The sequence below is a fragment of the Paramisgurnus dabryanus genome, chromosome 10 (assembly GCF_030506205.2).
Source record: "Paramisgurnus dabryanus chromosome 10, PD_genome_1.1, whole genome shotgun sequence".
Lineage (NCBI taxonomy): Eukaryota > Metazoa > Chordata > Actinopteri > Cypriniformes > Cobitidae > Paramisgurnus > Paramisgurnus dabryanus.
The window spans coordinates 13,823,476-13,947,365 of NC_133346.1; the positions used below are offsets into that span (position 1 = coordinate 13,823,476).

The 123,890-nt window shown below is 37.8% G+C and overlaps 2 protein-coding genes across 6 annotated transcripts; both read left to right on the forward strand.

Annotated features, from left to right (window-relative positions):
- The first annotated feature begins 763 nt into the window (after positions 1-763).
- tiam1a (TIAM Rac1 associated GEF 1a) lies at positions 764-63,255 on the forward strand. 3 transcript variants are annotated; one of them, XM_065290730.1, is made up of 27 exons: positions 764-918; positions 22,103-22,195; positions 23,757-24,693; positions 25,651-26,128; positions 27,372-27,544; positions 28,267-28,491; positions 29,498-29,683; positions 32,093-32,239; positions 32,570-32,644; positions 33,684-33,854; positions 35,992-36,096; positions 37,748-37,829; positions 39,691-39,777; positions 41,878-42,090; positions 42,965-43,089; positions 52,728-52,955; positions 53,366-53,434; positions 53,596-53,721; positions 55,929-56,037; positions 56,813-56,992; positions 57,870-57,988; positions 58,087-58,195; positions 58,543-58,601; positions 58,988-59,084; positions 59,803-59,890; positions 60,483-60,655; positions 61,740-63,255. In XM_065290730.1, the coding sequence occupies exons 3-27, from the start codon at positions 23,767-23,769 to the stop codon at positions 62,267-62,269; spliced, it is 4,881 nt and encodes a 1,626-aa protein (XP_065146802.1). In that variant the 5' UTR covers positions 764-918; positions 22,103-22,195; positions 23,757-23,766; the 3' UTR covers positions 62,270-63,255. The 3 variants fall into 3 exon arrangements, with proteins under 3 accessions (XP_065146802.1, XP_073672136.1, XP_065146803.1); XM_073816035.1 differs by having other exon boundaries at positions 33,687-33,854; XM_065290731.2 differs by lacking the exons at positions 764-918; positions 22,103-22,195; positions 23,757-24,693; ... (10 more) ...; positions 41,878-42,090; positions 42,965-43,089 and adding an exon at positions 49,412-49,768.
- A 4,512-nt stretch (positions 63,256-67,767) lies between these two features.
- Positions 67,768-121,041, forward strand: grik1a (glutamate receptor, ionotropic, kainate 1a). 3 transcript variants are annotated; one of them, XM_073816036.1, is made up of 17 exons: positions 67,768-68,174; positions 80,980-81,147; positions 81,958-82,215; positions 89,062-89,243; positions 89,503-89,556; positions 90,499-90,672; positions 92,106-92,249; positions 98,155-98,262; positions 103,651-103,758; positions 104,344-104,547; positions 104,896-105,119; positions 108,204-108,322; positions 113,333-113,550; positions 114,477-114,702; positions 115,915-116,165; positions 117,847-118,001; positions 119,917-120,057. In XM_073816036.1, exons 1-16 carry the CDS (start codon positions 68,006-68,008, stop codon positions 117,979-117,981), a joined length of 2,742 nt encoding a protein of 913 aa, XP_073672137.1. In that variant the 5' UTR covers positions 67,768-68,005; the 3' UTR covers positions 117,982-118,001; positions 119,917-120,057. The 3 variants fall into 3 exon arrangements, with proteins under 3 accessions (XP_073672137.1, XP_065146797.1, XP_065146801.1); XM_065290725.1 differs by lacking the exon at positions 117,847-118,001 and having other exon boundaries at positions 119,903-121,041; XM_065290729.1 differs by lacking the exon at positions 117,847-118,001 and having other exon boundaries at positions 119,917-121,041.
- Positions 121,042-123,890: the final 2,849 nt, after the last annotated feature.

A 123,890-nucleotide genomic window follows, 5' to 3' on the forward strand; every position in this document is an offset into this window, starting at 1 on the left:
AATTTTGGTCAATATTCCCCAGACAGACATAATACCTCTATGTCTGCCTCTTTTCCGTGTCCGGGATGAGTTCTGTATCGTCACATATCAGTTTAGCTGTCCCAACCTATAGCTGAAGCACTTGTGGAATGCACCCACGCATAGATCCTCCTATACTTTCTATTCATTGTGCCGCATAGCACTAGTTACTCATTCACCACCATTTACAGTGGGGTCTCTGCAACAATAATAATGACTCTTTGTGCAGCCGTAACTCCCAGCGGCTTGCTTTGGGTTAAATCCTCGATTTCCACAACATGGATCAGTACAGAGTTTCCCACGCCCCCCCCTTCTCCCACTGATATACTAGCCAGAAGCGGCTATAACCAGGAAAATTTCACAACCGAATCTCTATTGCACCCAAGAACGTTTCTGTTTATAGACAAATCCCACAATACACTCAAAAAAACAAATAGAGGTGCTGTTCTCAGCAATGCCATAGAAGAACTATTTTAGGAATCCACATTTTTGAGTACACAAGTGTGTGTGTGTGTTATCTTACGGGCTCACAGCAGTCAATATAAAAGGAAACAGGGGGTGTCTAAAAGCTTTGGGGCAAAGACCCGGGATACTGTTGATCCAGAGGAGGTGAAATGAGAGAGGAGATAGGAGAGGGGGAGGTGAGAAGAGGAGGGGGAGGAGAAGCAAATGGAGGAAAGGGGAGGGTTAAACAAATGGGTGAGAAAGAGAGAGAGAGAGAGCGAGCGAGAGCACACACACCCCTTTCAGTGGATAGACTCATCCTCACATGGTTGGAGTGTGTTGTGGACTTCAGAGAAACACAGATACAGGAATAAATTCAGTTCTCGAAGGAAACATTACTTATACATTCATATTGCTGAAACTTGGATACTTGGATACCTGCTTTCTACACCTGAGGTATGAAACTCTGCCAACTGTATTCAGTGCTGTGTTTTACTCTCTTTCTAGACTTTTGAATTCAATGTTTTTGGTTGGATGTCTCATTGTCCCCTAGTGGAGGACTGACAGTGATAAATGCCACCCTGCTAGGTTAATAAGGTTTACTCGCCCGTGGAGGCTTTGAAAGTCTGTCTGGTGCGCTTTTGTTGGACAATCAATATCCAATGTGTCTGGGAGTGTGTGTAAGGTTTGTTTTGGGAGATCTCTGTAACAAATGGTCTTGCGGTCATAAAGCCCCTCATCCAGACGGAAGTGTTTGGAAGCAATATAAGAGTTGAGACTCCTCATCTGTCAGTGTTTTCTCTCTCTCACATGCTGCCTTTGTGTGTGCGTGTGAATTTTCTCACTGACTGGGCGACATTATTACTTTGCCAGTAAAGAGTAAATGTATGTGACTGAGCCGTTGCCTTACCTGTATTTTATCATTTTATCATTCTTTGCAAGTAGTAAAGTAGTGTGACAACATGCTTCAGTTCTGAATGTATTGGGTGTAAAGTTGGCAACAAAAATGACTTTGTGTGTGAGTAAATGTGCTTTGTTATCTTGTTCTGTGTCAAATGAATACTATCGCTATTTAAAAGTTTTACTGTACACCATCATCAGGCAAGCTTCAAGATAACGTGGGTATGTGGGAATGTGTGTGTTTCTGTGTGTATGTGTGGTCCAGTTGTGTGGTATGTCATTCATTGTGAGTCGATGACTGGAAAGACAGCTGAGCACATAAGATGATTCTTAGGAAAAATTAACAAGAACCAATATAAGAGTAGTTGACCAGTTTTATAGTATAGTCAAAACATAGATAAGAGCAAAGATATATTAAAGGATTAGTCCATTTTCTTAAAAACAATCCAGATAATTTACTCACCACCATGTCATCCAAAATGTTGATGTCTTTCTTTGTTCAGTCAAGAAGAAATTATGTTTTTTGAGGTAAACATTCCAGGATTTTTCTCATTTAATGGACTTTAATAGAACCCAACACTTAATAGTTCTAATGCAGTTTAAAATTGCAGGTTCAACAGACTCTAAATTATCTCAAACGAGGCATAAGGGTCTTATCTAGCGAAACGATTGTCATTTTTTGGCAAGAAAAATAAAAAATGTGTACTTTTAAACCACAACTTCTCATCTTCCTTTGGTCCTGTGACTTGCCAGCGCGACCTCACGTCATACGTCAAGAGGTCACGGATGATGTATGCGAAACTACACCCCAGTGTTTACAAGTGTGGAGAAAGAGGACCGTTCTGACGTTGTTGTTTGTTGAATGATACTAATAAATGTCTTTGTGTCAGTTTATTGTTTAAAATGGTCTGCAAATGTGCGTTTCATATATGTAACACATGACCTTTTCATGGCATTACGCAATTACGTGAGGTCGCACTGCCGCGTCACACAGCCGGAGGAAGACGAGAAGTTGTGGTGTTAAAGTGCATATTTTTTATTTTTCTTGCCAAAAATGACAATTGTTTCGCTAGATAAGACCCTTATGTCTCATTTGAGATTGTTTAGAGTCCTTTGAAACTGCAATTTTAAACTGCATTAAACTGTTAAGTTTTGGGGTCCATTAAAGTTCAATAAAATGAGAAAAATCCTGGAATGTTTATCTCAAAAAACATAATTTCTTCTCAACTGAACAAAGAAAGACATCAACATTTTGGATGACATGGTGGTGAGTAAATTATCTGGATTTTTTAAGAAAATTGACTAATCCTTTAAGTAGTGATTTTAGCTGTGGTGCTTCAGTTTGCATGCTAACAATGTGGTGTTCTACGGTTTGCACAGCAAAACTCGCCTGATAAAGTTGTCTTTAAATTCATCACCTATTTATTTTGTCATTGCGTGCCATCTCATGTTGTTTTTCACTACAGTTTTATGAACTATATCATTCAGCTTCGTCCAGCTGCTTCTGAATGCCTTGCATTACATTTAAATGTTTTTATCCAAAGCAACTTACAGTGCATTTTCACTATACATGTTAACAGTATATGTGCTTTCCTGGAAATCAAACCACAACTGTTGTGCTGATAGTGCATTGCTCAGCAATATGCTAACATCCTATGAGGTCTTCCAAAAGCCCCCATGTGCTTTGCACATCCCTACCACACAAAGCAGAGGAAAGGTAGCCTACACCAAAATAGAGACTTTTTTGGCACTAATGTCTGTGTGAGGTTTTAAAGAGGTCTGTCTGGGCTCACAGGGTCACTGTTGCAGGTCTCAGCTGTGCATATTCAGAGACAAACAGCGAAAAAGAGACAACACAGGGGGTGCCAGATTCCTCAGTCACCCTTACCGAGAGTTTCTCTGGTGCTCTGTTGTCTTTATGAATGGGTTACCTTACCTTGCTCTACAAAGGAACCCAGACGGACCAAACAAAGACCCCTTTATACTTACCTCTAAGAGCAAACACAGGAAACAATGAAATGCACTCGTCCTAGTCCTACTACACCACTGTGTCTCTAACTTACCCTGCATTGCACAGAAACAGAGCTTATAGCCTTAACACGGGACTACATGTCCTTCAAATGCTCAAATCTGGACTTTATCATCTGCGTCTGTATGGCTACTTTCATATACAGCTTAATAAACATCATAGTCAATAGATTTTTAGCCCAGTAGCTTTGTGCCAATATGTAGCAGACAAGATGGTTTGCCAGACACTGGTTGTGTTTATAATTGTGTAAACAAGAGACAAGTGAACGTTACAACTAATACATTAACATGACATTACGGTGGAATTACAGATTTTGGTTTTTCATATCAAATGGGACATAAGTGTGTGTCAGTTTCTAAATTTATGTAGAAGTTTGCATGTGTTCCTATAGCTCAATTGGTTGAGCATTGTGTTAGCAATGCAAATGGGTTTGATGACACAGGCTAATAAAACATGTATACTTTGAATGCACTGTCACTTTGGATAAAGACATTTGCCAGAAGTGTAAATGTACTGTATGTGAGGAAAGCTTATTAAAGCCTACCCTTGCTTTGCTCTGTAAATGTGTTATTATGAGGAACTGAATAACAGAATGGCGTCTCTGACCTGAGGGCATTTCTTATTCCTTCTGCCCCACTGGAATAGAGGGCATCAGGGTGAGACGTGGGGGGTAAAAATGTTTCTTAAATGGGTCACAGCATGCGTAAAGTATACACTATTAAAGCTAATGAAATGTGTGGGGAGATAAAAAAGAGAGAGGGAGAGAGAGGAAAAGATCTTGTTTTTGTTTAAACATTGCAAGTTTCATCCATTGTTCTGATTAGACACAAGCATATCATATTGTCAATAAACGTTATGGATTAACCGTGCCATTGTGACACCCGTTAGAAACAGCGTGTGCTGTGTGTTATAATCCTCATGTTAGATGTTCCCCATTCTCTGCAGCTAATGTGTTTTTCTTAATGCACCGTGTCCTGTATTCATTCAGCGTGGCCGCCTTTTTCAATATTGAAACATGACGGCGGGTCTGTTTAAACGTAGACCCCCAGGAGGACAGAGATGAGATGTGACATGATAGTGGATAAACAGAAACAAAAGCTATGTTTACACGACAACATTTCAACCAAAAACGGCTAACTTTTTGCATTTCGGATGTTTGTTTACACAACAACATTGTCGTAGGGTCCTTTTTGAAGTGCATATGAACACAACACAAAATGTTATAGTTTCTATGTAACCTAGAAAGTGTAAGAATAGACATCATTCGTATGCTTATAATTTGTTCTGTCCACAGGCATATAATTGACAACAATAACAACAATGGCCGCCTATCCGATTGTTAAAGGATAATTCCGGTATTTAACACTTTGAGTCTCATTTCTGGTTTGTTTTGGATGAACTACAGTGATGGACACAGAAATTTTGACAATGGGTCGTGTCTTGACTTTTTGACTGGTTTAGAAGCATCTCTTGACTGCTTCAGAATGGAAGTCAATGACCATGCACAAACATGTCATTAAAACAACACTTAACGTTCATTTTCAAAACTGTGCTTCTCACCGAGTGGTTTGTGGTGTTCGTTGATGATTAAAAACAAGTAGTGTAGCGAAATACAGTTTCTGTCGTGTTTTATTTGGGATTTTGTAAAATTCCATTGACTTCTCTTGGAAGACTCATTGCTCGCTGATATATCACAATGCCGCCAGGAAACAGAAAAGGGTCTGTTTACATGTGGTTGTAGTTGTTTCTCTCAGAAGAAATTTTTCCCATATTTGATGGCTCAGTGATCAGCTTTAAGTTTGAAGTTGAGCTCGATTGTGACTGTCTATACGCTAGACACCAAGCGTACTTGTATGGCAAAGTGGTTGTCGCCATCAAGTGGTCGGGAGTGTGCTAACTCAAATATAGAGCGGAAGTATATACGCGGTTGTGAGGTATTTGAAAAAATAGATCCACTATAGCAAATAACACGGATTGAAATCATACATTGCGCCAATATATTTGTTTTTAATCATCAACGAACACCACGAACCACTCGGTGAGTAGTACAGTTTTGAAAATGAACGTTAAGTGTTGTTTTAATGACATGTTTGTGCATGGCCCTTGACTTCCATTCTGAAGCAGTCAAGAGACACTTCTAAACGAGTCAAAAAGTCAAGACACGACCCATTTTCAAAATTTCTGTATCCATCACTGTAGTTTACCCAAAACAAACCAGAAATGAGACTCAAAGTGTTAAATACCGGAATTATCCTTTAAGTCTGACGTCATGCACCACTTCCGGGTCCAACCAATCTCAAATGCAATAGATAAATAACAAATGTTTATCTCCATATCAAAATCTGAGATGACCTGACATAGACTATATATTGCTGTCGGTGATTCAGTGAGCCTGGAGACTGCAATGTACACTGAGTTTATAACATTTTCGCTTAAATGTGTGATATGAATAAATAGTGCTCATAAACAGCTGTTACCTCTATTAAAATGAGTGGAGGCTTGGACCCGGAAACCAGTGTTGGGGAAAGTTACTGTACTTTAAAAAGTAATGCATTACAATAGTAAGATACTCCCCAAAAAAGTAACTAATTGCGTTACTTAGTTACTTTTCATGGAAAGTAATGCTTACGTTACTTTTAGTTACTTTTGCGTTACTTTTTCTTGGCTGAAGCTTGATCTCTTTCAGGCCTTGTGTTTTTTACGACTGAAAATTTCTGCATTCAGAAATTGCATATTTCATCATAATAATGTTTAAAAAAAAAAATCAGAAGATTTATAGGACATTATTGTATAAGTTTCATAAGTTTCTAAGAAGAACATGCCTACGGTAAGGGCGTGTGTGTGTGTATATATCATGAGTGTTTGTGACGTCCACATCATGTTTCATAGACTGTGGGTATCTCCTTTGAAAACCCTGTAAAACTGGAAAAATTGCATTTCTTTCTAACTCGCACACATGCAGCAGTTGTTTCAAAAGTCGAGCTCCATAAGGAAGTGCTTGCAGCAAAGACAAACAAAGGAAAATGCGTGTGGCCGTGGATAGGGGAACATGCGTGTGCGCGTGTGTGTATTTAAACATTAGTAAGGTGATCTGTGTTGGGGAGTGTGCAAGAAAAGTTGTGAATGGACTGCTAGCATCTTGATCAAGCTTGCCTGGGTCACGCAACTATTATCAAAGCCATTTTATCATTTAAACGTACCTGTCACAACATAAGCCTTGATCTGACACACATCTGATATCACTTTAATCTGTAAAGATCTTCCGACCACAAGCCTGTGGAGACTGGTCACACAGCTGCAGGCAATCCCACAAATTATTCTCTCATTTACTTAACAACTTTACAGAGACGACTGACAAGAATATTGTTCGAGAGAGAGAGGTATAAGATTTTTGCCATGTGAACTATTCTACTCATCTGAATTTGTAAGTGTGTCCATCTTAAATTCAGGGAAAACTTGGCTCTTCACTCAGTCCAAGCCATGATGAGCCTAACCTCCTTTCAGCCTGAGTACAATAGAGACCACGGTCCATCGAGAGAAAGAAGATTGGCTCTTTCAATATTCTCTACTGACCTGGAAGAGATGGGATCTTTGGCTCAAAGGAGCGACTGCTCTTGCATGCTGGTCTATTTTACTTTCTAAATTAGCTTTCTTTTAAGGAGACTGTTGAGCGTCTTCATGTCTTGTGGCGTGCGGGTGGAGGTTTTGTTCGGCCTCTTCTGCTTATTGAGCACAGGGAAGAAGTTATGTGGATAAAAGCAGTCTCTTGCTTTAAGCAAAACCATTCTTCTGTGATCCTAGCAAGCTTCCTTGTGGCTTTTACATATGGCAGGGTCAGAGGATTACAATAATGTAAAGTCACACACTCCTGCCTGGGGGCACCATGGTCCCGTTCAAGAAAGATCAGATGTTTCTCTTAAAGCGAGATGTATGGTGTCCTATTGTGAGCTTCACAGTGAAAGTCCTTCAGGGTCTGATATTATATTATCTTAGAGGTCATCTTGAATCATGTCTTTGGTACGAATATATTTAACTAAACTTGCACCCTGTTTTAAAGTCTAGTGCCACAAAAGTAATGGCAATAGTAGCTGCGTTTTCATTTGCCTTCAAATTGCGCAAATTAAATTTGCAAGCGAATTGAAAAGGTGCACAATGGAAACACGGCAATTTCACATAAACTCCTATGTACCGTAGTGCAAAGACAGTTTAACGCTCTGGTGACTACCCAGTCTCACGAAATTATGTAACTACAGTCACATAATTTTTTGATTCTTTTTCGTGATACTGTCACGAATTTCCGTGTTTTTTCGTGATCGTATCACGAAATTCTGTTTACGTGTCATTGTCACGTATTGGTTACTCAATTGATTTGTCCTATTTTCAATCCATTGTCGCTTTGATTTAGGGTTAGATTTTGTGTTTGCGTTAGGATGTCACTTTAAGTATTGGTTTATACTTTTTTTCTGATTAAATTTTTAAAATATTTTTTTTATTTTTAAACCATTGTCGACTGGCATTAGGGAAGCGACTGAAGCGACAATGGTAAGAAAATAGGACAAAACAGTTGGGTAACCAATACGTGACAATGACACATAAACAGAAATTTGTGTTAACGGTGTGTAAACGTGGAAATTTGTGACCGTATCACAAAAAAGAACAAAAAAATTACCTGAATATAGGTACGTAATTTTGTATTTCGTGTGACTGGGCTGCTGGTGACGTGTTTTTTTAGGCAATTCAAATTTTTTTCCGCATTTACACGTCACCTGACGTGCGTAAAAGTCACATGATCATTCTTTAATTATGGCACGGATTTGGTTGGAGGACAAGACAGAAGATGTGTTTCTAACTTCATGTGGCGTCACAAGAAGCGACAAGCGCATGACATCAAAATACCGTAAGAGCGATTCTCTGCATGCTTTCGTGTCACGGTATTTTCATGTCATCCGCATGTTAGTCTGCACCGCATTAAGTCGAACACACCCATCATGGTTTTTGGAATGACTTATCGGCAGACAACAAAATTACATTTTATTCGCATAACATTAGTTAAAGGAACAGTATGTAAGAAATTTATATCAATTAATCATAAAATGGCCCTGAAATGTCACTAGACATTAAGAAATCATTTTCATTTCAAATACTTATATCACTCACAACAGCGGTCCGGCCAGGATATTGTCATTTAAAAAGTGGAGTTGCAGCCCTCAACTGATGTTTATGTTGTTGTTTGGTATATTGGCCACCAGCTGTGTGATTGCAGTACCAGTTTTAGCCACACGTTTTGTGATTGCAATACCAGTTTTGGCCACAATCCTACATACTGTTCCTTTAATGAATAGTTCGCAATAGTTTTATGTCAACATTTAGAAAATAATGCTGAAATTTTGCGCAAATCTTAAACAGAAATGCAGCTATTGATTGCTTACATTTAGTGATCTTTCAGATAGTCATTATTACATTTCTTTATTAAATGTGACACTTTACTGTAGAAAGTTATTTATCCACATGAAGCCTTCTTGACTTTTTTACTTATCTATCATTGTTGTGTAGATGCTGCTAAGCTATTTATCTCACAAAAATGAGATTACAATTCTACTTTACAATCCGTTGACTGCCTCAAGACCATTAAAAGTTGGGTGGCAAGCTTAAAGGATGTATTGCATAGCTACAGTAGTGCACCTTTAAAACATTAAAGTCTTTAAGACCTCTATTATGATTGGCTAACAACAGCATACAGTCATTCATCAGGACAGGCCAAGTTACATGAATACTGAATAACTATTGATATGTAAATGTGGGCAGTCATACGTTAATGTAGGCACTGATGTGACTTTAATGCCGTGATGGTTTCTGAATGACCTATTTTTGCTACTTCCACAGATAATGTAGGTTGCTTGGAGGAGGCCTTGTGTCATAAACATTAGATTGTATCATTTACATTCATGCATTTTGCAGACGATTTTAAGTGACTTACAGTGCATTAGTATCTGTGTTCCCTGTGGATCGAACCCATGCCCTTATGCCCTACTAACGCAGTGTACTACCAATTGAGCTACTGGATGTAGGGCAGCTACTGATATGTCTCAATTATAATGCTACTATAACTAATTGTATAATATTTGGCAAAATGAGCAGTCTACTCATTTACAGTCTGGTATAGCATCATCAGTACTGATGGACTGTGATGAGACACCTTCTGTGGGACGCCTACTGTGGGGGAGAAAGGTGAGAACTGTGATGTATGTGGGTGCGAGTTGTGTATTGGTTGGTAAGTGTGTAATGAAAGTAAGTTTCACTCTAGATTGAGTCTGAATAGTCTGTGGCTCTGATGTGGTAATAGGGTATTGATTTGTAATGGTTTGGACGATGGCAGGCGTATGTCTTATAAGCAGCTCAATTGTGCTTCAGTAAATGGTACTTGTGGAGTCGTACTGGCACACACACACACACACAAGAATGGTGAAGAGATAAGATTCATTGCCTTTCGACCATATAGAAATCATCTGCTGAGATAAATCGATTGCTGCTTCACACACAAACACAAAAAGACTTACAACACACCCACAGGGTTGGTTCGTGAAGGGCATGGACACTTCTTTAAAGTTACTTCCTATTTCCCCGAAAAGCAAACTAAAGAGTTGCACAATTTAGCAATATTTTTAGAATGTGTTATAATATGCCATTTTTTAAATAACATGCAATCTTTGGATTAGTTGCCAATATTAAAATTACTGTTGTCACAACTTCATCAAGCAAATTTTTGCTTTGTTTCACTTTCCTACTACAAAAAAATAAATGAATGACTAAATGCACCATGTCTCTCTCAAAACGTTTCTTCTGAAGACTTTTTGTCTGCTTCGGCTTTTACAGTTTGTCTGCGTCTGACTGCTGTTTGCGTGCGACATTCCGATGCTCACGGCCCAAAACAAAAGCTCACGTCTTTCACCTCCCTTACTATTTCTGTCCCTTTTTCTTTTCTAGAAGGAGCACTTTGTTTGCAAGGTTCTGTTTGTTGACGCAGGTGCGAAGCCCCGATCGAATAAAAGTGTGGAAGAATGAGAGAATGATGGAGCACCGGCACTCAAAATGACCCCTCCTTCATAAATGAGGTCTCTAAGGCCTTAATAGGTGGTTTGGAGACATATGAGCATGCCGGTTTCCTCTGGCCCTTTCTTTCTCCCCCTCCACAGACCTGTCAGGACTTGTAGGTTGTTCTCATCAGCTGTAAAAGTTTCCGTTGGTTGGCCTCAGGTGTGCTGAGGAATGGACTGAGGGTTGTGGAGCACCGGTATGGCTTTCCTCACACCCCCAAACACCTCCCCTCTCTTCCTGTCCATTGGGGCTTCCTGCCAGATGAGAAGTGCTGTGAGCACTGAGCCAAAATGTTGATCCTACCTCTCATTCACTGTCAGCCATAGAAATCCCAGCGCTGTTAGTGTGTGTGTGTGTGTTCGTTCTGGATGTGTCAACAGCCAGCATTTGCAACCATTCTCTCACATAATACTCGATAAAGATAGGCCATGTGTGCATTGAGCGTTTGCTCGGCTTAAGCGTGCCACAGGGCTGTGAACCAGACGTAAAGAGACTTGAGTGCATATATTGTGGTGTGAAAGTGGTTTTATAGCTCTTTTATACTGAAATATGACCTTGGAGCTTTGCTTTATGGCGCTTTTCCATTGCATAGTACCCCATGGTTTGGGTCAGGTCAGCTTACTTTTGGGGGCTTTTATACTGGGTGCAGTACGTAGTACCTGATACTTTTTTTAGTACCACCTCGGTTGGGGTTTCAAGCGACCTGAACTGATACCAAAACGTGACGCGAAAACACTGTAGATCACTGATTGGTCTGAGAGAGTCGTCACCACCAGCGTCTTCGCTATAATGTAAAAGATTAGCTTTACCTTCATGCTAGCTTGCGCTGTCTCGAGCAAACATGTTGTCATCTGTGCTCTGCTATTACAGCGATGAAAAACATCCACAGGTTGAGAATCAGAAACACAAAAAGTTTTTTTCCATACTTGCAGTTTGTGGCGGCTCATTCGCGACACGCACGTCCGCATCTATGCTTAAATGCAACTTAAATGAGGCTCAGCGTAGTGCGTCGACTAACGCCACGGGTGTTTGTAAAGAAACTGTCAAGTGAGACGGAGGTAGTGATAAACGCGATGTGCCAACATTTATTTGTGGTGGTCAATAAAAATGTTGTGGCGGACTGAGAAATAAATAAATGTTTGGGAATGTACAACGACACTCTCACTTGTTTGATCTCACAGCAGTAGGCAGCGCAAATATGACGACACGCCTATAATCCCTCCCACTCAGAAGTTTTACTAAACTCGATGAAAAAGCTAACCAAGCCAAAGTCAGTTGAGCTGACCCGAGCTGAACCAAACCAAACCATGGTGTACTATGCAATGGAAAGCGCCATTAGTGGTTAATGTAGGTACTCCTAATAATTTGGTGTGTTTTTTGTGTGCTGCTTTTTGTTTTCTCTATGAAGACGTGTAGTTGTATGTAATCTAAACAAAGAAACACATGAGATCAAATTATAAATGATGGGGAACTTTTCAGGACTGGGTCACAAATGTTTAAATGTGCCCAAATATGATCTTCCCTGATGCATTTTGGTGCAATGTCTGAGTACACGTATGAGTCAAATAAACTATACTTTGCAAGGCTATGCGTTCGACCGTGCGTGTAGATTGGCAAACCGTCATGTACTCTGAGCTTTATAGTAATAGCACCGTTTAAACAGTTATCTATTTGTCAATAGGTTTGCAAGCACACCAATCTCCCTTCCAGACAACTCAGCCACATTCGTCCTTTTGTTTCACACCCTCCCCATTTTCTCTCTTATTTCCCCCAAACTGGCACTCTTTGTTCAAGCATGTCATTGGAAGTGTGTAAATCTCAAGCCCCTCTGATCAGTGAGAGGACCCATCTGCACCGCTCCTCTACCTCCTCTTCTCCTCCTGCATGTCATCACTCCATTTTCCCCAGACAGAGGACACAAATTAGCCCCATTTATACTCCATTTCCCCCATCTTCACTGCTTCTAACCAGATAATGACTGCTGCATCGAGATGAATTGGGATGATAAGGATGATTTGTGATTGTGTGTGTGCGCGTGTGTGTGTGTTAGGCATTAGCAGGGCCATTATACATAAAATGCTTCTCTCACACGAACACACCTGATGAAATTAAGCAAAAGCCACAGGAGTTCTTGTGGTACATTTAATTTTACCATGTGTAAATGGTTAGAGTCAGTGGCACAACACAAAACAGTGCCCTTAAAGGGATAGTTCACCCAAAAATGATTACTTGTGCTGAAGTTGTTACAAACCTGTATAAATTACTTTGTTTTGCGGAACACAAAGGAAGATATTTGTAATCAAGCAGGATACAAGGATACAAAAACGCTTAAAATTGCCTAAAATGTCTTCGTTTGTGTTCAGCAAAACAAATAAATGTACATAGGTTTGTAACAACTTGAGGGTGATTAAATTAAATGTACAGAATGTTTGGGTGAACTATCCCTTTAAAACCCTATTCAACAATGGAAAATCACTGTAGTGCGAAAAGTAGCTTTATAAAACAGCGACACTAATATTACAAAGGCACCACTGCTTACTAACCAGTTACATTTTTTCATATTTATAATTGGAATGAGTAAAAAAATATTTGAGCCAAATTTGCACTTACATTTAGACTAGATGCGTTTATCTAAAGTGACTTTCACAGTACATTTGAGCTATAAGTATGATCAGTATGTGTGTTCCCTCTAGAAAACTTTGAATTAGTTGACCGCGGTGTAACTCTGCTTTGTGTCGTGCCGCATAACCACCTTGAATGTGCATTATTTTTGATTAATTAAACGGCCTGTCATCAATTATTGCAAATACCTCTTCGAAAAAACAAATGTTTTGGTTTCCTAGGTAATCTGCAATCTTGTTTATTTTGCTTGTTATATACAACTTTAAAAGGACTTTGTTGTTATTTATTCTTAGCGGAGTTTACCGGAAGTTACGTGTTTTCCACGGACGCCGCTTGTTTATGTTGTTACTGCTGAAACGGTCTATAGAATAGAATGGTTATCATGTAAGTCAACATATTACCTTTTTACAAAGGTAAAATCAACAAAAGTACAGACCAAGCTTTATGCTTTACATGCAAAAGTGCTAAGAGTCTACATGTGATCCCTGCGGTCAGGCACAGTTAGCTTTACTGGCACAATTACAGAACCACAGACTCCCTGCTTCACCCCTGAGAGGTTTAAATGTGTTAAATAAGAGGAGAAGATGAGATGCTAAGTTGGAGAGGTTTTGAAGACTATAAAATGTGGATCTTGTATTCCAGAGAGACGTTTTACTCTCAAGGCAGGTCTTCATTTGATCCCTCTTCATCTAAAGGATCTAATGTGGGAAAGATTTTGAAGTTCCCTTTAAAGGTTATGAGAAAGTTTGAGCACAGATCTGTTGTTTTATTTGACATTGATAAAGTTTGCATGGATATATTACAGTGATGTGATTGGATTATACGGTAACACTTTACAGTAAGGTTAACATTAGTTAATGCACAATGCCAATGGCATTGACTAATATTAAAAAAGGATTAATAAATGCTGAAATACTATATATTTGTTCATGTTAGCTAATGCATTTACTAATAAAAATATAACCCTGCTGTGTCCCGATTATGGGTTAATTGCATCTAAAACCATAAACCAAGCCCTCAAAGACATCCAGCTAATTCTTTTAAACACATAAAAACTACTTAAAAACATGCATGCGACCGCTTATAGTGTAACTTAAGTTTTTGCTTTGCAGCCAATCTATTTTACATGCGTTTCCATTTGTCAAACAGATATATTAGCCATAGGATGTCACCCTGGTGTATCAGTCTTTTTTATTTGTTCATACAGAGACAAAAGGAGCTGAGATAACTCAGCATTCCCTGTTATGGTGAATAACTAGGCAAAAAAACTGGTTTGGCAAGAGCAAGCAATCACAATCCTTCTCCACTTTAACTGGTGGTAAATAGACATTGATAAGAGTTCACAATAAGGTTATATACGTATATACATAAACTAAAAAGAAACTATTTGTTTATAGCATTTATTAAATTTGATTAATGGTCATATATATGTACACAGTTGTTTAGTGATCAAACATACATCTTTAGTATTATGTGTGGAGAATGAAAGTAACCAAGATTAATACCTGTTGTAAAAAGTGTTGTTCATTGTTAGTTGCAACGGTATCGCATGGCAATTTGTACGTTTTTATGAGGTGGCTAATTCGTACGATCACATTCGTACATATATGTATGATTCACTTTTGCCCCATGACATTAGGATGAAGAGGTGGAGTTTCGTTATTTTTTTTAATGATAATCGTATGTTTTGTACGATTCACTTTGTATGTTTTTGCCAACTCTTAAAATACATATAAACACTCATAAGATCAGACTGATTTTATTACAACCTTATTGTGTAGTGTGCATTATATGCAATGGTTTTGTTATTGTAATTCCATATACTCATTGCTGGATAAAAAGTGAATCACATTTGTAGTCTGAATATACAGAAGCTATATTTAGCCATTTGCTAAGTAAACAGAATAAGGCTCTAAATAATAATTCAACAGTGTCTCTGTGCCCCTTTATTAAACAAGACTGGTTGTCTTGGCTAGGAGGGGGTCAGCACCGGTTGTCTGGGTATAAAGCGGTAAACTCTCATTACTGGTTTATTGAGCTCTGCCGAGCACAGACACGGTCAGGGGCCCGGGGACATGAGGGAGGAGTCCTGTCACTTCATTTGGATTAATGGACGGGTAATATCTCTTGCCTGTAGTGCCGGTCATACGGAAATGCGTGTTCATGCTGTCACACACAAAGGATATATGATAACACCTCCTGCTTTTGGAATTGTAAAAAAATAGCTATTTTTATTGGTGTACTTTCATACTGCAGGTTTTGCATTGATATGAATCTCTGAATTAGGATATTTAGGTTGCCCACCTTACTTCCTCAGAATAGATTTTAATCTTTCTATTCTGAATTGTATAACGCTTTCATGCGCTACACCTCATGCACATGCAAAAACAGCGCTGATAAACTTCTTATGAACTCTCTTTAAGCTCTTCTTCTTTAATCTTCCTATCTGATTCTGTTTCGTTCTATCTCTCCTCCTGCTTTTTCAAGAGTCCCAAGGGAGTTTTGTTATGGCTTTTAAATCCCTCTCATCTCAAGTTAAGTTGGTCATTCCCCTGTCGGGAATCCGTGAAAGAATGCGAGAAATGGGAAGAGTCGCCCCTGGGCCGGGGTTGGTTTCAAAGGGTTTAGGGTCAGTGGTGGGTATTGTGTAGAAGGATAGTCAGTGAATCACATGCGCCAATTATCCGTATATGTGGAAGCACTTAAATTAGTTTCCCGGACACAAAGGTCGACACTATTACACTGGAAGTGGATTTATGGAGCTCCCATAACACCACAAGATGTGTATTTATACCATCAGCATTGCTTTGAAAAAGCTGGCTGTGGATTTCCTCTAAAGTTAATTCTAGCACTTTTTAAAAATAGTTTTTTGCATGTTAACTTTTAAGCACAATTAAATTTAAGGAGTACTGAATAGAAAAGCAAAGCAGAGGAGAGCGATGAAGTTGTTCCCTTGTTCAAACATGTTGGAGGTGAAGGAAAATAAGACAAGGCCATTATAAGCAGATACCTGAGAACCTTAAAGGGACATAAAGGGCCCTATCTTGCACCCAGCGCAATTGACTTTGTCAGTGACGCATGTATCATTCGTATTTTGCACCGGTGCACAGCGGGTTTTTCCCTCCACAGACGCACGTAGGCAAACTAGGGAATGAACTTGCGCTCCCTGGGCGGTTCAGCGCAAAAAAAGAGGCGTGTTCCGGCGCAAACCATCCTTGATGCTATTTTGCAGTTTCAAAAAACAATTGCGCCACTGACCAGAAAAAAAAAGTTTAAAGTCAATGGCGCGTTGTTCATTATGCTATTTTAAGGGCGCATGCTTGACCATAATGTATAGCGTGCACAACGCGCATACACTTTGCATCTAATCTACACAGATGCAACAGTTATTTTTGCAAATTGCAAATTGTTACACTTAAAAATATTAATACACGAGATAAGGGGAATCATAGTGGTGAGCATTGTGGTGATGCTTTTATTAATTGTGTGGCTGCGTTAAAAAATTCTCATGCAAAAAACAATTAAAATATTTTCATAAGTTTGTTGTGTGGCTGTATTACGTTTATTTTATGTAAATAATAATTAAAATATTTTCATAAGAAAACCTTAATGTATATGAACTTGATTTGTAAGAGTACTTTGGGGTTGGACCTTGCTTGCGTTTCTTGGGTCCGATTTCAAAGCCCCAGCCTATTAGCGGTGAGGGTGGACGCAGCGATGTCCTCTGATGGCGTCAGGTCATGTGTAGGGAGATCCACCTCCCGTTACACGGCGTGCCCGATTTATGCTGGTAAGCTTGGGATTCCCCCGTCTCCTGACATCATTGTAGCACTTGGCGCGACGATGGGGATGCCGGCTGATGAGACTGTGGCTATTTCCTCTCACGCCTGTTTAACCTACGCTGATTTGGAAAACTCTTTAGTTATTTTTTTGCGCGATGCTAATGGTCTAATCAGATTCAATGGATTGTGCTAAGCTATGCTAAAAATGCTAGCGCCAGACCCGGAGATCAGCTGAATGCATTCCAAAATGTTAAGAATCAAATGTTTAACACTAGGGGAGCTGGAAAATGTTTATTTTTTAGGTGTGTTGTAAGATGCTGCCACACTTTAGAGCATCTTTCACCACAATCCCCCGTGCAAAAATGATGTGACCGTGTGGTCCAGAATTGTTAAGTGGAATTGAAATTGTAATTTTATAACAAGTATACGATTCCTTTTTTATGGATGTGATTCCAGAAGTGGAATTGAAATTCGATTCCCAACACTATGTACATTTCATCATCATATCATATTTGGCAGATGCTGTAATCCAAGGCAATTTACAGTGCATCTGTATGTGTGTCCCTGGGAATTGAATCTATGATATTTGTGCTGCTTACGAATGATTTACTAGGTTTAAAAATCCATTTGAATGTTTAAGTAACAAATTAATTGTAAAATTTGTATAATTCTAATTTAAAATGATAATTTTTTTGTTAAAGTAAAGATGAAGAATTGCTTGATGGACTCAATGTTGAGCAGTATTGATGTAAATATCTATGGGATAATTCTCCAATCAGTGGAGAATACCAGAGACGGCTTGGGCTGTGATTATCTATGTGTCTTTGTCTGTACTCTCTCAATTAGACTAACAAGAGCTGATCGAGCACATGCAAAATTACAGATGCCATCTAAAAGAACAATGGATAGCATTTCTAATCCACTCTTACTCCTTCTCTCTCTGATTGAGGAAGATAAAAGCCCTATAGCTTTCCCACAACTCTATGCACCAGTGCTGGGGTTTGGGGAGATTTTAAACCTTGCTCTTTGCTCCAGGCTTTAAAGACATTCAGAGACAAAAAAGTGAAGTACTGGACTAATGGGAGCGGACCTGGAAAGAAAGGGAAAATGCTTTTCTTTTGGCTTTTTCTGTCCACAAATGGCATCGCTCACAGCTTTTCTTTGTTTGTCTTGTGAATATATTCAATCATAAATGAATCTCTGAGTGCTTTTCAATATTTTCTAATATAAAATTTATGATATTATAAAATCTGACTAAATCAAGTTTCATCAATCGAGTTATTAGACTTCATTCCTGAACACCATTTTTTCCATTTTGAGTTATTTCTAAGCAGTCCTGTCTGTTTTTTAATCATTTATAATATGATATACCAAGCCATTTTGGTTGATTATACTTCAATAATGATAGATTTTGTGATGTGTAGCAGCAGAATTTAATTTTAAAGTCTTTTATTTGTTTTCACACCCACCTTGCTTCCCCATCATCTGTTCACGTTTCACTTTTGATAGAGTTAGAGAAGGTAAAGTGAAGTTACAGTGCGGTTCAGAGCTATAGAGAGATATATTAGTTGTATTCTTTGTAATTTTTTTTTTTAATCATTTTGTAAATGATGTTTCAAAAGATCTAAAGCCTTTTTGCCATCTGTGGGCTCTTTTATGCAAGCAAAATAGAAGCTAAGGCAAGGATTAACTAGTGGCATATTATTCAACATTGGAGTTAAATAAATCGTATTAACGCATACTAACTAAATTGTAAAAAAAAAGACTTGATATAAGAGAGAATTACTAATAAAACCTCCCTAACCCTAACATTTCAGGGGGAAAGCAAATCATAAAAAAACGTAAAAATTTAGTAATACGAATTAGCCACCTTTGAAAAAATTCCATGGGATTGTGTTGGTCAGTCATTATTGCATAATAAAACCCTTTAAAGGAAAACACCACTGTTTTTCAATATTTTACTATGTTCTTACCATAACTTAGACATATTAATACATACCTATCTTTTTTCAATGCGTACACTTAATCTTTGTACAGTGCCTTGTGACTGTGTTAGCATTTAGCCTAGCCCCATTCATTCCTTAGGATCCAAACAGGGATGAATTTAGAAGCCACCAAACACTTCCATGTTTTCTCTATTTAAAGACTGTTACAAGAGTAGTTACACGAGTAAGTATGGTGGCACAAAATAAAACTTTTGTTTGGAGCCATAGGAATGAATGGGTCTAGGCTAAAGCTAACACGTGCAAGAAGCGCTGTACAAAGATTAAAAGTGCACGCATTGAAAAAAGATAGTTATTTATTAATTCATAAGTTGAGGTAAGAACATAGTAAAATATTGAAAAACGGTGGTGTTTACCTTTAAGGACGTCATTTTTTTTTAGCATTTTTGGACTAGCTGCTGTACATTAACCTTTATATAAATTTTTGGAGCTATAATTATGTTTGTGCATGTGTGTTTGAGTATGACCACAAACCTGATGGTATGTGTGTAGAGAATATACCTGTGTGTTTTAATAACAGAGCCCAGGCTAGCACATCCCTCATAGTGTGTGAAATAAAGTGGAGGAGGTGTCCATCTAAGTGCCTGTGATTAAAGTTTCACAGTGAGACACAGCAAGCCATCCCACCATCTCACACCCTTCCTCCATCCTTTCCACCTGCTTCCACACCGCAGGAGTTGTCCGGCTCAAGCCTATAGCACAAAGCAGCAAGATAATATTCTCGTGATGTCCTAACCCGGAGACGTGAGCTTTACATATCAATCGTCATTGAGGTTTTTGTGCAACCGTGAAGCTCTCTGTCATTACCCTTCGATTTATCACAGTTTATTACTTATGAATCCCACCAGGGACGCACAAGAATATCACGTAGGTGAGGAGCAGGAGAGAGAGAGTGGGCTGCGGGTCACCCGGTTCATCCGCTGAGTCACGTTTTTCGCGGTTTCTCATCGATTTTCGCTAACCTTTCAGTTATGACTGCAGTGACATTTTAGCTCTGGATTCCCGCTGAGATATTCCATCTGTGGTGTTTTTTTTTTTTTTTTTTTGAAGTCCAAGGTTCGATATTTATTGGAATCGTGTCAGATGGTATAAAATCTGTGTTTGATTAACACACATATGTTTTTATGCCATCACAACGCACATCATGAGAAACAGACAGTGAAAAGCAATGCGGGATTAAAGAAGATGGTCAAATCAGTTTACCTGGAGCCCATCTTTAAAGGAAAACACCACCGTTTTTCAACATTTTACTATGTTCTTACCTCAACTTAGATGAATTAACACATACCTATCTTTTATCAATGCGTGCACTTAATCTTTGTACAGCGCCTCGTGAATGTGTTAGCATTTAGCCTAGCCCCATTCATTCCTTAGGATCCAAACAGGGATGAATTTAGAAGCCACCAAACACTTCCGTGTTTTTCCTATTTAAAGACTGTTACACGAGTAAGTATGGTGGCACAAAATAAAACGTGGCTTTTTTAAGTGGATAAAAATTGAGAACTATATTGTATGGCGGAAGAGCACTTAGTTTGCATGGGGCGTGCCACAATTTTTTTTGTGTTTTCTTAATGACAGCTTAATATCCCAATATAGTAGGTCACAGTATCGCAAAGTGCCGCAAAACATACCGCACCGCAACACCTCTACCGTGATACGCATCATATCGCAAGATCCATGTCTGGTCATCTCATATTTTGTTATGGAGATAAAAATTAGGATCGTGTGTTTTTGGTAGTTTTTCATTATGATACGAGTGTATTAGAGCCGTGATTTTTTGTTATTTCTCTATGACATCTGTGAGCGGTTGGACCCGGAAGCACCGCATAACGTCAGACTTAACAACCAGATAGCAAAAAATAAAAAATAAATGGGGTCAGCTCTAGTTTATGTAACTCTGCACTGCAGTAAGTCCACTCAACCTTGCTATAACGCTTTTTTCTATTGCTGCTCTCATGTACACAACCAAGCATGCATATTTCTCTGCATTCTGTCATCCGGAGAATAGAGAGCACCGTCTGGGTCTTTCTCTTTTGTTTTGTCTCTCTGTTGCCCTTAAGGTTTTGTTGACCCTAGCTGCTGAAGCTGGACCTGATCCAGAGATCTACACATAAACACACACAATCTCTAGCCTCTGTTAAACTCATTGTTTGAATCACAAACCCTCTGGCGGAGAGAAACAACAGATTCACACAAACAATAACATGAAAAAAATAGAAAAGTGCTTGCTTATGGAAAACACGCCCAATAATGGTACACTGTAAAAAAACATTTGTTGGTTCAACTTAAAAAAGTAAGTTACCTGGTTGCCTTAAAAGTTTGAGTTAATTCAACATAAAAAATGAGTAAAATACGTTGTGTCAACAAATATTTTTAAATTGAACCACCTTTTATTTACATCGTAGGATATTGTGGATGTTGCTATAAGTTTTGCTTATAAGTTTTGGTCAAGGGCATTACACTGTCACTCGTCCCTTGCTGTCACTGGGGCAGATGCTTCAAAGCGTTCCTAATATGTGCGATTTAGGTACACATATGTATACATTTGGTACTAATATGGACTCTTTAGGTATAAAGGTGTACTTTTTGGAAGTACCAGTTAAAAAGGGACCATTTCTGACCATTTTGTCTGACAGTGGTGTTCTGGTCCTGTCTTAAAATTTCTGTAAGACTTTAAAGATGGTCCCTAATACACTTTCTCTTCAGCCTCTTCTTCTCTCACTATATCTATATCTGGTTATTTAAGCAAGCCCTGGTGTCTTTCTGATGCTAATCCATAAACTTTGCCAGGAGCGTCTGATCTATCTTCTCATTTTCATACCTGCTGCAGTATGGAGATGAGTCTCCTTTTTCTTTCTTTGTGCAGGCTTTGCATTGAAAGAAATGAGGTCAGATCCATATTGAGCGTGATATAACCGAGGTTCAGATTTAAGACTTCTGCTAGACTGCCTTGATTTTCTGTCATAATTACCTTATTGTTGGCTTCTTAAGGAACTGAGATGAATCTCAGAAAGTTCTTCCTCTCATGCAGCATGAAAGGTCTTGCACAAGAGAAACAACAGCAAGTACTGTTGTATGAGTGTTGTGTGTGTGTCTATTAGACCAGGTGTTGTGTAATCAACCTATTACATCTTCAGAAGCCTAAAACCATTTGAATCGATCTTTGTTTCCTTTGTTTTAAACCATCTATTGTGTGTGTTTTTTTGCAGGTGAAACTACCATAGCGCTGACCAGGACCATGCGGTCTAAAAATAGGAATATGGTTCACTGGAAATGCATCTGATCCATTGGTTCTACCTCAGGTACTGCTGCTGATCACATACACATGACGTAATACACTAAAGCTCTGCACAAATATAAAATATTTATGATGCATATTAATATATACACTGTTAGAAATGGTCCAAAAGTGGTCTCAAGCTGTCACTGGTGCAGTACCCTTTAAAAAGGTCCTAATATTTATTAACTTGGTACAAGTATGTATGTCTGAGGTACTAATTTGACCTCATTAGGTACAACCCATAAGGCAATATATATATATATATATATATATATTTAAATATTATTTTAAATATATTTCAAATTATACAAAAAATGGCCAAAAATATATGTGCAATATATTTTCAAATTAGGCAATTTTTTGTATATTTTAAAATATATTTTAAAAAATAAATATATTTTAAAGCATTTACAGTATATTCACGTCACATTGGAAGACAAAATTTGTGTTACAAACCTGTACAAGTTTATAATAAATATAAAAAATGCCGTTTTTTCAACTGCAAAAATATACTTATATTTTATACAAGTTTTATATTTTGGATAGGAAAAATTAATTTTTGCCGGATGGGTTGTAAAATTAGAAATTTATTGGTTGCCCCTAAAATACATAAAAAAAAACTTTATTACAATATAATATATTTTTTCAAATAAAAAATATATTTAATTAAGCTTTACTTTATTAGGGAGCCCCTAAGGTGACATTGGAGTAAAAAAAAAATGTTTTGCGTGCGTACATGAATCTATCGCATGCGCACGCGAAAGTTTCACGTGCGCACGCGAAAGTTTTACGTAAGCACGCAAAAGTTTCACGTAAGCGAGCGAAAGTTTCACGTAAGCACGCAAAAGTTTCACTTAAGCACACGAAAGTTTTTACGTGAGCACGCAAAACTAAACTTTATTTAATTTTTGCTCTATGTCCCCTTACGGGCTCCGTACTTTCTACAAAATGTATTTAGCATATATTCCAAAAATTGGCCAGAGAGATAAAAAACATTTCTGTATAGGAAAGGTGTAAGTTTTTGGCTATTTTTTAAAATATACAACATATTGAAACAAAATAATATATGCTTCTACTTTTTACCCAGAATCTAATCGCATTGCTGTGTCTTTTTTAGGAGTGTAACAAATTATATTCTAATTAATTCGTTCCAACAATTTCAACGGATTATAATTGAAACACCATGGTATGTGTAAGTGTCTAATGGAGGTTACTGAAAGGTTTCACATCCCCCCGCCTATCTCTCTTTCTCTTTCTCTTGCTTTATGTGCATCAATTGTTCTGATCACATGTATTTTAGCACTAGCTTTTCTCCTCCATCTTTTTCGTTTTGCTGGTTTCACTCTGCAATGTGAACTTTTCTAACTTTTTTAAATGACACTTTACATCTCAGCAGGTATGCTGCCCCTGAGCTCCAAATACTTTTATGAGGTCTGTTACAAATGTGGTGTTTTTTGGTCGTTCAGGTTTAAGACCTTCGAAACATTAAAATGTTGCCCAGGCTCTCTAGCAATTTAATCCACATGTGCTTTTAAACACATCTTTATTGATCTGCACTCCACCTGTGTTTTTGTTTTTCACAGACGTTAAATCATGGGAAACGTGGAGAGCCAAAATGGAGACCACACCTACTACAGTGAGGGGCAGGGCCACCTATCACGAAAGCACATGACCCGATCACTTCGCATCAAGCATTCTCGCCGATCACGTCACGCCTCGTCCAACAAGGGTGAACACCGCGACTCTGAGACCAGCACGAGATCCAGCAGCACCCCTTCCATCCCACAATCCCTTACTGAAAACGGCCTTGAACCATTTAAAAAAACAGATGCTCTGAAGGGCTATGGAGGAAACATTTGGGTGGACCGGATGGCTATGAATTTGCGACCGGTTTCTTTCCACGACAGCACTGGGGATCCCACCATCACGCCAGGCTCCGAGGATGGCGTAGAGATGGACACGGTGGTGCCAGAAAGCTGCGATGAGACCAGACTTTTCGTAAGTAAGGACACGTACCTACAGAGAACCAAAGATGGTCCTCGGGAAGGAAGTAGCTTTAAGAAGAAGCGATCCAAATCTGCAGATATTTGGAGAGAGGATTCAATGGAGTTCTCATGTTCAGATCTAAGCCAAGAGCATTTGACGAGCACCGAGGAGATCATCGAGAGAACCGAGGTTGAAGATAAAGCATTCGCTAAATGTGGAGGTAGACGGCGCACCTCCACCCCACGGACGCTTGAGTCTCATCCCGGAGAGAGAGCTAACTCTTTGGATGAACTTTGCACGGAGAGGCTACCTTCACTTCATGGCTCCCACCATCACTATAACGGTCATGGTACCGAGAGGACCAAAGCGGGCATAATGAACGGAGAGGTCTTGTCTCCGGAAGAGGAGGAAGGTAATGGATACTCAGCATACACTCTTCCTTGTCGTCGCTCCCACTGCCTGTCAGAGGGACTGTCCAATCACAAGGCTACCCTCCGTTCATGTATGCAGGGCCGACGTGCACAAACGACACATGTGAGTTATGCTTCTTACCCAACATATTATAAAAGTACCATAAAAACAGTCCATAAAGAGTGTGCACTATATAGCATGTATTATAATTGCTTTGTGTAAGGAATAGACGTACATTTGAATTTAATATTATCCTAATTAGTCTTGAGGGGAGTTTGAGAGCCCCCGTTTACCATTCACTTTCATTGTATGATAAGAAAAGGGACCCTAAACCTCTCCTCCTCTCCTTTAATGTGCCATTAAAGTAACAACATGTTGGAACAACATGTGAGTAAAGAATAAAAGAGTCATGTGACCCAAGAACTGAATAAAAACAACGTCCTTATGGGATTTGCTGATAAAAGCCTGTAAAAAGCTTCATATCATCTCCATCATTCTGGATCTTTAGTAAACTGAAAGCCAAAAAATCTCTTGATCCTACATTCAAACACAGCTTTTTTGTGCATATTTAATGTGTTCTTAAAAAGGTTTGAAATTTGGAAGGTCTCAGGGGACACTTCTTACATAAAAGCCCTGAGTCATGCTAAAGCTTTAAATTGGGGCCTCTGCCTTGAACTTTTGATTGGTTTGAAATGCGATATTTCCCACGATCTACCTGAAAAGATCTTTAGGAGGTACAGTAAAAGTGTTTTTATGCCAGCAAAAGGAAGCCACACCTTCTCTGTTGGACGTTTTATGCAGTCGTCTTTTTTCAATTCCTCTTTCGTGCACAAGTAAACAAGTTGAGAACAAGTAGAGATTAGTTTCATTCTTTGTTTCTGCTTAAAGGGGAAAGTAAGAAGAGCTGTTTGACTTCCGTTGCCATTTTTCTAAAATGTCAGACCTTTGTTTGGTACAAAATTTGGAGGAGTGGTTGTGCAGAGGATGTCCCAAATGATGTTCTTCCACTGTAAAGGGAGTGTCTTGTTTTATTCTTATTAAATTGTGCACTTGGGTCTATGTGTCCACACATGCATGTAGGATATCACGGCGGGTGAGGGTAGCGAGTATGGAGACAGCGGTATCGACGGAGGACTGGCTGAAGTCGAACACTCGTCGCGACGCTGCAAGGCCATGTCTGCGTCTTTCTCCGTGTACTCCACTGCTAGCGAGAGCATCTTCGCAGGAAGCGACAGCGGTAGCAGCAGCGGAGGTGGAGGAGATCAACGACAATCTGGTGGAGATCAAGGAGTGTACGAGAACTTCCGTCATGAACTGGACTTGAACTCCAGACAAACGCGGGATTGCTTAGAAGAAGCCAGTTCGGCTGCTAGCGATGAACGGAGCAGTGGAACCCTCAGCTCCGTTTACCCCTCGGACATTTTGCTCACCACGGCCCACGGCACGGTGCGGAAGGCTGGCATACTGGCCGTGAAAAACTTCCTGGTGCATAAGAAGAATAAGAGGGTGGAGTCGGCAGCAAAAAGGAAGTGGAAACAGTACTGGGTGTCACTCAAAGGTGAGACAAAGGCTACGTTTATAAAGCAAGATACCATACTACTATTATTTCTGCAGCACTTCTGAAGGCATGACCTAATTCAACGCTCACATTTCTAGTGTGATAATATTAATTGTATTAATTTTCATGTTTATCAAGATCAATTATTTGATCATATCTCCAAAGTCCTCATCTTCTCATGACTATTATGGTGTTTGGGTCAATGAAGTGAAGTTAATTATTTTGTGTCTTTATGGTTCAATTAAATGTAAAAGGGTTAAAATTTCTGAAAAAAATTGCATATCACTTGCATTAATTTTTTTTTTTTTGAGAGTCTAAAATTTCTGGTTTTTATTTAATTTTGAAAGAATATTTGTGGGATAATTGCAAAAATGTCAGTGTGGTGTAACTGGTCTGTGTCAATTGGTGTAACTTTTTTTGATTTAAAATAAAATTATAAATATATTCATAAAAAATGTGGAAAAAAAATATAATCATCTTGTTAAGTGTAATATGATTTTTTTACATACAAGATTATTAAGAAAACAGCTGTTTTCAGCAAATATCAGGGTAAATATTACAAAAACGGATAAAAATGTACATTTAGAAATAACTAATGAAATTATATTATAAAATTATTATTATTGTTATTTTTATTTTTTGATGATTGATGATTATGTTTACATGCCATCAAGGTGGATAAAATATTTAATATTTCTCATTCTTCGGCGCAATTGCCGGTTACACCATTTTACATTTTCAGATCGATTCAGTCTTAACTTTCATAAATGTCAGGAGGACAAATATTACAAAAACGCATTAAAATTTACATTTAGAAATAACTAATGAAATTATATTATAAAATGATTTTTTTTATGATGATTATGCTTACATGCTATCAAGTTGGATAAAATATTTAATATTTCTCATTTTTTTGGCGCAATTGGCGGTTACACCATTTGACATTTTAAGATCCATTTAAAGGTCTTAAATTTCATGAAAATGGTGCAAATGTAATTTTGTATTGCAAAAAACAACATAAAAACACTATGTGCATTGAAATAAACTTGATGCATGCTTTTAAAACAAGTTTTTTAAAAAGATTTTTGGAAGTTCTCCTCTTGCCAAACCGTTTTTGTCACTGACCCATTTCTTTTAAAATACCTATTACCCATTATGCGTTCATTCTTAAAATCAAACGACCCAAACCTTTGAAAAGTACACGTTTCAGTTTACAGCCCTCCTTCTTTTTTTAATTTCCCAGGATGCACTCTGTTTTTCTATGAAACGGATGGCCGTTCGGGGATTGACCATAACAGCATTCACAAACATGCGGTCTGGGTGGAAAACAGCATTGTGCAGGCTGTCCCAGAACATCCCAAAAAAGACTTTGTGTTTTGCTTAAGCAATGCACTGGGAGATGCCTTCCTATTTCAGGTAAGTCATCCTGAATCTCTTAAAACCAATATTACACAGTAATATAACTCCTAACTCAAATTGTGCTGCATACATTCGAGTACCTTTGGTGATGCTCACATCCATAAATTTTTCATCACAGACCAAATGGTTTAATACATCTTTAGTCTTTAAATTTACTTTAACTGGATCTCATTGCCATCAACAATCTGGATTTAGTATTAGTGATGTAGAATTGTGCCAAACTGATGCTCATGGTCCATTGTTTAATAAATCCTAAGCTGATGTATTTCTGAATGTTTTTGGGACTCAGTGACATTTTTATGCCGTGACAGGTGACAACATCTTGCATACCAGGTGACATTTTCAAAGGGTACCATCATGTGAACTACATTTGATGGACAGTCAAATCTATATGCCATTTGGTTGCAAATATTGAAGGTTCAGTGCAGACCACACAAAGCATTTTTAAAAATTACATTACAAATTTATATATTTATTTGTTTAAACTAATTATCGAAGTTATGGCTTAAACCTAGGCTTAATGTACATTGTGTAAAATATGTTTCAGTTATAAATTTTTAATAGGAAGAACAAGTAAATGCAACAATCCCTTCTCGTCCGTTATGCTTCTGGTTTTAGATAATTTACCGAGTGGAATTACTTTCATTGGTGCTATTTAACTGAATCATGTCAATAACAGGAAAAATGGTGACGCCTTTCTTTTATCTACTTGTTTTCAGACTTCAGGTCAAACAGAGTTGGAAAACTGGATAACCGCCATCCACTCAGCATGCGCTGCAGCTGTCGCCCGCCAGCATCACCGCGAGGACACCGTACGACTCCTGCGCTCCGAAATCAAAAAGTTAGAGCAGAAGATCGACATGGACGAGAAAATGAAGAAGATGGGCGAAATGCAACTCTCTGCTGTCACAGATGCAAAGAAGAGGAAGACTATTCTGGAACAGGTATGTGTTATAGATTGGTGGAGAGTCACCATTAACAGTGTTTTGAAGACGTTTTGGCTTCACTTTTCAGGGCTTGTGCGGCACGCTTGGTTAAACCTGGAACAACATTTCTGTAGAAAATCCCTAAGCGTTACTTATTCCTAAATTCAGAAAGTTAATAACTATACAATAGAAGCACCTAACCCTGGTTGTAACTGTAAACGTATCCCTCAAATTTGATTGGTTGTTTGGAATGTTGTCCCATGGTCAACAATGATGTTGATTTATGTAAGCTTACTTAGCAAAATCAGAAAGGCTGTTGAAGGATATATCACTCATTAAATATGCTTTTTTCATACTGACGTACACAAGTGTATTCACAATTGTGACTTTTGTTCAGTGATCCCTCTTTTTCTACCCAGATACACAACTAAACCCATATGACTTTCATGTTTTTTTTTTATCTTTTTCGGGTGAGCTTTCACCTGTTTAACCTGTAACAGTTTGAAGAAGGGATCCTTCAAAAGCAGTTTGCTTTTATTAGGCCACATAATATGGGGCTTTTGTTCTTCTCAACTTACAAGCCAACTTTGAGATAATGTAATAATTGTTTAGGTTTCTTGTGGGATATGTTTATATATTGGGGAGTAGGATTATGTGTGTATTTAGATTTGGTCTTTCTGTGAAGATTTAATTGTTCATAAAAAATGATGTTAGAGTGTGTTATTGTATGTGTTGTGTACCTCTCCAGTGGAGGTGGGCAGATACTCCTCCATGGTCTCTGAATAGACTCAGGTCATGCTGCTTTGGAGGAGGGCTGCTGACTAATCATATATCCCAGCATCCTCGTCCAACACAAAACTATACTAAAACACTGCCCACACTGTAATAGTTAGCAGCTTAAGGGCTCTCAACAGTGGACAATCACAAAAAAGCACAGTTAACTATTAGAACAGTAAAGTAATTTTCAAATTTGAGTAAAATCTTTCTTTCTTTCTTTCTTTCTTTCTTTCTTTCTGTCTTTCAGATATTCCTCTGGGACCAGAATTTGGAGCAGTTTCATATGGATCAGTTCCGGTATCGTTGTTACCTATCCAGCCTGCAGGGCGGCGAGCTTCCAAATCCAAAACGCCTGCTTGCGGTGGCTTCCCGCCCCACCAAGCTGTCCATGGGTCGTCTGGGCATTTTTTCAGTATCATCCTTCCATGCCCTGGTATGAAATACACTCACACATATACATAGTGTACAAAACTACCCTCAATATGTTTTTCTCTTGTGCATACACCTATTCCAAAACATTATAGGATGCATTCCTCTTTCTCCTTTCATTTGGATATTTAAATGCATTTAGTTAACATCCATTTTATTTTAATCCTAACTACAAGAGGCTTGTGAGCTCTGAGCTGCCAGGCAGCCTGTCTGGCCCTGGTCCCCGCAGAAACTGCGTAACTAAACATGCCAATAACATTGTGTATTTGTCATTCCTGTGGTCAAATGTGGAATGTACAGAATAGCGTAATACGTAAACGAAGAACCACAATTGCCACCTCAGGAAATCTCATAGTGTCACTCAAGCATAGAAAACCAACTCCTATGGTGGCGTAACTCGAGAAACCAGAGCAAGTTTGACAGAAATTCATTGACGTTTTAAATGACGAAATAGGGAGCGTTTATATAACAACAAGCGTTGGATCAATAACTGATTTTGCTGCCCTTCCTCTTAGCCATATTCCTACATAATTTGTGGTTTTGCCTTGTTTTAAATTGTTGTATCACTAGAAACCAGTACCACAAAATCAAAATAATATTAAAATATTACACAAGTCACACTGTTGTTGTCCCAAGCCAGTGTACCACCCTTATCCCCCAAATAGCCAAGAGATTTTAGTATATTTCCAACAGTACGACGCTTAGGTTTACTGAGGAAATCCTGTATGACTTTAGTGTTTATTATCCCAGAAATGTCAGTGCGGTTTTATGTCTGGGAGTGTGAACAGCTGAAGACCATCCGCTCACTGTTGTGGTTTATGTGTATGCTGCTTTTGAAATGTGTCATAGTGTCAGATTTTTCCCATTATTGATCTTGATTTGAGGCATGAAGGCACAGGAAGGTTTTGTCTCTTATTTTCCAATTGACCTTTCCTCGCACTGTCAATGATGTAGTTTGTTCGATGATATTGGTGCTAATGGAGGAAAGGTTTGTAGAGCTATGGCAACAATACTCCTGCCTTTTGATGTTATCTGATGATGAGTACGGTGCAAAACATGCTGCTTCTGTAGTCATTCTGTGGGTTCGAAATTGCATACTGTTACAGTACGTACTGAATTATATCAAGGACCTACTTATCGACCGTTAAAACAATATGTTCTATATAGCGTGATTATGGTATGGATGAAATTTGGACGTACTTCATCTGCCATGTTAATACATTATGTGACATACGTCATCATAACAAGTGAGCCGTTAACAACTGGCATTTTTGAATATGGCGTCACTTCTCCTTCTTCTTTTTCGTTGGGTGACTCCTTTCCTGGGGGCTCACTGGATAGTAAAGTGTCAATTAAATGCTCCCTTTTAAATATTGCCGCAAGGACATAGGCGGAGTTTGGGGGGGGGAGCAGACCAGAGCCAATTATGATTTTGTCTGAGCTATTAATGAAAAAGAAGAATTCATATTTTATTTGTCTAATCTTAAAGGGACACTCCACTTTTTTGAAAATATGCTCATTTTCGTGCTCCCCTAGAGTTAAACATTTGATTTTTACTTTTTTGAAATCCATTCAGCCGATCTCCGGGTTTGGCACTACCACTATTAACATAGCTTAGCATAATCCATTGAATCTGATTAGGACCATTAGCATTGCGCTAAAAAATAACCAGTTTCAATATTTTTCCTATTTAAAACTTGACTCTTTTGTAGTTACATTGTGTACTAAGACAGACAGTAAATTAAAAGTTGCAATTCAATAACTTTGCTGCTGTAACATGTAATATCATTGCGCCTCCTGAAGCCATGTTACGGCAGCAAAGTCCTTGATTATTATGCCAGAATGAGAGTATAGTTCCTAGCCATATCTGACTAGAAAATTGCAACTTTTAATTTTCTCTCGGTCTTAATACACGATGTGTAACTACAGAAGAGTCAAGTTTAAAATAGGATAAATATCGAAACTCGTTGGTTATTTGTTTTACGCGATGCTAATGGTCTAATCAGATTCAATGGATTTTGCTAAGCTATGCTAAAAGTGGTAGTGCCAGACCCGGAAATCAGCTGAATGGATTTCAAAATTGTAAAAATCAATATTTTAACTCTAGGGGAGCTGGAAATTGAGCCTATTTTTTTTTTAAGGGTGTCATTCATAATATTTTAATAGGTAGACTGAGTAACGTAAGGCTAAAACAGTAAACCGTGAATCCGCACTCTTGTGCTAATCTCAAAGTAGCATGAAACTCCCCTATGCGCAGGTATTAGGTCATTCAAGTACTTTTCGCAAATGGTGACCTAACTTAAATTTAAGGGTGATCCTTTAGGATGTCCTCACTGTAATGGTCCATTTCTTAAGAAATCGTACATTCAAAAAAAATCTTATATGTTTATCACTAATTGTGTTTGTCATGCAGGTGGCAGCGAGAACGGATGGTGGAATTCGGAGACGCACTCAGGCTCTGTCTCGCAGCTCCAGTAAACGAAAGAGCCGTTTCTCCTCTCTCTGGGGTCTGGACACTACCTCAAAAAAGAAAACCAAAGGCAGACCCAGCATCAACCAGGTTCACATCTGCTAGACATCTGCTATGCAAACCTCTCACAGTCAAATTATATTATTATTAATTACAACTGATCTTTGTTTATTTATTACACAATTTGCCGTTGCTAGTTTTAATGTGATGTAAGGACATTGGAAAAGTAAAAAAAACATTCCAGATTTGTTTACACAGTTGTGGTGGGCTCACAACTGTGGCTCATTTATAGCATCTGTCCGTAACAGATTGTTCTCTTCACAACACATTAATTCACAGTCAATGCCCCGAATTTCTCAGCGTGAATCCTAATTAAAACATCAAATTCATTTCTAACCACCAGCTTTGTCTCAACCGCAGGTGTTTGTAGACGGTGAAGAGCCGGTTCAGAGGAATCTTGATCACATGTTTGAGGACACTGCAAAGGAGACCCTGGTGAGAGAGACTCTACACTAATACTTCCCAGCATGCTTTGCACAATAAAACAGGAGGTTAGAGCTATGTAGAGACCTTAAATGTTAGTGTGAGCTAAAGCAACCAAGCTTGGCTGTAGAGCTCGGGATCTCCTTAGGGGACTGCAGTGGGGCCCGGACCCCTCATCCACACGCCGCATCCATTAAAAGCCAGAAGAGGAGGCAGATGGTGGCTGTTTCGGGAGGGGTGTGTGTGTGTGTGCAAGCATTTGCGTTAAAACCGAGAGAAACAGAATGTTGGAACGTTTAATGTATTGCGTGCATGTGTTTTCCAGCATGAGTGTTTAAGTCCCCTGACCCATTTTCTCGCTCACCCACTCTCTTTCACAATGTGTGGGCTCGCTTGTCTCTCCGAGATGGGGGGACCACCATCATAGCCGCACTGTGGGCAGATTGTTGAGTGGAAAGGGGAGGGTGTTAGGCTGTCACTCGATAGCGGGGGATAAGCTATCTTAGCCAGGCAGCATGCCGTCGCTGACAGCCAGCCAGACCCACTGACAGACTAAAGAGCATTGGGGGCCAGAGACCCCAAGAGCCCTACAATGCAACCCGCCATTCACAGCCCAGCCGGTTTATGTCAGCCCATCGATCACTCGCCAGACGTTGTCAGAGAGAGGCGTTGGGTGTTACGCAGGCCTTGCACATTTCTGTGGAGCGGAGTTAATTAGTTGTCTCAGATTAGATGTCATCACATTCCTCAGTGGCTTGATGCTTGTATGCCGTATCGATTCGGACGGCTCTGCTTAAGTATGATAAGACGCACACGTCACCGCATAAGTGACACCTCGGTTAATTTGCGTATAGTGTAGATCTACAAGAGGCTGTTGAGATATGTTGAGAAAGTCAACCTTGACCTTAAGCCTCTTTTAAAGTAGGTGTGGACAGGGATCTTTTAGAAGAGGTTGAGTCTTTATGATCCAGTCAGTTCCTGCTAGATAAAAAGAACACCATTAAAGACTTGTTTTATGCATATTCCTGATTCTTTATTTTTATTTTGGCAGAACGACCAAGACGGTTCATTGTCAAGCATTCCCCAACACAAGACAGACAGTGACGTTTGGGTTCCAGACTACCTCACCCCATCCTGGGTCTCTTTACCTGATGACCGGCCCGTGTTGGCAATCATTCAACCGGACGAGACTGCCATGGAGGTGCTGGAAGCCTTGTGCAGGGTAAGAAATTTTACAACAATTGCAAAATGATAAATCTAATTTTCTGTGTTTCTTCCTGTACTTAGGCATACTTTTATGCCCTGAAGCAAAGGCACAGTACAAGCCACAATTTTCCTGTTCATTCCATTTATTCTTCTCATAGTATCATGCTAGACAAGAAGTTTCACTTTGTCATATCAAATCACATTATTGTGACACTTAATATCCAAATTTTCCTGTAAACCATGATGACTAACATCTCACATAACACGTTCTCAAAAACGTCTTTCTCAAAAACCCTCCTCCCTTCTTTCTCAAGAACTTCATTATATTGGGGAGAGGCTGTTTTAAGAACTTCCTATTTCCATGAACCCTCCAAGGCAAACCGTCCTGCAATAGTGATCTGTTTCCTGTCCATTCTTGGCTGCAGTCACACTAGAAAGTTCTTATCAAAGTTGTCAAGTTAACACTAGTTTCATCTTTGAAAAATGACTCGTGAACCCCTGCATCCGGTTCCACTTCATCCAGGTGCTTTTGAAAGCAGGAACAGTTGCCAAGTGCATGGCTTCTTCTCATTGTGCGCTCTCTGTCAGTGTAGTCTTCTGAAGTCAGACTAACAAAGAAAGAAAAATGTTGCAATTGTATTTACAAATGGGTCAGGGGGCTGTGATATTTGCATAGGTTTTAAAGGAACAATCCACTTTTTTTGAAAATATGCTAATTTTCCAGCTCGTCTAGAGTTAAATAGTTGATTTTTTACGTCTTGGAATCCATTCAGCTGATCTCCGGGTCTGGCGGTACCACTTTTAGCATAGCTTAGCATAATCCATTGAATCAAATTAGACCATTAGCATCTCGCTAGAAAATAACCAAAGAGTTTTGATATTATTCCTATTTAAAACTTGACTCTTCTGTAGTTACATTGTGTACTAAGACCAACCGAAAAATAAAAGTTGCAATTTTCCAGGCAGATATGGCTAGGACTATACTCTCATTTTGGAGTAATAATCAAGGACTTTGCTGCCGTAACATGGCTGCAGCAGGCGCAATGATATTACGCAGCGCCTGAAAATAGTCCCCTTGGTATCTTTTAATAGCAGGGGACTATTTTCGGGCACTGCGTAATATCATTGCATAATATCACCAGAATGAGAGTAGAGTTCCAAGCGATAACTTCCTAGAAAATAGCACCTTTAATTTTATGTCAGTCTTAGTACACGATGAAACTACAGAAGAGTCAAGTTTTAAATCGGAAAAATATAAAAACTATATGGTTATTTCTTTAGCGCGATGCTAATGGTCTAATCAGATTCAATAGATTATGCTAAGCTAAAAGTGGTACCGCCAGACCCAGAGATCAGCTGAATTAATTCCAAAACAGTAAAACTCAAATGTTTAACTCTAGGGGAGCTGGAAAATGAGCATATTTTCAAAAAAGTGGAGTGTCCCTTTAATATAAAGATTTTTTTAAAGGATCTAAAAGTATTATATTATTTATATTATATTACTAAATGATCAGTGGTGTATAAAGACCTAGCCCTAAACGGACAAACTAGTCTTTAGAGCGCATTTTGTCACTATGTCGACTCAGACGATGACGTGTTTGTCCTGTGGTGGCTACCGTACCATGTATTACATACAGTAATACACTCTGTCATGAACAGTCATTTTTAGCTTTTAAGATGTGGATAAGTAACAGCACACTTTAAATACCAACTTGTACTGTAAATGCATTGCAGAAAAGGGTGCTACTCTCAGTAAGGTCAAAAATCTTAAATGTGACCGTGCTTGTGAAAACCAGCTTATGTCATTTTTTGTGATTTGCAGTTTCCTACATAAATTTTTTCTACATAATGTAATGAACATTCTGCAAAAATATAACCTTAATATTTTTAATACTGACTGAGTAAGGAACATTGAAATCGATGTGAAAGCTATAATTGAAAGCAAACTTTGATGCATCAAATTTCTCTAGAATGCTTAAACCAAGTAAGCCTTTCTCATCTTTTGTACCTGTTCATACAAACCAAAATAATCATCAGCAGTGTATGTGAACTTTAAATTCATAATCCATTAAGCAAATACTATGTAAAAATATGCTTTATATTTTTTACGACTAATTGTAATTTTAATACAACATTGTTTTTTGTCCTCTCAGACTCATGGGCTGGATCATTCCAAGTACTATTTGCGGTTAAAGGTCCTCATTGACAATCAAGTGCGGTTATATGTCCCCAAACCTGAGGAGGACCTGTGTGACCTGGTGAGTCCTATGCAAAAACCCTGTCAGCGGTCACACTGTGTACTAGACAGCTAAGAACACTTAGCGGTCAGATACACAGTGTGGGGTGAATTTATTACACTGTATGTGACAAACTGAGAAAAACTATGGACTGTGGTGTGCTGGGGAGTGTAGAAGTTTAGGGAAGTAAGTTAAAGCAAGTCTAAAATCTACAATGCTGTTGTAACATATGTTATGAATTATGTAAAAGATGCAAGTCCTGCATAATGTACTTTGAATAGTTCTTCTATCCTAATAGCTGTGTTTGTGTGTCTTGGGAAAACCACACTGACATCTATGCAACCTCAAAAGTTAATTTACTTTGCCAGTTTTTTTTAAATTCATGGTCGTTCTTCTAAGATGACACACTAAACTCCTTTTAAAAGGGTCTTTGTGTTTTCCAAGTCTCATCTCATCTCTTCACGTTCTCTCTGAAGAGAACTCTTACTTTTATACTGCCTGAAATGATCAAAGTCTCAGTTTTGTCTCAGGCTCCCATGAGAATGGGCCGGTTTTTCTTTAGCATATGTATTTAAGCCTCGTTTTTTAGCAGACTAAGGGTGGGTTGCACCAACAAGGATTAAATTAAGCAGAGTTTAGAGCTAATCTAGGGTTTGTTGATCTCAGTTTAATTTTAATTCGAGTTGTGTTGCACCACTTAAATTTAAACACAGATTAACAAATCTTAGATTAAAACTTTAAACTGTATTAAACCCTTTATCTGCGATTTATTTTGTCCGCCATGTTGAATTTTCCGGTGTTAATAAACAGCAACAATGTTGACGTTGTCATTCAAAAAGGAAATAAACAGTTTATGCAGGCAAAGGTAATGTAATTTTTCATTATTTTGATTTTAAATCACCTACATACGCCGGTAGGCTAATCTAAAGGTCTGATTCATATAAAAACATTTGACAATCTTTTAAAACAACTGTATTGATTAACAGATCAAGAAATATTGTGACAGGAAATATCGCAAAGCTCAGATATTGTGATATAATGAAAAAGATGTGTCGACGCATTTGTCATGAAGCGCCACCATGTGTCCGATCATTCACTGTCGTTCGCCTGACTGGAGCGCGCGTGACAGAGGAGAAGCACATACGAGCATCGCTGTCAGCGGTGCTGTTAATAATATTTTTGAGCTGCCAAACACAGTTTGTTGAGACGTTATAATAAACGCATCTTTGAATAGCGCCACCAAGCTCGCGGTATGTGTTTCTAATCATTCAACCAGACATTTAATTGTAAAAAAAACATATTTAAACCTCCTCATATGCAAGTTTAAAGTTAATCCCTCACTGAGATTTAAAACAGAGTTTAAAGTAATGGAGCAACAGGATTAAAGATAATCTAGATTTACTGTAAGATTTAAACCTGGATCAAAATGACAGTTTAAATTTAAACCTGTTTATTTTTAAACAGGTTTAAAGTTTGGTGCAACGGAATTATTAAATAAGCTTTGATTTAAACCAGATTTAGGCTTAATCCTTGTTAGTGCAACCCACCCTATGACATTTTAATGTTTTTCGCCAGTGATGTATATGAACTCTTTCTGAAGTCATACTGTAATTTACTGTATATCCTTAGAGTGCAATCAATATGCTTTTGTGTCTCTTTTTTCTTTGTTTAGCTCTACAAAGAAATTGAAATCTGTGCCAAAACAACCAAAGTCATACAGTTTGATAGAGATGAGTCCTGTGCCATTGGTTATGGTAAATATCTATCTATCTGTCTGTCTGTCTGTCTGTCTGTCTGTCGTTCTATATTTTTATCATTCTATTGTGTCTGTTTGTCTATTTGTCTGTTTGTCTGTCTATCTATTTAACTATCTATCTATTGAATCTATCTATCTATCTGTCTGTCTGTCTGTCTGTCTGTCTATCTATCTATCGATCTATCGTGTCTGTCTGTCTGTCTGTCTGCCTGCCTGCCTGCCTGCCTGTCTGTCTGTCTGTCTATCTATCTATCTGTCGTTCTATCGTGTCTGTGTGTCTGTCGTTCTATCGTTTTATCATTCTATCGTGCCTGTCTGTCTGTCTGTCTGTCTGTCTGTCTGTCTGTCTGTCTGTCTGTCTGCCTATCTATCTATTGAATCTGTCTGTCTGTCTGTCTGTCTGTCTACTGTATCTGTCCATCCGTCCAAGTGTCTGTGTCTGTCTGTCTGTCTGTCTGTCTGTCTGTCTGTCTATCTATCTATCTATCTACTGTATCTGTCTGTCTGTCCATCCGATCTATCTGTCTGTCTGTCTTTCTGTCTGTGTCTGTCTTTCTGTCTGTGTATCTATCTATCTATCTATCTATCTATCTATCTATCTATCTATCTATCTATCTATCTATCTATCTATCTATCTATCGAATCTGTCTGTCTGTCTGTCTGTCGGTCTGTCTGTCTGTCTACTGTATCTATCTATCTATCTACTGTATCTGTCTGTTGGTCGTCCGATCTATCTGTCTGTCTGTCTGTCTGCCTGCCTGCCTGCCTGCCTGCCTGTCTGTCTGTCTGTCTGTCTGTCTATCTATCTATCTATCTATCTGTCGTTCTATCGTGTCTGTGTGTCTGTCGTTCTATCGTTTTATCATTCTATCGTGTCTGTCTGTCTGTCTGTCTGTCTGCCTATCTATCTATTGAATCTGTCTGTCTGTCTGTCTGTCTGTCTGTCTACTGTATCTGTCCATCCGTCCAAGTGTCTGTGTCTGTCTGTCTGTCTGTCTGTCTGTCTGTCTGTCTGTCTGTCTGTCTATCTATCTATCTATCTACTGTATCTGTCTGTCTGTCCATCCGATCTATCTGTCCGTCTGTCTGTCTGTGTCTGTCTTTCTGTCTGTGTATCTTTCTATCTATCTATCTATCTATCTATCTATCTATCTATCTATCTATCTATCTATCTATCTATCTATCTATCTATCTATCTATCTATCTATCGAATCTGTCTGTCTGTCTGTCTGTCGGTCTGTCTGTCTGTCTACTGTATCTATCTATCTATCTACTGTATCTGTCTGTTGGTCGTCCGATCTATCTGTCTGTCTGTATGTGTCTGTCTTTCTGTCTGTGTATCTATCTATCTATCTATCTATCTATCTATCTATCTATCTATCTATCTATTGAATCTGTCTGTCTGTCTGTCTGTCTGTCTGTCTGTCTGTCTGTCTGTCTGTCTGTCTGTCTGTCTGTCTATCTGTCTGTCAGTCTGTCTGTCTACTGTATCTATCTATCTACTCTATCTGTCTGTTGGTCGTCCGATCTATCTGTCTGCCTGTCTGTCTGCCTGTCTGCCTGTCTATCTATCTATCTATCTATCTATCTATCTATCTATCTATCTATCTATCTATCTATCTATCTATCTATCTATCTATCTATCTATCTATCTATCTAGCTATCTATCTATCTATCTATCTATCTATCTATCTACTATATCTGTCCATCCATCCGTCTGTCTGTCTGTCTATTTATTTACTGTATCTACTGTGTCTGTCTGTCCATACAATATTTATCTATTGTATCTATCCATCTATATACTGTATCTATCTATCCATCCATCCATCGATAAAAATTGCTCTCTTTCTCTTCTGCAGGTTTCTCAGTGGCTGTGGTGGAGGAGGACGGTAGGCAGCAGGTTCATATCACTGACGTGAAAGCCGGGGGTCTGGCATTTGCCAAAGGTGTGTGATTAAACAGATAGTTGTTCTTCATTACAATTGGCACATTTAGACTACATTATCTATTATAAGTCCTTTTAGGGAAGTTGCGTCACTAGGTGGCCATGTTTGCAAAGCTTATTTTATTGCAAAGCAGTTATTTTAGTCATACAAGACTAAAGTCCTATCTACTTGAATGGGGAAGTGCAGATATATTTAAAAAAAAATTAAACCTGACATTAACTGTACCATCATGTTTGTTTCTTAAGCTAAAACTGTGCTAAAAACACCTTTATTCAAAGCCGTTTCAGATGCTGAATCGTCAGTCTTTATCGATTGCTTCATTTAAATGGAAGCGCCAGAGCGGCCATATTGAGTGTTGGATTGTTCCCTATTCATAGTAATATGAGTACTTAATCTTGTTCTATCCAGTATCTTTGACATTATCCACTTCCTTAGATATAAACAATCAAAACACTTTCATTAGCACTATATATGGCATGCAGCCACTTAGCACCCCTCTCCAAAAAACCTAACCCTATAAATCTACATGACAACCATCCATAACACCCTAACAATACCTCACAGCAATTGGTTAACCTATACAGCCTCTGTTTGGGAGCTGTTCAAAGCCCAAAAATACTGTAAACCTTACGCTCCCACACTGTAAATGGTTCACCTGCAGTAGTGCACAAATCTGCTGAAAAATTAACAGGGGAATATGGAGTAGTTATGCAGAGAACAGCACTGACTGACCCAAATCTCCACTGGACCGGATGGAAATGATTCAGAAACCGCTCACAGGAACACAGGATTACAAAAATAAAGCAAATTAATGCCATTACACAGCCTGTTCCAAATAAGTACATCTATTAAAAGCAGATCACAGTCCTGACAAACTCTATTACGATATAAAGTCCAGGTATTAAGTATTTAAATGAATAGTGCCTGCTAAGGCAAGCGTCACTGTTATGATTGCTTATTTATAAGGGATGGGGATTTGTTCTAAACCTCTAAGTATTAACCTTAGTTGTGTAACTCACCCTGCATACTCCTAGGTGGGTATGTGAATACTTTTACTTGCACCCCCTCCTATTTAAAAAATAATAATAGGGAAATATAGTGATTCTGAAACAGGAAGTACATTTTGCTTGTCTGAATGAGCAATAAGACCAAAGGACACTAGTTTGAAAAGTCTTTTTTTTGGAAGAAAATGTCCTGAAAACACAAATTTCCTGTAGCTCAGTTAGTAGGGCATTATGTTAGCAATGCAAAGTTCATGAGTTCGATTTAAAGGGAACACACATTGTAATAAAATGCATACCTTGTTATGCACTGAATTAATCTGTCACTTTGGATAAGAGCGTCTGCCAAATACATACTGTAAATGAAATATAAATGAATACAGAGGTTTAATATAACATTAGCTCATTAAGACATTAAGCTGTCCAAAAGGATCAATAAAATGTGAAATACTAATATTCAGGATTGTTAAGCCCTTGCGGATGACATCACTCAACGTTCATCATCACTCCGTTGCCAGAAGCAGTGCAGAGCCATCCAATAAAAAGCTTTTATTACGGCTGACATTTTGGTCCATGCAAAACTGGGTCACACTTCAGGCAGTGAGTTCATGCGTGCATGTGTACATACAGCATTTATAAAGACAGCAAGGGAAAAGATTCAGGCCAATAATCATTTAAATTTACATCTAAAAGGTACAGATTTAATCAGTATGCATGTTACCTGGGATCAAACCCGTTGCTAACACTAGAGGTAGAGGAACACTTATTGGAAACTAATTAAGTGGCTTTGATTGGTAATTGGTAATTAAGAAACAGAGAGTAAGGTGGATTTGGAGGCGGAGCAAACAACAACCTTTCTAGTTCTAGTCTTTGTCATCCTTTTATGAACAACACCCATACGAAATCAGCTTTAAAGAAATTGAAAAGTAATGTGTAATCATTTCCCATGCTAGTGAAAATAATTAACATCTTACATTAATAATTAACCCTTTCAGTAGCAACACAATCAAAAGTCTTGTGTGGTTTAAGACGAATCTATGAACGTCATTGTTTTTGTTCACTTTTGTTTGAGATATAATCTGCACGCTTGTGTGTTTAGGTCTGCGAGCGGGTGATGAGATTGTAAAGTTGAACAGTAAACCGGCGAGTGCGTTGGAGTTGGCAGATATGCAGGCAGCGTTCGCTTTGCCCTCTCTTACCCTTACTGTCAGTACACTGCCTACCGCTGATCCACACCAGCTGTGCCTGCAGCCTCCCCGCCGTTCAGACGGAGCACAGGAACACTGCACTGACATCTTCTCTCAAAGCCAAGGTAAACTTTATTTCATTCATTATCATATTTTCTTTGTGTTTTAAGCTACTAATCAAGTCTATGGCATCAACAAAGAAACAATTTATTAAGGCACATATGTTTTTCTTAAAGGGAAACAATTGAGATATATAAATATTAGATAATGTATTTATTATTCAGCTGTGAAATCATTTATGTTAGTTGCTAGTCGATGCAGGTGGAATTAGTGGGAAGGAAATTTTCTTTATATAGATCATTTGATTGAACGAATATGAATGTAGTGCAAGATGAGTCATCAATCTTTTTGTCCGGTTTCTCAGAAGAGAAACACTGTATTTTTTGCTTTTAATGCAAAAGGTAAATTTAATGAATGTTTATGAGTATACTAGCAGCATACAGTTAATGCTAACACACATTAACCAAAAGCCAGAAAAGTCATTGACTTCATAAGGTCGTAAGATTAATCCACATCTTCCTGTTACAAAGGAGTTTTTGCAAAGTCACTTGGCTGTTTTATCTAGTTAAACTGATCATCACTTATCAGAAGCTCTATTGACATCTATAGTAGGACAAACTAATACTATGGAAGTCAATGGGGGTTCTCATCGGTTTGGTTACAAACATTCCTCAAAATATCTTCCTTTGTGTTCATCAGAACAAAGACATTTATACAGGTTTGTAACAACATGAAAGTGAGTAAATAAAGACAGAATTAAAGTTTTTGAGTGAACTATCCCTTTAACATCAAGCAATGACATTGATATCTTATTTAAAAATTGTAAGTTATATTTAATTTATACAATGACAAGGAAAAACAAAAATATTTACTGGTGCTGTAACAGATCTTAGTTATGTTTCTCATCCAGTCCCAATCTGCCTCCTTTGCTCCCTCTAGAGGACATCTTGGATGATGGTGTTGGCTTGGTGCTGCACAGCCCGACTGACACAGAGGAAGACCGGGTAAATCTAACAGCTGAGAGTCCTGCTGACAGCCCAGAGGACGAAACCGATTCACACAAGGTGAGAGACCACCTGCCGTAAAGATTCATCAAAATGGGCTTTGCTGTATTGCTCATCCATCTGTTTAGGTTTTGAATCACAGGGCATGTCACCCCACTTTCTTTGGTATTGGGGTCATTTTAGTCATGTGATTACATCCATTACCTGCAGCGCTGTTGTTGGCATTGTTGCAGTTGAGTAAATATAGTCTTTTATTTTCTAATATGAAGGGCGTTTTATGGGGGTCAGGGGTCGAGAGAAATGTGATGGCTGGTTAAGAGCTTTTGGTCATGTGATCTCGTGACCTTTGATTTTAAGGCTGCTTGATGAAGGCGTTTGGAGACTGCAGCAGATGGGAAGACAGGTTGTGTTGCCTCTTGGATCTTCAGAGAGGGAGAGAGAGAGAGAGAGATTTTGTGATGCAATACTAGTTTGTTTTTTGGGGGTCAAGGAGATCAGAAAACTATGTGACTTAAGCCGAAAGTATACTAGGGATGTCTGCATATGCGCGCCGTCCGCATGATGTCATTTTTGTCATCAGGAGGGTCCGTGGCCGTCCGCGCACACCGCTCGCGTGCTGCCCAAAATTTAGCTGTTAAGTATGCCAGGTCAGTAGATGGCGATGGTACTTTGTAAAAAACACTGCATGCCTGCGCACATATGCACATATCTACAGGGATGAATCGTTTAAAATCTGTGCCATGTAAATGGCCCCTAAAACTAAAAAGTGAACATTCATGCTATTTCTCACAAAAAAAAAATTTTTATTAAGTATATTGCATGGTGGGTACTCTACACACTCCATGTACTGACAGTTAGCAGGAGTATATTTGTTTTGGCAAGTATAGCAGATTTCCTGGGTATGCCATTGATGTTTTGCATGCTGTGTGCACAGTATGCATGCTGCATACTCGAGCAATAGCTAATGTGGTGAATTGCTACAGTATGCTCTTTCTATCATAGCATCTGTCTGATTTTTAAACTCATTCGCTGTCCTGCCAGGATTCTCCAGGAACATTTAGAAAGTTGTCATGCTTGTCATCTCGATTATCTTGACTGGCTTTCAAAAACTAGTGTCCGCTGGTAACCAACATAATGACACGATTCTCCTGGATGATAGTGTCATATTTGATCAAATCAGTCGAATCTTCAGTTAAGGCTTTTTCAGGATTACCAGACTGTGCCTCAGAATTTGTCTGCCATGACTGTGCACAACACAATATTGTGTTTGTAGCAGTAGTATTTGTTTTTTCGGTAGGTCACCCTGATTGTTTTTCTATGGTTATTGACCTGATGTCTTGCCATATTTTTCCCTCCCTCTCTCTCTTCTCTCTCTCTTTGTCTTTCACAACGACGTTGTCAGCCATCTACGGCCCCTCTGCTCTGTTCTCCAACACACCATCTGCTACAGGAACACATTTAGCCCTAATAATAATTCACCCACAGCATTGTCATATTCAGTGTGTTTGTCTTTCTCACTTCCCGTCTGTCCCACCTGAGTGTCATGTTGCTCACTGGGTTAGACGTTAGCTTTGTGCTGTGTCTGGCAACAGGACGGTCACTTGTATGCCCCAAAACAAACTTTTGGCACGTTTGCCATTTGCAAGTGAACTGTAAAAATGTACAGACCATAAATATATTTACTAATTGCTCTAAACACTATTTTACCTGATTTTTAATTTAAATTAAATGATCAGCCATTACTTGTTACCTTTTTTTTACTCACCAAAGCTGGTTTTTAACCCCATTGGATCAGTAATATTGGAACATGGTAACATGATCAACTGCTTTTTCTGAATTCAGAGGGCTGTAATCCTGGGGTGCTAAACCCTCCGAAATCTCCCTTCTGTCATGTAGGAAATCCCTCCATCAGTCATTAATGCATTGCATATTTGAGTCTGAAACCTTCCTGATGACTTCTGATATCTTGGTGCAATTGCCGAATTCAGAAGTAAAACAGAAGTAAAAGTTCATCATTCTGTGTTAAGTCTACATTTCAATTGATCGTATCAATAAATCAGTAAATGCTTCAAAAACCCCTTTCTCACAGCACGTTGATCCCAAAAAACTCACATAAAATGGATGGATGGATAGATGGGTGGGTGGATGGATGGATAGATGGGTGGATGGATGAGTGGATGGATGGATGAATAGATGGAACGATGGATGGATGGATGGAACGATGGATAGATGAGTGGATGGATGGATGGATGGATAGACGGGTGGATGAGTGGATGGATGGATAGACGGGTGGATGAATGAATAGATGAGTGCATGGATGGATAGACAGATGGATAGATGGATAGATGAGTGGGTGGATGAGTGGATGGATGGATAGACGGGTGGATGAATGAATAGATGAGTGCATGGATGGATAGATGAGTGGATGGATAGATGGATAGATGAGTAGATGGATGAATAGACAGATAGATGAGTGGATGGATGGATAGACAGGTGGATGAGTGGATGGATGGATGGATAGATAGAGGAGTGGATGGATAGATAGATGGATGGATGGATGGATAGAACAATGGATGGATGGATGAGTGGATGGATGGATGAGTGAGTGGATGGATGGATAGACAGATAGATGAGTGGATGATAGATAGATGGATGGATGGATAGAACAATGGATGGATGGATGGAGGGATGAGTGGAGATGGATGGATGAGTGGATGGATGGATAGACAGATAGATGAGTGGATGAATGGATAGACGGATGGATGGATAGATAGATGGATGGATGGATGGATAGAACAATGGATGGATGGATGAGTGAGTGGATGGATGGATAGACAGATAGATGAGTGGATGGATAGATAGATGGATGGATGGATAGAACGATGGATGGATGGAGGGATGAGTGGATGGATGGATGAGTGGATGGATGGATAGACGGATAGATGAGTGGATGAATGGATAGACGGATAGATGAGTGGATGGATAGACGGATGGATGGGTGGATGGATGGATGAGTGGATGGATGGATAGATAGATAGAACGATGGATGGATGGATGAGTGGATGGAACGATGGATGGATGGATGGATGGATGGATGGGTAGAACGATGGATGGATGGGTAGATGGATGAATAGACGGATGGATGGATGAGGGGATGGATGGATGGATGGATAGATGGAACGATGGATGAATAGATAGATAGATGGATGGATAGAACGATGGATGGATGGATGGATGGATGGAACGATGGATGGATGGATGGATGGATGGGTAGAACGATGGATGGATGGATGGATGGATGGATGGATGGATAGATGGAACGATGGATGGATGGATGAATAGATAGATAGATGGATGGATAGAACGATGGATGGATGAGTGGATGGATGGATGGATGAGTGAGTGGATGGATGGATGGATGGATGGATGGATGGATGGATGGATGGATGGATGGATGGATGGATGGATGGATGGATGGATAGATAGATAGATAGATAGATAGATAGATAGATAGATAGATAGATAGATAGATAGAACGATGCATGATGGATTGATAGAATTATGGATAGAATGATGGATGGATGGATGGATAAGTGGATGGATGGATAGAACAATGGATGGATGGATAAATATCACTGTCTGTAATGCTGTATGTGTGTGAAAGGACTAAACTGATATGCCTGCTGAAATAAATATGTTTTTCTCTCACATATGCAGTGAAACAGGCTTGAACAGAACAAAACAAATTAGATGAGCTTTTTCTCGGCTGTTTCCTCAGGCAATATGTGCTAATTTTTTGAAAAGGTTAAACACATTCTCTGACGCTTATACAGATTTAAGAACTTGAAAGCACTTCGGAAAGCTTTGTCTCGTCTTGCAGTCAGACGTGGTTCTGCGTTTGACTGAATGACAGACAAAGACGAGCTGATTCAGCTTGGCAATAATTGATGGGATTCATATTCTTTCCTCTGCCCAGATTAATCACATGGCCGGTTATCATTATTATCTCACGTCACTTCTGTTTTTCTTTCCCGGCTTTGAGGCGCGGGAGAGAGATGGGGACATCTCCTTTAATTAGCTCTGCTTTCTAATTGCTTGATTATGCACATCGATTCACATCACTTAACGCTGATAAATTATGGAGAGACCCGCCGGAGGAAACAGACAACCTGGAAGACAAAGGACAGTAGGACTTCATTATTCTTCAGGCTTCGTAATCACAGCTTGTATATCGCTGGGAGTGGGGGGAATACATCATCTTGCAAAACCCAAAACTTGAGTCTTCAGACTTATTCAAAATGTAGGTTCAGCCGGTTAAGCAGCTTTGCCCTCAGGTTATCACTCTGTAGAGAAATATAAATGCATGTTCATGAATTTGGGCTGTTGACTGTATAAATATTGACTTTTTACATCAGCATGGCTTTGCTTGGTGTGTGTGGAAGGGAGGGGATCTATTATTCGAGGACACTCACAGCATGTTTCAACCTGCGTCCTACGAAATGTCAAGAGAAACTTGGATTAGTTGTACATGCCCACGTGTGAGGTGAGTTGAAAGAGTGAAAGGGAGAGAGACATTGGATAAGTGAAGGTATTTCTCGCCTCAATAACTTCTTAACCCTTTGCCAACCAGTCGGTTACATTAGCAATGTTGAGCTACTGTATACTACATTTATCTTTATGCATTTGGTAGATGCTTTTATCCAAAGCGACTTAAAATGTATACATCAGTTTGTGCGGCTAATGCACCGAGCTACAAGAACAACAAAAGAGTTCATGCTTAATGTTAAAAAAACATCTCTATGATGGTTTGTTTTAAGACTAGGCGTTTTAACGTTTTCTTTTACACACCCATGCAGTTTTGACAATGATAACTTGAATGTAGTTTAGAAATGATATGGTGACACGTCTTCGCTGTCTATGGGAGGAAACATGACTTCCTGTCTCCTGTGCATTGATAAGATGAGCCTTTAAATGCTCCCTACAAGTATGTGGTGGTTGTTGCTTTGCATAACTTTGTGTTAAAGCTGAGCGATTTGTCTTTTAGTACAAGCAGGTTAGGACTTGTGACCATAAGTGTTAGGTGAATGGATTAAGGTATGTCATGTAAGCTGTATGCTTTCCATTGGGAATAGTTTGGTTTGTTGTGAATATCTTGTTTAGTCCTGTAATGCTTTACTCTACAGTGTTAGGGCAAGTTTGAGGATTTGCCTTTAAACAAAACATAAAAATATACTTTCAAAACAGTTAGTCTTTTCTAACTTATCAAACTATTATTTAAGCATTAGCTCTGGAGAATAAAATGATTCAGCAGCGAGTGACAAAAAATTACAAAAAAGCAAAGATGACAAGTGTTCGTACATTTTTAACTTAATGCGTTTAGATTTATGCATTTAGCCGGTGCTTTTATCCAAATTAACTTGCGGAGCATGACCTTACAGTTGAGGTACAGAAACGCAGATTAAAGCCAGAAGTATACTTCAGTTTTTGCACACTTTAGGCCAATTGGGAATCGTTTAAATGCCACGGCCTACCTGAGCATTGTTTCTAACCATGTCCATCCATTATGACCACCATGTACCCATCCTCTAATGGCTACTTCCAGCAGGATAATGCACCATGTCACAAAGCTCGAATCATTTCAAATTGGTTTCTTGAAAATGACAATGAGTTCACTGTACTAAAATGGCCCCCACAGTCACCAGATCTCAACCCAATAGAGCATCTTTGGGATGTGGTGGAACGGGAGCTTCGTGCCTGGGATGTGCATCCCACAAATCTCCATCAAGTGCAAGATGCTATTTAATCAATATGGGCCAACATTTCTAAAGAATGCTTTCAGCACCTTGTTGAATTAATGCCATGTAGAATTAAGGCAGTTCTGAAGGCAAAAGGGTGTCAACGTTCGCGTACACGTGAAAAACAAACTGCTGGCTTAAGGCACAGAATCAGGCTAGGCCTTGTTGCAACCCAAACCTGTGCCAACTGGATGAGCACCTATAGTTTGCTCAACTTGTTCGAAGCCTGTGCATGTTGCTGCTTCTCCAAAACAAATGCTCTGTGATGTTTATTTTATCATCACATTCAGCCAAACAAAGACAAACATGGCGTGTAACAAGTCCGAATTTGTACACATCTGTCTTCTTTGTTCCTGACTTTTAGACCTGGGAGAGCTGTACTGCATTTCTCAGCTGTGTTATCCTGTGCCAACAAAGGGACTGAATAATGACTGGCAGTTCTAGCCTGCCCCCTCCACATGTGTCTTCCTCATCCTGTTGAGGACAAGATTATTATTATTATGTTCTCTTCCATTCTCTCTCTCTCTTTCTTTTTCTCTCTCTCTTTGTTTACTGTACCACCACAGCTGTCAGAGCCCCATTCCATCCATCCGGCTAAAAACCAGCTCAGACAAGCATAGGGAGAAATTCTTGGAAAGGAGGGAGGAGGGTGTATGGATAGGGAAGCTGTCAAGGATTGCACAGAGTTATTGGTGAAGAAGCCTCACTCTGTCCGATTCTGTTGGGCTGGTTTGGAGTCATTTTGTTCTTGTTCTCACGGTTGGGTGGTAAAACTTTTAGCCTTCTGCGTAAAGATAAGGTGAAGGTGGAGGTACATCCTGTGTTTTTATTGGGGGGAGCTGTGCTGTGACATCCGTGGCCTTTGAGAGAGCAGGATGTCTGTGCTCTGGAGACAGAGAAGCTCCAAGCGCTCCACAGAGTCCATCTATGATATGCTGCAGTTGGTGAGCCTATATGTGTTTTTCTGTGTTTGTGTTACTTTAGTCAGTGCTTAGTTTTATAATGTGCATTATCTTGTCAGATTTAGCAGATTAGTATGTTTGTATCAATGTTACCCATGGTTCCAGCTGTGCCATTTAAAATAATTTTTGATGCAAGGGATTAAATTGTTGACTTGTCTATCACCTTGTAAAGTAAAACAAAAATGTGTTTAGAGGCTAGAGTATTAATGTAAGTCAATTGGTAGAACATTGCGTAGGTCATGGGTTCGATCCCATGATCAAATGTATATGTTGAACGCACTGTACAATAAGTTGCTTTGGATAAAGGTGTACGTTTGCAAAATGCGTAAATGTAAATATAATGCACAAGGAACTGTAGCCAACTGCAGGCAAGCATACCATAAAAATGTTTGATTATGCAACTACCATGCTGTTTGGAAAGTATAGCAATACAATTTTAAAGGTAACACTTTACAGTAAGGTTTTATTAGTAAATATAAGTAAATGCATATGCATTTATCTTTCATCTTTGACATTTTATATTCATTTAGATGATTAGTGGTATATAAACATTAATGGAATTAATTAGAACACTTACTTTTTCATATAAAGAACATTGTCATTGCTGCAGTCATCCTTGGGACGTCGTCGCTGAACTTTATTGACAGCGATCGTCTTTAAAAATTTTTGGTTCTGCTAGCTTTTCGTTGACATCGAGTAAAATAATGGAAAGTTTTTCATGAGATTCCCAGAGATCAATGTGTTAGCATGACAAAAGCTTGATGCTGAGAACAAGCAACTGCCTGCATTTTTCTTTCGCCTGAGTGCCTCTTACGTAAATTATTTAATTTTGATGGCTTACGTTTTTTCCCCGCCACAGAAAACCACCACAATGCCATCAAAAGTATTATTTTGTTTTTGTTTGTTTGTTGATCACAAAGTACAAAGTAGATGAGGGAAAACTAGGATTCTGTGTATTTAAAGCGCTGCCCTTATTGTTTACAATGCTTGGGATGGTGCGCTGTGATTTGAGCGGATTTATTGCGTTCTGCAGAGAAGGAAGAGTGGCTTTAATCGCGTTTTGGGGAAAAAAGGAGAAAAGATGACAGAATAACAAGGCTGATATCGGATTTTGCGTAAAAAAATAAGTGAATTTTTTATACTGACCTGATACAATACTGATTTTGACGGTAACTATTAAAAATGGCGTTTATCACGTTTAAACGCTATATATATAACTGTTTACATATAGCAAACCAAAAGTCCCTACATATAAGAGTAGTCCAACACTAATTATATAAACTTTAAAGGTCAAATAGCAACTTTTTCATAAAATAATTTGTGTAAGACCTTTAAAAATGTGTGTTACATCCTGCTTTTAAAACCCCAGGAATCCTTGCCCCATAGACTTTTATTGTCATAAATGTTTTATTATAACCATCATCATACCAGAGAAATTTTTTTATTTATTTATTCATATAAGTTAAAAACCAACATCTCTTTGCATTATCTGCCCATCTCTCCACGTTCGCTCCACCTCTCTTCAGTCTGTTCACGAAGGTTACGGCATGCTGGGATACACTGTAAAAAAATCTGTAGAAATTGCAGCTGGGTTGCCGGTAACTTACCGTAGATTCAAATTTATGTTTTTTACTGGCAACATTTTGTTCAAAGTTAAATGAACATTAAACATTTACAAGTCTTTGTCTTTACAGAGTAAAACTAAAAAAACAGCATCAAGCAAAACATTCTGGGAAACAAAATCTGAAGCAAAAAACAGAAAAAGGTTGATGATGATTTCTGGTTCCCAGAATGCTTTGCATGAGGCTGTTATTGTAAAGTTTTATTCTTTATTCTCTTATTATTTCAAATTTGTTTAACTTTGAACAAACTCTTGCCAGTGAATAACATAAATGTAAATCTGCGGTAAATTACCGGCAACCCAGCTGCAATAACATTGTAATTTCTACAGATTTTTTTTACAGTGTATGCAGGCATTTTGTCAGTCAGTCACTGCGTGTTTATCAGAAATCCCATCATCTGTCCCTCGTTGTCCCTGTCTGTGTGAATCCGTTCCAGCTATTCCAGAACATCCCCCTGAGATTGTGATATCACGATAATGCTGGCTTTAAACTTCATCATTAAAGTGAATCTGTCACGTTGACACACAAACTTTTGTGGATGTTCCCGTAGGTGGATTTTTGTAGTTTGCATCAGGTTTTCTAGAAGGTACAGTACCATGACATTAAATGTGTTGCTGCTTCTGTATCTCTGTTCTTGTTGTGTTTCCAAAAATCAAATGTCTGGGGATAAGAAACAAGAGTGTGAGAAAAATGAGGTGTTTGCAAAGTTGTGATGCAGAAATAAACTTGGCTAAAGGGAGGGTTTGCTAATGGAAAACTTGTTGATGTTCACTTTGTGCCAGAACTCCCAAAGAAGACAAACTGTTCAGTACTGAATTAGTGTGAAGTCATTTTTAGAGGACTGACATCCTAAAAGTTATTTATCTCACAGAAACATCTAATTATAGTTCAGCCAAGCATTTTCACAAGACATGATGTGCCTTGTCTTGGCATTTCAGGCTGAGACTAGCTGTGTGTGTTCCTGAACTTTCTGATTCTTGCTCCAAATACCAATGTGCGTGTGTATGTATTCATGTTGAGAGGGTGTATTGCTGGGGAATATTTTGGATATTGTGTCTGTCTATATTGAAAGTTGTAAAGTTTATGTACACTGTACATTTTTTTTTTAGCTGCCTGAAATGTAAGTTTAATCTAATTGGCTGTACAGGTCTTTTAAATTTGGTATTTAACATTTTGCATTGCTATAACTCATTATAGTTCGTGTAGTAAAAATTTAAAATGTTAAACTTATTTTAAATGCACTAAAACAGTGGAGTGCTTCATATATATTTTTTCATTAAAAATGCTCATAAGTACGATAACACTTTTTGTCTCCACAGAGTACAGACCAGATGACCACTTTTTGCCGTAACCTCCATGATATGAATTCTCCTGAGGGACCGGTTTCCTGCTCTTCTTTTTCCCCCACATCTTCCTCATCTTCGTCCTGCGTGCCAAGTCCCATCTCACCCTCCCCTGTGCTCTTTACTCCCCGCCAGCTTTCTGATGCGGATAAACTACGCAAGGTCATCAGTGAGCTGGTGGATACGGAGAAGACCTATGTTAAGGTCAGCATCAAAACAGCATATCACTAAATTTCTTACATTACATCATTTATTTTAATTAAGGTCAAGGGTTCCTAAATTGAATATCTGAATGCATTTGAAGTCACTTTGTATAACAGTGCCAAATATGATCCTGCATGTGAAAACCAGGCTAAAGAACAAAAATCAAAGCATCAACGTTTGATTTCACCAATTAGTTTCATTATGATTTCAATCTTTGGCTTTACTCTGTTAATATTAAAGATATCAAGGTTATATATTCACAGAATGTAGGATAATTTTATGTAGAAAACCGTAAAAACAGTTTTCAAACAGGCAGTGTCACAAAGTGTACATGCATTTAACATCTATACAAATACATTTTAACTTGTAATCCAAATGTGAACATGAAGTCTTTGTTTGTCTTTTTGCAGGACCTGAACTTTTTAATAGAGCGATACCTGAACCCTCTTCAGAAGGAGAGCTTCCTCTCACAAGATGAGGTGAGCTACCACAACCCTTAGATCCATCTTTAAATGTTGTATTATCATTTATAAAGTAGGCTACATTGTTTAAACATGGCTTGATGGTCTATTAACTTGAGTAAATGATGTGTACTGTATGTGGTTTTAAACATCTGTGTATTTATTCTTGGGTTCTCTAGCTGGATGTGCTTTTTGGGAACTTGGCAGAGATGGTTGAATTTCAAGTGGAGTTTCTCAAAACTCTGGAAGATGGCACCAGGCTGCTTCCGGATTTAGATAAACTGGAGAGAGTGGATCAATTCAAGGTGCGGTATATAATATGATACTCTTAGTTTTAGTTTATGGTATTTAAAATAAATACATATAAAGTACTGTGCAAATTCTTAGGCCACCATTAGTTTGTTGTTTTTGCAATAATACAGTGACCATATATTATTTTTCCTTTTTAATTGCTGACATTATTATTTAATGTACATATTTCTTATATTTTCCCTTTGTATCTTAAAGGTGCCACAAAATGTAAAACTGTATTTACCTAGGCATAGATGAAAAATAAGAGTTTTATACATGGTAATGACATATTGTGAGCCCAAACACGATTGTTTCCTCCTCCTTATGTAAACCTTGTGCATGTAAAAGACTGCTGAAAAACAGGCCAGTCTTAACATAACCCCTACTGTGACGTTACTGTCGTGATATACGCCCCCCAATATTAAATTACACATTCAACTAATTACAATGTTCTTACAATGCTAATAACAAAGTTGTGACTGCTGAGTTAGCGCTACAGTATACTGAAGCTGTGTCCCAATTCAAGGGCTGCAACCTTATGAGCATTCGACCTTAAAAGGTGAGCACTCGGTCTTTCAAGGTGGAAGCCTCAGAAGTTCGCGAAGAGAACTGAAATGAGACGGTCTAACCTTCGGAGGATCCATAATTAGCGTCACCTGCTGCACGCGCCCGCCTGCACGTTTCTGACTTATTAAAATAAATATGACATCAGAAAAATTATTAATTTATTTTAGAAATATGGCACGTTGATGTATATTAAACTATTCAACAGTTTAACAAATTAATCAACCTTATAAATATACGCAACATAAAAAGAATATTATTAACACAAAACATAACTTATAATACTAAAACAGTGACAAGAAAAAAATGTTTTCTGATAAATACACTTTTATTTAATAAAGGATTTAATTGTTTATTTTAGAATATCCACCCATTATATTCAGCCGTTGCAGACGCGCAATGACTCTTGGGATATCCTCGGCTGTTAAGGATCCATTCGTTCTATCCTTAACAGCGCGGAGAAATGAGGACGCATTTTGAGGCTTCATTCTAAGCATCCTTTGAAATGGGACGGCCTTACTGGCCTTAAGTCGCGCTGCTGTGACGCAATCGGTCTTAAAATACGTCCTTAGAAGGTCGCAGCCTTTGAATTGGGACACAGCTTGTATGCTAGTTAATGCTAGAGTATATGTTAGCGTTTAGGCTAAAGTTCTACTATTGACTTTACAGGTAAATTTTGGATGTTCATACTGGTAAAAAACACAATCTTAACACTCAGAAACGTCCATTAACAATCTCAGAATAATTGATAATTACTCAAAATCTGTATCTTTGTCTGATACATGCTCAAACATAAGGTTTGTTTACACACACATGACGCCAAAAATTATATTAAACCCATGATTTACTCACCCCCAAGCTGTGCGAGATGCATATGTCTATCGTTTTTCAGACAAACACATTTTCAGATATTTTAGAAAATGTTTGAGATCTTTCAGTTAATTAAATGTGAAGTTACGGGGTCCACGACCTTCGTCCAAAAAATTTGCATCCATCCTTCACAAAATAAATCCAACGGCTCCAGGATGATAAACGAAGGTCTTCTGAGGATAATCCGCGCGGTGTTGTTGTAGAAATATCCATATTTAAAACTTTATAAATGAAAGCAACTACCTTCCGGTAGCGCCGCCATCTTAGTCGCGTCCGCATTCAAGATCAGAGCTTTACGCAGCTTACGGAGGCTACTCTGCTGCTGCTCTGTGCCCCCGCCCTCTGAATTTGTCATACGTCACTAAGAAAAGTGCGTACACTACGCTAATACTCTCTCCTGAATACAGAGGAGTCTAAGATGGCGGCGCTACCGGAAGGTATTTATTTTCGTTAATAAAGTTTTAAATATGGATATTTCTACAACAGCACCGCGCGGATTACCCTCAGAAGACCTTTGTTTATCATCCTGGAGCCGTTTGGATTTATTCTGTGAAGGATGGATGCACTTTTTTTGGACTTGGATGTGGACCCCGTAACTTCACATTTAATTAACTGAAAGATCTAAAACATTTTCTAAAATATCTGAAAATGTGTATGTCTGAAAAACTATGCTTAATTTTGCTAAAACAACAAAGCTGGTAGTGGCCTTTTGCACAATACTGTATATTTTTGATTTAGTAAAAACATGTAACTTAATTGCACGTTTTTGGTCTCTTCCAACATCCAGAAAGTTCTGTTTTCTCTTGGCGGGTCCTTCCTGTACTACGCAGACCGGTTTAAGATCTACAGTGCGTTTTGTGCCAGCCACACAAAAGTCCCCAAGGTGCTTTCAAAAGGTAAATCACTGCATTCTGCATCTATAGAGCATTAGCACATTCAGCACTGTTCAAAGTGCACGCGACCCTCCGGTTATTTGACGTATCTTGGATACAATTTTTTGCAAGTTTAAGTGCTTGCACGCACTCCAGAGTTTGCTACCACCTGCCAGTCGTGCATTTTTGCTTTCTTTTGTGCAAGTTATGTACCCTGAAGCGTTTCTTTCTTGGGTTCTTAAAGGGATAGTTCACCCAAAAATTAAAATTCTGTCATCACTTACTCTCATATTTTTACAAACCTGTATAAATTTCATTGTTTTGATGAACACATAGGAAAATATTTTGAGGAATGTTTGTAACCAAACTAATCAGAGACCCCATTGACTTCCACAGTATTTATTTTTCCTACTATGCAGTCATTGGAACAAATACATTGGAACAAATACATTTATACAGGTTTTTAACAACATGAAAGTGAGTAAATGACAGAATTTTAGTTTTTTTGGGTGAACTATCCCTTTATGTGCTGTCTTTTCGTACTTAAAAAATGCCACTTACATAAGCTGTTAGTATATCCTACAGCTCTCTCAATGGTGTGTGTAATATGAGAATGTACAGTGGTTAGCCATGCCTTAAGTTTTGATGAAAAAAGTGGTGCAGTTTTAATGACGGTAAAATACGAGGTTAACATCAATGAGAGAGCTGATTTATTTAAAAGCAAATGCCAGTTAGAATTTAAAACAAATCTATGAATTTGAAATATTGTACCATCTTGTAATTTTTCATTTTGGTGCAGCTAAAACCGACCCGGAGTTTAAGGCGTTCCTGGCTGAGAGGAACCCCAGACAACAGCATTCCTCCACGCTGGAGTCCTACCTGATCAAACCCATTCAGAGAGTCTTAAAATACCCACTGCTGCTCCGAGAGCTTTACTCTCTCACTGACCCCGAAAGCGAGGAACACTACCACTTGAATGGTAAATATCGAGTTTTTCAAAGTAATTCAACTGTGGGTGGATTTACTTGTAATGTGACACGGCTATCTTGTGCAGTTCACTGCTGAGCCGGGTGAGCAGGTTTTGATATCAGGTTTTAAAATCTTAGGTCATGGGTTTGATTTCCAAAGAACACACAAGCTAAAAAAACGAATAGATTGTGAATGTACTGTAAAAGTAGCATTGGATAAAAGCGCCTGCCAAATACATAAATGGTATTGACATTTTTCGTGAAAATAAGCACAAAAATTTTAAAATATTAACTTTACATTTGTTTACATTTAAGCATTTGGCAGACGCTTTTACAGTGGCAGCCGGTGACTTCTTTTTTCGAGGGCGCTCGATGCGAAGTTCATCACATCATGTATGTAGCCCATCATGTGTGTGGTTCGTAATTTCAAAATATGTGTTCTGCGCGTCGAGTGATCCTATGTGCATCACATGTATTGTCAAAATAAGTGCCTGCTGCAGACGCGTCTAAAGGGTTTATGATAAAAGAGACGCTCACATAATCTCATGCATAATCAGAGTTTCCTGTTAAGGGAGTGTCTTGCGTGTATTTTGTGAACGTGAGCGTCTCTTTTATCATAAACGGTTTTAACGCGTGTGCAGCAGGCACTTTTTTTTACAAAACACGTGATGCACATGGTTCACATGACGCAACAAACACATATTTTGAAAACACAAGCAACACACAACACTACGAACACATTTTTTGAAATTGCGCCCCTCGGATGAGCAGTCACGAGCCGCCACTTCGCTTTTGTCCAAAGCATCTTACAGTGCATTCTGCCTATACGTTTATTTTATCCATATGTGACCCAGTCTGTGTTTATTAAGTCTCTTGTCTCTTTTGTAGTTGCCATGAAAGCAATGAACAAAGTTGCCAGTCACATCAATGAGATGCAGAAGATTCACGAGGAGTATGGGGCTGTTTTTGACCAACTCATCAATGAACAGAGCTCGGACAAAAAAGAGGTACAGTAAAAAGTCACTGTTTTCATGTGGATACAGTTCTTTTTCTTCAACTATAGTGCGTCATTATTTGGCTCCTATCAAATTGTGTGTTCTCGCAGGTCGCCGATCTGTCAATGGGGGACCTCCTACTGCACGACACGGTGGTCTGGATAAACCCACCGTCTGCTCTGATGAAAGGGAAGAGAGACCCGGAGCTGGCTGCATTCAGTAAGTGCCCGTGAAGCGTACCTAAAAATAGAGTCCTGTTCTCTTATTCATTACTGTGTTCCCTACAGTAATGGTTTCCTACATCAGAGATGCCAGCTGTGTCTTTGGGCACAATGGGATTAGAGGAAGCATGGCTCTTAAGGCATTAAACTTGCATCCATCAGCATTCAAAGACATTTTAAGGATTCTTGTAAATGTTATAAAAATGGGTCAGTGATGCAGTTTACCGCCTGGTCACGTTTGAAAAGAGCCCCTGAGCTTTTGTGTTTTCAGAGTTGCATGCTGATCTGGGATGGTTTTGTGAGTCTTGTATACATTTTTTATTTCATTTTCTCATCTCTCTGCAGTTTTCAGAACGGCGGTGGTTTTTGTGTATAAGGACTGCTCCAAGCACAAGAAAAAAATGGTAAGTGCTTTTTGCTTTCTTCATTATTCAGTAAGAGAAAAATGACAGACATGTAGTCATGCAGAGTAAGGTTAAGTGCACACAGACTAAGAGATGCAGGATTTTTATTGAAGTGCACACTATCAAGTGTTAAAAGGGGCTGACCTTCTATTAGGACGCGTTTTGGTTGTCTCAGACGATGACGTGTTTGTCCTTTCGCAGCTACTGTAGCTCCTCTATGCATTTTGAAAGGGAGGGGTGAGCTGTGGACTGAGCTGTTGGTTGCCATTCACAATCTAACCGCTAGATGTCCCACATTGCACCTTTTTAAGCTTTTTACTGGTCGCTTTATGTAATTTGTGATCCCTGCTGTGATGGTTTATTTTATCGTGTTTATTGTTTTATAGGGTGGATCTCACAGAGCATCAGTCCTGGATGAGAGAGATCCGTTCCGCTTCAGACACATGATCTCTACCGACGCTCTCCAAGTTCGCAACCTCCCAAGTGAGTGATTTATTTAGTTAATTCAGAGAAGGTGTGCAACATCACATTCATACAAACAGAGCTTTGCAACTTTTACATTGATCGAGATAGACTTTATATTTGCTATATAGACGGTTTCAGCAGTTACAACATAAACATACGTAACTTCCGATAATCTTATGCAAAGAATCAACAACAACAGAGCCCTTTTAAAGAATTTATTTCTGTAAACAAGCAAAATAAACAAGAAGTAAATAACCTTAGTTCATATATCATAGCTGAAGCGTATAACAAACTTAATGGGAGAATGGGCTTGCAGGGTGGGATCTGAGGATGATGCATGTACGCACACTTGCAGGTGATCTGTGATTTATAAAGGGAATATTGCTTTGTTTTATAAGTCTTGATATTTTTTGCCACATGCCATTTTTGGCTTTTGTGCGTACGTAGACTTTTAGTAAGAATCCTGTTTTATGTTAAGTTCAAATGTGTAACCGTCCAATAAGTCCTTATCATACTTTCTACAGAGTTAACTAAAGTTTGTTTACAAAAATATTTTGGCTGGGATTCCGTTGATGATGGGGTCTGCACTGGGTTCATAGCGCTGGGGGCCGTGCTTTTAAAGGACATTAGCTCTGTTTTGATCCTGTGGGATTTGCTACAGATGTTTCTGTTGGGTTTCCAATTATCATATCTCCAAATACAGTAGATGGTTAACCTGATGTTTCTTGAATTTCAGATTCAGAAGGATCTGCAATGTGTGAAATTGTTCACGTGAGGTCAGAATCTGAAGGAAGACCAGAGAGGACTTTCCATATCTGCTGCAGGTGAGCTGAACTCCAAAGCTTAAACCATCAGGGCTCATAAATGAAAGGGTTACTTTTAATTCCGAAAATGTATTAATCAAAAAGGAGTGAACGTGTTGATTATTGATCTCTCTGGCTCTCTTCCTTCAACTATATTAGGCAGTGGCGGCCGGGATTTCTCTCCTGAGGGACGCGAATTTAACATTTGTTTTCGGAGTCATGCGTCATGTCAAAATATATGCTGCAGATGCATTGAAAAGGTTTCATGTTCACAAAATACTTGCAAGACACTAAACTCTGATTACACATTAGATTAAGCGAGTTTCTGGCAAATGTAAGCGTCTCTTTTATCATAAACCCCTTGGAAGCATCTGCAGTAGGCACGTATTTTGACATGACACGTGATGCACATAGGTTCAAATGATGCACATATCATGTTTTGACGAACTTTGCATCATGCGCCCTTGAAAAAGTCACTGGCTGCCACTGATATTAGGACTTATCATCTTCATATGATGCTTTATTCCAACTGCCTTTTTATGTTATATAACAAAATAAGTCATAAACTATATAATAATTTCAAAGATCAGTAAAAAAAATTGTGCTTTTTCAGCTCTCCAGAGAGTAAGAAAGACTTCCTGAAGACCGTTCATTCCATTTTGAGAGAGAAACAACGCAGAGAGTTAATGAAGACTGATAGTTTACCTCCAAATCAGCAATATATTCCCTTCGGAGGAAAGCGGCTTTGTGCGCTAAAAGGCTCACGACCCATCATGAACCGAGCGGGTAGGTTAAGATCCCTGACGCAGATTAAACATTGATTATTTTCCTTCACAGCACTTTCCTTTCTCATGTCCTCTGTCCCTACAAGACCACCTCCCTTAAAGGGGTAGTTCACCCAAAAATGAAAATAGTGTCATTAATGACCCTCATGTCGTTCCAAACTCAGAAGAGCCCTGTTCATTTTCGGAACACAGTTTAAGATGTTTTATATTTAGTCGGAGAGCTTGCTGACCCTCCATTAAAAATCTATGTACGGTAAACTGTCCATGTACAGAAAGGTAATAAAAACATCATCAAAGTAGTCCATGTGACATCAGTGGGTCAGTTAGAATGTGTTGAAGCATCGAAAATACATTTTCGGTCCAAAAAGAACAAAAATTACGACTTTATTCAGCATTGTCTTCTCTTCCGGTTCTGTTGTGAACTGTGTGCACAAGACTAAAGTCACATGACTGCAGCGGATGATGTACGACGCGGCTGACGTGTTATCTGGTGCGCCCCAGCGTGTTTTTTTTGTGCGCCCGAGCTTCGTTTACAGTCTGAGGGAGATGCACGCTGTAAGTTTGAAAAAAATACTTTGCAGACATGTCTGAGGATCACACGTCATCCGCGTCACTGAAGTCACGTGACTTTAGTCTCGCGCATGCGCTTCACAACAGAACTAGAAGAGAAGACAATGCTGAATAAAGTCGTAATTATTGTTATTTTCGGACCCAAAATGTATTTTGGATGCTTCAACACATTCTAACTTACCCACTGATGTCACATGGACTACTTTGATGATGTTTTTATTACCTGTCTGAACATGGACAGTATACCGTTCGTAGATTTTCAACGAAGGGTCAACAAGCTCTCGGACTAAATCTAAAACATCTTAAACTGTGTTCGGAAGATAAACAGAGGACTTCCGAGTTTGGAACGACATGAGGGTGAGTCATTATTGACATTATTTTCATTTTTGGGTGAACTATCCTTTTAAGACCACAATTTTCTCCACTGGCTTTAGGGTGAATGATTATGTAATGTACTGTATTTAAATCAACCGTTTTTTCTTTCACATACTTAACCCTTTTCTACCTCTCCACAGTTTCGGACCCACCTCGAACCCTCGGCCGCCGTAAGTTGATTCGAAACCGTTTCACCATCGACACGGATGTGATTTTCAACGACGGCTCATCCCAAGACCTATCGCCCGTCACCCCAACAGACTCTCCACCGTCAAAGCTGTCCTCTTTGCTCCAGAAACCCCAGCATCCGATCGGAGACACTGACCGCTGGGTGGAGGATCAGTTCGACCTGCAGATCTACGAAAACCAGGACGACGTGAAGGAGACGGACATCCTCAGCGACGACGACGAATACTGCAAATCTGTCCGGGGCCCTTCATCCGAACCGAGCCTTGAGGAGTCTTTGGAGGCCCTTAGTGTGGAGGGAGACGTAGAAAAACCGGATGAAATCCTGGAGGACAAGCCGTCTCCAATGTCTCACGCCCCTCTGAAGCTGACCCTTCTAAAAAAGCAGTGCGCGGTGGAGAGCGTCGCCTCCGAGAGGGATTGTGAGGTCATTTGGGTTCGCAGAGACGATTTCGGCAATGGCTGCAACAGTGACATCTTCTGAGCGTAATGGAAAATGACACTTTGACTCTTGCAGCAATAGATGCGAGAATGGAGCAGATACCTACTGAGTCCAAGCCTTTATGGACGCAATGCACTGACAATCCTGCTGAAATCCAGAACTCAACTTCTATATTATTGCAGTCCAGACATCACAAGAACATCCGCTTGTACAGCCGATGTATTTGTAGAGGCTTTGTGCTGATATGGTGCCTGACTTGCACGTGCGGACAACAGGCAGCTACACTTTTTTTTGTTGATATCATGTGCTTCATATCTCCTCCGCCCTCTTATTATTCAGGAAAATTGTGACTTAACACTTGATATAATCTTGCTATTGCACTGGTACGGCGACACGCAGGTGCTTTTTAGTGTCACGTTCCCTGGAAAGTCACAGTAGTTGTTTAATGCCACCCCCTGTTACAAGCACAAAAGTCGCTTGCTTGCTGTCTTTATTCCCTTTTGATCGGTCACAAATGGGAATTCAGTATTAAAAATTGCTGTGCATAAACACTGATGTTTTTTTACTTGAATTTTAAAGAACTGCAATAATGTTATTTCCTAAAGGTTGGGAACTTGAACTATATAATCCTTGCAAAATCATGTTAAGTAAGCCATTACAAATCAAACACCCATATACAGTAAAGTGCAACAGTCACTCACTATTGGATTACTGTATGTAGCAGACTTGGTAAGAAAATGACATTTTTTTAGGATTTTGAATCTTTGATGTTTTGTACATTTGGTAAAGAATAACGATGGCCATGGTGAAGCCATGACGGTATATATTTTAAACTTAAGAGATGCCCTTTCACTTGTGAAATACAATCATTTGTACTTTAGCCATGAAACCCTTTTCACTGTTTGTACAATTTGACTGCTTTTCTTTCACCCTTTGCCTTTTTTAAACCGTGTATGTTCATACTGTGGAAATACTTATTAACCTAAAATAAATTTTCCTAATTTATATTTGCAGTTTTATCCAAATAACTTTGTGCAGTCTGTTTTTTTTTGTCAACACATTGGGTTTGTTTTACTACGCAGAAGTGTTTACAGCAGGTACTGTAATGCTGAGGTCATGACATCGAACCCATACAAATGTACATCTTGTAATGCACGGTGTATTGCTTGAGATTAAATGCATAAATGTAAATGTACTTTCCTTTCACCTATGACCAGAAGGTGGCGGTGTTGGACCATTTTGTGTGACAGCACAATTTTCCTTATGAAAATGCATTGGCCAACTTTATTTTTATAAATGAAACATGTCTCCTTGCATTTTTTAATTTGCAGAAGTGATACAGATGATACACAAACTGTTGCCAGTGTTTCTTCATCTTTCCTTTGGGTTATTTACTGTTCAAGCTCAGGCGACTTTTATAGCTCTGAGATCCTATTAATTTGTTTCTTCTCTTGGTACATTAATACATCAAAAACAGTTTGAATCAATATCTGTTCTAATCCTCGTTAAACGCGTTTCGTTTTACTTCATTTTCTGAAGTCTTCAGGAGAGATTTGTGAAATCATTCAAGCGCAGTAGAAAGAAATAGGTTTGTCTCATCTGATTGTAAATTTATAATATGGAGAGCAAATGAATGTATACATATAATCCTTTTAGATTCATGGAACAGGGCTTCAGTTTAGTTCAGGAGTGGGGAACCCTGGGTCCCGGAGGGCCACTGTCCTGCAGAGTTTAGTTCCAACCCTAATCAAACACACCTGAAAAATCTAATTAAAGTCTTCAGGACTACTTCGAAATTAATTTCAGGTGTGTTTGATTAGGGTTGGAACTAAACTACGCAGGACAGTGGCCATCAAGGACCAGGGTTCCCCACCCCTGGTTTAGTTCATACACTCACCTAAAGGATTATTAGGAACACCTGTTCAATTTCTCATTAATGCAATTATCTAATCAACCAATCACATGGCAGTTGCTTCAATGAATTTAGAGGTGTGGTCTTGGCCCTGAACTCCAAACTGAATGTCAGAATGGGAAAGAAAGATGATTTAAGCCATTTTGAGCGTTGCATAGTTATTGGTGCCAGATGGGCCGGTCTGAGTATTTCACAATCTGCTCAGTTACTGGGATTTTCATGCACAACCATTTCTAGGGTTTACAAATAATGGTGTGAAAAGGGAAAAACATCCAGTCCTGTGGGCGAAAATGCCTTGTTGATGCTAGAGGTCAGAGGAGAATGGGCCAACTGATTCAAGCTGATAGAAGAGCAACTTTGACTGAAATAACCACACATTACAATTGTGGTATGCAACAAAGCATTTGTGAAGCCACAACACGCACAACCTTGAGCTCACCAAAATTGGACAGTTAAAGACTGGAAAAATGTTGCCTGGTCAGATAAGTCTCAATTTCTGTTAAGACATTCAGATGGTACAGAATTTGCGTAAACAGAATTTAGAACATGGATCCATCATGCTTTATTACCACTGTGCAGGCTGGTGGTGGTGTAATGGTGTGGGGGATTTTTTCTTGGCACACTTTAGGCCCCTTAGTGCCAATTGGGCATCGTTTAAATGCCACGGCCTACCTGAGCATTGTTTCTGACCATGTCCATCCCTTTATGACCAAAGTGTCATAAAGGCAAAATGTCAAAAAAGCAGTTGGATGTGTGATCTTGCTGTTTCTTTTATGGACAATTTCAGTGTAGGAAGTACAGTGAAATTCCTTATATGGACACTTTAGGGTCGCATAAGTCACATGGGGTAAGTAAAACTGCATCAAATGTCTGTGTTTTGTTTGCAATCGACACGTAAGTGCATGTAAACGTCACAAACTTATAGTGAATTATAGGTTATCCAGAGATGGTGGAATAATTTTTTGGGTGTGTTTCTTGCACGCGACTCGCTCTGCCCGCAGTAAACGTCCAGCATCTGTTGTACAGCTAATCTAAAGGTACTCAAGATTAACATGAGATTAGCAGAAATCGCGTGTGTTATGTAAGCTTTAAATATGTATACGAATGATCAGTCTCTACTTAATATGTACAATTCTACAATAAATTCAAAACCAACAACTATAATACCCATAAAAGAAATATAAATAGAGTGCAATTTGCCATATAACGATAATAATAAAAAGAGACATTCAATCACAAAGTTATTCATATACATTTTGTCCTGTATAACATATATTTTGAAAAAATGATTTCCATGACTCTTCCTAGACATTTTCGTCCAGCTTTCATTCAATTTGGTGTCTTGGAGACATGCTGCTTACTGTCAGGAATGAAGGTAAGAGGATTTAAAAGCTATTTTCATAAGCTGATCTATTGAATATGACACGTTCATGCTTTTTCATTCCTGCTCAAGATTACAAAGTTTTACCATTTTCAGCAGGTCAGAATTTCCAGTCATGCAATTGTCTTACGCATTCAGTTGTAAGGTGGTTTCCAACTATTTCATGCCTTGTGGCTTAACATAATTTACCTCATGTCCCATCTCTTTTCTTCCTGAAATAACATTGCTATAAAATAATAACATTTGGGAAATAGGATTGGGGTAAATAAAATTATCGACCATTCATTGCATTGATTTTAGGAATGTGAAAGGTAGAGGTGGATCATAAGGTCAGGGCTATTATTGTTTCATACTGTAAAAATGTTGCACTAAAGCCAATAATGAATGATAAAGAGAACATCTACTTGAGTAAATAACTATGCATTATTTATGGATGATGCAGTGCACCTGATTTGATTTTAATATTAATATCCGTTATGAATTGTGCATGGTTTGATATATTAGGTTTATGTTATATTTTTTTTACATTTTTAATGCAAAGCATAAAATGCTATTTGCATTTATTTCGCCTACAGCTGCCTGCTGAATAGTCAATAGTAATGAATAATAAATCATAAATCAGTCAATGGATGCACTTGAATGAGGACGTGATTGTGCATTATGTCATAAGCTCTGAGAATTGAAACAAACATTACTAATATCATATACTTCTCCTCTACCAGATGCAGTTAACTGCTGGTATTAACTTGGCATTACTTCATCATGAGATCTGAAATGATTATTAAACCATAAGAAATCATGGTTTAGGTTCTAAACAATAAAGATGACCGATCCAGATGACTCTCTTTATGCACACATACAGTATGATGTGTAGAATAGGAATAGGAAGGGCTATAGACTAAATGTTATTTTACCCAAAATGCCAGTTCATTAACATGCAAAGCCTATTCAGATCCAGCCCTGTGGTCGGTGTATTACTTTCTAACCCTCTCTTTGGTTCTGCCAGTTGCATGGATCAGTTCACTTGCGGCCATTCAGTGCATCCATTCTGACAGTGCCAGACATTTCCTGATTAGAGCAGTGTGTTTTTTCACCTGTTTGGTTCACTTACTAACCTTATCCCTGTGTCCTGGATGGCACTCGGCATCATGCATGCCGATCGTGATCTGAGCTCAATTTCACACGAGGGAGGCTCTGTTTGTGGGCTGGCTGGCCTTATGTTTGCTATGCATGGCTGGGTTGTTGCAGTGCTGGTCTGGTCTCATCCAGAGGGCAGAAGAGGAAACAGCATCACAAGACCCCCGCCAGCCACAGTAACTTCAGTTTGGATATACTGCCAAGACTCAGACACAGGCATAAATGCATGCATTACGAAATAGGACAGAACATCACGTATTGGTTGATTGTAGAAACTGTATTTTTTAGCTCATTGATATGCAGAAAGAACATGTATCACTTTAATTCTCATCATACTGTGCAGCCTGGTGTGTCTAATATAGGCAAATAAAAAAAGTGTACTGGCTGGTACCATTGCTGTTATGGGATTTGTCCAACAGGTGTCGATATCTTCCACAGTTTGTCAAAAAACAGACCGTATCATTCACTTTTTGGAAGTTAGTTCAGACGGTTCGTATAAATGAACCGGTCAAAAAACTATTTATAAACGAGTCGTCATTCAAAAGTTTCCAGCAGTAGCCTACCCATACGTTTAATTTTTGTAGTAATGCTCTCAATCCCTTTTTTACTGTTAGGTTATATTACTGTGTATCCATATAAAATAAAATGGTTAAACACTATGGCAAACAAAAAGTTAATAAGTAAGTAAATAATAACGCAGTATTGTAAAATAAGGTCCTAAATCGTCTAGTATTAAACTTTATAGCAATCATAAAAATAAAAAAAATACATATTCTTTAATTTTCTGCTAAACATAATGTAAAATGATTTAGAAACGAATCGGTTCGACCGAGTCTTGATTCAAGTGAACGATTCGTTCGCAAATTCAATGTGAATATCCTTGCAAACGTACACTTTGAAACGGAATACACAACTTTCTAAGTTAAAATAACAACATTTACATAACTTTACCACATCTTATATAAGTCTAGGTATTGTTTTTCATACAGTAATTTAATATCTGGATATATCTCGACAGAAATATAACGTTACTGCGGTCAATTCTGTTTAAATAATTCTGACTAGTAGTGCACCTCAACAAAGTAACAAACATGCAAAGTATGTGAGCACTGAAGAAACAAGGAGAAGAAAGCAGAGCAGATTTTGGTTTAATCCTCCGTCTGGTTGATGGGTATGTCAGTGGCACGCGCGTTCACCATCCTCGCGGCTCGCGCGCGGTGAACACCACAGACTTTGAAACGATGTGCAGACGACAACGACCAAAGTCTTACCTGGTGCTCCTTGAACACAGTTTTACATCGAGGATTTTTATCGAGAAATCCTTACAATAGTGCGCAATGGGAAATGAATGGAGACTGATGAGTGGCACGCGCCTCAATTCAGTGTTATGACAGGAAGTTTCTTGTTTTTTACCTGTTGTGATTACGGCGCCATGGAGAAGCGCAAACGACTGTTATTTTTCCTTTTATACTTGATGTCAAAGTTTTACCGTAGTGACCAGCAAGTCATAAGAATTGGTAAGTCATTATCTTTGTTTTTTTTTTTACTTTATTTCGCTTCCAAACTCATAAACTTTGATTCTTCAGGTTACAGTACTTGCATTTTTGTAAACAGGCACGTGTTCCATGATCCACTATTGTCCTATAAATGGGCATTTGTTATTAATCTAATTTTTCACTTAAGAATGCATCATGTGCATGTTATTGTATATCCTTATACCCTGCTGAAAAACAATACAAATATCTTTATGGACCATTACAAATCCTCTATGTGCTTTTCTTACATAAGTTAACTTAGCTCATCTTATTTGTAAACAATCTAATTTCTTATTAAACTCATCGTCACTTTGATTCGGCTTTGAGACATTTTCATTCACTCTCTTCATCTGTGTGTTATTGAAAGAAAGCTTGAGATAGGACAGTACAGTCTGGTGATTGCTACTGTCTGATTTTAGCATCACAGTAAATCCCCAAAGCAGTTTTAACAACCTACATTAATCCTCTTTCCTAAGACATGATTTGATGTTCCTCTCCAAAAGACAAGACTTCAGTTGCGACAGAAAGCCTGGCTTATTGCTTCTTTTGGATAGATTGCACAACATCTACATTTGGAAAACACTTACAGTATTTCATTTTTTCCCCAAATAAACACAATTATTGGTGCAGTAAACTTATTCATGCAATCCCTGATTCATATGGCTTCCTTTCTTCATTTGAACTCAAAAAACTAATTATATATTAAAAAATGTCATGCTCCAAAAATCACATACATCCATTATTAAAATAATCCAAATGACTCCAGTTGATCGATATGTGACTACTGAAGCTAAACAACATTTTTGTAAAAGAATAAGAAAACAATTACTATTTTACTTCAAATATGTTACTTCAGTGATCGACGTATGTGCTTTTAAAAGTGTTGCCATGTTTACCCCCATATGATGATATCATGATCGAATTTAGATATACAATTACAAATTTGTGTTTATCTGACGAAATGACATTAAATACTAGGGTTGCGCAATATATAGAAACAATATTTTTGGAAGAAAATGTGAAGTCAGAAAACAAAATGTTAATATAATGCTAACATGAGTAAAAAAAAACCCACCCCCATGCCTTTACGATGTTCTGATGAAGAGATATAGGTCTTGCTAAAGATTGCAAGGAAATAAATCGACATCCATCAATTATTATACTCCAAGTCACAAGTGAAACGAGGCCACCCCTGTGTTTCAATAATGTTCAGATGCAGGGATATAAGTTTTGCTAAACGAATGCTAGGGTACTCTCTTTGGTTGCTAGGGAATAAATTGGCATCCATTTATTATTATACTCCAAGCCACCAGTGAAACGAGCCCACCTCTGCATCTCTACGATGTTCTGATGCAGAGATATAGGTTTTGCTTAACTGATGCTAGGGTACTCTCTTTGATTGCTAGGGAGTGTTTTGGCAAAATATCGCTGGTGTGCACATGGCAGTATGAATATTGCAATAGTTTGCAATAACACATTATTTTTTAATACTCATTTAACGAAAGTGCGTTGCCATTTATTTTGGTCTGTGCTTGTTTATGGGTCTGGTTAGCGAATAAACTAATATGGAAAGGCATGAAAGTGAGTAAATTATACATTTTTATATTTTAATGAACGATTCCTTTAATCCAATTAAGAAATTGTGACATGACCTGATGCATGCTGTGCAACCAAAACAACCTGAGTGGAAACATTAATGGAGTGGAAAAGAGTGTTGCAGCTACAGTATGGGAAATGTTTGGTGGAGGTTGTTGCTTCTGAAAGAGACTGTAATTAAACTATTGAAGGGTTCAAGGGTTCATTCACATTTGTAGCCTCCCCTGGGAAGTCTACCTCCAGCAGTTTTAATGTAAAGTTTTTGTCTACAATTGTGAAATTTTGATTAATCACTGCAGACATCCAGGTATTTCTTGGTAATTCAAACGTTTTCTTGCAACTCTAGTTTGTGCCCTGGCTTGGATGTGTATGTGTATTGAGCTGAATGAAAGAGTGGTTTATCCCACAATGTAACCTCCTGACTGCCCCATCGATTGCACAGCTATTTTATCAATTCTTTTCCCTGCTTAGAACGCAGCATGTGTGGAGCCTCTTTATCGGAGACATTTGTCAAGCTTTATCAGATGTTGTAGGTTTACAGATGTCCTGTCCTCTTGGATACACAGTGATCCGTCTTAAAAATAGACATGCACTGGAGCAATGAATCATTTTATTAGATAAGCACGCAGGCTCGCACATACGCGTAAATCTGGACGTTTCATGTCTGCTATTAAAGAGGCCGGAGAGATGGTGGGCCACCATCCGTGCTGTGCTCTCATACAGGTGAATCCAATGCAGCACTTTGTGAGCTCTATCTAAAACTTACATCATTAAAGATGGAAAGTATTAGGTGACCCCAAAATGAAAATAATCTCATTTATTCACCCTCACGTCTTTCTTCTGCTGAAAACAAAAGTTGTCTTTATAAAAATATCCATTACTTAATCTAGATATATAAGGGTGATTCTCGCGAAATTAGACTTATGAGGTGTCATGAAACATTTTGATAAAGTAAATGCAAAGTAAGAGTATCAAAATAAGAAGCATACAGTTACAAACATATATTACTTTGCACATGATTTCAAATGACATCATACAAAACAATAGTTGTTTTTTCCACATTTAAGGGGAAAATTTTCATTACCGCAACGTGTCCAGGACTGGATTTGCGTTCTTTGACATGGAAATATTTATAATTAAAAAATAAAAAGCTTCAGTGCATGTTATACTATAAACATTTACAGTAAAGAAATGTAGAGACAATAATAAGGAATATAAATGTGCCCAAGAAAAATTTTCTCATCCTCCGCAACAATTTTCAATCATTGTTTAAGCCTTCAAGGAACTAAAATTGTTTTTAAAAAATTTGTTGAAAGGGACATAATTGACTGTGACACTCAAGATGGCTACCAGATAAGCGGTTCTTATTTTTTCTCTCCAGATAAAAGTTGAAATTTTGTTTGTCAAAGTACCTAGACAACTTTTTAGTTCTCATTACTGAAACATGAGTTTATAAATGCATATATTTAATGTAATATCATGTTGCGGTAATGATAATTTTTGATAATGATAATCTAAAAAAATGAAATAATTCTATAGGAAATATTTTTTAAATCCTCTAAAAATAATGGTTATAGTAAGTTCAGACCTTAAACTTATATGTGCAAAAAAATGGCTTCAAGGGCTTTAAAAAAAAAATCTGATGCTGGACACCTTCTAAATCTGAATTTCGTGAGAATCACCCATCCAAAATGTTGAAGCTCACATCTGACTTCCTTTCTTCAGTTGAACACAAATCAATAACAATTTAATATGAAAATGTCTTTGTGTTATCATATTATGTGCCAAAATGTTTAGATGTTACAGGTTCTTCATGGTACCATTCAGCCAAACATTTCTATTTTATGGCATTGTGGATTTCATCTACAATGCATCTGGATATGAAGTATAAGAAATTGGAATAATAAAGAACAAGATTTGCTTTATTTCTTGCTTTATTTATTGCTTTATCAATCGGAAATACAACAGGTGTTTTAATATTAGCAATTACTGATCGGATCAAAATAAAGACTTTTGTTAAAAACCAAATAAGCAAAACCTGTTTACCTCTCTACTGGAATATTAAATTGTAAATGTGTCCAACAGTGCCTGTTGATGCCATTTATTATATTGACACTTATTATTTGACAGCATGACAGTAATCTGGTTAGTGTTGAGCTTTGGTCCAAATGTAAAGAGAGAGGACAATCAACAGATATTTTCTGCCTTCTGCTTGAATTACTGTTATTTAAAAATCTTAAAATAATTTTTTAAGGAAATGTTGCAGCGTCGACTGTGAAGGAATATGCAGTGCTGCTGGTGGAAGTATTAAACAGGCCGTGAGAGGAAATTAATCCTTTTAGATTTGGATCCGCATGGCCTTAGATGTATGGTCAGGACTGTGAAATGCCTCTGCACTTTGACCGTCAGCAGAATTTCCACATCTCTCTATAGATACGGTGAATTAGGGAACATCCGAGCCTGGTTTCCAAGCCTCAGTGGATGTTTTTGAGCGAATATTTACTTCCGTCTTTATTCTATTATTTACATCATACTTTAATTGAGCCTGCAAAGAATTAATACAAAAAAGCAGTTAATACATTCAAGCATTAAAAATGATTTTCATAAGAATTCCTTATCTAAAATGACTTTTTACATTGCATCAATATGTGCATTCCTTAGGACTGAACCTTCGACCTTGGTGTTGCAACTAAGCACCATGCTGTACTATAGATGTAGAGTAATAAGAAACAGTAATAAGAAAATCAAAATGTTCGATTACAGCGGACGATAGAGTGCAGAAAACTTTCTTTGTGGTGAAGTGGGCATTAGTATGCATGCTGGCTTCTGATCCCCTTTGTTGTTTTCATGTGTTGTCAGAAGGGATGTGTTTGAACAAGAGTTCATGAATTTGAATGAGAAAGACATTTTTTTGGATGATGCATTTGGCCTGCATGTTTGCAGAAATCATTGTGATGTCTTTATAAATAGTGTGTGGAATTCATCATAGACGGGGACAGAAAGAAAAGATATCGTGTCTAAAACGAATGACCCTGTACTGTATTGCAGGTTTGTGCTTGTGTATCACCATGCACATAATAAAAGTTTCTAGAGTTGTGACTTTGGTGATTATTCATGACTCGTGTGTCTAGAAGACGTGTGTATTGATGTTGTGTCCTGAATGTTTATGATGGAAAAGGTTTCATAAGACAAAGCTATTTATGTGTAACTCTGTATGATTTATTGTACTTTGTCTCAGCCGGATTTGAAGAATTACAATGAGTGGATGCAAGATGAAGCTCATCATCGGCATTAAATATTTCTTTTAATCAACTGAGAGTGCATTCAGTTAATCATCAGCCATGTTATGCCCTCCACTAAATATTTGTTTTCATAAACTGTTGAAGTTGAATTCAGTTTATTCTGATGGTTTATTCTTGCTCGGATCATTGGGCTCGATTCGGTCGGTTGATAATGTTGTATTAAACCTGTCAGACATACCACACTGGATTCTGACATCGAAATGAGTATTTCCTGAAATAACAATGTTTTTTTTTACTCATTTTGTGGAATGCAGCAATAGGCGATGGTTCACGTACAGTGTGCATAACCAATTTTCGTCATTAGAGGAGTGCGCATGTACTGTACGTGCACTACCGGATTTTTGAAACCATGCATACTTCACAAGTTTACACTTATAAATAAGTCAGATAGATTAAATTGGTAAACATATTTGCCGTGCTGTCTGGGGAGAGGGTTATGAGCTTGGTAATTGGCCCAAACGCAGAGTATCCCCCTCCCTTGGTTTAATAAGTAACCTGGTAAGTGAGAGGAGACGGGGTGGTGGAGGGATTCTGAAGACTGTAGAGAATCCTTAGGTGAGTTTGACTGTGATTATATATGGGCTTGCCTTTGGGCAAGCCCTGGCTCCAAACTGACGTTTTTACAGCGACCATGGTTGGATATTTTTGGCTTTAATTCATTACAATGCAAGGAAGCGATGTCGCGTCATCCATTTTTTTACAGCCGTGTATGTAGACGAGGTGATGCATTGCGTTTTGTCTAGGGATGCACCGATACCACTTTTTTGAAATACGAGTATGAGTACGAGTACTTGCATTTCAGTACTTGCCGATACCGATACCGAGTACTTAATAAAAAACATGATTTAAATGTACAGGTAACAGCTTTAGTCATATAATTTAACAAAAAAACAAAGAACTAGTTTTCCAGTTTGTTGTAAACTCTGCCTCTTTGGACAACACAAGAGTCATTAACCCCTTACACGCCGCTGAAACATAGACATTTCTCAGACCGTGGTATCGATTCCAGGTATCGGGGGACTTTTAACGAGTACTTTAGAAAATGTGGTATCGAGGCCGATACCCGATACCAGTATCGGTATCGGTGCATCCCTAGTTTTGTCGCAATGCACATGTGTTGAGCGTCTGTGTACACGTACGAATTAAATAAACTATACTTTGCAGGGCTGTGCATTTGACTATGCGTTCGCGTACAGGTAAAAAACAGACTTTCTAATCAAACTCACAATAGACCTTTACATCACTAAACCTGATATGTGTTCAACCATCTGTGAGTTATATCAACACTAAAAGATGTTGTGTCATTTTCACTTCTGACATTTTCTGACCGAAGGTTCAATCATGAGGTTATTTATTATTTAAGGAAAAATTAGATACTTACAGACGAGCAATGTGGCTGAACTTGTCTTTGTAGAGCTTCAGTGGTTGAGACAATCTCCCCTTTTGAGATGTTCATTTTTGTCAAATGTTGAAAAGCTGAGAAATGTAGAAAGTGACTATAACTGCAAGCATGCTTTTCCAGGGTATATATGTCAGCTTTTAGGTAAAAAAAACTAGTCCTTTGTATTCTTTTCAAAGCTACCATTGTACGAATGAAAAGGCCAACTCTTTTATCATTCTGTTCCGGAGGAAAGTAAGAATAAATAAATGGGTGAGAATGAGAAAGGAAGACTCTGTGAGCTAAAAAGTGAAAAGATAAATCCAGGGGCACAGACTGGGAATGGCAACAATTACCCATAATTCAGCTAATTTTCTTCAATTTGAATTTAAAAACCGCTCAACCTCTGCACCCTTACTGTTCATGTGTACAGAATATTAATGCTAACAAAAACTAAAGCAAATATTTCTATCCAAAAAAACACAAGCATGTGGGAAGATATTTTCAGGATTCCCACGGGTCCTTGAAATCCTTGAAAGTTTGTGAATCTGGGCGAAAAAATTCAAGGCCCTGGGAAGTTTTTGAAATATACATACAAAGATACAGGTAATTGAATGTAGTGTAGGATAATATTATAGAAATTCTAGCCTTTTAAGCACACGTGCTAAACTGTTCTCTTTAAATGCTTATATCTTCTGTATGTGAATATTGATTCATATCAAAATGCTGTTTTGCATAATTGTTTTTGACACATGAAAACGTCTTGGGTTGCGTATGTAACTGTTGCTCCCTTAAAAGGGAATGAGAAGCTGTGTCTCCCTTGTGCCATACTTCCTGCGTCCCTGTAACGCCGTCTTTGGCAATATTTCAGATAACAATATACTTCATGGCTCCCGCGTCGCCCTGTCTTTGTTGTTAGGCCTCATCATTGGTTGAATTTGATATACACATTCAGATGCACTTACCCCTGTAGGCGTCCCCAAAGTGTCACCGCAGTGACGCAGCGCGAGTTCCCTCAAAAGGGAAATGTAACAATGTATCTTAAAAGGTAACACGATGTAACCTTGCTCCCACTTGAAATGTGTCCCCACATTTAGTCCTTGAATTTGAGGGTATTGGACCTGGAAAGTCCTTAAAAGGTCCTTGAATTTGAAGTTAAGTAAGGTGTGGGAACCCTGTATTTTGCAATACACTGCGTACCAAGTCTGATGAACTCTGACCTGTGAAATCGTATTACGTGAAGACGTGACCAGTAGAAAATCAGTACGTCATGGCGTGACCTTACTGAAAAGCAAAGATGGATAAATCGCTCCCTGTCCATATTCGCAGTTAAATCTGAAAAATATTTGCATACTTAAAGGCGCATGATCTCTGAAAGCCAATGTTGATATTTGAAATCACCTAAACAAACAAGCCCCTACCCCAATATAATCTGGACCTTCTTTTGATAGACCCGCCCCACACATACGCAACCCAGGCAATGATGTTGGTTAGGAGACACGCCCCTTAATGCTGATTGGCTACAATCCAATCCACATTTATTTATAAAGCACCTTAAAAACAACACTGTTGACCAAAGTGCTGAACACAGTCCATAAAATAAAGCAAAACATACAACAAAGGTGCACAATAAAAACAAATAAATAAATACAGCATTTAAAACACAACTAACAAAATCAACCCTCATACTGAGTTAAAAGCCAAAGAAAATAAATGAGTTTTAAGACGGGATTTAAAGACAGGAAGAGACTCAGTCAGTCTGATGTGCAAAGGCAGCTCATTCCAGAGTCTCGGAGCTGCCACGGCAAACGCAAGTGTGTTTCAAAAATCATGCACCCCTCCTTTAAAGTCTAGTGTGTCTCTGACAGTGTAAACGTTGCTTTAGAAGCCTGCAGTAGCCTGACATCTATAAACAAGCTACTAGACAGGGCTGGCGTCAAGGGGGGGCATTCGCGGGCAGTGCCCCCCAAACAGGTTGTTGTGCCCCCCTACAAAGTTTTTTTATTAATTTAATATATATCATGACTTGTAATGTAATCAAATGAGGAAAATATAGTTGATATATGTTTTCTTTAATTAAAAAAGACCAGTTTCTCTGATTGGATGTATTGCCGCGTCTCACCCGTCTTAGGTCTTTAGCATATTTGTGACTTGATACTAGCAACGTGTTTGTTCGCGGCATTTCATGGATCGTGTAAAATATGGATATTAGAACATTTAGAATGAACAAGCACCGCCTGCTCTGCTACTAGAGATGTTAAACCAAGAGACAAACAGTGTTAGAATGTAATAAAATGTTAACTAAGAGTGCATCCTAAACATTTCATTGTATACAAGTAATGGTATATTTTCCTGTCTTTTGCAATGTATTACTTTTATTGTGTGTTCCTGCTGGCAGTTTCGACTTGAATTGCCACTTTAGCATATTTGCAATGTAATTTCTTGTTATTCTTACATTGCATCACAATTGCGACAAGAGGTGGCCTTGTAGTCCCTAATTTGTGCCAGCCACTGGAGTCTGGGTTGACATGTTCCCCATTAAACTTTCGTGAACTGCATAAATGAAGCATCTCCTGAGACTGTACTCAGCTGTTGTGGTGCCAGTGCCACTTTTAAAGAGATCTTTCTCTGGATACTGTCTGTGAGGCTTCAGGTTAAACCAGATTTTTATATCTTTTGAAGAAACTCTTAAGTGCCTGACTGTGCCGTGTTTGTGGCTTGGTGTTCCTGTAGCACAACTCCTGTATATCCTCAATTTTTTTTTTAGACAAAGACAATTAGAGTCATATTAGACAATGTGCTGGTTTTATGGTGTAGGACATAGCGTACAAGACGTAGTGGAGATGAGTTGAGAGAGACAAGATGAACATTTGTGGGTCATTACTGGAAGCTTACTTTTAGTTTGTAAAGTTCTAAATATTGATATTTTTCTTACAAAATTGCATCGATTGCCCTCAGAAGACCTTTATTAACCAAGTCGTGTGGATTACTTCCATGAAGGATGGATAGACTTTTTAGGGCTGTAAATCAGAAGCACCATTTACTTCCATTATAAAGTTTGGAACATTTTCTACTTTAGTAAATCATGAGGTTATTTTCAATTTTGGCTGAACCATCCATTTAAATATGAGCTATAATAATCCATAATAAGCACCTCTTATCAAAAAATCCTTTAGTTGAGTCCATAAATTAAAGTTGTTCATTTGTGAAATAATGTTGCTTAATTTATGTGCCTCACCAGATGTTTATTGCAAGGGCAAAATGCATGTAATGACATAAACATCAACATTCATTAAAGCTCTGGTCTCAGAGGTGAATTGCAAATGCTTTGGGTCCCCAAGGTACCGTTTTCCAATGAATAGAAATAAAGCATTAAGCATGCTCAAGTAAGCATTATAGTGCTGTGAGAGAGACACAGATACCCAACAGGTGTCTACATGCCACTTCATATGCTTTCCTTTCGATTGGGTTACTAATTCTTGTTGACGACATGAAATATATGTTGCTCCAGTGTTAGGTTCAGGGTAATTGAGAGAAAAGTGAAGTTGAATTGATTTGGTGTTTTCAGTAGTGTTGTAGTTCTCGAGACCGGTCTCGATCTCAAGACCGGTCTCAAGACCACTTTTTAAAGGTCTTGGTCTCGTCTTGGAATCGACCGCATTTTTACTCGGTCTCGTCTCGGTCTCAGACAAAGAGGACTCTGAATTTTATTTCAAGACTGGTGAAGACCACAACTGATGGCACACTGCAAAAAATGATTTTCAAGAAAAAAAAATGGTAGTATTTTTGTCTTGTTTTCAGTAAAAATATAAAAAAATTCTTAAATTAAAATGCTTTTTCTTGATTAACAAAACCACCCAAGAAAATATGTCTAGTTTTTAGACCAAAAATATAAAATTGTGCATAAAACACATTTTTTTCTTGAATATATTGTTTAAGAAAAAGGTTCAAGATTTTTTTTCTTACCCCATTGGCAGATTTTTTTGCTTGTTTTATTCACAAAATCACTTAAATTTAATAAAACTAGACTTATTTTCTTGGGTAGTTTTGCTCATCAAGAAAAAGCATCTTAATTTAAGAATTTTTAGATATTTTTACTGAAAACAAGACAAAAATACTAAGAACATTTTTTCTTGAAAATCATTTTTTGCAGTGCACATCACAGCTTTATTTTTTATCATAAATTTTATGCAGTTTATTCAGGTTTGGCATATGATGTTGGCATTGTTTAAGCATTGTTTACGTTTCTCCCAATGACAAATTTTCTAATTGTATTACTAAAAACACCTGCATTGTGTTAAGTGGATGGCAAGCCATGGAAAGACAGTTCAGAATAAATTGTTAAGTTGATTTCAGCTCTTTAGTGTTTGTTCACTTTTATTTGCTTATAGACAAAGATAAATTCCCACATATCTGCAATGCCTTTGATTATTTTATCAACTTCTCTGATGGCACACACACACAAACGCACGCACGCGCACGCACACACACACACACACAGACAAGAAGTGCCTAATCATATGCATATTCCACATTTGATCATAAGTGTTTTAATGCAGTGATTTGCAATGGTCTTGGTCTTGACTTGGTCTCGGCCTGTCTTGGTCTTGGTCTTGACTCGGTCTCGACCCTTTAAAGTCTTGGTCTTGTCTCGGTCTCGGCCTGTCTTGGTCTTGGTCATGACTTGGTCTCGGTTTAGGTGGGTCTTGACTACAACACTAGTTTCCAGAATAACAATGGGTGATAAGCATTAATAGACCTTTCAGTATTAGCCATGTTATCAACTTTGTGCACACGTCTTGTCTAAAAAAGCTTGAGGGTTGGTTCTCATCTCTAACCCTCCATGGGAGCCAACCTGGCCATCTCGCTTTGTATGAAAGCAGTGGGTTTTTCACAGGCTAAATCTCCCTGTGTGGCGTGTTCAGTTCTTTGTCTCCTCGAGGGAATATCTGAACATCAAGTGTGTTGCCCACAGCAGGACTTTTTGGCTTTTTTCTTGAAGTTTTTCCCTTAATTCATCCAAAACAAGCTCTGAAACCTGGTTTCACTAAACCTTGCACAGGCGCACAGAGCCTAATTTTTTTCTGAACATTAACATTTCCATTTAATCATTCTTATCTACATTCACTATTTTCATTAAAGAGACAATCTGTCACATTCAATGTTGAAGGTTGGCTGCTTATTGGTGAATCAATGGACCATTATATCCTGCTGAGACTAGCTTGCTGGCGCTCTTTGATTAGAGCTCAATCTCAGGTGGATGTCTTCCAGACGGATCTTCACCATTCTTGATTGTATTTGTCTGTTTTGTTGCCCCCAGTACTGTGGCGTTACAACTAATACGTTTGATACCAGATGCTCATGCATAATTCTCAAGATAAATGCACACTTAGTCCAGACATTTATGCAAGGTTGAGATTTACACACCCCACTGTGTAAAAATCATACTGAGAGAGAGCCTGAAGATCCTTTGATGATTTAACTGTGACCCGTCTATTTTTGATCTTGGTTATAGTCTGATATGCATGCGATGTTATCTGCCGGCCACTAAATCCAGATTAACCTCTCATCATTGCGACAACAAGCTTCACTGCAAGGGGCCGATTTAAAAATGGCATGTTAAAGGTCGAACACAGCATCAGCCAATTAGCCCAATTTCTGGTTAAGCTGCTCAATCTGCCATTTGAGATTTTTTTATGTTATGATATGATATGAGAACCGCTAAATAACCCGGTATAACCTGTTTAGCACTGACATCACATACTTAGTACTGACATTTAGAGGCGTATCGTATAATAGCATTGTAAATTATTCAAAAGCGCAAGCAGCTATTGTATATCACTGCGTGAAATTTTTCTGATCATGTTTTAAATTGGACTGTTTCATGAATTATTAAGATTATGCATTCATAAAATAGTCATTGCTTTTGCAAGATGCGTTACTATAATTCGACTGACACAGCATAGCAATGACAAGGTCATGAGTTGGTTCCCGTGGAGTAGACATGCTGTATGCTAATTAAAACTTCATACCTTCAGTGCACTGCAAGCGTCGAGAAAATGCATAGATGTAAGTGTTTTGCTTTGAAGCAGTTTTTAATAAAGAGATTTACTATGCTTTAACAATAGCCTGGCTTTTTAGAAGGGGTTTTGATGTTATGCATCACCAGTTTGTTAGTTTTAATTGTACTAATGTGGGCTCCAGTAACATTTAGACACTTTTATACAAAACAACCCCATACTTTGCAAGGTTGTGCGTTCAACCGTGTGCGTACCTTCGCATACAATACATGTAAAAAAACAGACTATACTCCGGGTTTAATGCTGCAGTGCATTCACATCATACATTTTAACAGTATGTGCAATCCTTGGGTATCGAACGCATGACCTTTGCACTGCCTGATAAATTCTATACCAATTGAGCTACAGGAAAACAAGTGTTGTTGTGTATCAGTAAAGTGTTCAATCTTTAGTGAAAGACTTTTTGTTGTTTACCTCTGTTTTTGTTGCAGGAGGTATTTTTGAGACGCGGGAGAACGAACCTGTGAGTATGGATGAAGTCGCCTTTAAATTTGCTGTTACTAACATTAACCGAAACCGAACCTTGATGCCAAACACCACGCTGACCTACGACATCCAGAGAGTAAATCTCTTTGACAGTTTTGAGGCTTCACGAAGAGGTACGAGGCTTCATTGAGGATTAAAGGGACACTCCACTTTTTTTTGAAAATATGCTCATTTTCCAGCTCCCCTAGAGTTAAACATTTGATTTTTACCTTTTTGGAATCCATTCAGCTGATCTCCGGGTCTGGCGGTATCAGTTTTAGCATAGCTTAGCATAATCCATTGAATCTGATTAGACCATTAGCATCACGCAAAAAATAACCAAAGAGTTTAGATATTTTTCCTTTTTAAAACTTGACTCTTCTGTAGTTACATCGTGTATTAAGACCAACAGAAAATGTATAGTTGTGTTATTCTGGCGTAATTATCAAGGACTTTGCTGCTGTAACATGGCTGCAGCAGGCGCAATGATATTAAGCAGCAGCAGAAAATAGTCCCCTTAGTAACTTTCAATGGCAGGGGACTATTTTCAGGCAGTGTGTAATATTACCATGCCTGCTGCAGCCATGTTACAGCAAAAAAGTCCTTAATTATTATGCCAAAATGAAAGAAAAATATCAGAAAATTTAAAAAATATCGGAACTCTTTGGTTATTTTTTAGCGCAATGCTAATGGTCTAATCAGATTCAATGGATTGTGCTAAGCTATGCTAAAAGTGGTAGTGCCAGGCCCGGAGATCAGCTCAATGGATTCCAAAACAGTAAAAATCTAATATTTAACTCTAGGGGAGCTGGAAAATTAGTATATTTTCCAAAAAAGTGGAGTTCCCTTTAAATACGAATAAGGTGATTCATTCAGAACCGCTTCTCGTCTAATGTCACTTGTTTTCCAATCCTTGTCTGTCCTTTTTTCTTTCTCTCTCGCAGTATGTGACCAGTTGGCTCTAGGGGTTGCGGCGGTCTTCGGCCCCGCTCACAGCTCCTCCGTCAGTGCCGTCCAATCCATTTGCAATGCCCTAGAGGTGCCACACATCCAGACCCGCTGGAAACACCCTTCTGTGGACAATAAAGACAATTTTTACATTAACCTCTACCCTGAGTACACCTCCATAAGCAGGGCTATTCTGGACATTGTCACTTTCTTCAAATGGAAGTCTGTTACTGTCGTGTATGAGGACAGCACAGGTGAGTGACTGTTATGGATGAGAAAGGGTATAACGATTTTTACAGAGGGACTTTTGAAGGGCGGCTCAATGTGTTGAAAGTCTTTTTGAAATGGGATCTTTACAACTTTATGCTTCACCAGGCTTTATAAAGTGACACTGCAGGCCACAACATTGTACTGAAATCCTCATAAATTAAACAATTTCATATATATTTGATCTCAGATGTATTTGCATCTATTTGAAATAAGTGGGATTTGGAACTGAATACAAAAAAGATTAATATTCCTTCTGTGTTGTTTAAAGGAAAACACCACCTTTTTTCAATATTTTACTATGTTGTTACCTCAACTTAGACGAATTAAGACATACTCACCTGTTTTTAATGCATGCATTTAATCTTTGTACAGCTTGTCATGAATGTGTTAGCATTTAGCATAGCCCTATTCATTCTTTAGGATCCAAACAGGGAAGAATTTAGAAGCCACCAAACACTTCCATGTATTCCCTATTTAAAGACTGTTACATGAGTAGTTACACGAGTAAGTATGGTGGCACAAAACAAAACATCATCACTCTTGACTACTCCCCCTCTCACTCAAACTTTCTGTCAATATTACTGCGCCCGAGGTCGAAGTGCTGCAAACTAAGTGCTCTTCCGCCATACAATATAGTTCAAATTTTTTATCTCCTTTAAAAATCGCTTCATTTTATTTTGTAAAATACTCATGTAACAGTCTTTAAATAGAGAAAACATGGAAGTGTTTGGTGGCTTCTAAATTCATCGCTGTTTGGATCCTAAGGAATGAATGGGGCTAGGCTAAATGCTAACACATTCACAACACGCTGTACAAAGATTAAGTGCATGCATTAAATAAAGATAGGTATGTATTAATTAGTCCAAGTTGAGGTAAGAACTTAGTAAAATATTGAAAAACTGTGGTGTTTTCCTTTAAATGACATTCAATAATAATTGATTCTTCTGGTAGCTGTGTATTATTGTTTTACATGGCACTGTTTCAGCTTGTGTTTCGTTCTCGTCAACCAAAAGCCAATTCTAGATAAGTAGTTGTGATTTCCCTAATGGCAGCGCCCTGGGATTCGAACGCGTAAGCTTGGTGTTGCTAGTGCTATGCTCTACCAGTTTCGTTTCAGAAGCATTGACTTTAAGCAGGTTTGATTTACATTGCCCTTGCCTTTTGTTAGTTTATTTCTTGTAGACTGAGCATCTAATCAATATCATAGTTTGAATTTGACATTTTGATCTCTTGGCCTCTTCTAAACCTAAAGGTTATGGTTATCCAAGTGCTGACTGAAATTTGATGTTAAAACAGTCAACTATTGACTTGAATATTAAACTACAGTACATTTTATTTCTTGTTTAAACAGTTTCTGTTTTAATCTTGCTGGTCATTGCAGACGTGTATTTCATTGTTTATGGCACATGTGTCAGTTTATGTGAAATTCGACTTTCTTGAAGGCTCATTATTTCTTTTAAAAAGATGAGAGACCACTTAGTGGCTAGAGATAGCACTCATGTTAACACAATTAAAAAACAGATTAATTATCTTTTAAATTGTAATTGTAGAAATGTAGCATCACGTCTGTGGCCTTGTACTGTGTGTTGTGGTGCTTACAGTAAATGAGATCTACAGATTCAGATTTGGCCTATAAAATGTAGCACATTTTCTTTCCTGTCTCACGTCAAAGAAAAGTGGCACAAAAAGATTGATATAATTAAGGGATGTACCGATGTATCGGCCTATAACCAGTATCGGCAGATAAAAGCAAATTTTCCCACTATTGGGCATCAGCCGATTGAACTGTTGGACATCAGCCAATTGAATTTTTCCCACTATTGGACATCAGCCGATTGAAATTTTCCCACTATTGGACATCAGCAGATAGAAATTTTTCCCACTATTGGACATCAGCCGCATCAGAACTAATGCTGTGTGATTATTTTGCATTGGGTGACATCCTGTAGGGGGAGTATCTGGGACAGTTTTGTCTTAAAGGGATAGTTCACCCAAAAATGAAAATTCTGTCATCATTTACTTACCCTCATGTTGTTACAAACCCGTATAAATTTCTTTGTTCTGATAAACACAAAGGAAGATATTTTAAGAAATGTTTGTAATCAAACCATTCGTGGACCCCATTTACATCCATAGTATTTGTTTTTCCTACTATGGAAGTGAGGGGGTCCATGAATGGTTTGATTATGAACATTTCTCAAAATATCTTCCTTTGTATTCATTAGAACAACGAAATTTATGTGGGTTTGTAACAACATGAGAGTGAGTAAATGATGACATCATTTTCATTTTTGGGTGAACTATCCCTTTAAGATGCATACCAGTATTCTGTTTTGAAAGGTATGTTTGTAAAAACTACTGAAATGTCATAATATAACTGGATTCATTTTAAATCCTGTCCGGGAAACTGCTCCAAAGGCAACAAACTTACAGTTTGTACGCTCTGCACTTCTAGTATTTCACAATGTAAAAATTTAAAACAAAGGTGAAAAGTGGGTAACTAGAATGTGGTCAGATGTCATTTTTGGATGCGAAGTCACCCGCAAAGTTACAAAAAATTCTGTGCACACTTAGCATGCACGTCCGCCCACTCCCCGTTAACACAAACGTGCACATGTTAATGTTTCAAATATAAACCAGCCTTAAATGAGGGTCGGGGTCACAGCACAGCGTGCCGACTGATGCCACGGGTATGTGTACAGAACCTCACATGTGAGAGAGAGGTAGTGAAAAGCACGATGTGTAATAATTATTGGTGGGGGTCAGTTTTAATTTTGTTAACAAATAAACTAATGTAGCCTATGAGAAACACTGTTATGTTTATGTTATTATATTGTTGTTCACAGAAAGTACAATGGATAATCCATCAACATTATGGACATTTACAAGGCAGTATTCTGTAGTTCTTCAATACATCCCATACTAAACACATCTAAACCTCACATACCCGGCTATTATCTGTTATTTTATTTTTTATGCAACTAATTTGGTCAGCAAATCAAATCTGATAAAAACAAGCTTTAAGAAACAACCATATACTGTAAATGAAAGAAACTTCCCTTGAAAATATTTCTATTTATACATCCCTTTCAAACTCAAAATGTATTTGTAAAAAGTCAAGAATTGCTTTAACAAATGGACCAGTGTGTGCAAGTCACAGGCAGTGATTTGTATCCAAATCATTAGGGGGCTCAGGGAACAGATGCCCAATTTTCAGCCCAAATTTACCACAGTATAACACTTCTAATATTACACATCACACCAGCTCAGTTGTGGCCAACAATAGGCTCATTTATTTCACAATACCGCAACCTGATTTCGCAAAGCAAATTATACAGAACTTTCAGTGTGTGTGTCCGTACAACTCGTACCTTCTTCCTGTAACATCATTGGGTTTGATAAAAATGATTTACAATCTAATACTTGCTTGGAAGTGTGTCATTATATGGCCAAAACCAAATCAAAACAAATAACAGTGTTGCCTGTAACTAAATTAGGTTCCACATTTTTGTTTGTGCATCACAGAAATTGAACTTTTGCTTGTGATTGAAGGATTCTGTTCTGTTTCTTACAACTGTGAATGGATAATATTATTAGGCAATTTGGGCAACTTTGGCTGACTATTTATTGCGAGACAAATGACTTCATCCTTTATAGCAGCACTGCCTAATTAGAAATTTATGCCCCAAAATATTAGTCTGATTGATCCCCTAAGAATATTAAACATTTTGTTATCCAATTTGGGTGTCCTTGAGTTCCAGTGGCTGTAGAGATAAATAATTAAATCTATTTTAAGAATGGCCCAATGTAGACATGCTACAGTTAGATTATATTTAAATCCCAACAATACAAGGCAGGCTGAACAGCATTAGAAAAATGATTTCAGTGCTTTGGGGTTTGTTAGGTAGCTCATACCTGCTGGTTATATCCTACAGTGCTAGAAATGGCTCAGACTTAAATTAGGTGTGCAATAAAAAGCAAGGATTTTGTGTATTTTCGTATTTCATTTGGTACATTAAATTTAATTTATTTAAGTGCATTAAACAGGGTTCCCACGGGTCCTTGAAATCCTTGAAAGTTTGTGAATCTGGGGGAAGAAATTCAAGGCCCTGGAAAGTTTTTGAAAATATTCATACATAGATACAGGTCATAGAAAGTGCTTGAATCTATTTTATGCAAGAGTTTTCTGGAAAAAAATCCATATAATTCTCTGTGTATTGTAGGATATAAACTATTCGCTTTATATCTTCTGTATGCGAATGTTGATTCATACCAAAATGCTTTTTTGCATAGTTGTGTTTGACACATGAAAACATATCGGGTTACATATGTAACTGTTGTTTTCTAAGAAGGGAACGAGATGCTGTGTCTCACTTGCCATACTTCCTCCGTCTTTGGCAAAATTTCAGATAGTGATATACTTCATGGCTCCCGCGTAACCCTGTCTTTGTCATTAAGCCTCACCATTGGTTGAATTTGATATACACATTCAGACGCACTTACTACTGGAGGCGTCCCCAAAGTGTCACCGCAGTGATGCAGCGCGAGTTCCCTCAAAAGGGAACTGTAACAATGTATCTTAAAAGGTAACACGATGTAACCTTGCTCTCACTTGAAATGTGTCCCCAGCAGCCATATCACCCTGTAGCCCAAGACAGCTTGCCCACTGAAGCTAAGCAGGGCTGAGCCTGGTCAGTACTTGGATAGGAGACCACTTGGGAAAAACCAGGTTGCTGCTGGTAGTGGTTTTAGTGAGACCAGCAGGGGGTGCTCACCCTGTGGTCTTTGTGGGTCCTAACACCCCAGTATAGTGACGGGAACACTATACTGTCAAAAAAAGCACCGTCCTTCGGATGAGACGTTAAACCGAGGTCCTGACTCTCTGTGGTCATTAAAAATCCCAGGATGTCCTTCGAAAAAGAGTAGGGGTGTGCCCCGGCATCCTGGCCAAAACTTGCCCATTGGCCTACTAATCATCCCTCATACTAATTGGCTATATCACTCTGTCTCCTCTCCACTAATAAGCTGGTGTGTGGTGAGCGTTCTGGCGCAATATGGCTGCCGTCGCATCATCCAGGTGGATGCTGCACATTGGTGGTGGTTGAAGAGATTCCCCCGTTCATATGTAAAGCGCTTTGAGTACTGAGAAAAGCGCTATATAAATGTAAGGAATTATTATTATTTAGTCCTTGAATTTGAAGGTATTGGACCTGGAAAGTCCTTGAAATGTCCTTGAATTTGAAGTTAAAGGAGTAGTCCACTTTATAGATGGGGCCCATTGACTTACCATAGTATTTTTTCCTACTATAAAAAGTCAATGGACCCCATCTTTAAAGTGGACTACTCATTTAACTAAGGTGTGGGAACCCTGATTAAAGGGATAATTCACCCAAAAATTTAAATTCTGTCATCATTTACTCACTCTCATGTTGTTACAAACCTGTACATTTCTTTGTTCTGATGAAGGTATTTTGAGAAATGTTTGTAACCAAACCGGTCGTGGACCCCATTTACTTCCATAGTATTATTTTTTCTTACTATAGAAGTGAATGGGGTCCACAAATGGTTTGGTTACAAATTTTTCTCAAAATATCTTCCTTTGTTGATACTAACTAATGTCTTTGTGTCGGTGTAATGTTTAAAATGGTCCGCAAATGTGCGTAACAGATTCTGCAAAAAAACGAAAATCACCAATTTTGAAAAAATAAAAACTTTCTTTCTCATTATCTCGAAAGTTGTGCTGCCGACTTGTGTCACTGGTTTCCGTGACGGCTCACATAAATGTAACTTGTGACCTTTCAACATGCTTACGCAATTACGTAAGGTCGCGCTGGCGAGTCACACAACACAAGACTGGAAGTTGTGGTTTAAAAGTGCATAGTTATTATTTTTCTTGTCAAAAATGACAATCTTTTTGCAAGATAAGACCCTTGTGCCTCGTTCAGGATCGTTTGAAGCTGCGTTCAAACTGCAATTGTAAACTATTGGGGTACAATAAAGTATTAAAATTAGAAAAATGTTTATCTCAATAAACTTAATTTCTTCTCGACTGAACAAAGAAAGACATCAACATTTTGGATGACATGGGGGTGAGATAATTATCTGGATTTTTTTAAGAAAATGGACTAATCTTTTAAATTAATGTCTAAAATGAATGTGATAAGAGAAAACACAACATAATAAGACAATGATTAAGCAACACAATTTGCTTATTATTGTCCTTTTGATGACACCAAACATGCATCAGAAGATTTTTTAGTATTCATTAGTAGACTGTTAGTTATTTAATTGCTGTAAATGACTAAAGAAATGTTAATGTTATTGTTAAGAAACCAGAATCATTAGGCAGAATCAGATTTGTGATTTCCATCCCTAATTACCACCAATTTACATTTCTGTGGATGTTTATGCTTTTGGCAGAGGCTTTCATCACTGTAAGCGACTTACAGTGCATGCAAGCTATTTTTATCAGCATGTGTGTTCCCTAAGAATCGAACTCATAATCTTTTGCAACAGCATGCGCTACCAATTGAGCTACAGGACTATTTATGCCTTGCCTGTTCAACCTCCAGGGATCACTTTGACCCACTGCTTTTTAATGCATCACTTTGAATCATAGTAGGCCAAGTTTCCTTTTTGATAAAAGATTGCCAACCCCAATCTGATTGTTGTGTTGCGACGGGATAAACAAGTACCAATTTATGGTCCCGTAAACATCTGCCACCACACCGGGGAAATCAAAAGGTGTAATTACTGGAGCTAGTGATGGGTTTCTCTTGTCTTGCATTGCAGCCCACCTTCGATAACACTTTTCTGTTTGTCGTCTAAAGGATTAATGCGCATGCAGGAGCTGATCAAAGCGCCGGCGAAAAACAGCCTCAAGATCCGGATTCGCCAGCTGCCTTCGGGAGGAGGCGACTCTCGCCCCTTACTGAAAGAGATGAAGAAGGAAAAGGAGTTTTACATCATCTTCGACTGCTCATACCAAGTAGCCGCCGAACTTCTCAAACAGGTGGAGAACGTGAACGGCAACTGCGTGTTTTAAACTTTCATTGAACTCAAGCTATATGACGCAGACTGATATGAATTAGAAATGGATCAGAAGTGCTTTTGCATGCTGTGACCCAGCAGGCATTTCAGAGCTGAGATAATTTCTTCATCTCTAAATACTGCTGAAACCATCCTTTTTGAAACGCAACCCATCATTGCTTTTTTCTCTCTTTTCCGGATTAGTACAAAAACATGTCTTGTTTTGTTTTTTTCCCCCGCAGCTGATGTCGATGGGTATGATGACTGAATACTATCATTTCTTCTTTACTACTTTGGTGAGTGCCTGAAACGCCCTGCTGCTTGCTTTTCATAATAGCGTTTTCTCATAGGATTGGGTGATGAGCAGGCAAATATCATTTTATGCAAAGTGACTGAAGCTGTATTATCACAAAGGCCTTTTTATGCGTTACATGGCATGACAAGTCTTTTGTTATGCAAAGTGTACTTAGCTTCATAGACAAATCTCAATCCAATTTCATAGCTTTTAGCTAATGTCTGTAAGCGTTAAAGGCAACTTTAAGGCAATATACTAGTGATGCATCGATGTATCGGCCACCGATATTTATCGGCCGATTTTTGATGATTTTGAAACCATCGCATATCGGCAACAGCACGAGAAAGGCCGATACCGATTGTTTATTAATTAACCGCATAAAGGCAATGAGTTGCATGTCTGATGCGTAATCCAGCATTTTTTACAATAATTATCAAAATAATTAAATACTTCCCAAAACAAAATAAGTTGTATAAATTATAGTTTGTCAGACCTGCGATGAGGGAAAAATAATAAATCACGTAGTAAATCACGCAAGATTACTCATTCACGTGATCCATGCGGTCTAGAGTATTTCGGGAAAATGTCTGCGGTCTGGGCTTTCTTCAAAATCTCGGAACAAGACCAAAAAAAAAATCGTTGTTCTGCAGAAATATCAAGAGGAGGTAGTATTGTATACAAGTGTTTAATATCGGCATCGGTATCGGCCAGAAGTTGTCTGTTTAAATCGGTATCGGCCCAAAAAACCCTATCGGTGCATCCCTACAATATACACATTTAATGATGAGTACAGTCTTATGTGATCCAGTCTGTGGAAACCCAGCTAAAGTAATTTCATTATGAGATCTTGGGCTGGATTTCACATTCAGTGGATTCATCTTGTGTTAGATATTTGTCCAATATCAATAATGAGAATATTCATTATCTTTTCATTATCTTCCAGGATTTGTTTGCGCTGGATCTCGAGCCGTACCGTTACAGTGGGGTCAACATGACGGCATTCCGCCTCCTGAATCTGGACAATCCGTTTGTGGCATCCGTGATCCAGAAGTGGTCCATGGAGCGTCAGCTGACCCCGCCCAAACCCGAGAGCGGATTGATGAGCGGCATTATGACTGTAAGGAAATGAGCCAATCGCATTACTCAGAATCTGCATATAGATCGGCATATCGATCCTCATTTGCATATAGACCTCAAAGTAAACCAATTCTTATCTTCTCTCAGTAAGCTTTTGCCGTATAGGTCAGGGTTCCCATGGGTCCTTGAAATCCTTGAAAGTTTGTGAATCTGGGGAAATAAATTCAAGGCCCTGGGAAGTTTTTGAAAATATACATGCATAGATGCAGGTCATTGAAAGTGCTTGAATCTATTTTATGCAAGAAGTTTTCTGGAAAAAAATCCATATTATTTCCTGTGTAGTGTAGGATAATATCATAAAAATTCTAGACTTTTTAAGCATGCGTGCTGAACTGTTCACTTTAAATGCTTATATCTTCTGTATGCGAACCAAAATGCTTTTTTTGCATAGTTGTGTTTGACACATGAAAACGTTTCGGGTTAGGCATGTAACTGTTGTTCCCTAAGAAGGGAACGAGACGCTGCGTCTCCCCAACATACTTTCTGCATCCCTGTTACACCGTCTTTGGCAATATTTCAGATAGCGATATACTTTCTGGCTCCCGCGTCACCCTGTCTTTGTCGTTAAGCCTCATCATTGGTTGAATTTGATATAAACATTCAAACGCACTTACCCCTGGAGGCGTCCCAAAAGTGTCACCGCAGTGACGCAGCGCGAGTTCCCTCGAAAGGGAACTGTAACAATGTATCTTAAAAGGTAACACGATGTAACCTTGCTCTCACTTGAAAGGTGTGGGAACCCTGATAGGTAAAATTACTGGGATTAATTCACTAATCTACCCATACTACAGAAGGCACTGTAGATATTGCCAGCACGCTCAGTCTTATTAGGCATGCATAGATGAGAAAGCATTGGCAGAAAGCATTGGCAGATTTATTCAAATCTATTTCAGGTCACATATGCGCTTAGAATTACACAATAACACTAAACATAATGCGGGTGGGTGGGGTCTCTCTTCCTTGATCATATGTGAATAAAACATAAACTACAATTCCAAGTACTGTATTTTTCAGTATGGTATGATTGGTAAACAAAATGACATTCTAGCTGTTTGCGAAGTGCAGTCTGGCTACACAAGTTTATGCGAAACATGCAAATGTTAATCTCAGTATGCTTTGAGAATGTCCATAGAGCATCTTTTCTTGAAGGGAAGGACATCCGAGCTTTGACACAAAGGAATTAACATTGTCAATGTCACAGAATTGTTTACAATTTCTTTAATAACCTCTAAGGATTGGCTGTGTAGGGAACGGATAGATGGATGATGTATTACTGAGAAATAGCGCAGAATATTAAATGTTGCTTTTTTATTTCTAATGTTAATTAAATAACAAAACATTCTTTCAGCTGTATATAAAAGCATTTGTTTTCTGATAATATTTGATGTGTTGTAATGTGATTTGGTCGTGCAGACAGAAGCCGCTCTCATGTATGACGCAGTGTTCATGGTCGCTGTGGCGTCTCAGCGGGCAACGCAGATGACCGTGAGCTCCCTGCAGTGCCACAGACACAAGCCCTGGAGGTACGGCCCGCGCTTCATGAACCTGTTTAAAGAGGTGAGAAACAACCCTGTGTCTAGTAAATTCCTCTTTATTGACTGGAATTGTTAACTTGACACTTTGCAATACACTGTAAAAACTGATTTGTTGGTTCAACTTAAAAAAGTAAGTTACCTGGTTGCCTTAAAATTTTAAAGTTGCCATAAAAACAGAAGTAGCAATTGTCTTATTTTCTCCGTGGTGACGTGAGTGAAACAGCTTATGAAATAAAAAGGTAAGGGCGGACTTGAATTCGAGATTTGTAAGGTTGTTTGAAGTTGGGTTATGTTGCTATTTGCTAATCACTGCAATCTTTTCTCGGACCCTGCCCACCTGTCATACCAGATGACTGAAAGTAAGGGGGGGGGGGTATTTAAGATTATGAGGGCAGAGGAATAAAAAAATAATAATAATATATGTTTATTTTTTATAGCGACTTCCAAGAACTTCAAGTGAAGCGACCATAATGAAGCCATTTGTAAAAATACCACAATATTTCAAAACAAATTACAGTTTTTCAATAAAATTTCATTGCGACTTTAAGTTAATTTAATAAAAAAATATTAGTTAACTCAAAAGGTTGTGTAAAAAATGTTGCCAACTAATATTTTTAAGTTGAATTAAAGGCAGGGTGCATGATCTCTGAAAGCCAATGTTGACATTTGAAATCACCTAAACAAACACACCCCTACCCCAACAGAATCTGGACCTTCTTTTGATAGACCCGCCCCACACGTATGCAACCCAGGCAACGATGTCAGTTAGTAGACACGCCCCTTACTGCTGATTGGCTACAAGTGTGTTTTGGTACTCGGCCCGACTCCCTTTTTCAACGCGTTTCTCAAAAATCGTTCACCCGGCCTTTAACTCAAAATTTTAAGTAGAACCAACTTGTTTTACAGTGTACTTTTTATACGTTTAAAATAGGTTTGTAAGCAGCAGTGAAATTATACTTAGTTAACATAGGGGGACTACTCTATGTTAAAATTTGACATACCTACAGTTTCCACATTTACTTCATCTTAAAGCAATACTCCAGCAAAATATTAAACTTATCCTATGATTTACTCACCCTCAAGCAATCCGAGATAAATATGTTCATCATCTTTCAGACTAGAGTTATTTTAGTAAATGTCCTTGCTTTTCCAAGCTGATAACGGTAGAAGACAGGAATCAGGAAACAACTTCTGACCCCAAAAAGTGCACCCATCCCTCACAGAAGTAATCCACGCGGCTCCAAGGGGTTAATAAAGGTCTTTTCCGGGTAATCGATGCGATTTTGTGAGAAAAATATCCATATTTTAAACTTGATAAACTATAATAACTAGCTTCTGGTAACGACGGCATATTGGACTCATGCCATCACTGCGCAGTGCGCAACGTACCCATGGCAATGAGCACTCACTATGCTAAAACTCTTGTGAATCACATGAGTCTGCAAGCTAGTTATTACAGTTTATAAATTTTAAAATATGATTTTTTTTCTTACAAAATCACATCGATCACCCACTAAAGACCTTTATTAAGCCATGTGGATGTGAAGAATGGATGCACTTTTTTGTGCTTTAAAGTCAGAGGTTGTTCCCTGATCCCTTTTTGCTACCATTATAAAGCTTGAAAGAACAAAGACATTTACTAAAAAAAAAACTCATTAATTCAGTATCTCAATTTGCTTGAGGGTTAGTAAATCATGGGGTAATTTTGATATTTGGCTGGAGTATCCATTTTAGTATTTTAGTAAAAACAAATACATTTTTAGCTTTTGAAATAGACTGATATAAAGTTATCTTAACTGAATAAGAAAGACATTTGAGATTTTCTCATTACAGTGTACCGTATTTTCCGGACTATAAGGCACTCCGGAGTATAAGTCGCATCAGTCAAAAATGCGTTTTGAAGAGGAAAAGTCGCACTGGACTATATGTCGCGTTTATCTAGAAAATGATTTCACAAAATCCAAGCCGAAGAACAGACATTTAATCTGGAAAGGCAAGTTATTTAACTGAACAATAGCACAGAACAGCAGGCTGAATAGGTGTCCGTACATGTTAAAGTAACATAAACATTTATTTACACGATACACAATAGCATACAGAACATACATGTGAGGCTAAATAGGCTAAATTAAGGTGACAAGCCAAATCAAGTTCAAAAAAGGTCCAGAAGTCATTCCACATCACTAAATCCATTGAATTACATAAATACAGAAGCAGCACAAAGCGGACTCTCGCGGCTGTAGACGGTAAAGGTTCCTCTTGGTTTATATGAAATAATTTTGACATATAAGTCGCATCTGTCTATAAGTTCCAGTACCCGCCAAACTATGAAAAAAGTGCGACTTATAGTCCGGAAAATACGGTAGTCACCAACTTTTATGATTTCTTAATTAGCAATGAATTACAGTATATTTCATATTGCTATAGAATGATAATGAAATAGCACACAATGTTTCATATGATGTCATGAAGATTTCTGAACTTAAAAAAAATTTTGTTAGTCAGATTTGTGACTTGTAGGTTACATAAACATAGGTTTACAACCAAAACTGTGTTTCTCAAGAAGTCTGCTATTTGCTACCTTGTATGTCTGAGTCTAGACCATGTGAGCCTCAGCGTTCACCATGAGAATGGCCATGATAGCACTTAAATACCTGTTCAGGAGAAACGAAAGCTCCTGCACTTTATTCTGAATAACCCCTTTACTAGAATTTGTACTGTAGATATGCTTTCAGATTCACTTTCTTGATGGCTTGGGCTGTCTGAGTGCATGATTGTTACATTTCAGAAATAGAACAGACTTCACGGTTGGTCTTTAATGCTGTATTGTGCAATAGTGCATTTGAGTTCACTGTGTGTTTGAACCAAGAACTTTTAGTCCTTGGTACTTAGTTTGCTCTTGGACCATAATGCTGTTTAAATAATATGCATATAGTAAAATGTCTCGGTGGCCATACAGGTATCGCTAAAATAGGACACGAGGGTGTGACATTATGCTGGTTTGTATTTGTAAACAAGCAGTATTGCCATAAACTACACAGTTATAGCTGATGAAACTTGTTGATGAAGGAATTATTGCTGGTTAAGCCAGGTGGGATCATCCAGGCAAAGCTTTTGCCGGTCTTACTCTATAGATTTAAGTCAATTTGGAGTTATTTTTTATACATGGCAGCATAGAGAAAATGCACTAATGAGTCCAGATGCTAGATTTTAACAGCCCATAAACTTTGTATTACACGCCATTAAAACCATAAAACATTGTGTTGCAATACAAATTACTCACGTTTTCTAATGTGCTAGATATTTTTAGGCTACTACATCATAGAACTGCATATGTAGCCATTGAAATTTTTTAGTTAAACAGTATTAGTTTTGATTGCTTAGACAAAAATTTTTTTTTATTATTATTATTTTTAATGTACTGTAAGATACGGTATCAACTTTGCCAGAAGGCTGAACAGCTGTTAAATGTAACATTTGTTTATGTTGAGCCGGTGGGTAATAGATGCTGATCATCAGTGCTGTCTTGCTTATGGCAGATTAAACACAACAAATAACAAATGTATTATGTGCCATTGCCACATAATTTAAAATTACATGGCTTTTGTACACTAACAGACAACTTTGGTATCACTTATTATATAACACTGTCTAAGACTAAATTTAACCCTACGTGCAAAACAGTTCTGATCAAGGTATGCCTTATAAAGAAACCACATCTTTATGATACACAGTGACGTGCGTAGGGGTTTTCACTACGTTTATGTCTACTTGGTGCCAAATTGTAGGGTTGAAGTGAAAATTAAGTATCATTATTTTATTTTTGGCACGGGAAGTGTTTGCGACCTCATATGTTACAGTTGCCGCCTACTGCTTCTAAAAACAAATAAAGGAAATAAGTGTTGTCATTATCAAATTATACCCGAAGGGAAACACACAAAACCTTTTGCTTCTACCAAGAAATGCAGTGTTGCAAAAACAACATTAAAATTCATCCTGTTTACTCCCTTTAATACCTGTTTTGATGAATCATGCATGTTAATGCAAAAAGAAAAAAACATTAGAAATGTATTATTAACTTGATCTACCTCTGCTTTTTAGGTGCTGCAATGCAGACTTGTGTGTTACCTGTGGATTTAACTTGGGTTGCAAACACATCTAAGTGTTGTCATGTTAAGATGTTCAGATGTTCCTTGGCATTTGTTTAATATTTCTGCTAATTCACTAGGATGCAAAGCACCCCAGGTCTCTAATAACTCCACCACAACTATCCTAGCCAGGTCATTACATCTCACTTATTTGGCTCTAATGGTCCATATCAAGGTGAGCATCAAGGCAGATGTCTCCTCATACATTCTGAGATGTGCTTTGAGAAACACTTCAACCTTGGGGATAGGAAGTTTTTTTTCTGACATCTCACTTGACATGTCAAAGGCAGTGGATTGAACAGGGCTATTACTCTTCCCTGGATAATTGAATTCTGGGATTTTCTGCTCTCTAGTTTGAATTTAGTACAACAATTCTAGATAAAATAGCTACTGGAAATAAGATGAATGTATACTTGTTAGCGCTTGTTTTTAGGGATAATGTATGCGCCAAAGCATTACTTTTTAAAAATTATTTCTGTTTTTGCCTGCTCTGTTTTGTTTTAATCATGTTTCAGCTTAGTCTCGGCTGATTCTTCATTTATTAATATTAAAGGATTAGCCCATTTTCTTAAAAAAAAAATCCAGATAATTTACTCACCACCATTCCATCCAAAATGTTGATGTCTTTCTTTGTTCAGTCGAGAAGAAATTATGTTTTTTGAGAATAAGCATTCCAGGATATTTCTTGTATTAACTGACTTTAATGGACCCCAACACTTAACAGTTTTAATGCAGTTTAATATTATAGTTTCAACGCAGCTTCAAAGGACTCTAAACGATCCCAAACGAGGCATAAGGGTCTTACCTAGTGATTGATTTCATTTGACAAGAAAAAAAAAAGAAAAATCGTCTATTTCCGGTCCTGTGACGCGCCAGCGCAACCTCACGTAATTGCTTAATGATATCAAAAGGTCATGTGTTACATATATGAAACACACATTTGCGGACCATTTTAAACAATAAACTGACACAAAGATATGAATTATTATCATTCGATATACAACAACGTCGGAACTTTACTCTTTCTCCACACTTGTAAACACTGGGGCGTAGTTTCGCATACGACATCCGTGACCTCTTGACGTGATGATGTATTACGTGAGGTCACGCTGGCGTGTCACAGGACGGGGGGAAGATGAGAAGTTGTGGTTTAAAAGTGCATATTTTAAAATTTTCTTGTCAAAAATGACAATCGTTTCGCTAGGTAAGACCCTAATGCCTTGTTTGAGATCGTTTAGAGTTCTTTGAAACTGCAATTTTAAACTGCATTAATATGAGAAAAATCCTGGAATGTTTTCCTCAAAAAACATAATTTCTTCTCGACTGAACAAAGAAAGACATCAACATTTTGGATGACATGGTGGTGAGTAAATTATCTGGATTCTTTTTTAAGAAAATTGACTTATCCTTTAAGAAAACCACATTTTAACATAGTTCTGTAATGAATGTAGATAGCACAGCTCTAATAATTTGACCCTAACAAAAATGTGGAGCACAATTTAAGATATTATTGATATTTTCTGGGGAAAAATCTAAGACGCATTCTTTAGCATCATGTCTATAATAAGCAAAGCAAATGAGATATTGAGGAGATCATTGATCCATATTTCTTTTCCGGTGAAATGCAATTTTCCAGGAAAATGTTTAGTTGAATCTTTGTGTTAAACAGACACACATGCCTTCAGGCAACACAATACACCATTATAGCTATGATTGAAAGACACCGCATTAAACCAGATACTGTGCACTTTTTTTTCTGTACACTGTTTTTGCCCTCAGGCACAATGGGATGGTTTGACAGGACGAATAGTCCTTAACAAGACTGATGGTTTGCGCAGAGAGTTCAACTTAGATCTGATCAGCCTCAAGGAGGACGGAGCGGCAAAGGTGAGTCGGAGATGTTGTTAAGGTAACGGTGAGAAACCGTTCGGCTGTCTAATCTGTTAACCTTGCAACTATTCATACGAGTTTCCAAGCAGTGTGTCTGAAACCTTAAGCCAAGATTTTTAACATTATTTGGACAGTTTGTTTATTGTGCATTTAATTATGTATGTGCCCGTTAAATGTGTTTTCCAAAAATATGCTTTTTGAAAGCCAAAATAATATTTATTCCCAGGTGAAAAAAGTGCACTAAAATACTTTTTATTTAAAGGGCACCTATTTCATTGCTAAAAAAACACGTTATTTTGTGTATTTGGTATAATACAATGTGTTTGCGTGGTTTTTGGTAAAAACACATTATTTTCCACATACCGTACATTTTTGTAGCTCCAAATTTCCTGAAACGCACTGATTTTGTACAAAACTCATCGTTTTGAAAAACGCTGTGGCCCTGACTGGCCAGCTAGTCTGTACGTTGTGATTGGTTTTGAATACCTCTGACGTCAGCCGGAAATGTGATGCTCCTTACCATGTTTGAAAGATTTGCTTACAATGCAATGCTAACAGGAGTTAACTTACAGGCTGTGAGTCAAAGCGAGAGGATTTACGATAATGTCGGTCTTGTCTACATCGCCAATCCTATGAAGTAAACTTTTGCCAACAATCCATGTGTTTGTTGTAGTCCAACAAAAGAGATTTACGTTGAAGACGATAACTCACATCATCGTTTACTTTGTGGTTTGTACCTTTTGCATATCATTAACATGCAGTCTCACCTATAGTCACATAATTTTTTTATTCTTTTTCATGAAACTGTCACAAATTTCCATGTTTTTTTGTGATCGTATCACGAATTTTTGTTTATGTGTCATTGTCACATATTGGTTACTCAACTGTTTTGTCTTATTTTCTTACCATTGTCGCTTCGGTTTATGGTTAGATTTACATAAAAAGACATCCTTACCCAAACCCAACTCTAACCCTAACGCCAGGCGACAATGGTTTAAAAATCAGAAAATATTCAAAAAATAAATCAGAAAAAAAATCAATACTTAAAGTGACATCCTAACGCAAACACCAAATCTAACCCTAAACAGAAGCGTCAATGGTTTGAAAATAGGAAAAAGCAGTTGAGTAACCAACACGTAACAATAACAAATAAACAGAAATTCGTGATATGATCACAAAAAACACCGAAATTTGTGACCGTATCACGAAAAAGAATACAAAAATTATGTGACTATTAGGTACATAATTTCGTGAGACTGGGTAGACTAATTCACACTTTCGGTTGAATCGGACCATAGGTGCCCTTTAAGTAAACTTTGTAAATGCATTATTTCCATGCACTAATTTTACTTGTATACTAAAAATGTCTTTAGTACTTCTTAAGATAAACTTAAGAGCATCTATGTGTAGCTACTCTACTTTGCTTTTGAGACATCATTTATTTCAAAACACTTCAATTAACTTTTTCAAATGCACTGAAGTACAACTAAAGTACAACTATACTTTTAATTTGTGTATTTGTTATGTAATACCTTTGCACTTATTGGCCAGATTTACAAACAGCTTAAAAAAATACTGTCGGAATTTACTAAAGACGCGCAGCGAAAAGTGGAAAGGTTTAAAAAGAAAAGGTTTGGACAGAAATGAGAATTTTGTGCCTGTGTCAGTAAATCACCCCCACACTGTAAAACCTAAAAGTTAACTCAACTCAAACCATTTGAGTAAACCGGTTGCATTAGACCATTTAAGTTTTAAAACACATACATTTGAGTACTGTGAACTTAAACAAATTGAGTCATATGCAGTTATGCACTTATATTTAAGTTCACACTACTTAAATATAAGTGCATAATTGCACATGACTCAAGTTCACATCAATCAAATGTATGTGTTTTAAAACTTAAATGTTTTAAGGCAACCGGTTTCCTTAAATGGTTTGAGTTAAGTTAACGGTTTAACAAATTTCCAGTCCCATCTCTGCTTTTTTTTAAATTATGATCATAAGCTAATTTCCCTTGTTAAGTAAATCTATTAAGTACAAAAAAACTGTTCTTCAAAAGTACTTGCTGGTATTTAAGTATGTTTTAGTACATTCAAGTATACTTTATTTTGACATATGGGTTAGGCAGATAATTTTGCATTGACCGTGTTGATCTTGTTCTGACTGCTCAACTCTTCAACTCTTTCTAAAAGCGTTTGCCCGACGGTGCGTCACGACCCACTAAATTGTGGACAAAGGTTTGTTGCAGTCAATTCCCTGAGTTAGTGATTAAGACCTGTGGAGAACTTGAATTTTCTTCCCCTGTGTGAAATCACTTCAGTAAACCAACTAAATGCCATTTCATCAGCTTTCCTCTCCCTGTAGATTTTCCCTTCACTTATGGAAAGAGATTTCTGCCAGTAGCTTTTGCCAGAACGTCTTGCTGGGATGCCAGTCGGCACGCTTAATATTTAACACTGTTCACAATGCTTCTCGCCTCACACATCTCCCCCGTAAGCCGAATCAAGTGTGCCGAAAACTGCACGTTAATCCACCGGCAGATGTTTAGAGAGCAGCTCTAATCTACTCTTTAAAGTTAATTTGAATAAGTCTCTCTTTGCAAACTCCTTTAAGCAGAAAGACAAATTTTATACATAGAGTGAGTAGATTAGGCTTTGGTTAACAAAATGGCTTATCTCAAAGACAAAGGCAAGCCCTCTTGATGGCTGTTGTATTCATTTATTGCTACTAAAGTTTTTCTGTACACATTTCATTTTACTATTAACGAAATGATTATTTATTTCTGTTTTGAAATAAACAAAAATAAATTTTCTGCAACTTACAGCTTATTCAACATATTTTAACACTTTGCGTGACAGTACAGTATGTGAGTGGGATCAAATCCACAACTTGCAACAAATGTCATATTTAAATAGAAGATGAGAAGTAATGCTGTGCTAATTTACAATACACACAATCGACAGGTTTGGAGTTTTCAACCGCCCCCTTCTCCAAACAATGTGTCACACAAACTGTGAAGGTCGAGCTGAAATGAGCAGGGACCTTGTTAAAACCTTGTTTAAAAGAAACGTCAGGCACTCTCATAACACTAAAATCCCTTGTGTGCTACACACAGCCAGAAACAGCCATGGTTAGACAGACATTTTATGCATCATTAATTCACATTGTAGTTTAGGATTATAGCCTTTCTCCTACTTTCTCCTTGTTATTACTTAACTGTGAGTAAGTTGTTACGCTTGTGAATACTAAATTGTGGAGATGTTATGCGGTTGGTCATGCATTCAGATATCTGATGTCATAATGCCAAAAAATCAAGAAACGTAAGATGTGACAACGCAACAGTGACAGTTGCTTAATGGTCATTTATGACCCTGGATCACAAAAGAAGTCATGAGGGTATTTTTTATAGAGTTATACATTATAATAAATAAATAAATAAGAATAAGCTTTTCATTGGTGTTGGCTTGAGAAAATTGCCTTTAAAGTTGTCCAAATGAAGTCCTTAGCAACACTAATGATGATACATATTTTTTTTAATATAGGGGAGAGCGGGGCACAATCTAATGCTTTTTGGTTTTGGCTCAATCATTAAAAAAAAATTCGAGTTTGATTAATTTTATTTTTACAGAAGCAACACACACATCTCTGCTACAAATGACCATTTAAAGTTTGTTTCTACTTACCATTCTTGGACAATACACCAAACATGACAGAAGTGCAAATGCTACAACTTACCCCATAAGTGGGGGTAATTGTAACAGGCAGAGGGTTAGTTGTAACACTTGCTAAAAATTAAGTTTGCAGGCAAATATTTCAATACTATTTTGTCTATATACTTGAAGTGGATATTGTTTATATATCTGACTATACTAGACAGGTATCTACACTTTTCAACCCTCATCTAACTATATTTCAATTATAAATGGATACAAATTTCTAAATATGTGAGAAAGAGCAGCACAATTATGACAAAAAAAAAACATTTTTATATGTAAAAACCATACTAAAGTCTCAAAATCAAATTCTGAGATAATGAAAATCAAAAGTTTGATTTTAGCCATTCATTTCTTTATGATTTTATCTTTGACGTGACCTTATTCGATCATTATTAAAGATATGAATAAAAATAATTTTAAATAAATTGATAAGACAGGCACATTTATTTTGTTGGCAGCCAGCAATCATTCGTGTGTAGCCTATTTAAAACAACGGCAAGAATTACGCTAACGTTAGTGTTTTTCATTCGTAAGTGCTGTGGGATAGTTGTAACACAGCGTTACAATGAACCCCGCTGGGTCAAAATATTTTCAAGCCCACCAAAAAAGTTGCTAAGAGCTGCAGACATATTTCAAAATGATGCAATGTTTTAGTCAACAAGACACTGATTTAAATAACATAACATCGTTTTTGGTATCTTACACACCTAACTCAGAAACCGAAAAAAAGATATGATGAAAAAATGTACTTACATGCCAACAAAACACTCGTTCATTAATAACTCTATGGAAAAACATTATACCGTTCCATAAATTTCCGTGAAACCGTCTTTTGGCAGTGTGAAAACATTACGGGAAAAACAAATTGCTCAACCACGTGCAAAAATGTAAACGGCCTGTGTTACAACTCACCCCTGCGTTAGTTTTTGCACCCCTACTGTATATATTTACGGTAGAAAATATCTTTATGGACCATGATCTTTATCGTGCTTATTTTTTGCATTAAATGTATGTCTGGCTATTGCTACAAATATAACCATAAGACTTTTGACTAGTTTTGTGGTCCAGGGTCACATTTGTCACTTTTTTTGGTACCTCAGAAGTCTGGCTTTCCGAATGTTTTTACCTTTTCCATGTGTTTTCTTTCTTCTATGTTAACCCATGTTTACAGCCCATTATTTAAGATTCTGAAATAATTATATTTATGGCAAAAATGTTTTGCATAACTAATTTCACTCCTTTTTAATCTGAAATTGTAAAGAATTTAAATTGTACCTGTATGTAACCATAGCATATTTTTATCTCAACTAAATGCAGAATACCGTAACTAAACGACTTAATCGTATTGCTTGCTTTCTCTCTCTCTTTAGTTACTGTACCACAAATAGAGCAAATGGATTGCTAAGGGCTCATGCATTTATTTCAAAAGATTTATTTAATGTGAGCAAACACCTCTCCGAATTTCTAGGCCACATGTTAAATACATTTTTACTGTTTGGGGGGTGCATTTAATTGATTATTAGTATTAAAAGGGATTTTTATTTCCTTCCTGGTGCATTTTGGAATCAGTCTATTCCCTTTTCATTATCATCTCATGTGCTCACAAACAGAAATTCACATTATGGTTGTATTAATTTATTTTTGTTGATTTTTTAATTGTGTTGTTAGATTGGCGTGTGGAATTCTTACACAGGCCTCAATCTGACCGAGAGGAAAGACAACAAAAATATAACGGACTCGCTGGCTAACAGGACACTTGTTGTTACAACAATCTTGGTAAGGCAGATCAGTTTTAATATGTAGGAATTTACGATAAAATGTGTTGATATTTTTCATTCAGCATTAGGCTATATACAAATTGCTATGTTTGATTGGCACTGATAGCTGAAAATTATACAGCTTGAATTTACTGTAATATTTATACAAGACATCATTCAAATCATTACTGGTATGACATTTTCAACCCATTAGTTAAAGCTTTACAGAACTCATTAAAACCTTTTAAATAAGCACGATTCAAAACAACAGTGTTCACAGACAACAATACATGACAGAAAATCAAACATTTGAAAGGCATAAAACCTTTCCACAAGCTCAATAAACATGAGATATGTCAGCGCACACACTGTCAGAATTATGGTATAAAAGCTGTCACTGGTACCCTTTAAAAAGCCACTTGGGTACAGATTTGTACCTTTGAGGTCCCAGTATGCACTCTTTGGGTACAAAGGTGTCGTTTTTGAAAGAGTACTGCCCCATTGACAGCTTTTGCACCTTTTATCTGAGAGAACTAAAAAAATGTAAACTGATTTGTTTGAGAAGAGTGGCAATATCTTACATGTGAGTTTTATTTGTGCACAGGAAAACCCATATGTTATGTATAAAAAGTCCGACAAGGTGCTATATGGGAATGATCGGTTCGAGGGCTACTGTCTAGACCTGCTGAAAGAGCTCTCGAACATCCTGGGATTCACGTATGAAGTCAAGCTGGTCTCTGATGGGAAATATGGAGCTCAGAATGATAAAGGAGAATGGAATGGCATGGTTCGGGAATTAATCGACCACGTAAGATTTTTTTTTTAAACACTTTTTGATTTTTCTTTTAAACACTTTTCAATCCACAACCTCGGTGGTGCACATAAAACATCTGCAAAATATAGGAAAAGCCTGCTTTAATGCCTTTAGTTTAAACAAGTGTAAAAAAAGCTACAGGAATCTTACAGTAGGCAGTTATTTATCATCAAAGCCTTTTTTGTAGGACTCATGCCTTCAGGATTCACTTGTTTTCATCTTTGTGGTTGAATTGTAATATTAGTGGCATATGCTTGTAAACCTAAATATAGAATTTAATTTATTGCATTGAAGTAAGTTCTTATTTTTTTTAAATGCTTAACTTTATCTTCCCTTAACCAGATAGCTGACCTTGCAGTGGCTCCGCTGACCATCACTTACGTCAGAGAGAAAGTCATTGACTTCTCCAAACCCTTCATGACCCTGGGTATCAGCATACTTTACCGCAAACCAAATGGCACCAACCCAGGGGTCTTTTCGTTCCTTAACCCTCTCACCCCTGACATCTGGATGTATGTGCTGCTGGCGTGTCTGGGAGTGAGCTGTGTACTCTTTGTAATAGCCAGGTATGGATGAGAATCCAAGGTTTCTAAAGAATTGGACACATCTAGGAGCCCTATTTTTCAAAAGTGTGTTTTATGATGTAATATCTCATAATGAGGCACACGTTGTCATTTAAAGAACACAGCTGCTATCTGTGTCTTAAGGGAACGCCTTATAGTAATTTTTTATCTTTTGTTTCTCTTGCACATTTCACTTGGAAGTTTTTGCTGTCATGGCTGATTTATTGCACGCACTGATATCACGTAGCTTTTTATGAGTGCATTTAAAGTAATGCATTTTTCACTTGGGGTATTGTTAAACTTACCAGAATCTAAATGCGGATTTGATTTAGACACAGATCAATAAGTAATAAACAAAGCTTAACAGTTTTATATTGCTGTCGGATCGTAGATTAATGATATAATCATTTCATGTCGTGGGGTTGTTTTATTCCACTTTGTTTTCTCATAAATGCTTAATACACTTTCTTAAGTAGTTCAGAAACATTTGTATAAGCGAGCCAAATGTAGTTATTAGAGGTATTACATCCCGGTTCATGAGCTGAAGCCTTGGGCAGACATCCATGTGTTTATACCTAAAGAGAACATCAAGTCAATCACGCTACCAAATCAGAGCGGAAATGATTGGTTGCTTCTATTAAAATGCAAATTAGAATAAACATGCTGTCCAGTCAGACTCGGTGTAATGGACATCTGGTGAGGTCAGAGCGTTACTGCGGGTTCATGCACACCGAGTCACCCATTTGTTCAGAGATATAGCGAGCAGGGAGTTTGCGAAACAGTGATCTTAAAACTTGGCACACGGTGCGGCTTATTGAGTGAGTATCTACACACTGTGAGGTTTGACAAATGAGTCCTGTGATACCTTTTGATCAGGCATTGATTTAACATTAGGCTGGTTTTATAAACAACCCAATTTTTTGAGTGTTTAAATAGTGGATGTGTCTTTCAAACGCTCTTGTAGAAAGGAAGAGTTCAGATACAAAAGCCGCTAAGCAACACCTTGGTCAGAAATAAGATTATGATATTGACTAAATGCCCTTGGCACGTATTATATGTCATTAATGTAATACTTTTTTAGATTTTTTAGCAAAGTCCTCTAAGTGCACAATTTCAAACTTGGGTCCCTTGAGTACTTGGACCTGAATACCAGTGGCGGCTCGTGATTGCTAATTCAAAATAAGTGTTCGGAGTGTCATGTTTGTTGCTTGCGTTTTCAAAATATGTGTTTGTTGCGTCCTGTAAACCATGTGCAGCACGTGTTTTGTCAAAATGAGTGCCTGCTGCACATGCGTCAAAACCGTTTATGATAAAAGAGACGTTCACAAAATACACGCAAGACACTCCCTTAACAGTAAACTCTGATTACGGATGAGATAATGTGAGTATCTGGCAAACGCTAGCGTCTTTTTTATCATACTGTAAACCCTTTATATGCATCTGCAGCAGGCACTTATTTTGACAAGACACATGATGCACGCAGGATCTCGATGCTTCAAACACATATTTTGAAAAAAGGAACCACACACATGATGGGCTACATACATGTTGTGACGAACTTCGCATCGAGCACCCTCGAAAAAGTCACCGGCCGCCACTGCTGAATATAACCCGAATATCACATGCATCACAGATTCTCTTAATGTGTGTTTCAGTTTTTTCATGTTTACATTCTGACTTTAATCATTTGCAATGTTTCTAGTTGCATCTTTAGTGATTTTGCAACTGTTTACTATGTCATGTCCAAAGAAGTGGATATTTTTGCAAAAAAAGCTTGCATGCACATAGAGGGTTTTGCAGCGAAAGACAAATTTGTTTTATACCAATAAAATTACTAAAGTGACATTTTTGAAAATAAGGCATTTCAATAAACTATTTATTCTTATTACAGTAAAATGACTGAACATTTAAGTCACACTTAAAGGGATTTGCTCTTCAGTTGTAATGCAGGGTCACACCAGACGCGGTAGAGGCGGCAAGCGCGAGTGATTTACATGTTAAGTTAACGCAAAGACGCGATACGGCATCCTGCAGCACGGTACACGTGGTAGGTGCAGAAGGTGCGGCGCGAATTGCGCGTTCCACGCGATTTGAGCGTTGCCACGGGAAACGCGCAAGTTCAAAAATCTGAACTGACGTGATTACAGGAAGCGAGCGGAGTCTCAGCGGACTCGTAAAAGCCCCTCCCATGACGCAAATTTCTGTGTGATTGTCTTGAATCACTACAATTTCACGTGCGGCTTTCACGCGTAAACGAGTAAACTCAAATGTTCAAGCGTCCAACTTCGCTACTTTTGCCACCTCTACCGTGGCTGCTGTGAATGCACCATTAGAAATTAAATCTCTGCTATAAAAATTAACATGCTATTAATTGGAGTTATTTCTACCTGAATAAAAAAAATACTTCAGCTTATGGCTTTTGGTCAATATTTTCCAGCCATGCTTCAGTTGGTGTAAGGTAATGTAGTTAAATTGATCTGGTTTTGGCAGACAAAACCAAATTTTAGATACTACCACATGACACACATTTTGTAGATTAACTTAAATCACAATGAAATTGGAATTAAAACTTTTTTAATATTCTGGTATTTTTTTTACAAATAACTTTTCTGTGAGCTTTATTATTTTTTAAAAATTAATGTACCCTCATAATCTTTAATCAAATAGCAACATGACGCAACTTTCAAAGATCCAGTCAATTCTCGATGGACGAATTCAAGTCCAGCCCTACCTTTATTCATTTTGTTTCATTCTAATATACGTCACGACAGGGAAAATAAGACAGCCACTACTTCCGTTTCATTTTGACTTTAAATACTTGAAAGTACTTCCCAATTTTCCTTCATTTTGCAAAAGCGAAAAGATAAAAAAACTGAAAAGTTTTCTCATTATATGGGTCGACTTTTAATCTTCAGACGGAGCTGTTATCGATAGCCTGTAGTAAGAAAAATCTTTCTAGCTGTTCTACAAAAGCAGTTTTGATATAACCAAACACAGAGCCTTTCAGGCAAAATGATAATACAAGAAAGGCAGGGATGTATCAGATGACTGTACTGTAGTAAACCTGTTTATGTTGTCTTCCCCTAGGTTTACTCCGTATGAATGGTATAATCCCCACCCCTGCAACGCTTCCTCTGAAGTTATCGAGAACAACTTCACACTGCTCAATAGTTTATGGTTTGGAGTAGCGGCTCTAATGCGTCAAGGTACATTACACGCAACACACATTTCAGTTTGTAGCATTTGTTCAGCCGATAAACTTGCTGTTTGTTTAACTGCTGTAAGTAAATTCTGGTTTATTACCAAAGCAATTTCATGAAACCATTCATATGGGATTTTTCCATTATTAGAGGAAATCATTTTGTGGGCGTTATTTTTTAATGAAATTGGAACCAAGCCTAAACCATGTGGTGTGCCATAAGATTATAGTTGAAGTCTACAGAGGCCCATAAAAAGCTTTAAAGAGGACATATCATAAAAATATCATTATCATTCCATGTTTAAGTTACAATTGAGTCCCCAGTGCTTCTATCAACCTAGAAAAAGATTAACCCAGTAACTTAGTTTCGGTGAACCATTTTCTGCAAGCATGTGAAAAAAATAGGTCATTGATATTTGGCTCTCCTTGTGATGTCAGATGGGGATAATACCGCCCCTTAATCTGCACTATGCAACCGCGAAACTGCCATTTAGTGCAGAGATCAGCTCATTTGCATTTTTAAGTACACACCCAAAAAAAGGCAAATTTTTGCTCACACCTACAAAGTGGCAATTTTAACATGCTATAATAGATTATCTATATGATATTTTGAGCTAGAACTTCACATACGTACTCTGTAGACACCAAATATTTATTTTACATCATAAAAAAGTCCTGTGAAATGTCCCCTTTAAAATAGGCTAGACAACACAGTATCAAATTAAGTGGGATTTATTTTAACATTTTACAAAACAGCAAATGTTTCAATTGTCAAACATAAAAAACTTCTCTGTAATCTGTGTAATATTATGAGTTTGCTTTAAATTTTATGTGTTTACTTCATACATCACCTAAAAATGCGTAAGAGTGTTTGCAAAATGAAAAGCCAAGTTAGTTGTTTTTGTTGCACAGTATAACGTAACGACATGCATAGATTCCTAATTGCAAATCAGATGTCCAAATACTTTTTTATTATTATACCCCGTTTATTATGAAAAACCCTGTTCTACAACTTTGCATGGTTTAAAAAAATTATCACTGGCACATGCATAAGCCACAACCACTTGGTGTTAAATAAATATTTCATGCTTGCAGAGTTTTAGTCAAGGTTTCTCAGATGTAACGGGTGTGAAGTTTGCGAAGCAGGGTCTGTAGGTCCCTTTACAGAAGGCATGAACCAAAATGGATGACCTGTCAGGTGCGCAGGAAGTGTGAAACACCAAGAGCAGTTTTAATGAGCATTGGCGAATCGGACAAATCATTATCCAACATAGTCTGACCTCACATTCCAGCGAGTTTCTTCTGAAATATTACATAAATCTTATTTACATCAGAGAGACTGTTCAACCATGAAGGAAATTTTGAGTTCACTTTAGAAAGTTCTTGTAGCTTCAGGGTAGGACATGGCACAAGCAGCACTAGAAATGTCACGGTTATGGGTTTGGTTTACAGAGGACGCACAGATAGTGAAGATATTAATGTTGAATTTACTAACTTTGGATAAAAGCGTCAAGAAAATGCATATATGTTTAAAATGTTAAATAATGTTTAAAAATGTTATGTTTTTAAAACAAAGAAACTATTCTTTGAATAATGCTTTGAAATAATGCAACATTCTGTTAAAAAGTGCTACATAAAATATGATTTAGATTGAGTTTGATTCAGATTTGAATTAAATTGAATTGAAAGGTGACATAGAATGATTGAACGGGGTATTTATCCTTGTTCTGTGATGTGACATGTAGACAAATTTTTTTTGTTTGGGTCTGTTATGCCTTAGAAGTTTCCTAAAAACCTCTCTCAGATAGCTCTATTAGGGTGGGGGATTTTAAACAAGTGGTTTTGCACCTATTTGGCCCCCCCTTGGCTTAACTTGCAATCTCATTACTGATTGGCTGACTTTGCTGCCACTCAAAAAATGTAGCCAATTATTTTAGTGGAGGGGCAGTAGATGCCTGTGATGTCATAAGCATCAGTTTTCTGGCTGACATTTCTAAAAGAGGAATTTCTATGAGACTGAGATGTTTAGCATGTCTAGCACTTTTTGTATGTTTGTGAATGCGGGTAGACTACCATTATTCAACAAAGACAAGGTAAAAATGGTTTTTCATTCTCTGTCCCCTTTAATTGAGTTGGGTCGAACTAAACTGAACTGAATCTAATCTAACCTAGTCTAATTGAACTGAATTAAATTGAACTGAATTTAAATAGATGTCTTAATATTATAGCAGTAAAATGAGTTCATTTCATTTTACTTTTGTTTGTCAGAGAGAAGGTGGAAAATACTGGTGTGAAACTAAATTGTGACAGTTTCCTTGCAGTAAACCTTGGCTAATATGATTATGACCTGGAGAAAAAATACCAAACATATTTATGATATGACCTCTTAAAGCTTTTTGAAACCCACTCACACAGTTAGTCTGAATTAGACTGAAAAATATGCACGCATATCGCTTTGCATGCATTTTCGTGCATTATTACCTGCCAGAGTTAAACCACCTACACAAGGTTACCGAATAAACCTTGTTATCTTTTTCTGACGTCTCATCAATTAAAGCATTCAGTGGAATACAAATGCAAAACTCGATTCTTGACATTTGTTTTTGCTCTTAAGGTGACAGAACAATGTTAAGGTGGATCATTCGAGTTATGCTGTTCAGACGATTTATGTATTTGTTTTATTGATTGATGTGGTGATCCGTCTCATCTTGAATTGAAATCAATAAGGATTATGTGACAGGAACTTGGGGTGGAAAATGTTAAGTGGCTCCTCCCCTTTTAAAATAGGCAATAGCATTTAGTTCATCTCATATCCTGGAATCTAATAAGAAGCTGAAGTGCAGAATGATGTCAAAAAATTATTGATCTGTTTTCAAGAGTTAAAAGCTAAATGCATATAATGTGAATTTTGTTAATGTTTTGGACCACAAATATTCATAAAAGCCAAATAAATTTGATTTTGATTTCATATGATTTTTTAAAGTAACGTGTTACGGTGTACAGAGATGAACAATGGCATCTAATGGTTGCTAAATAAAGAGTGACATCAGTGAATTGGTATAAAATAGCTTTTGTCATTCTTACTCATACTTTGATCTTTCAGTTATACTAAAGCAAACAAATCCCATTTGAAGATAAATGCTTTTTTATCATTCTTAAAGAAAACCACAGCATAAGACATGGTCTATACATTTATTTTCACATGACTACATGATTAAAAAAAACATTAGTTGATAATCACTATCGTTATTTGCATGGCACTGTTATTTTATGTACAGATGTTTTGGGAATCAGTTGCGCTTTACATTGCATTTGAATGGACAAGCTTAAAATGCACACACACTCGCAGTGTGAATTTGTGCTATCGTTTCCCACCGACCTGACCTGCGTGTTCACGCATAAATGACAATCAGTGGCTCTTCAGGATCATACATCAGTATCAGTGGTCTGTCTTTTTAACTACAAAATTACCACATATAATTATGAATCAATAGGAAACTCCACACCCATATATCTTAATAGCTCACACAATTTATTACAATGGTGACAATGCTTTCCAGTTACACTAAAGATCATTCAAGGCTAGAGGATTCCAGCTGTTGTTAGATTATGATTATAAAGTTCAGATGATGGTTTCATCTGATGATCTTTGTGTGCTGAAGTGCATCCATGTGTGTGATAAGCAAACGCGATTTGTCGTCCTGTTTATAGGCGCATATTACTAATGAGCTCATTAAATAACAAAAACAATATTGCGCCATTGACCTTACTGTAGGTTCACACCAGACGTGTTTGAGGCGTCAAATTCATATCTACCGTGCGTAGTTGGACACTTCAATTTTCAGTGTACTTGCTTCATTCACATGAAATTCTAGTCTTCATGACATTCATGTGGAAATTTGGGTCATGGGAGGGGCTTCTGCGACTCTGCTCGCTTCCTGTAATCAAGTCACTACTAGAGCAAGCTCCTGATTGGTTAACGCGACGCGTTTTTCCACCAAATAAATTTTTTTTTAACTATGGCATTTCCAGCTGCAACGCTTAATTCGCGCCATTCGCATGAACTAGACACGCAAATGAGGTGAAATCGCGTCTACCGCGTCGCGATAAATGCTTCATTCGCGCAGCGAAACCTCCAGATGCGCATCAACACATCTTTACATTGACTTAACATTGAAATCACTCGCGCTTGGTGCCTCTACTGCGGCTGGTGTGAACGCAGCATTAGACTCAAAATAGCAACGCGCCAACAATGCGCCTGAACACACCTCGTTTTCAGACCAGAACGCAAAATTGGGCGCAAATGCATTTGCTATTTAAACAATGTGGTGCTAAATGTGAAAATGATAATTGTGCCGGGTTCAAACTAACAAGAGACCCTTGCGTCGCGCATAACACTGCATTGTGTGGGGTGTAAGATAGGCCTCAATACAGTATATTTAGGGGTGGTTCACATTTCATGGCTAAAACCGTGTGGAAACGCGACCGTCGGTTGGTTCTTGTCACATGACCTGCGGTGCGCTTGCGGCATTTTGAAAAGTGGAAATGTTTTTAACTCAATGCGGTGCGACGCGCCTGGAAAAAACGAGCGCGTTGTACCGCGTGTCCCACGCTTCCATTATGAGCGAGCATACCACGCGCTACATTTTGAAATTACGAACTTGAGCGTGCAAAATATGCGAAATGTGAATCGCCCCTTAAAGTACATTTTATCAGTCCATGTCCATATGACCCTTTGTGTGAGTCAAACCCATAACTTTGCCATTGGTATGGTTTTTTACTTACATGAAGACTTTTTTTGCGGCATTTTTAGTGCAACGACTTGTTCCGCAGCTTGTACCTTTAACCCCATGTTGATCAGTTGACATTTTTATGTATGTTGTATTACATTATGACACTTTTGCAGTCTAGCTTTTTATTTATACTTGGTTAAAGTTTACTGTATACAGGCTTATACAGCAGTAAACTACTGGAGTCACCATACTGTTTATGATACTCTGAATACGTGATATTTCAGGATCTGAATTGATGCCCAAAGCACTCTCCACCAGAATCGTGGGAGGGATTTGGTGGTTCTTCACTTTAATCATCATATCTTCCTACACGGCCAACCTGGCTGCTTTCCTCACAGTGGAGAGAATGGACTCCCCCATCGACTCTGCAGACGATTTGGCCAAGCAGACCAGAATCGAATACGGAGCAGTAAGAGATGGATCCACAATGACTTTCTTTAAGGTAACATGTTGTCGTACGCGCTGAATCGATTCGCCCCAGCGCTTCAACAAAAACTATTAAAATATACAGCAGAAGTGGGTAGCTGTAATCCAAAAACTCACAAATAGATTCAAGCAAAATATCAATTTTACAAGTGCCCCCCCATCTGTACACGAGATGGGGCTTTTATGAGTAAATATATTGGATTTTGGCCGGAAGCTAAGAGCCGATCAATCTTTTGCGTCTGTCTCATGATAAGATAAACTAATAAAATTGATTCAAAGTCACAGACGGATTAATTTTGCAGTGCGTAAACCACAATTGAGTTGTGAATTTTCAAGTTGTATTTTAACAAAAAATCACTTTCATAAGCAGACACGAGTCATTCTTATAAATTCTCCTTTGAATTTCACAGTCACAAGCGGTTTATCTAAATGTGCAGATGGTCTTATTCTTTTCATTTTCTGATAATATCCCTGCCACAGACTCCCTTCTAATGCCTTCAATGTTTACGTCTGCAAATCCGCTCATTCACCTCCGACCGTCCAGCCATCTGAAATTCCAGGAACGCCAGTAATCCATATATTTTAATCCAATGACTTTCCTGTGCGCATGGGTCACACATATGCATCGTGAATTATTTAGAGACAGATACAGTAGAAAAGAGCCCAATGGGTTTTATCCACTAAGTTTATAGGCTGTGATTACAAAACAAAGGTCTGCCAAATCAAATCAGCTGTGAGAGATTTACAGGACAGATGCCCATGCTGTCCCCTGACACACTTGCACCGAACATCTTACACCACTTTTCCCCCTAGAGTAAAAAAAGATCAGACTGAAAGCTACTTAAAGATGAGATCCGTATACGAGAAAGAAATATCGATTCAGAATCGACCTTTTAAAAGTTTTAAAAGCCAAGTCTACTTTTTGACATCTTTGCCTTTTAGAAATCCAAAATCTCAACGTACGAAAAGATGTGGGCATTCATGAGCAGCAGGAAGAACACAGCGCTGGTGAAGAATAACAAAGAAGGGATCACAAGAGTCCTGACCACTGATTATGCCCTCCTCATGGAGTCCACAAGTATAGAGTACATCACCCAGAGGAACTGTAACCTTACCCAAGTCGGAGGACTGATCGACTCTAAGGGCTACGGAGTTGGGACCCCCATAGGTAAGGACATGTACCTTTATGCACTCTATAGAGAAAAGAGTCTTCCATAATGCAAGATAGATTGCTAAGCCCATAACCCCCTACCGTAATAGCCTGAGGCTGAATGTGGGCCAGTATGCACTTTGTTTCTTTTGAAAGAAAGTCATCAAAAAGTTATGGCGTAATCGGCCTGATCCTGACCATCTTTTTGAATTGTGGATGGATGTATGTGGGGAGCTTTGACGAAAATTAACCTTGGTTTTATTATAGTAAACATTAGTAAAAAGGTTAATTTGTAGTAATGGTGGTTTTACTTTAGTATTTTTTTTTTTTAAGTAAAACCATGGTTAATATTCGTATTGTGTAAGGAAACGGGTGATTCTCGCGAAATTAAACTTATGAGGTGTCATTAAACATTTTTATAAAAAAATAAATGCTATCAAAATAAGAAACATACAGTTACAAACATCTCTCCATGTACTATTTTGCACATGATTTCAAATGACATCATACATTTAAGGGGAACATTTTTATTACCGCAACGTGTCCATGACTGGATTTGGGTTCTTTGACATGGAAATATTTATAATTCAAAAATCTAAAAATAAAAAGCTTCAGTGCATGTTATACTATAAACATTTACAGTAAAAAAAAACATGTGGTATTTGGTGATCATTGGTAAATGTAGAGACAATAATAAGGAATATAAATGTGTCCAAGACCAATTTTCTCATCCTCCGCAACAATTTTCAATCATTGTTAAAGCCCTCAAGGAACTAACATTTAAAAAAAAATGGAAGGGACATAATTGACCGTGACACTCAAGATGGCTACCAGGTAAGCAGTTCTTATTTTTTCTTTCCAGATAAAAGTTAAAATTTTGTTTTTCATAGTACATAGACAACTTTTTAGTTCTCATTACTAAAGCACGAGTTGATAAATGCATATATTTAATGTAATATCATGTTGCGGTAATGATCATTTTTGATAATGATAATCTAAAAAAGTTTAAATAATTCAATAGGAAATATTTTTTAAATCCTCTAAAAATAATGGTTATAGTAAGTTCAGACCTTAATCTTATATGTACAAAAAAAGAAAATTGGCTTCAAGGGCTTTTTAAAGAGACTGATGCTGGACACCTTCGAAATCTGGATTTCGTGAGATCACCCAAATGGTTTCCCCAGAACAGCATCAAACATCATCAGCCTTTATATCTTTGATCCCATGCAGGCTCGCCCTACCGAGACAAGGTGACCATCGCCATCCTACAGCTACAGGAGGAGGGAAAGTTGCACATGATGAAGGAGAAATGGTGGAGAGGTAATGGATGCCCTGAGGAGGACAACAAAGAGGCTAGTGCCCTGGGTGTGGAGAACATCGGAGGCATCTTCATCGTCCTGGCCGCTGGTCTTGTGCTGTCTGTGTTCGTGGCCATTGGAGAGTTTGTCTACAAGTCACGCAAAAACAGCGACATTGAAGAGGTGAGTGACGGGCTGAATGAGACGCCCTATGGGATCTCAGTTATACAGGTGCTAATTACACCGTTTAACAGCGGAAATGAGCCATGTAAACGCATGCCTTGCAGGAGTTTTGGCAGCTGCCTGCTGGTCAGGAAAATGTTTTCGATATGCAATCGCTGTTTATCATACCATTTTTTCGAAATTATTTTGGTTAGCTTACTTGTTCTACATGCATGTTTGTGACCAGAATAATTAAGCATATTTTGCATTGGTTTTTTTTTGTTTGGTTGCATGTGCATGTCTTATCTCGCTGCATTTGTTACAGTATATTCATGTTTTTGACATCAGTGTTAATCCCAACAATGAAATTACAGATAAAAAAAATTTCTTGGTCAAAAACAAGATCAAAGTTTTAACAAACTTTTGATTAAAAAATAACATTAATTATTTGTAAATGTCCTATACATGCTTTAAGGTCACCTAATTCTTCAAGGTCCCCAGAACATGTCTGCGAATTTTCAGGTCCAAATACCATATAGATAATTTATTATAGTATGCTTAAAAATGCCTGTTTTGGGGTGTGCAGGAAAATGCAAATAAATTGCTGCTTTCCTCCTGTTTACTTTTATCTATACTGAAAACATACATAGTTTTTAACTCATTCCTCGCCAGCCTTTTTTTTTTTAAAGTTGCCCGTCAGATTTTTTTGTGATTTTCACAAAAGTTTCACAAAATGCCTTCCAGGAATAATATATATATATATATATATATATATATATATATATATATATATATATATATATATATATATATATATATATATATATATATATATAACATACAAATATATCAAATGAAAGAACAGACCGTCTGCTTTCAAACAGACAATAAACAAACAAAATTGCGGGAAAAACGTTTATCCTATCTATATGTTTTTCTCTTATAAACTCTTTAATATGGGCATTTTTCTTAAAAAGCTGAAATAATTGCATTTTTGTAAAGGAATTTTGTTAGAGATCAAAATAAATTGATAATCTCGGTATAACAGATTAACATAAAACCTCATCAGGAACACGTTTTTTCATGGAAATATTTTCTCTTAATTGACAAGATAACTCGTCAATGGCGCGGAAAGAGTTAATAAGACGCTCACTTTACTTTATTGTTCATAATGAACGTGTGGTAATGAATAATGTAAAGAAGGTTTAAAATTGAAAGTATAACCTAACTGTGGTCTTTGGATGGTTGTGGGCGGGGCCTGCGCAAAGTGATGTCACTTTGCTTAGAAAACACAGGGGTTTTACAGGGATTTAAATTAAAGGAGTGGGCAGATTTGTATCATTACAGAGTGGTTGTGTACACACACAGGCAAAACACAATTATGTTCAAACAACATATAAAAGTGAATTTTTCATATTAGGTGACTTTTAAATGAATTAATATTTATATTGTTTAGAATTTTGAACTTAATTGCAATTGAACATCTGCAATATTTAATTATTTTCTTCAAAATAACATTATATGCTTTTTTAAAATAAGAAAAGAGCATGAAATTAAATTACACGAGTAATCCACTTAAAGGACAATTTATCACAGCATCTAATATACAGTATATATAACATTAACACTGGATCATTTGCATGTCACTGATCTCATCTTTTGTTTTTCTGTTTTATTTTTATCATTGATCTGCATGCGCAAGGCTTTCTGCTTCTTTTACGGAGTCCAATCCCAGCAGTTGGAGAGGAGCGATTCCATCTCCTCCACTGGCACCTCCTTATCAACAGATTTAGAGAGCGGGCGGCTCCTCGGGGATGACATATGTTCCTCACATTAGCCACTCACACACTCATATCTGTAAGGGCTGCCCGTCATTCAAAAGGCCAAAATAAACTCCCTCATTCGGCACCCGCTGGTTACTTTTGAACCGCCTTTCCAAACCCTTGACCTCAATCCCATGCCCATACGACTGAGAAATTAAGTACGGTTTTCAGGGAGAAGAGAGAGAAACGCATTTTTTCTTTCTCACCCTGTGTGCAAACAGATAAGAAATATAGTGCACACAGAAACTTTTATTGCTATTTGAGGCTAAATTTAAGTGTAAAATTTCTATAGTTGATGTCCTAAATTGACCTCTTATGGTCTTAAAAGTTAAGACCACGTGGTGAGGATATGTAGGCAAGGCATATGTGTATAATGATCTATTCAGTGGCGGCCAGTGACTTCTTTTTTCGTATGTAGCCCGTCATGTGGGATTCTTAATTTCAAAACATGTGTTCTGCGCATCGAGTGAATCTATGTGCATCACGTGTCTTGTCAAAATAAGTGCCTGCTGCAGATGCGTCTAATGGGTTTATGATAAAAGAGACGCTTGCGTTGCCAGATACTCACATAATCTCATGTGTAATCAGAGTTTACTGTTAAGGGAGTGTCTTGCGTGTATTTGTGAACGTGAACGTCTCTTTTATCATAAACGGTTTTGACACATGTGCAGTTATTTTGACAAAACACGTGATGCACATGGTTCACATGACGCAACAAACACACATTTTGAAAACATGAGCAACACACATGACACTCCGAACACTTATTTTGAATTTGCGCCCCTCGGATGAGCAGTCACGAGCCGCCACTGCTATTTTGGATATACTGTATCTATTTTCATAGGTACATATCTGTACCTAAATGGCACATATTGAGACCTTATTAAAGGTTGCCGTCCCAGTGTCAGCTTTTGTACCATTTTTTCTGAAAATATGGAAATCGAACCCATGACCTTGGCATATGTAGCACCCTGCTTTACCAGTTGAGCGTCAGGAAAGCCTGGCATTACAGTAAGTACAAAAGAAACACTGATATCAGTCTCTTAAATTTCATTAACCTTCACATGTTGTATTTGGCATTGAGATGAAAAGGAAAGTTTTCATAATGACTTGATCTAGCGGGCCCATATAAAGAAAGTACAGTTAAAAGCCCAAGTTAATGAGCTCAGTAATAAGCCAGGAGTTTATTCACTGCACACTGTGGAAGTGCGCTTATCTGTCTCCCACTTCCCCCAGTGACAGTTTTCTTGCAACGTTGGTCTGAATGCCTTAAGCTGTATTTTAACATCCATCTCATAATAAACAGTGTCAATTGTAATGCATTTGCAATATCATTCTGGTGCCTAGATAATGCACGGGGTCCCACACAAGACCTCTGTACACTTCCACCCCATCTATTATTCTGGTGTGTGTGTTTGTGTATATGGCTCGGGGCTGCTTTGGCCCCACACATGGCATCTGTACATTGCCACAAGTCAAATAAGTGATTAGATATGAGAATGAAGTCTATGGGATGTTTTCTGTTTTATCATTTGACATTAATGCATTCGGCAAGGGACTTAAAGTACATTTTTTATCAGTATGTATGTTCCCTAGGGATCGAACGCATATGTTTTGGATGGCTAGTGCAATTCTCTATCAATTCTCTATAGGAACTAATCACTTTACGTTAATTTTAACCAGATGTGAGGTGCTCACAGTTAATGATGAGGAATAAAAAATGCACTATGTGTATTTGTCTATATTTGTCTGCAATGATTCTTAGTAAAAACATAAAACTTGTAATAGATCGACTGCAGTATAGTGCAGTACAGACATCAAGCCAACGCAGGCAGCCGAATATGCGACGCGTACCGGACAGCATTAGGTCGTGCTAGCCACGAGCGCATGTGTGTGTGGAGTCTCACGCAAGCCCTCGTGTTCTTTTTTTGACAGTGTGTCTCTTTCAGTGCTGTGATGGAAGACCTGGGCAAATCCCTCAGGTGCCAAAAGGCATTGAGGAAGAGAGGCAGACACCGAGAAAAAGCAGGCCTGTCTGGAGTCTTATGTAACTCTAAACGCATCCTGAGGAGAGAGACAGTGACTTAGATCTGCCTCTAACAGACACACGGGAGGCAGCTCTGCTTTGGCATAACTGTCATTGAAATGAATTTTACAAGGACATTTTCCATTGGATTTTGTGTTTTGCGTTTTACTGAACAGCGCTTTGTCTTGTTTTCTTGAAAAATATTTTAATATTGAGTTTGGTTTAACTGAGGAGACAAATATCATGAGATTACTATTTAGTTTTTTTGAGAATTTGCAACCTGACCTCACAAGAAATTCGTATCAATTCATTCTAAGTTAATCGTGCAAAATTGTACGATTGTCATATAAAAAAAACGAAACCCAACCCCTAACCCCAACGTCACAAGGGTCAAGGCAAAGTGTACAAAAACGTATGTATGTGGTCGTATGAATAAATACGAATTAGCCAACTCGTAAAATATAGCTAGTTATATACTGTAGATACACTGTAAAAAATACTTTGCTGCCTTAAATTTTTTTGTTGAATCAACTCGGATTTACAAGTCATTTCAACTTACTGTTATTTATCTTGACTATTGATGAGTTGTTATAACTACAGGTGAGTTGTTATAACTTATAAAATTAAGTTGACTTTTCGCAACTATATTTTATAAGTTGTGACAACTCATCTCTGTTGACATGACTTGTAAATCTGAGTTGATTTAACAAAAAAATTTAAGGCAGCAAAGTATTTTTTTACAGTGTAGCGTTGCAATTTGTACTAAATAGATTTTTTGTAAAATGCAGCTACACAGTTTTTCTTTTCAAGTAAATGCATCTTGTTTACAGTAACATTTTTTAGATATTTTATTTTCAGGAAACAAAGACAAAGCAATTGATAAAGAAAATGCTGTGTGATTGGGTTTTTTTGTTTTATGTCAAATGTACACAAGTCAATATCTTGTATTATTTATAAAAAAAGTTTGTTTTGCAAAATGAAAGAATTTATTTTGAGATATATTTATTACGTTATAAGAGCACATTACGTTGTACTGTATATGGTAGCATTTTCTTGTGCTGTCCTTGATTAAAAAAATAAATAAATAAAAGCTTTAAATATTTTACACTAGCTCTGTTAGTGCTTATTTTCTTCTTCCAGGGTTTCCCAGCAAGCAATAGCCATCATTTCACCATCTAGGTTAACTATACACCTGATATAATCCCGCTATGGGTAACCCACTTCTATCCAAAATAAACTTAAATGTCCTTTTTGCCAAAATAACATCAACATTATTTACATGGTGTTTGGTTTCATTTATTTATTTATTTTAAAATTTTCACTAACAGACCAAATTTTGCTATTTTTTTTGTTTTTGCCTAGACATCTGGGATGTTTAGATGGCTATTAGACATTTCTTAAAGGCAAAATTGCTTAATGGGTTCATTTATCTGTGACGCTCAGCCTAATTTTATAACAAATGACTGATAAAACAGAAAGTGCCTTTGTTCTTCAGAACGAATAAAGATCGTAAGGCATGACTGTTTAAACATTACTTTTGTCTCATTTTGACCCTAACAATTCGAGACATTCTGTCTCCATAAGCCTCAAGGGACCGACCAAAGTATTTTGGCTCAGACTGAGGCAACATCAAATCGAGGTTAAAGGTCAGCATCTGCTTCAAGATCTACCTACTCCATGACCCAGATAAATTGCTCTTTAGATTAAATGCCTCAGAAATACATCAGACATGTCTTAACGGGAGTCAGAAAATGCACCAAAAAATCCTTCTGAGATCTTCCTAATCAGATTTTTGTGTTATGAATGGATTTAAAAATAACTCATTTCCCAAAATAAATATACGAGTAAATGGCCTATGTTGGTTTCCTCTTCAGCTTTATGTAAATCAGATTATACATACAGTAGAGTCCAAAGCTTTGAGACCACTAATGAAATTTGGAAAACAATGTTTTGTTTTCAAACAATGTGTTTGTCGCCATTTGGACTAAAAGGGGAGTAGGCAGATTTTTTCCATCTTATTTTGAGAATGTTCCAAAAAGCATCTTGTGTCCTTTAGTAAAAGACAAATATATGAACATTATAAAAAAATCTCATTTGACATAAAATTGTGTTTTATTTTGTTTTAAAGGGGACATTTCACAAGATTTTTTAAGATGTCAATCTTTGGTGTAGATAATTTATTATAGCATGTTAAAATTGCCACTTTGTAGGTGTGAGCAAAAATGTGCCATATTTGGGTGTGTCCATTAAAATGCAAATGAGCTGATCTCTGTACTAAATGGCAGTGCCGTGGTTGGATAGTGCAGATTAAGGGGTGGTATTATCCCCTTCTGACATCACAGGGGGAGCCAAATTTCGATGAGATATTTTTTCACATGCTTGCAGAGAATGGTTTACCAAAACTAATTTACTGGGTTGATCTTTTTCACATTTTCTAGGTTGATAGAAACACCGGAGACCCAATTATAGCACTTAAACATGGAAAAAGTCACATTTTCGTGATATGTCACCTTTAACAGTTCTGTGTACTTCCAAGTTTATGACCTGATTTTCAATGTGGATCTCACAATATATAAGCCCCCAATCCCAAACAGCATACCCAATTTCTAGCAAAATCTTGGCTTTAGGGAAATTTAGACATGAAAGATGTTTTATAGTGCTGTGAGTCCAATGTCTGTATTTTCGAGAAGAAACTCACAAGCTATTAACAAACAACACATAAATCACAATGTTTCAGTCGAGCTGAAAGTCATTTACACACACTGTAGATATAAAGATTAAAATTGCTCAAAGCTGTTCGGGCCTAACCGTCTTATTTAAAGCCTTAAAAGGTTATTGAACAAGTGAGAGCCATTGAAAACAACTTTAATTTCAGTGCTTGCATTAAAACCGGATGATATAATGTATATTAAAATGTTTTTATCACAAATTTCATCTTTTTTATTATTTGGGTGAACGATTTCTTTAACCTCATATTTGGTTTGCTTTCAGAAGTGCAGTATCCTTCCAAATCCGAGATGCAACTTTTGTTCCCATTTATCATTTAATACCATTTTATGGTCATTAAAATGAACTTCAATGAGGGATCATGCTCCAATGATGCCCACGAGAAGATACTAAGAAATAAACCTTTGCTGTCAGACATCTAAAAAAAGACAAGCTGAATGCTGGTGTGTTGTGTCTCAGCATAAGATGTCCATTAAAGCCCTTATAATGCACTGTACTAATGGCCACAACACACACACACACATACACAACCTAAGCCATTCAGCTGTGATAGATCCATTCTGTCTATGTGTGTGAATATAAACTTGAAATGAAGGCTGCAGGTGCAGAGACTCTCAAATGAACGAGAAAACTCTCAAGAGGTCATTTAACCACCGAGGCTACCTAGATAAGGCCAATTACTCCATTAGACCTAATGACTATCCACTTATGCCAAATAATAATCACCTTTGTGAGAGAGATAAGTCCATGTGCTGGACCAGTTAATGGTCTTTGCATTATGAGAGATTGTCACACGCTGTATCTGAAAGAAAACAGTTCCCGTTTTTTCGTGGCTTTTATTGGGTTCACTTCTAAATTCAGATGTTGTCATCATTTAGCATATATTTACTTGTATGTCAATCCAAAACCACAAAAAGGGCACAAAAAGAGAGAAATCTTTTTCCATACCAAATGAAAGTACAGTAACCAGGTGCTACATACGGAGATGTTATCTGCTAAACGTTTTTTACTTCGCAGTGGCTCTCGAATCTCATGCAGAGTTAAGCAAAAACAGCAATTATTCAAAATTGGCTCCTCTAGAAATCTTGCCCCAGCTTGACATCAAAAGAGACGTTTACATTTTATACTTTCAGCCCTTTCCATCTTTTTGGTTTTTCACACTTAAAAGGC

Coding starts and splice junctions, on each gene's coding strand:
- tiam1a (XM_065290730.1), top strand. CDS start 23,767: ATGGGAAACGTGGAGAGCCAAAATGGAGACCACACCTACTACAGTGAG. Junction 37,830..39,690: donor GTCCTGTGCCATTGGTTATG/GTAAATATCTAT, acceptor TCTCTTCTGCAG/GTTTCTCAGTGGCTGTGGTG. Junction 53,435..53,595: donor GCTTCCTCTCACAAGATGAG/GTGAGCTACCAC, acceptor TGGGTTCTCTAG/CTGGATGTGCTTTTTGGGAA.
- grik1a (XM_065290725.1), top strand. CDS start 68,006: ATGGAGACTGATGAGTGGCACGCGCCTCAATTCAGTGTTATGACAGGA. Junction 98,263..103,650: donor AGGAGGACGGAGCGGCAAAG/GTGAGTCGGAGA, acceptor TTGTGTTGTTAG/ATTGGCGTGTGGAATTCTTA. Junction 104,548..104,895: donor TTCGGGAATTAATCGACCAC/GTAAGATTTTTT, acceptor TCCCTTAACCAG/ATAGCTGACCTTGCAGTGGC.